The sequence below is a fragment of the Artibeus jamaicensis genome, unplaced genomic scaffold, assembly GCF_021234435.1.
Source record: "Artibeus jamaicensis isolate MK-2021 breed Jamaican fruit bat unplaced genomic scaffold, CSHL_Jam_final contig_585, whole genome shotgun sequence".
In the NCBI taxonomy this organism is placed as follows: domain Eukaryota; kingdom Metazoa; phylum Chordata; class Mammalia; order Chiroptera; family Phyllostomidae; genus Artibeus; species Artibeus jamaicensis.
Window position 1 is genome coordinate 5,010,837 of NW_026521894.1, and position 144,179 is coordinate 5,155,015.

The window sequence follows — 144,179 nt, forward strand, 5'->3', positions numbered from 1 at the left end:
GGAGAAATATCTGAGCTGGGATCTACAAAATTAAGTGACCAATTGGATGTTTGGCATATGGAAGGGAGATATTAAGTACAACACTAAAATTTATGAAGCATCAGTATAGTTGATAGCATGAGTGTATGTGAGGCAGTTAAGGATCTGTGTTTGGAGTATATTGATGGAGATGCCTGATGGATATGGGACACTCTGCAAGCATCAAATAATTAGAGCAAAAGTTGGTGGACAGAAAGAAATGGAAGATCCTGAAGAAAGAAATGATAAGTGATAGAGCAGGGCTTTAGAGGAGGCATGGGGGGAGGGCAACTAGGCACACCATGATGGGCTGGCCTTGGAGAAGATAAGGTTCCAACATTACTAAGTATTCTCTATTTAGCTGGCACTGAGTATGTGCTATCTCATTTGATACCTACAACACGGCAGTGGGAAGGTGATATCAGCCTCCTGTAATTGGTGTGAAGATTATATTCAGAATGATTAAATGATTTTTTTAGGTTCACCCCACTAGAATTAATAGTAAAATCCAGAGCAAATTGACAATAACCAGAGGGGTAGAGGGAAGGGAATTACAGGGGAAGGAAGGGGATTGGTCATTAAGGAACACGTATAAAGAACCTATGGACAGCCAAAGTTGGGTAGGATTGAGGGTGGGAGGTGGTGGTGGTTGGGGTGGGGGAAAGTGGAGGTGGGAAAATGGAGACAACTATATTTGAACAACAGCAATAAATAAATAAAACCCAGTTTTTCTTGAAGAGTGTAATCAACTGACTTCATTTTTAATGTTTGACTGCTGGCAGTGTTTAAGCCTTGCTACTTCCCATTCACTTTCTGCTCTCATCTGGTCAAGCTACAAGAAAGACTGGGTGCTCCTTCTTAAGGGATGGTGGGTGTTTCAGCCTTGCTACTCCCCATTCACTTTCTGCTCTCATCTGGTCAAGCTACAAGAAAGACTGGGTGCTCCTTCTTAAGGGATGGTGGGAAGTCCAAACCACACAAACCCTAGCTCATGCTAAAAAGCCCGCACATTAGCATCAATGCCCATCACACAACAGCTAAGCCAATCTCCCCTGCTTCCTCTCTCAAGGCATTTTTGAACCTTCTTGGAAGCTTGCCTTACTCTTCACAGAAAGTCCTATTATGTGAGTAATACAACTTTTCATGTTTTTATGGTGCATGGGTGGCAGCTTCAGTCTTGACATTCGAACCAGTGTTTGGGTTGGACAATCCATCCATCTCTGTGAACCACAACTGGCACTATGGACAGGATGTCTAGCAGATGACCATCACCAGCGGGCCTTGCTTCTCTCTTCCTACAACAGAGTGGTGTAATGTTTTTTTTTCCCTGAGATGAAAGTTAAAGAAGGAAGTTTGAACACATTAAAGCATAAGTTTAAGGATGTAGAGGAGCAGACAATGTTGTTGGGAGGAAAGAGGAGAGTGGTCATTTAGTGACCTTAAACAAGATAGTGAGGCTTGTATGTTTATTGTGGGGGGATGGTTGGAGGCACAAATACGTGACTCAGAAAAAGTGAGAGAAGTGCTGGGCAGCACTGTGGGTCACCCACACATTGAGGTGGCTCTAATTTTCATGGGTGCATAATTTTTACCTAGCAGTGAACTGCAGTAAGATAATCTGCATATAAATTTAAGACATTCATATACACCATGAAATCTATCAAGGGGATCAAGGACTCCAAGCTTAGAGACTGTCTGATGGAGAGGGCCCTATGAAGAACAGGTTTAGTTGGAAGGACATTATGGGGGGAAGTAGGTTATTATAACTAAAGAATAAGGTTATACATTTTGTAGACAGACCAGCCATCTCCAGACATGGCCATGGGAGCAGCTGGCTGAAGTGAAGAGGATGAGAAAGTCACTGGAAGGAGGGAACACAGTTACCCAGTACCCTTAGGCCAGGATATTAATTGAATCAACTATACAAACATTGAAGATACCCAAGAAAATGGCAAGAATTGGAATGAAAAGAAAAGGAACCCATATTCTCTGTGATGGCGAGGTGATGATGGTGGAGCAAGGTGGGCACTACTGACTATCATATGTCTCAAAGAAGAAGATGGGCATTGATTGAGGGCAAATGAATGTATACAGGCAATCTGGCCCCAAGAGAGTGTCAGTCCTTGAGCATCCTTGGGATATTTTTCAGAGAAAATCACTTAAAGTAAGGTGTATAGTTTCTTAAGACTGCCATAGCAAAGTATGGCAATTCAGTGGCTTCAAACAACAGAAATTTATTCTGTCTGAATTCTGCAGGCAAAAGTCATGGTGTGGGAAAGGACACTCTTCCTTTGAACACTCTGGGGAAGAATCTCTTTTGCCTCTTGTAGTTTCTGGTGGTTGTGGGCAATCCTTGGCATTCCTTGGTTTGTGACAACATAATTGCAATCTCTGCCTTCATCTTCATATGGCTTTCTTCTCAGCCTCTCCTCCATGTCACGAGCATATGTTCATGATACAGTCTTTCCTATAAGTCAGCTGGGCAACTTCTTGGCTACCTGCCTGCTGAGCAGTCCAGCACCAAGGAATAGACAAGAGTCACACACAATAACTATGCTGTTCACTCAGCTTTTATTTAATGCAGGTTCACTCAGTAGAACGTCAACATACATTAATATCCTACTCACACTCTAATAATCTAAGAGAAATATAACACACACACACAGAGCAATCAATGGGGGATAATGAACCGAAGTCCCAGAGTCTCAGTCTGAAGATGAGTCTCATCAGGGAGACAGATGGTAGTCAAGTGAATTGTCAACATCTTGCAAAGGAGGATCTCTGGAGCCAGTTGGGCAGCAGGGCAGACAAAGTCCTAAGTCCAGCAGGACAGAGCCTCTGGCGGCCAATGCCAAGGAAGATCAGCATGGCATGGAGAAGCACTCTGGTGTGTGGAGCATGGCTGTCTCAGGAGTGGTCTGGAAAACTCCCTCAGCTGTACTTTGAAAGTGGTGTAGTCTGCCCTTCTGGGTCTTTTCTTTCTTCCTTCCTTTCTTTCTTTCTTTCTTTCTTTCTTTCTTTCTTTCTTTCTTTCTTTCTTTCTTTCTTCTTTCTTTCTTTCTTTCTCTTTCAATTGTTGTTCAAGTACAGTTTTCTGTCTTTTACTCCCATCCCAGCCCACCCACCCAGCCCTTCCCATCTCCTTTCTATTTCCACCCCCCTAGTTTTTATTCATGTGTCCTTTGTACTTGTTCCTGTAAACCCTTCCCCTTTTCCCTTGAAATTCCCTCCCCTATCCCCTCTGGTCACTGTCAGCCTATTCTCTATTTCAGTGTCTTTGGTTATATTTTGCTTGTTTGATTGTTTTGTTGTTTAGGTTCTTGTTAAAGGTGAGATCATGTAGTATTTGTATTTCACCACCTGGCTTATTTCACTTAGCATAATGCTTCCCAGTTCCATCCATGCCATTGCAAAGGAGAGGAGCTCCTTCTTTTTTTCTGTTTCATAGAATTCCATTGTGTAAATGTACCATAGTTTTTGGATCCATTCATTTACTGATGGGCACCTATGTTACTTCCAGCACTTGGCTATTGTAAATTGTGCTGATACAAACATTGGGGTGCATAGGTTCTTTTGGATTATTGTTTCAGGGTTCTTAGGATATAATCCTAGCAGTGGAATTGCTGGGTCAAAAGGCAGATCTATTTTTAGTTTTCTTAGAAAATTCCATACTGTTGTTCATAATGGTTGTACCAGTCTGCAGTCCCCATCTGGGTCTTTTCAATAAATGTCTTGACACCCCTGATGGCAAGTGTAGAATTTCCCCAGGAGCCTATCTACGGGTGGTTCTGCTTTGCACACATGGCTGTTCTGATCACATGTGCAGATATCTTGGCTCATCTTGCCAGATGTATCTAGCGTGGCTCATGTAGTTTCCTTCTTGAACCAAAGTGTCATGGCTGACAGCCATCTTGGTTGACATGAGTAACTCCATCGTTTTTATATATTTTGTGCTATCTTGATTGGACCAATACCATTTTATTGATCTTTCTCTCCACACTCTGTGTCTTCAGATCTTTCTCTTTATAAGGTCATCAGCCATTGGGTTTAGGGCCACCCTAATCCAGTATGATGTCATCTTATTTTAAGTACATTTACAAAGATGCTATTACCAAAAAGATCACATTCAGGTACATTGGGGGTTAGTACTTTAATGTATATTTTGGGGGGCACAATTGAACCCCTAACAGAAGGAAATAGAAGAGACATTGTGAAATGAAGGTGAGGGAAGAGGTGATTTTATTTACAGTATAATATAGACTGCAAACCTCTCTGCAGGCTGGATTTATATCACAAATGGTCAAAGATCACGTGAGTAGGGAAGGCAGGTATAGGGGACAGGCAGGCAGGACAAAAAGGTAATGTGCTGCTCAGTGTTCCCATTGGCATGCTGCATTTCTACCTGCTTACCTGGTAAGATGTTAGGCTGAGCCCTGGGCCATGAGAATCTTGTGATGGTTTCTGCTGAGCAGGCTGTTGGAAGTAGGTTGTCATCTTTTTGCTAGAGATAGTTGTGGTCCTGCTTTCATAAAGCTGACTGTTCTTTTGGGTGGACAACATCATTGTACCCAAGATGGAAAGTTTATTGTGCAAACCCCCTGTGTAGACAGCCAGGGCCTTCAAGTTTGAGAAGATGTGGATACACAAAAGAAGTTACATCAGGGTATTCCAGGAAGGGCAACAGGGATGGGGCAAGAGGGGGACAGTGAGTGTAGGAAGAGTGAGGAACCACTGTGACTGCAGGATGTCAGGAGACAATGGGAGTCCCCCATCCCTGGTTTTCCTTCATGCTGCCATCTTCTTTGTAAATAATCCCTTCAACAAACTCTCTTCCATTGTCCTGTTTGAGTGTGCCATCTGTTTCCTGTTAGAACCCCAAATAAATAAATACACAAACACACACACAACTCTTTCTCTACATATATGTATGCACACATATGCATACGCATATATGTACACACATACATATACACATATGTGTCTGTGTATAATTAATATACACATTACATGCATGTTATGCATGTGTAAGATATATACATATATATATACATATATATATATATATCTCATGTTCTTTGACCTTAAGAAGTCTTTTATTAGGTTTAATGTTTAGCACTGTTAAAATCAGCCAGAACTTGTGAGGGGCTTCCAATGGACGTTTCTTTGACTCATTCTGCTGTCATCACAACAAAGCAAAAGGGGACTCTTCCCTAGAATTCTATTTCTTAAGTCTGTGCCTTTGCTGTTCACCTTCTTGCTATAGGGACCTTCTTGCTATAGCTCACTTATGCTCAGCCAGTAGGATGTAAAAGCTAACTCTAAGAAGATCCCAGGATGAAAGAGCATAAAGGCACAAATTGTAATCGTGGCAAAATCAGCAGGAGTGAATATAGCAATCAGATTTTTAACAGTGTCTGCTGACGCTGACACTTTACACCTCATTCACCTTTATTACATTCACAAGATGAAAACCAAACTATTCCCTTCCCTGTTTTAAACCCAAGGAATCAAAGCTTTGCTCCCAAGTTTACCCTGGTTCCAAATCAAAGCTATGGCCTCTGCAGCTCTCTGAGCCATCATCAGACCAGTGGTCTTTTTGGTTCTCCCTGCCTGCCTATTTCCAGTCCCTCTCTCTCTCTCTCTCTCTTTTTTTTGCTTTCTTCTTCAAGAGTTCAAGATTTGCTCTACACATTACAATTTCTTGTCTCCTCTTTTTTTGGAGCTTCTAAAAGTAGTTTCCTTATACTTTCAACAAATTCTCATTCATGACCAACCTCCAACTAGCAGGACCATACCCAGCATGCCCAGGGGTTATGTCAGCATTTTTAAGTTTCATTGTTTTCTAAGTTCAAACTGTAGCATATAAATGAGCGGATCTGCAACCCAAATTTCATTTCCACTTCTTTGACCTCAGTTTGGTTGATTCCTCTTGAATTATGCAGGGCATCTGTGTGCTATAACAGGGAATTGTGCTGGCCAGTAAGTAAGTATGATGGGATTTCCCTATCTTCTCAGTTTTCTCATCTGTAAAATGGAAGAAAAATATAAGTGCTTTTAGCAGTGCACACTCTTATGAAACAAAAAATTATATTTATCAGTTCACATTTTTAGCATTTGCATATTATAAAGTCAATCAATAGGAATAATGAATTCTGTTTTTAATAAATAGATAAATTTAAATTGGGAAATGTGGTGGTAGAGGAGTGTGGGCAATGAATGAAGGCTCAGATGAGCCTCATTTCTAGTAAATGTAAATGTAGGAATGTAGAACCTGCCCAGCACTCTCCAGAGTGCTGAGAATACAGTTTAATAGCCACTGGGCCAGGAGATCTCTGAGACTTTTAACACCAACTTCACCTGGGAGCCTATTACAAATGCAGAGTCTCAGGCCTACCCCAGACCTGTCCTTCAACAAGATGCTCAAGTGATTTGTTTTCCCATTAAGATTTGAAAAGTGTTGTTTTGGAACTTTTTCTCAACCTTAGCTATGCACGTGAATTGCACATAATTTCTCTAGCCTTAAGTCCCTTTAAATTTGAAGGACCTCGTTGTCCTCAAGTCCTATCCATCCATGAAATTCCACAATTTTAATATCTAGCTTAGTGAACTGGAGGTAGAATAAAAGATTTTTGACAAATTCACAACTAATTTTATCATTTAGCTTTGATTTTAAAAAATGTAGTGGTTTACAGGTGAAGTAGGTAGTAAGGAGGTCACTGTTTTAGATATTAGCGAGGCACCTTTCTTATCTTTAGTGCATATCTAGATAACCCCTGTGACATTGAAAATGACATCTTGGTAAATATATAGACTTTATCAGAGAGAAACACCTGCAATATAAAAGACTTTTTATATCCCCCTCCCCTATGGTGAGGGGAATAGTTTTTGAATGATCCCATCTTAGATTTTTTAGTTTTATTTTTACTTTCATGTGAAAGTACTGTCATAATTCAACATACTTCACTTCAACAGATCTCCTTCCCTTGAAAGCAACGCCTCTTTGCCTTTGGTCCAGTGCCCAATGTGCTGATGAACTGGTTTTATGTGTCTCACTGAGCCTGCAGGAGCTGGTCTCTTCCAGTGAGGCCTATTTTGCCAGTCAAAGGAAGCAACTGTAACTATCAGGGTTTTTTTGATATGGAAAAAGTTCTTTCTCCTTTTTAGTTATAAGTTCTGCTGTAAACTATACTTCAGTAAAGATGCAGCCTATGAATTTGATAACATTTAAAGCCCCACTCTCCCACATTCTTTCCTTATGTAAAAATTGTATGCATTTAAAAACTAAACAGGAAGTGCGCTAACTAATGAAAACAGCTATTCTTACCTAAGCCAGAAAGCTATTTCCAGTAGAATTACTGTTGGCAAGGCAGATGAACTTATCTCTAGGGATGTCACCAACATGGCTAATGCATGCTGCAGAATGTCTTCCACGGCAGCATGCAAGGTTCTGCTTGAATAAGGAAACTGGGGCTATCCATCAGGTGTACAGGCAAGTGACAGTAGAGTTTTCAGTCTTTTTTTAAAAGATTTTATTTATTTATCTTTAGAGGGGAAGGGAAGGAGAGAGGGAGAGAAATATCAATGTATGGTTGCCTCTCATGCGTCTCCTGCTGGGAACTGACCTGCATCCCAGGCATGTGCCCTGACTGGGAATCGAACCTCGATACTCTGGTTCACAGGCCCGCGCTCAATTCACTGAGCTACACCAGCCAGGGCGAGTTTTCAGTCTTAAGTCTTTCAATCTTAACTATCGAGTAGGTGAATAAACTATGATGATCTAACTACAGAATGAAAGCTACTATATTTGATAGAATGAGAAATGTAATAATTGGCCTTTCATTTGAAGACAACTTTTTCTTGGTGTTTGTGACATCAGATCTGTCTTTATTGTGGTGTTCCAAAAACACACTGTCTTTCACCAAGAAGGGAGTCGATTATCATCTGCACGTTGGATTACAAACTGGCCATAATCTTAAATACATGAATGTCAGGTTTTAAAAAAAGTAAAAGTAAAAAAGTGTTAAAAAAGTAAAAGTAAAAGTTAAAAGTGCTAAAAACCCAAACCACTGTATATGAAAGCAATTCAAACAAAACTGACAGAATGTTTTGGTGATATCATGGAATGTTTGTGAGTGTAAATTTGGGAAGAGTCCCAGCTCTATCCAACAAAATTCATATATTCAATAACTGATGTGTTAAATTTTCTGGGTTTTTATTTGTTTGTTTTTAAAACTGTACTCAGTACTAAACACCGGACATTCCTTTTTGTTGGGTAAATGAGATTTTAGTTGTGACAAAACCAAAACTGCAATATAAGAGGTGGTATTCATATTCACTAAAAAGAATTAGCACAAGATCAGAGGGAAAACATGGGTCCTTTCTGCTCCTCAGGGGCTGAGTGCAGGTTCCCTTGTCTCTGTAGGAAGACTGGGAGATACAGCCTGCTCGGGGAAGGCTTGAGGCACTTCAAGGGCTGGAACAGCTGGAGCTGTTTGTCCATCAAAGGAAAGTGTAACCAAAACATTAAGGAAGAAGCATTTTTCAAGATGGGGATGAATCTGGCTGAGAATGACCACTCATGTTCAATTTAAACTTCTATGGATTCCTGTTGAGGGGCAGACTTTTGAATAATAAAATAACTGATCTAAACCATCTGTCTTAAAAACACTTTGCTTATCTAAAGAGGCTACATTATGCTGTATTAGGAAAGTTGAATCTGCGACTCTGATGTCTATGTGAAGCAGGGGTCAAGTTATAAAATCTTAAAGTGAGAGCAGCCCTAAAGGCAATGACCCCCCAGGAGCTAATGAATCCTTATAGCAGAGATTAATATCAGAAAATCTTATGTTAGATTCACCAATAAGCAGAACAGTTCCCCTGAGCTTGACAGATGGATCTGGGGTTCAGACAAAGAAGGACTCTTTTTTATAACTAAGGGTTATGATTAATAATAATATTTAGTTTTTCTAAGTTTTTATTTGGTGGCTAAATGTGGCTCTAGGAGTTTCATATATACTCATTTAGTCCTTGCAAAGTTATGAAATAGGTACTATTATTAGCCCTTTTTCAAGATAAAAAGATTGAGGCACAGAAAGGTTGAAATAAACAATTGCCTAGGGCCAGAGTTCCATGTGATAGAGCCAGGACTAGAACCCAGCATTCTGGCCCCGAACCTGTCCTCTTAAGCATCTTGTACGACAATGCAGGCAGGAATAAAGCCAGGAGAGGAAGTTTGGATCAGAGAAAGAACTTGTGAAGCAGAGGATTTGTGACTGCTCACTTGTAATTTGCTGCATGCATGTACCCATGCACACACACACATGTACAGGTGTCCCCACACGCAATACATGCACCTATACACACATAGAGATGGTAAAGGGCTTACTTGGGTTTTGCCTTTGAAGAATTCTCACTTTATTTCTAGTAACAGTGTCTGAATATAATTCCAGCAAGCCAAAATAGGAACAGTGTGTCATCACCATTGCTTTTATATTTTGTCTCAGTTATGAATAATTCTTTAGCTTCAGCTAAATATAGACTAAGGATGAGAGTTCTGAAATGTGGTAATTTTTGCCTTAGCTATTTATCATTCACTTTTAAACAGATAATTAAAGGTACCTTTAAAAGGCAGAACTAATGGGAGAATTTGGTAGATAATTTGGTTTAATGATGTACAGAATCACATCAAAGAAAGTATGGAGGCTTTTCAGTCTGAATCAAAGAACATTATCATTTTTACCTGCTGCTTTCTGAGGCAGTCTGAAAGTCAATACCTTGTACTGTTTCAACAGCAACAGATGTGGAAAAGTTGGAAAGACTGGGCCCTTGGTCTTGTCTGTGGCCACACCTTGTTTAAGGGTGATGCTTGGAGTGCTACTAACCGATCTAAACTTCTGTGAGGAGCAGTTGCCTTAGTGGGCTAGTTTGGTGTTGTTATGAATGGAATGTTTCTGTCCTTTCCAAATTCATACTGTGAAATCCTAACCACCAATGTGATAGTATGAGGATGCAGGGCCTTTGGATGGTAACTAGGTTATTAGAGTAGAACCCTCATTAATGGGATTCCTATCTTTACAGAAGAGACCCCCCCCCCGGGAGTTCTCGGGCCCTCTTTCTGCAAATGAAGGTGTGGTGCATAAAGGGCCCCCAGTGACCCAGGAAGGGGGCTTTACCCAGAAACTGAATCTGCCAGTGCTGTGATTTGGGGTTTCTCAGCCTTCAGGACTATGAGAAATAAATGTTCATTGCTTAAGCCACCCAGTCTATAATGTTTTTGTTATAACAACCAGAACAGACTAACACAGGTGCCAAGGCTCAAAACACCATTCAGACAAACTTAATGAAGCAAATGCGGGGACTTCATTAGAAGAACATAGGAGTGTCTCGTTGAGCCGAGGGTAAGAAACGCAGCCAGCTTCCCCGTCCCTCTCACAGGCTGTGTGTTGTCACGTCTCTGCTCCTCCCTCTGCCTACATAACGATTCTCTATTTTTGCAAAATGGCTTTCTTCTTTGTACATACTTGACTTGGCTCTAGCTTTATATCATCTTAAGTGCATGTCAGAGGCTGACCTGACTCTAAATTTCAATTCAGAATTGTAGAAGAGAATCTGATTCGGTTCAATTAGCTGTATAGGTAGGTCAGCAAGACCACCTGCTGCCTACTCAGGAGGGATTGTTGGCGCAGACACTCTGAGAAATGGGGTGTGGGCAGAGAAGGGGATGGGAGGCATTAATTAACAAAGAAAATGATTTAGGCATCTATACTACAACAGCGATCATTTTTCCTTATGTATATTGCTTGAATGCCCCAAGTCTTAAAAGCAGGTTTGTGTAAATGGAATCATCCTAACATTAATACCTGAATTTTGAGGCACAGAAAAGTTGAAACAATTGTCTAAAGTACAGCCCCCTGTGGTAGAGCCAGGACTAGAAACCAGTAGTCCGTCCCTGAGCTTGTTCTTGTAAGTGTCTTGGGCCATGGTTGCAGGCAAGAAGAAACTAGGAGGAGTCGACAAGAGACAGAAACTTGAAGCTGGAAAGATTTGTGACTGCTCACTTTCCGCACACACATGCACATACATACAGATGTACACACTCTTGTGCCCCCACACATGTTCTCAGTCTGAGCCCTCGCTGATGTTAAAACCCTTCCCTCAAATATTTCTGGGCATCCCCAAGAGGTGTCCTACCTGGGCCTAGAGGTCCAGGTTACTCTAATTTTGGATTCTGCCACACCAATTAGTGCTGCCGTGGCTCCACCTGGTTTTGCTCATTCTGCTAGTGCCTTTGTCACATGACCCCTGTTGGTTGACCCTGGTCACTAATGCCATCAACTCCCTCCATGACATAGGGAGAAAATGTTCCTTTTTGTGTTTCATATAATCAGTTAAGTCACAGAAAATAGATCTCCATAGTTCATTAGTCCACTCGAAATCAATTTTGAACAAATTTTTACTTGCATCATACCATACTGTTTACTCAATTATAAATATAGAGAATACTTTATATTCCCACTTTAGAATTAGCCGTTGGAATATATATTTAACTATTTATAGATTTATGCAAGTTGAAGTTATAAACATATTAATGAGTTTATTCTTAGAGTTTAGAGAGGACAAAATTTATTTCAAATTAATATAGTCAGATTTCTCTGTTTTTTTTAAATGAAATTTCTCTCTGAGGTTGATCTATTCATGAAACAATTTGTAGTTCCTCACTACTTGGCTCAGGGTGGTGGCTGTGGTAGAGTTAGTGGGCTTGCTTCTCTAGGAACTAGAGAGACTTGCTCGACAAAACAAGCCAACAGTAGTGAAGCCTGGAGCAAAGCAGAGAGTCTCTGTCCCAAGTACGTTCTGTGAACACATGATGGAGGATGGAAGGTGAGTGTTCTCTATACAGCTCAGCTACCTAAAGTGGAGCAGCTGTTTCAGTTTCTATGGCTCAGAGACCATATTTCCCAAACGTTCCTGATGGAAAGATTAATCAAAGGTGCTTGGAAGACAGATGGCTCCCTAGGCTATTTTACTGGAGCTGTGGATTCTGCAGGGTATGGGATGGTGCTGGGGAATTTGTATTATTGAGAATTTCAAGTAATTATTTTCACCAAGAAGTTTGGGAAAATACTTTATTTTGAAACATCTCCTGCCTTGTCTTACTTTTGCTCCTATTGAATTCTTCTAAAATCACAACACTACTATGACTATTACAATTAGTGATGCTCTTACTTTTGGAAGGATTTCCCGAGTTGCTAACTTCATACACACCATTCATTTTACACACCATCATTAGCTTACAAGTCTGGAAGTTTTCAGCTCTGATCCTTATTTTTTTGTGCAAAGGATACCAAGGCTGCACCGTTGCCTATAGAATTATGTCCAGATTCCTTGGCCTGGGATTTATAGAACTCTGTAAATTGGTCCCAATCTGTCTTTCCAAATTCTTTCTTATATCCCAGGATTCAGCCAGGTATGGACATTTGGTTCCTCCTATAAATATTCTGCACTGTCCTGACTGCCTTGACTTATATGACCAGAATATTCTTTTTATCCATGTATGCCCATATCTTCTCTATCTTTCAGGGGTAAGCTCAAATGTTACCTCCTTTCTGAAGTGTGATGTCAGTTAATTGAAGAAATAAGAATTTATCGACCACTGCCTGTACCAGACAGTACCCTGAATTCTTGATGTGTTTGTCCCATTTGGTTCTCAAAATAATCTCATGAGGGGTTTTTCTTTCCTCTGCACCTTGTCCCCACAGTACAATAACTGCCCATTTACTTAGAGTTTATATTTGTGAATGCATTTATTTAAAAAACTTACTTGTAACCTCATAACCAATACCTCTGGCACTTTTGGGGTCATTCTTGGACATGTGTGTAGTGCTGAAAAATTCCAGTTGCTCAGTGCACACGCTCCCAGCTGAGGTGGAAGAAGGTGGCACTCTGCCTTGTTTCAGCTCTCATACTATAAACATGTGTCCTTTTCTCAGTCTATTTAGTGACACATATTTTGCACTTTTGTTTTTTTGTTAGTACTTTTGCTGTTTAAAATGGCCCTGCACACAGTGCTGAAGTGTGGTCTGGTGTTTCTAAGGACGCGAACACTGTGATGTGCCTTCTAGAGAAAACACATGTGTTAGGTAAGCTTTGTTCAGGCATGAGTTATAGTCTGTTGGCTATGAGTTCAATGTTAATGAATCAACAATACAGTCCCTCCAAAAAAGGGAAATTTCACTGGTCTGTATGTGAGCCTACTCTGGAAAGTGCTAAAGTAACAACTCTAGTGTGTGATGAAGTTCTGTGAAAAGCAGCTAAATTAGTGGGTTCTTGAGATGATGACCCATAAGAAAAGCATAGTGAACAGCATTGTTGTAAGGTCGAAAACCAAAGAAATTTACAGTCTTGTTACCCAGGGTCAGAAAAATGTTAAATCCTTCTTGGCTAGCGTTGTCATGACTGGTTCACACATTCCGAAAGGCAGTATGGCCTGTGAGGTGTTAAACTTTCAGGAAATGCAGGTTCTGAAGGTCAGGAGGCCGCAAAAGAATTTTAAAAATACATGCTAAGTATTATAAGGAAAATGGTAACCTAGAAGACTGGCTTGTTTTACTAGAAAGTTGGCAAACATATCTGTATAATGCAAGTAGTGTTCCAGTTGATGAAAATGTGTGAGCTGAAGTGCACAGGAACCTAACTCTGTATTTCTTCTAAGAGCAATAGTTTAGTATTTGCTAATTCAGTGTTCACAGCAACTTTATAGACCATAACTCCTACAGATAGTAACTTTATAGAACATAACTGCTACTTTGTTTATAAAATTGATTACTTTCTACCTTGTAATATAGATATTTTACTATGTACCAAACTCTTCATAGGACTATTTTATAAACTCCTTGAGGGGAAGATCCAGTCATCATTCATTCAGCAACAGTTTTGAGTGTCCATTATGAGGCTCTTAGAGGCATGGAATAAGATTTTGTCCCTGCTCTCAGGTAGCTTGTAGTCTAGTGAGAGAGACAAACAAGTAAACAGATGAGTGTCACAATGAGTCTGAAAGGCACATAGGGCTGGATGTGCTTCTTAAGGGATCACAGTCTAGGTGTTAAATGAATAGACCTGCCATTTAAATATCCTCTTAATGTATGTTCTGCCATTTATTTGATTGTCTTTGCCTCTAAGCAACTCTGATTCTGTATCTGTATCCATATCCGTATCTGCATCTGTATTTCTGTCTCCATCTCCATCTCTACCTCTCTCTCTTTAGCTTCCTGAATTCCTATGATAAGTAATATATGGTTTTGGTAAGTATCAAGACAGAGGTTTACATTTTTATTATGACTAATGTGCATAGTTAAGCTTTAAGAGAAATGTGATTCTTCTTAGGTCTTGTAATAAGAGAATTGTATAGGTCCTGCGTTGCAAAGTTGCCAGCACATGACATGAAAAGGCACCATTGATAAGGGCAGAGCCATAAGACTGTGGCTGCACTGCCAGAAAATTGGCTGTTGAGTGCATCACAGGTAGCAATGCTTGGATGCTAAGTCCACACACAGGTGCTGTGCCATGCCAGGCAAGGAAGACACCAGCAGACCCAGGGATTCTCATTCCAGTGTGTCATTGCTTAACTCTACCAATCCTAACTAGTAAGTGTGGTTTGGATCAAGACTTTATGGTCAGATGACAAATGAGTCACTTTTTTTTTTTCTATCTTGGCAAGAATTGGAAACAATTAGTGATCTATTCTCTAATTCCAGATACTTCTGCTAGTCTTTTTGGACAGAGACTTTAATATATTTGTTGGAAGAATTCTGGCTGGTGTCCAGTGAAGGCTGCACTGTTAATCCATTTCTTTTATCTTTTAAAGGAGGAAACTGGACAGAAACATCAATTTTAGGAGAGAAATGAGAATAAAAAAGAAATGGAATCTGGGTTGACCTTCAGGATTTTTTTTCTCAGCCTTCTCTCCTATGGATTTTAGACTCACCTATGACCTGATTCCTAGGTGCTTCCAGACTCTTTTATTTTGTGACCCTCCCATTCTCCTCTGCTCCTCAGGCTGCTGAGCAGCCCCTCTGTGGCTGTCCCTGTCCCTGTGGTCAGTGAAAAGAAGGCAGCCTGTTAGGCACTACTGTTATGCTGTACACTCCAAAGCTGAACATGACCTGGCCCTTGACCTGAAGGGGTTTATTATCTGTAAGGTAAAAGACACATAAATAAAGTGATTATAATGCTTTGCTATGAGTAGAAAAATCTAAAAAAATATTGTAAGAAGAGCAGAGTAGGTGAATGAAGGACAATAGACATGAGTGCTCCATTCCACCTGGGGGAACATCTCAAGCTGCCCAGAAATGCCTCCTTCCCCTTGGCTCTGGGTTATCTCTCAATTCTCTTTCTTCCTCTTCCTGGTTCTCTAGAGCTTTGGCTCTTGGCAAGGCTCTGCCACTTCTGTCCTATCTCTGTCCTGGCTGGCCTCTCTGAGGTGCATTCCAGAGCCATATGTGGAGGCTGATTCTTTCTTTTATTGAGTCTAACTTTTCTCCATTGCTCCAGGCTTGGACTGGGGCCTCCTCCTACTTGGGGCCTCATGCAGTACAAGTCTGTTTGTTTGCCATGTGTAATAGTACCCCCTTCAAAAGGATTATCAACTCCTGAGGACAGGGCTAGGCTACTGACTTCCTTAATGTATCTCTCATAAAAACCAACATGATTTTGAGGTCATAGAAGTTGTTGCTCTAATAATTTTTAAAATTTAGTTTTGTCAGTATGGCCTCAGTATTCGCATACCTAATCGTACACACTGAATCTGATGAAAGTCAATAAAGGCAGAGAGGGGTGGTCTGTGGGGATTCGTCAATCAAAACTATTCTGTTTGTGTATTTCAGTTATATTTCATTCAATTGAAAATGATTATTTTTCATTTAACCCTGTAAATATACCTCTTGAGTTTCAGAAAGTAAGCCATCTACTCTCACATGCCCACTGGTTTGCACGCTTTGTCCATTCTGAGCAGACTGTCAAAAATAATGTGGTATTTCATCATCTAATGACACAAAAGAAATAGAAGGAAAAATTTCCACAACCTTTGATATTTCAAGTCAGGACTCTTGAAAGATGGAGGACAGCTCAGAGTTCAAATGCCATTCCCTTCATCTGACTTTGGCCTCTGGGGAAAGGAGGTAGGATTCTTGTAATCTTTCATAAATATTTTCCTGTTTGGTGCCTTCTGTGCTCAAGGCTTCTTATTATTCCCTTCAAGTGTTTCTGTGACCTGTCAATTAGCTAAGCCCTTTCTTTTCCACCCTGTAGAGATTATTAATTTCCTTGTGTTTCATCTTTTCATGTGCACGCATGTGGTACTCTTACTTTTTACCTCCTATCAGCACCCCATAAGGGTATAGACAGGTCAGGTTAAAATTAGAACTATTTAAAATATTTTTTTCATGGTTATAATAGAAGGTTTGCAGAAGAAAAGGATTAAAATTGCTTCTTGCAATATGGTGTTCCCTATTGGTAATCTGAAAAGCATATGACTTGTACGTTTTATCTTCCCAATAAGAGAGAAAAGTTTCTTTTGTATATAGTCCTTAATTAAATTTTTACTGTGAATAGGGCCCCTTAATAGAATATAAGATGCTTTATTGCCCGCATTTTATATATTTCTCTATTGTTGGGTTACCCCTTCAACTGAACCACAAGGTTCTTTTTTTCTGTTTCTCTCTTTCCTTAACCTAATTATGTCATGTGGGAACTTCCCAGGGTTTTCTAAAACATGGCATGTCCTGTGCACTGCTTCATCCTCCTGCTGTTTTCACCTGGAGAGCAAGGAGTACTCTTTTTGGAATGGAACCCAAAGATTCATTGCTGTGCTATAGGCCTCACCTCCACTTTCTCCAGCAGTTATTTTAAGAGACTGAAATCAACTCTGTTACAGAGCAAGGAAGCATTTTCCAGAGTGCCCCGGGTATTCAAGTTCAGCAAGATACAACATAAAAAAGACTCTGTGGTCATGTAAGTTTGTATATATGGCATCTGCCCTCTTCTTGGAGATGTCCAATGTAAATATTATGCTATATTAAATATATTAAAGCCTCTGAGAAATCCTGCCTTAGACAATCACTTGTTTACCCTTGTTTCCTTGTCATTTCCCCAATGTATTTGATCATCAAGCCCCTTTTATTTGAACATTTGATCATTTGGCAAAACATACTTAGGGAGATACTGGGAAGAGAATTAGGAACTCAACAAGCCTGAATGAGTTACAGGTATGCAATAGCTTACTCTTATATCTGGCTTTTCAAGTCCTATTTGTTCCACCAGTGAATTGTAACTTCCATGGGGGCAAAGACTTTTAGTAGTGTATATCAGATCACTGCTGAATCTCCAGGGTTACACAACAGGGCCAGGCATGTATTTGCATTCAATAACCATTTGCTATTTTTACTCCATTTTATGTTACTGCCCCCTTTGTCGAATATTAATTGCCCATAGAGACTTGGGTTTATTTCTGGGTTATCTGTTCTCTTCCATTTGTCTTTGTGCCTGTTTTTATGCCAGTGCCAGGCTGTTTTAATTACAGTGACCTTGTAATACAGTTTTGTATCAGGCACTGTGATCCATCCTACTTTGTTCTTTTTTCTCAAAAATGCAGCTGCTATTCGGGGTCATTTATGGTTCCATATAAATTTTTGAAGTGTTTGTTCTATGTCTGTGAAATATGTCATTGGTACTTTAACAGGTATTGCATTGAATCTATAATTCGCTTTGGGTAGTATGGACATTTTGATGATGTTAATTCTTCCAATCCATGAACACGGTATATGTTTCCCTTTGTTTGTGTCTTCCTCGATTTCTTCCTCAGTATTGTGTAGTTTTCTGAATACAGGTCTTTTACCTTCTTAGTTAGGTTTACTCACAGATATTTTATTTTTCTTTTTGCTATATTGAATGGGATTTTCTTTTTTTGATTTCTGCTTCTGCTGTTTCATTGTTAGTGTACAAAAATGCCTTTGGTTTGCCCATCAGTAAATGAGTGGATCCAAAAACTATGGTACATTTACGCAATGGAATTCTATGCAGCAGAAAGAAAGAAGGAGCTCCTATCCTTTGCAACAGCATGGATAGAACTGGAAAGCATTATGCTGAGTAAAATAAGCCAGGCGGTGAAAGACAAATACCATATGATCTCACCTTTAACAGGAACCTAAACAACAAAACAAACAAGCAAGCAAAATATAACCAAAGACACTGAAATAGAGAACAGGTTGACAGTGACCAGAGGGGAGAGGGGAGGGAATTCCAGGGGGAAAGGGGAAGGATTTACAGGAACTAGTATTAAGGACACATGGACAAAAACTAAGGGGGATGGAAATGGGAAGCAGGTAGGGAGCACAGTGGGGGTGGGCTGGGATGGGAGTAAAAGACAGAAAACTGTACCTGAACAACAATTAAATAAATTAATTAAAAATAACCATTTGCTAACTGGCAGAATGTATGCATCTGTGGAACACAGATACCAGGACCCTCTTAGCTCAGTCCCAAAGGTTGCCCTAGTTTTAGAATGAAACTGGACTTTTATCAGTTGCTTCAATTTTTTAACCAGTTGCTCTTTCTCCTCTTTTAACACAACTTTCAGAATTCTTCAATTTTAGTAGCTGCATAGAACATATTTATTCTATTCATAACTTCTTACCATATTTTGATGTCTTTCTGTGTATTTGGGAAAATTTCTTTGTTATGAGTCTTATTTTCCAATGAAGACATCAACACTCAAATATCCAGGCTTTCCTGTAAGATGCATGACAAACATAAGGAAAGTGTGTTGTGGGGAAATGGGCTTAGTTGTGAAGGAAGTGGTCCAGCTGAGGCCAGCTTCTGATGCAGAAAGGGAGTATTGGGGGGACCTTTAAGTCGAGTGGCATGGATTGTTCTGGGGTGGCTATAGCATGTCAGCAATTGCCTCATCCAGCCATAACTGCAGGGTTGTCTGAGCCTTGGACCTGGACACTTAACCAAGAATTTGGTTCTCCAGGCCCCAGAACCTAATTCAAATATTCTTAAATGTTGCTGCTAAAGGTGTCTTCTGCCACAGAAACATGACATCTATGCTATAAACCACAGGTCTCAAATTCTTATTTCAGAAGAATTTTTTCTCTTTTTGCCAAAGATCTCTATACTTTATAGCTGCCCATATCTTTTTCACTCACCTGCATTGCACATACATTCCTCCATTGCCTCTTTCTCCTACCTGTTTTTCTGGGGTTTGAAAGACCTATGTGTAGGTTGTCCCCTGTTTGAAAGACAATGTCCAGAATTTGATTTTTATAATGAGTCTTTTTTCTCTTTTGATAACTGAGACACTTTGAAAGACTTCTAATCTTTCCTAAATTATTCCTTACTGTAACTCTCTTGCACGCCTTAGATTCTTTTTCATTGAAGTGATTATACTCAGTAATTGCAAGATTCTATTTCCCCACAGTTGGAAACATCTAAGTTAAATTTTAATAATTTAGTTTGATATCTGAGTCATTCTATCTGTCAAACACAATGGAGAAGGGAATAAGGAGACACTGTTAGGTCTGGCTACTAGTAAGAAAGACCCAAAGCAACAGTTATTTAAATAAGAAAGACATGCATTTTTATCCTTGAAAGATAAATCTTGAAGTAAGCTATTGAGGATAGTATCATGACTCCATAGTTATCAAGGACCATTCACCTTCTATCTTTCTGCTCTATTACCCTTAGTAAGTGGCTTCCACCTTCAGAGTAACCTCATACTCGCAAGATGCTTGCAATAGCTATAGCCTTTCCATCCTCCCTCCCATCTGAGTCAATCCCCTTTTCAAAAAATCACCTGTCAGAGATGTTCAGTCATATCTCTTTGTCCATTTCTATGTATAAGAGACACTTAGATATGTAGTTTTATATTTAGGAAAATTTCCACAGCCCATGATGCAGGGCTCTGTTCTCATACAAAGGAAGAAGGAGGAAATGTATATTGGAAAAACAATGAATAGACTCTGATTTGAAGAATTAAAATAAATTTACTGTTTTCCAGAAGATGCTGTTGACTATAAATCCACTGTAATAGTATGAAGATTTCTCATAAAACATATCTTTCATAGGAAACAATCATGGCTCAATTTTTTTTAATTTGGAGGACTTTCAGGAATTTGCATGTTCTCATGGGCCAGAAGGTGGATACCAAGTACCTGCATTTCCAGCCACTGTGAGTAATTTTGTCTTCTGGGATCAAAGCCACTGTGAGGTGTTGATATAACTAGTGATGTGCTTTTAAAAGAAAGCATGAGATGCAAAGTGCTCCAAATTAAGCATTTTAAGAATGCTCCAAAACAATTAATTCTTGAAAACAAATCCATAATTCAAGAAATTTCAAGCTTTTAGAAAAGATTTTCACCTTTTGAACCCAAAATAAAGTCAGATTTCTCTGGGCTCATTATACAAACCAAATCATGGTCACAATTACAGAAAATAGATTTATTATTTCTTCATGTTCTTTGGTAAATAATGGGAGGTCAGGTCAGGGTGATCAAATTTAGAGAAGCATCTGCTCAAGGTGAAGACAAATGAAACAGAGGAGAAATAGTCTAACTGATGTTGTCCTGCATAAAGTTTGTTGGCATATGTTCTTTTGCCATTTTTAAAGTGACAGGTTCAAAGCTCAAAACCATGAACAAACTGGGTTTTAAAGCATATGGAATATTGTCTCTAATGGCTTAATGAAGAAGAGTACTGGATTTCAATGCAGTGATCCTTTTGAATACTTCTGTGACATAGTTACCCATTTTCTTATTCTGTTTATTTGTAATCCATCAAAAGTCCCCTTAAAAACATTTATAGCACCCAGATAATCAAGAGACAGAATACTGAGCCTTTTTTCCAGTGTTATTATTTGAACTAATAACAAAGAATTCAGACTTAGCAAAATGCTATATGTTTCTTGCCTTCTCTCCTTCCCTCCACATAGTTTGTCCTTGTAACAAACAACTGGTTCTGTTCAGCTAGTATTATCTAACCATGACCCCCTCCCTTCCCCTCCTTTTGGATAAAAAGAGGACACAGTGATGACTGTTTTATAAATGAGTGAAAAAATTAGTTTTTACCAAAGTAGAGAAAGAATGATATTGGTCAAGGGCCATGCATCTGTTCTCCATTTTAGAGAAGTAGAAACCTAGAAGCATTATGCTGTGAGAGGAGGCAAGTTTTCAGAGACATGATTGTGGGATGGTTAGTATTGAGTGGACCATGGTGTGCCCAGAGTTGAGTTAGCATGGAGGAGGTTGGATACAGCAGCAACTGGCCATTTCCCTGTAACAATCATACTACACAGCTGCAAACAGGAGCCTTTCCTCTTGTTTCACTCAGGCAGATGTTTAATCAGCCCAAACTTCCTCGCTACTCTTGGAAGTATACAAAGAACATTCCGGGTGCTGGAGAAGCAAAAAACTCTTTCAGCACCGCTGGTGAATTTCCCATTCAAACCCAGCCAGAGCTAAGCTGCAGTGGAGAACTATTCGTTCACACAAGCCATCAGATTTAGGGCTCTCTCCGAAACTGCTCTTTTGTGTGGTTTGGATACATCCTAGGAAGGGTAGAGCTCCATAGCAGTGGGGATGGAACTGTAGAAAGGAGACAAGGTTGAATGCTGGAGAGAGTGTGGCCATGGGTACAAATACGGTGGTGGGTGAATTAGTGGTTATCTCTGTGTTCCTGAACAAAAAAGAAGAGAGTAGAAGATGCAGCTTCAACTCTGTCTTTGTAAAGCAGGCTTGTGACAGCTGATACCATCCCTCACAGGCCTAAAAAATCAGACTCTATATGCTTTAGGGATCTGCTTTGGCAAATTTTGTGTATTTTATTCCTTCATTGTTTTTCTAATTTGCAAAGAAAAAAGATACAGTAAAAATATAAACAATAGGTGATCTGAAGCACTTTCAGAGGAAAGAAGCCATTTCTAAGACATTTTAATGAGGCAAATAAAAGAACAACAAAATTTTTAAACATTTTTTTATTGTCATTCAAGTACAGTTTTCTGCCTTTTCCCCCCACCCCTCCCCACCACCCCAGCCCTCCTCACCTCCCTCACCTGTTTCTACCCTTGTTATTATTGTCCATGTGTCCTTTACAATTGTTCCTGCAAACCCTTCACCTTTTCCCTGTATAGTCCCCTTCCCTCTCCCCTCTGGTCACTGTCATCAGCCTGTTCTCAATTTCAGTGTCTTCAGTTATATTTTGCTGAGCAACAAAGTTTTTATACTACAAATTTTATTTTAAAATTTTACTAGAAGTCATCTAATGCATATGTCAAGCTAAAGCAGTGATTATTTTGTTTTAAATTAAAATTAATTTGTCTATTTATTCAAACTTTAAATTATGCAGGAGGAAAAAGATGGAACTTAAATCATCCAATTTTGGAGGGAATTTCTTACAGTTTATTCATGAAGCAATTTCAATAAGACACCCACAGTTTTTCAAACTATTGAAATAAATTAAAGCTAAAGATTAAGCAGAGTAGAAACTCTGAGCATGTATTCTGGTCTGGCCTCTAGTTTTTGTCTTCTTTAGCTTAGATATTGACTTAGTACCACAGACAGTCTAGTGATGGAGAAATTGGCATGATAATACATTTGGAGGACAAAGACCATTAAATTATAAAGAATTGCAGAATGTGGGAGACCAGGAATAAATTTAAAGTGTGAGAGACAATGGATTACAATGGCTTAGAAGCTTTGATGAAATGATGATAATGAAGGTTGAGAACAATATTCTTCCATGTTTGAGCACAAATTATGAAGTTGCTAGGCACAACTATCTGTAATTTCTCTTTTTAAAACACTTTAGGATAGTGTATTTTGGGGTAAGCCATTGTTATTTTTATAAATTTAAATTTTTGTTTTGGTTTGGCACTTTTCCTGGTAACATCGACATGATCTATTTTTCTCTGTGTGCATGTGTAATGTATACATATCTCTTTGTTATGTAAAGGTTTACATATAGAAGTTACATGGAAGATGTAGAAGCAACAGAATCCTCATTTCCAAGTAGAAAGTCACCCCAGGATCTAGAAGGCAAAGAAATACAATTATAAAGAGAAGTAGGAATGTATGGAATATAGTATACACTTAATAAATAATTGTTGAGTTAATAAATTAGAAACTCTTGTCCTTCATTGAAGACCTTTGTTATTCTACAGAGTATTATATTAGTGAAAAACATGACAGCATACAGTAGCCACTTTTTCTATATAATGTCATTCTTACACTACTTTTGGGAAATGAGTGGGTCAGGTGTCATGAGGAAATTGCAATTTGGAGTTTGAAAAGACTTGCTTAGAACTGGTAAGTGGCAAGGCCAAGACATGGCCTCATGACCTCAGTCAGATGATTTTAAATTCTATGCATTTTGCCAACTTTAATTTTCATCCTGTTGAGTGTGTGTGTGTGTGTGTGTGTGTGTGTGTGTACATTGAGGTGCCCTAGTTTTCAGTGACTGCTACTGCTGTGGTCTGAATATGTTCACCCAAAATTCACATATTGGAAATTTAACACTCAAGGTGATGGTGTTCACATCATGGAATACTACTCTGTCATAAAAAAAGAAAAAAATTACCCTTTGCAACAACAGCATGGATGGACCTGGAGATTATGCTAAGAAATATAAGCCAGTCAGAGAAAGACAAATATCATATAATTTTGCTCATATGTGGAATCTAGTAAACAAACTGAACTGACAAGGAAAATGGAGACAGACTCATAGAGAGCAGGATGATAGCTAAGGTGGGGAGTTTAGGGGGTAGAGGGATTGAGCAAAAAGGAAAAAGGACTCATGGACATGGCAGCAGTATGATGATTGCTGTGGGGAGGGGGTTAAGGGGACTAAATGATAATGGGAAAAATACAATGAAGATGAAAATAAGGACAAAAAAAGAAAATTTAATACTCAAGGTGATGGTATGAGGTGGGGCACTTGAGAGGTGATTAGGTCTTAAGGATGGAGCCCTCATGAATAGGATTAGTGGCCTTATAAAAGAGTCACCCTTCTCCATGTGAGGACACAAGAAATCTGTGACCCAGGAGAGAGCCCTCACCAATCATGCTGAAACCCTGATCTCAGACTTCAGCCTCCAGTTCTGTAAGAAATAAATATCTGTTGTTTATAAGCTACTCAGTCTATACTCTTTTGTCATAGGCAGCATGAGCAGACTAAGATAACTACTTAACTACAGTGCAAACCAATCAAGTGTTTGTTGTCAGGCCACATGCTTATTTGATTTATATTTGTTCACATTTCCCAACTCTTTCTTTCCCCCCTTACTTTGTAATATCTACCTTATGTCACACCACTGGTTCTGGAATAATCACTGAAAAAGAAACTCATTGAAGTGTGAAAAGGAGATGATAAAAGAGAGCAATAGGCTTTACTGAAAAGCTTCAGGTCCATTGCCTTTGTGTTGGAGACATTTTTTTAGGTTAGGAAGTCTGTCTCCTGTATCTGCACTTTTACACATGTGCCTCACACTTCAAAAGGACAAGAGTGGGCTTAAAAATAATAAACATTCGAACTTCCACTCCTCCCTTCTGCAATGGGCTCTTAATTTTTTTTATGTGGAAATGGCCAGTAGAATAAGCAGGACAAAGAGGCAGCAAGGAGCTTCTTGGCAGAAGCAGCAGCTTAAAGAACTAAAACAATCTTACATGCCAGGAGTATGTTGTTTCTGGACTTTGGAGGAAATAGCTAAAATGGAGAGATCCTTCTTTCACCAAGATGAACCTCTGCCCAGTCTCTTCTTTCTTTGTGCAGCCTTTGGTGTCAATAGAGCATAATCTATGTTTTCAAGTGATAATTCTTCTTCTCCCTTCATTGTTATATATTTGTATAAGAGGCAAACTCTATAGATGTATTATACTCTTAACTTTTTCTGCAACCCAGGTTGACCACAGGGAGAACATTTCTTGTTTATGTAATGTATTGTGCCTGAGAACCATTTATGCTTTGGAGATAACAGCAAAGTGTCAGTCTCCACGTGTTGGTCTTCTCCAATAGAAAGAGCTGAAGTGCTCACTGTCTTGGGTGCCCCTGTCTCTAAAGAGAAGAACTGGGAGGAGCTTCCAATCCCATTTCAGGAACCTGGTACATGGGAGGGCTGTCTGAGCTTGAGAAAGCTCATGTGAACAGGAACATGCTTCCTTATTTGTACCTGCAAGGAGAAAAGAGTCTAAGAAAAACCCTCAGGTACTTCCTCATGGAAGTAGCCAAAGACATTTCCTGTCATATAGGCTCCTTTGCAATTTGTCATGGCATTTTGATGCGTTGGCCACAAAAGATTGAAGAAGACACTGGATGCACTAATCTAACAAGGGCACTCATATATATACACTGGATAAAAGAGATCTCATAACCTTTGAGGTAGCCAGGCTCCTTCATGAATATAAATAGTGTTCTCCCTGGGGGATTTTTAATGGCACAGACATATGTACACACTCATGGCAGTAAAACAAAGAGAGAAGGAGAGGAGCAAGTAGACATAGCAACTGAGTCAGAGGACTTCAGAGCTGGAGAGTTAGGTATGGGGCTCGGACCCCTTGCTCTTCAGTGGGACATCCAAAGCTGAGATATCCCTTCAGTTTCTAAACTATCCCTCCTACCAGTGTCAATGTGGCTTCTTCTCTCTTCTCTAGTTACAAGACTTCTGTTCAGCTGGTGTTCAGTAGGTTCTCAGAGATGGTTGTTCTGCAGTTTAGTTGTCATTTTGGTGTGGTTGTGGGAACAAGTGGGCACAGTGTTTACTTTTGTCATCATCTTGATTGAAAGTGCCACCACAGTAGTCTGAGCAGTGATGAGCCAATATTTCCTTTCTAGATTTGCATTTTTTTCTTTAAGGGCTATACTTAGGTATGATTCACATATGAGAAACTACACACACTTACTCTGTAAAATTCTATAGGTTTTGACACATTTATACATCTATAAGGTCATCATCACAGTCAACATAATGATAATGTCCATTTCTCTCAGAAGTTTTTTCTTATTCATTTGAAATCCCTTTCTCTGACCCCTCCTTGTTCTCTCTCATTTTCATGTGCTTTGTGCTACTACAGAGTAATTTGCATTTTTCAGAATTTTATATTAGTGGAACCATACAACATGTCCCTTTTAGTCTGCCATTTTCCATGCAATGTAATTATTTCAAGATTCATTCATGTTGTTGCATCTATCAATAGTCATTTGTTTTATTGCTAAGAAATATACCTGATATGATTATACCATAGTTTTGTTTTTTATTTCTGAAATCCATTTGCTCACTGATGCAGGTTTAGTTTTTTTCTTGTTCTTTGCTATTGCAAATAAAATGTCTATGAATACTTGAATACAAGTCTTTATATGGGTATATGCAAATTTTCATGTATATTTGCCTCCATATATCTTAATATTTCATGTTCAAAAGAATAATAAAAAGAAAAATTAGAGAGCATTTTAAACTCAATAAAAGTAAAACTAAATATTGCAATTTAAGGAGGGTTTTTAACCATTATTAGTGGGGCATTTAGAGCATTAAACACTTGTAAGAGAAAATAAGAATCTTCTCAAATTAGTGACCTCAGTTTGTATATTAAGAAACTTGGGGGGTGGGGAGAGCAAATGAAATCCAAGGTATGAAGGAGAAATAAAATAATGAAGATAAGAGCCAAAATAAATAAAATTAAAAGTAGAAAAACTTTTGCTTTTTCTAGAAAAAGTTAATTAAAAGTTAGTTCTTTCAAAGTACAAATTACCAATATCAGAAATGAAAGAGCTAACACTAGTAAAGATGCTATAGGTACTAAAAAGATAATGAAGGCATAACATAAACAACTTTATGCCATGAAATTTGACAACTTAGATGAAAGGGTCCAATTTCATGACAGATACATACTATTAAAGTTTATTCAAGAGGAGGTAGTATAAACACACTGTATCTATTTAAAAAATGAAATTTGAAGTTGAAAAAGTTCCCACACAAACATACCAAATCCAGGTTCAAGTTGCTTCACTGGTGAATAATTTAAGAAAGAAATTATAGCAATTCTACATAAAATCTTTAAGAAAATTGAATAAAGGGGATACTTCCCATTTCATTCTATGAGGCCAGCTATACTCTGGTCCCCAAACAAAGCATAAACATGATTAAAAATCTACATAGTTAAAAAATTTTAACAAAATTATATAAAATTTAATCCAACCATATACATCATAGCCAAGTGAGGCATATCACAAAAATGCAAGGTTGATGAAACCTTTGAAAATCACTCAGTGCAATTCACCACAACAGACTGGAATAGGAAATGGAATCTAATCAACAAAACAAACAGGCAAGCAAAATATAACCAGAGACACTGAAATAAAGAACAAATTGACTGTAACCAATTACAGGTTGGGGTTGGGGGGAGAGGGGTAATGAGAGAAAATAGGGGAAGGTCCACCAATGAACATGTATGAAGGACACATGGACAAAGCCAAAGCACGTAGGTTCAAGGGTGGGAGGCAGGGATGGCTGTGGTGGGGTGAAAATGGAGACAACTGTACTTGAAGACCAATAAAAAATATTTTTAAAAAGCAAAAAAAAGGGGAGGAAAAATGGTATGATAATCTCAATAGATGCAGAAAAAGTATTCAACAAAAGGTAACGTTTATTCCTTATAAAGACTCTCAGTTAACTAAGTGGGACTAGAAGAAAACTTTCTCAGTTTGATCAAGGGCATCTAGAGCTAACAATGCATTAATGGAAAAATGTTGAATAATTTTCTTTTAAAATAAAGAACTAGACAAGAATATCTATGCTCATCACTTCTAGTCAACATTGTACTAGAGATTCTAGATGTGCAATGTGGTAAAGGAAAGATATATAAAGACACGCATATTATAAAATGAGAAATAAAACTGTCTTTATTCACCATTACATGATCATCTATGTGAAAAACCTTATGAGGTCTACAAAAACACCACTAGAAGCATAATTAAAAAATCAATTTTATTTCTTTATACTAACAATAAGCAGTCAGAAACAGGAAAACATACCATTAACAGAGAGGGGAATAAGAACTAAGTGGCAAACACACAGGGGCTGTGAGTACCCACAGAGTCTGTGATGTTGGCTGGGGAGAGTTGGGAGTTGGGTCGCGATGGGCCTTGACTAGGATAATCCCCGGTTTGGTTAAAGAATTGGTCTGTGTAAGAGGCCAGGCCTCTGTACAGAGTGACAGGCTTGACTAGGAGGAATTTCTCAAAAAGAAAAAGTGGAAAAAGAGACACTGAAGAACTCTCCTGCAGCAGCCACTCCAGCCTCCTCCCCACCCAGCCTTGTGGCGCTCCTGAGGGTGGTACAAGGCTCTGTGAGCACTTCAGCAGCCCCAGGAAGAATGGGCGCCTGAACCTGTGGAACCTGAGGGACCAGAGGCTGCTGGGGAGCTGGGCTGTTGGCTGACTGAGAGTGGATCAGGAAGGGAGAAAAGAGAAAACAATCACCCCTCAGCCTGCGGCAGCCAGGAAGACCAGCAAAACTGGTTTGGCCAGTTTGAAGCCAGCAAGAGGTTTTTTGTTTGTCTCTTTATTTTTTTAAGCAATTCTTTATTTTTTTATTTTTATTACATTTTTATCTTTCAACTCCTTTTTCCTCTCCTCCCTTCTTTCTTATTTTGTTCCTTCTTTCTTTCTTTCCCATTTTATCTTTTCCTTCCATCTTTTTTTCGTTTTCTTTTTTTTTTTTCTTACTTCCCACAAGTGAGACAATAAAACCTGGAACTGTGAAAAGACCAGAGTTGGACCCAACAAGAGGGCATCCCAACAGTTGAAACAGTGAGACAAATTTCACTTTGCTACAACAGAGAACCTGCGAGTTATTGCATATATGTATTATTATTTTTCATTATTCTTACATCTTTTATTTTATTAGTATTTTTGTATTTCTTTTCTTTCTATTTAGTCTTTGCTTGACTGGTTAAATTATATTGTTTGAATGGTTTCCCTTGTTCTCTCTTTCATAGTGTATTGCTAATTTACTGTCTTTCACTTCACTTAGGTTCTATTAGCACACTACTCAAGGTCCAATACTTCTTATTCTTGTTATTCAGATCACATAGATTCTGTCATATTGTTACAGAACTACAGGGGCCAATGTTCATTATGTCCACTGCCCTATAGAAGAGATGTCTCTCAATGCCAGAGATTTGTGAAAAAGAAATGTTTATTTAATGCTATACAGACTTAAAGTAGTGACCTAAGGTCTTCATTAAAATATCAAAGCCCTTTAGGATACCCATAGATACCAACAGTGCTTCCTTCTCCCCCTGCTCTAATTTGAGGGTACCATAACTCAGGAAAAGAAGCAAACATCAGGGATCCAGGGGTTCGCTGTGTCGTCATCCAGACAGGATCTCTAATTAATCCAAAGCCATGTGGCACCTTCTCATGGTCTACTGGCAAGAGTTCTTTGTACCCATTTTCCAGGCAAAGTCTCTCCTGCTTCCCAGGCCATGTGGCCAAAGGGAGAACCCCAAAGCCGCATGGGCCTCTTCTACCAAAGTTGCAGGGGTCTGCACTCTGGCCAAAACCACATGATTCTTTCCTCCACCAAAGCTGTGGTGTGGGGGGCAGTTGCCAATCTGGCAAAGCCGAGGGGCGGTTCTCTGCTAAAGCTGCATGATGATTTTTTTCTACTAAAGCTGTGGGAGTCTGCACTCTGGTCAAAAGTGCGTGGCTCTCCCTTCTTACATGGCTGGGGGGGTGCTCCATTCTGGCAAAGCCACGTGGTACTCCATCCAATGGCTGCCATGTCTGGGTTTAAATCCTTATGCTAATCTTCCTCTATACCCCTATTTCCAACTCCTCCTACAATCAGTTACACCTGCCAGCACTCCTGTAGTATTCCCAGTTTACTGGGCTGCCATCGTGAGTCTAGGCAGGTGTGGCTCCATGTCATGAAGCCAATACTCTCCAAGCTCCCATGCAGGTGCTGTAACTCAGAGGACCTGCCCCCCAGTTACATCTTGGAGGGGAGTGACTTCCATCCCCCTGGCTCCAGGCATGGCCATAGCTATTTAACATATCTAAGAAACCCGCTAAAGGCTATAGATGTGTTAAATGACCATGACATGGATTAGCTGCAAGGCTGAGGCTGTACAAAACAGCCCTGCATGTTCCTACTCCATGTGTCCCTCCCCAACTCCCACTTGAGAGGAGGAAGGGGTGAGGACATCTTATATGTCTCACCAATGTTTCCTAGACGCCTTGAGTTCTGGACCCCATTCCAAATCCCTTTTTTTTGGGGGGGGGCTTCTTGGCTGCACCCTCTATCAATATGATTGCTGCTGCATTATTATTGTAAATAATAGCTGTTTCATACAATTGTAAATACTACACACCACCCCTCTCATATCTTAGCCCACTTCACGGTTTCCTGAACTCTATTACTGTAGTGGTTAACTCTATTTTCTCACATACTACACCTATTTGCTATCCTTTACTCTCACCTTACCTCAGAATCTGACCTCCCACAACCTCACTGCTTTCTAGATCCAAAACACAATCCTTCCCTCCCCAACAAGAGTCTTATCTTCTTTCCACCATTTCTAAAAAGTGGCTAGTTGGGTTGAATGTCACCGTTAACCCTATACATAGCCAAAGGATCTCCCATCTCTTCTCTACCGGCTGCTACTGTAAATATCATAGAATACACTCTTTCTGTCTTAAACCATTTTGCCTTTCCCCTACAACTGATCACAAAAAAGAATAGATGGAAGCTGTGAAGACCAAGATACCTGCTGGAAGAGGAAACCCACCAACAAAGAAACCACCAACAGATAACAACAGAAGAAAATGAAAAAGAAAGTGGAAGCCATGCTAACCTCAATCCAGAACATATCTGTAAATACAACTAAATAGAAGAGAAATTACCCAGAACAACAACTGAAAAAGAGCAAGAGAGAATCCTCAAAACCTTGTACAAAGAGAAGAACCAGCTTCAAAGCAACCTGCCCACATGTGCACAACAAAATACAAGAGGTGGTGTACAGAGTGACACTCAGTAAACCAACTGGTGAAAGGACCTACAAAAGAAGGACCCAACAATAATTAAAACCCAAACACAAAAACAGAGCCAACATAAATGACAGCCCAAGACCAGTGAGCTCAGGAGATCAAGAAAACAGCATCACTGAATCTCACAGGTATTCTACCATAGAAGTTCACACCATAAACCCAGAGAGTCAGAACAGATCAATTTAAGAAGCTCAGGCTAACAAGAAGAGTATCAGAAAAACTGGGAAGGCAAAGAAACAATCCCCAAATGAAAGGAAAAGAGGAAGTCTCAGAAAGAATGCCAAATGAAATAGAGGCAACTCAACTATCAGATATTGAGTTCAAAGCAATGGTTATCAGGAAGATCAATGAGCTCACAGTGTGTTACCAAAAACCACAGGGAAACTACAATGAAATCATTGCAAACTATACCAACATGATATAGGAAACAGAAACTATCAACGAGGGCCAAGACAAAATGAAGAATACAATTTCTGAACAGAAGAACATAGCAGAAGTAATCAAAAGCAGAATCAATGAAACAGAAGATTGGATCAGTGAGCTGAAGGACAAGGTAGAAAAAAAAAAACACCCAGAAAGAGCAAGAAAAAGAAAGAGGCTCAGAAAGAATAGAAAGGGATTAAAGGAAATAAAAGACAGCATGAAATGTAATAATATAGATATACTAAAGATATGAGAAGGAGAAAAACAAGAGCAAGGGATAGAAAACATATTTGAAAAAGTAATGACGAAAAAATTTTCTAATTTGATGAGAGGAAAAAGTCAAGCAAATCCAGAAAACACAGAGTCCCAATCAAGGGGAGGCCAAAGATGCCCACTTCAAGACACATCATCATTAAAATGACAAAATTCCAAGATAAAGAGAAAATCTTAAATGCAGCAAGGGAGAAACAGGAAGTAATATACAAGGGAGCCCCAATAAGGCTAGCTACTGATTCTCAATGGAAATGCTCCAGGCAAGAAGAGAATGGCAAGAAATATTCCAAGTAATGAGAACCAGAGGCCAGCAACCAAGGCTACTTTACCCAGCAAGGCTCTCAATCAAGATAGAAGGCCAAATAAGGAGCTTCCAAGACAAAAGAAGTCTAAAAGAATACACCTACACCAAACCAGCTCTGCAAGACATGCTAAGGAGAGTGCTCTAAGGAAAGGAAGGAAAAGAGAGAGGCAGAGAGGAACACAGGTACAACAATGGAAATGAATAAGTACCTATCAATAATAACCTTAAATGTAAATGGATTAAATGCTCCAATCAAAAGACATAGAATAGCTGAATTGATAAGAAAGCATGACCCACAATTATGCTGCCAACAAGAGATCCACCTCAGGACACAAGACCTACACAGACTGAGTGTGAAGGGCTGGAAACAAATATTCCAAGCAAATGGACAGGAAAAAATAGTTGGGGTAGTAATACTCATATCAGACAAAATAGACTTAAAAAAAAAGCTCCATATAGAGAGACGCAGAAGGTCACTTCATAATACTCAAGGGAAGAATCCACCAAGAAGATATAAACAATGTAAATATATATGCACCCAACATAGGGGCACCCAAATACATAAAGAAAATCTTGGAGGACTTCAAGAAAGATATTGACAGCAGCACAATTCTAATAGGGGATTTTAACACCAACTGTCAAAAATAGACAGATCTTCCAAACAAAATATCAACAAAGATATTGTGGCATTGAACAATGCCCTAGATGAAATGGATTTAATTGATATATGTACAGCCATTTATCCCAAAGAAGCTAAATACACATTCTTTTCAAATGCAGATGGAATATTTTCAAAGATGGACCACACCATAGGACACAAAAGAAGCCTCAGCATATTCAAGAAAATTGAAGTCATACCAAGCATTTTCTCTGATCACAAGGGATTGAAACTAAAAACTAACCCCAAGGAAAAAACCCCAAAACACTCAAAATAATGCAGATTGAATAGCATGCTAATAAGTAATGAATGGGTCAAGAATGAAATTAGGAAAGAAATGAAAAAGTTTCTGGAAACAAATGAAAATGAACTCATGACAATCCAAAACTTATGGGACACAGTGAAGGCAGTCCTGAGAGGGAAGTTCATAGCAAAACAGGCCTACCTAAAAAAGATAGAAACATTTCAAACAGTCTAATCCTATACCTACAAGAACTCGAGGAACAACAACAAAGACAGCCTAGAGCAAGTAGAAGGAAGGAAATAACCAAGATCAGGGCACAATTAAATGAAATAGAGACTAAAAGCACAACTCAAAGGATTAATGAATCCAAGAGCTGGTTCTTTGAAAAGAAAAACAAAATCCACAAACCTTTAAGCAGTCTCATCAAGAAAGAGAGAGAGAGGACCCAAATAAACACAATCAGAAATGAAAGAGGAGAGATACCACAACTGATACCACAGAAATACAAAGAACTGTAAAAAATTACTATGAAGAACTCTATGCCAAAAAATTTGAAAGCCCAGATGAAATGGATAAATTTCTAGAAAAATATAATCTTCCAAAACTCAATGAAGAAGAAGCAGAAAGCCTGAACAGACCAATAACAGCAGATGAAATGGAAGCAGTAATGAAAAAACTCCCATCACACAAAAGCCCTGGACCAGATGGTTTCACAGGAGAATCCTACAAAGCATTTAAGGAAGAGCTAACCCTTATCCTTCACAGACTATTCCAAAAAATCCAAAATGATGGAAGACTCCCACACTCTTTTTATGAAGCCAGCATCATCCTAATCTCCAAACCAGATAAAGACAGAACAAAGAAAGAAAACTTCAGGCCAATATTGCTGATGAACATGGATGCTAAAATCCTCAACAAAATATTAACCAATCACATCCAACAATGCATTGAAAAGATTGTATACCATGACCAAGTGGGATTCATTTCAGGGATTCTAGGATGGTATGATATTTGCAAATTATTAAATGTAATACATCATGTAAACAAAAGCAAAGACAAAAATCACATGATCATATCAATAGATGTGGAAAAAGCATTTGATAAGGTATAGGACCCACTATGGTAAAAACACTAACCAAAGTGGGAACAGTGGGAACATTCCTGAACATAATAAAGGCCATATATGAGAGATGTATAGCCAACATCATACTCATTGGGAAAAAACTAAAAGCTTTTCCACTAAAATCAGGAACACGACCAGGTTGTCCACTTTCACCACTTCTATTCAACATACTATTGGAAGTTTTATTCATAGTGACCAGGCCAGAAAAGGAAATAAAAGGCATCCAATCGGAAAGTAGGAAACAAAACTGTCACTGTTTGCAGATGCCATGATAGTGTACATGGAAAATCCGAGTCTTGGCCAAAAAACTGCTCAACCTAATAAATAAATTTGGCAAAACAGTAAAATACAAAGTCAGTGTCCAGAAATCAAAGGCATTTTATTGTATACCAACAATAAAACAGTGGAAGCAGAAATCAAGGAAAGAATCTCATTCGATATAACAACAGGGAAAATAAAATACCTAGAAATAAACCTAACCAAGGAGATAAAAAACCTGTACTCAGAAAACTATACACATTGAGAAAGAAATCAAGGGAGACACAAACAAATGGAAACATACTGTGTTCATGGATTGGAAGAATTAACATCATCAAAATGTTTATACTACCCAAAGCAATGTACATATTCAATGTATCACCTATTAAAGTACTAATGGCATATTTCACAGGCATAGAACAAAACCTTAAAAAATTTATATGGAACCATAAACAACCCCGAGTAGCACCTGCAATTTTGGGAAAGAAGAACAAAATAGTAGGGATCACAATACCTGATACCAATCTGTATTACAGGGCCATTGTATTCAAAACAGCCTGGTACTGGCATAAAAACAGACACATGGACCAGTAGAACAGAACAGAAAACCCAGAAAAAAACCCAAGTCTTTCTGGTCAATTAATATTCAACAAAGGGAGCATCAACATAAAATGGAGTAAAGATAGCCTCTTCAACATATGGTGTTGGGAGAACTGGATAGCTACCTGCAAAAAAATGAAACTTGAGCACCAACTTATACCATACACCAAAATAAATTCAAGGTGAATAAAATACTTCAATTTAAGTCATGATACTATTAAAGTCCTAGAGGAGAACATAAGCAGGAAAATCAGAAATTTCATGCAGCAATATATTCACTGATATGTTCCCTAGAGCAAGGGACATAAAGGAAAGGATAAACAAATGGGATTTCATCAAAATAAAAAGCTTCTGCGTGGCTAAAGAAAACAGTATTAAATTAGCAAGATAACCAACTGTATGGGAAAACCTATTTGCCAATGATACCTCAGACAAAGATTTAATCTCCAAAATATACACAGAATTTACATGTCTCTACTCTAAGACAAACAACCCAATTAAAAAGTGGGCAAAGGACTTGAACAGACACTTCTCCAAGGAGGACATACAGAGGATCCAGAGACACATGAAAAGATGCTCAATATCACTAGCTATCAGAGAGATGCAAATTAAAACCACAATGAGATACCACTTTACAGAGGTCAGAATAGCCATCATAAACAAAGCAACAAACAGCAAGTATTGGAGAGGTTGTGGAGAAAAGGGGACCCTAGTTCACTGTTGGTGGGATTGCAGACTGATACAACCACTATGGAAAACAGTATGGAATTTTCTCAGAAAACTAAAAATGGATCTGCCTTTCGACCCAACAGTTCCACTGTTGGGATTATATCCTAAGAAACCTGAAACACCAATCCAAAAGAACCTATGCACCCCAATGTTCATAGCAGCAGAATTTACAGTAGCCAAGCACTGGAAGCAACCTAGGTACCCATTAATAAATAAATGGTTTAAAAAACTATGGTACATTTACACAATGGAATTCTATGCAGCAGAAAGAAAGGAGTTCTTTCTTTGCAATAGCATGGATAGAACTGGAAAACATTATGCTAAGCAAAATAAGCCAGGCAGTGAAAGACAAATACCATATGATCTCACCATTAACAGGAACCTGATCAATAAAACAAAGAAACAAGCAAAATATGACCAAAGGCACTGAAATTGAGAACAGGATGATAGTGGCTAGAGTGGAGAGGGGAGAAGATTTCAGGAGAAAAGGGGAAGGGTTTGCAGGAACAAGTATAAAGGATACTTGGACAAAAATAAGGGGGTGCATGGAAATGGGAGGTAGGTAGGCAGGGCTTGGGGGTGGGCTGGGATGGGGGTTAAAGGCAGAAAACTGTACTTGAACAGCAATTAAAATAAAATTAAATTTAAAAAAAATAGTGAGTTCACAGAGAAGGAGAAAAATTGTTATACATATACCTGACAAAGAACGTATACCTTAAATATATATGAAGAATTCTTACAATTCAATAATAAACTGGCAAGCCAATTTGCACTGAGGAAAGGATTTTAATCAACAATTCACAAAAAAAGATATCAAATGGCTAAGAATCACATGAAAAATGATTACTATCATTAATATCAAAAAAAGCAAACTAAAACCATAATATAATACCACTACACATCACTTATATGGTGCAATAAAAGATCGATGACACCAAATGTTGTCCCGGTTGTGGAGGGAGTTGGAGATTAAAATGTTGCAACCACTTTGAAGACAGTCTGTCATTTTCTCATAAAGTTAAACATATATGTGCCCTTTGTCCTAGCAATTTGACCAAAGAGAAAAAAACATATATACAAAAAAGACCTACATGCCATTGTTTATAGTCCCAAACTAGAAATAACCCAAATGTCCACTAACAAGAAAATGGATTATAAATTGTGATGCATTTATACAATAGCATATTAACTAACCTGCAAAAAAAGAGAAATGACTGATATTCTTAACAGTGTAGATAGATCTTTGGGCTAGGGATGGGCAAAATGGAAAAACATTAGGACAACTATAATAGAATAAATGATAAAAAGTAAAGTCATTTTTAATTTTTCAATTAGTTGACATACAATGTTATATTAGTTACAAGTGTATAACCCAGTGATTAGACATATATAATTTACTAAGTGATCATCCTGATGAATCTCATACCCATCTGACACTATACATAGTTATTAGAATATTATTGACTATGTTTCTTGTGCTATACTTTACATCTCCATGACTATGTTACTACCAATTTGTACTTTTTAATACCTTCACCTTTTTAGCCCAACCTCTCAAACCCCTTCCCATCTGGCAACTATGAAACTATTCTCTGTGTCTATGAGTGTGTTCTGTATATATGTATACATGTATGTATGTATTTATTTATTTTAGATTCAATTGTTGATAGATATGTATTTATTTCCATTTTATTGTTCATTTTTTTATCTTGTGTTTTGTATTCTTTTTCTTTCCCTTAAAGAAGACCCTTTAACATTTCATGTAATACTGATTTGGTGGTAATGAACTCTATTAGTTTTATCTTGTCTGGGAAGTGATCTATATGTCCTTTAATTTTAAATGATAGCTTTGCTGGGCAGAGGAATCTTGGTTTCGGGTTCTTGCTTTTCATGACTTTGAATATTTTTTGCCACTCTCTTCTGGCCTACGAAGTTCTTATTGAGAAATCAGCTGACAGTCTTAAGGGAGCTCCCTTGTAGGTAACTAACTGCTTTTCTCTTGCTGCTTATAAGATTTTCTCTTGCCTTTCATTGTTTGCATTTTAATTATGTATCTTGATGTGGGCCTCTTTGGGTTCATCTTGTTTGGGACTGTATGTACTTCCTGGACTTGTATGTCTATTTCCCTTACCAGGTTACAGAAGTTTTCTTTCATATTTTTTTCAAATAGGTTTTCAATTTCTTGCTCACTCTCTTCTCCTTCTGGCATTGCCATGATGTGAATGTTGGTATGCTTGAAGTTGTCCCAGAGACTCCTTACACTATCCTCATTTAATGGGGTTGTTTTTGCTTTTTGCTGTTCTGATTAGATGTCTTTTGCTTCCTTGTATACCAAATCTGTTTATATGTTCAGCTTCGCCTACTCTAATGTTGATTCCCTATAAATTATTCTTTATTTCATTTAGCATATCCTTCATTTCTGTTTCTTTTTTATGCTTTCTATCTCCATTTTCATGTTTCTATCTTTTTGTTGAAATTCTCAGTAAATTCATCTACTTTTCCCCTAAGTTCATTGAACACCCTTATAACCAATGTTTTGTACTCTGCATCGGTAGTTTGCTTGTCTCCATTATATTTGGTTCCTTTTCTGGAGTTCTATCCTTTCATTTGGAACATTTTTTGTCTCCTCATTTTGGCAGCCTCCTTGTGCATGTTTCTATGCATTAAGTAGAGCTGGTACATCTTCTCAGTTTGGTAAAGTGGCCTAATGTAGTAGATATCCTGTAGAGTCCAGTGGCACAGCCTCCCTGTTCATCTGAGCTAGGCAACCCAGGTGTGCCCCCATCTCTCCATGTGGCCTGTGTACACCCTTCTATTGTAGTTGAACCTTGATTGCTGTTAGTATATCAAGGGGAGGGATTTAGGTCCATACCAACTAATCCACTGCATGGAGTGGCTATGACCACTGTAAGGATCATTTGTACAGGGGCCCATCCCACATAGCAGGATTTACTTCAGTGGGTCTGTCATGCCTTCTGAGTTTGCCCCTTGAGTATTTTGCATGTGGAGGTTGTTGGGTGGTGCTTTGACATGGCCTGAAGCTGTTCACTGTGTGTACTGGCTCTGGTGACTCCCAGGAGGTTCAGACCAACGTCAGCCACTGCCTGTGTTCTTCCCATGGCCACTGGCATGAGCTACACAGCAATTTGTAAATAGTTGCTACTTGTGCTGGGGTTGGAAGTGCCCAGAAGAGGCCAAGTTGCAAACCAAATTTGGCTGCCAGTAGCGCTGGGCCTAAGACCACTTGGTGAAAAGTTTGAATCATGCCAAGGCCAGAGGCTGCTTGTTTGAGAGATTTTAGGAAAGTCTGAAGCATGAGCCAAGACAGGCCATTTGTATGGAAAAGTACCTGGAAAAGGATTTCTGGGATGCGGTCTCAGGGATTCATCAGGGCAGAATGAGCAGTGATAGCAGGTTAATAGAAACTCACATATGATGCTTGCTTGCTGGCTTCTTGGGAGAGGTCTCAGAAAAGGAACAACGACCCCTGCCAGCATTGCTGCCTGGAAGAAAACTGCCCTCTAGCTCTCACCCTGATGCCAGATACTTTAGTTCCTTCCTGTTTGTTCTGGTGCCTTTGACGCTGCTCCTCCAGCACTGGAGCTCTGAGCCAGTGAGTCAGAGTAAGTCTGTGCACAGGCCTTTGAAGAGGAATTTCCTGGGATGCCTGAAACCCTCTGTCTCAGCATCAATCCCCACTAGTTTTTACAGCCATGAGTTATGGAGACTTCTCTTCCCAGAACTGGAACCCTGGACTGGTGGACTTAGTGTGAGGCTGGGACCCCTCACTCCTCTGGAGGACCTGATCAGCCAAGATGTCTCTCTTAATTTTTCTCTTCCACACATGGTTGTGGATCCAGCCCATTCTGCATTTCTGCCCCTCCCACCAGTCTCCATGTGACTTCTTCTTTATATCCTTAGTTGTAGGACTTCTGTTTATCTATATTTCAGGTTGTTCTGAATGATGGTTTTTCTGTGGTTTAGTTGTATTTTGGCATAGTTATGGGACGATGCAAGTACTGCATTTACCTATGCCACCATCTTGACTGGGAGCTGCACAGATGTATTTTGAAAATGTTTTGTGAGTGAAAGAAGCCATGCACAAAAGTGTACACATTTTACTCTTCCTTTTATATGAAACTCAGGTACAGAGAAAACCTTACAATCTATATTGATAGAAATCAGATCATCAGGGGCCTGAAAGAGAATTGAGGAAGACTTATTTCAAAGGAGCATAAGGGACTTTCTAAGATGATGGAACTGTGCCACATTCTGGTAGGAGTGTAGGTTACATGTAGGTTAAAACTCATCAAACTAATAACATATTTAATATCTGTGCATCTTACTGTATGTAAATTCTCTCTTTCTCACTCATTAGCCAGACACACAAGACTGCTAGGGTATAATAGCTGCCTAAGTACTGTGTGTAGCTTGCTCAGAAAAGTTTTGTCACCTTACTTTTTTCCTTTGGATCCCACGCACAATGAGGAAATTGGGCTTCTTTAAGCTTTCAAGGTCTGTAGTTCATCTGGGCTGGACATTGAGGTTCCTCTCTGGCTATAAAACTTGGTGTGGATTGCTCTTTGTATGACCTTTTCTGCTTCATACCATCTGTTTGAACACTTCTGGAATCCAGTTGCACCCTGAATGAATTAAATAGAGCTACTAAGATAGAAGTAGGAGAGCCCAGCTGTTTCCTATTCCACTTGGCAGAGACCAAAAGAAATGGTTGTTTTCAATGATGTGGCTAAGTCAGTATGGATACCTAAACTGAGGAAGCATCAAAATTCCCAAGAATGGGACCCTGTTTGTATTTTACAGGCTGTGTGCATGCACAGGCAACCATGCTATGGTGTGGGAGGCTGACTGTTAGAACATAAAGCATAAGTTCTTCCAAGTCCAGGAGCATCTCTCTGGGAGCCTAAACTCTTTTACTCACCTGGTTGATGTGTACATGAATCAAAGAAAGCACATTAGGAGTTTGCTTTAAAAAATCAATTCTTATTTTGGAAAGCCTTAATAAAAGAAATATTGGAAGTCTAAGATCTAGAAACTCCTACATTTTTACAAGAATGTCTACAGCATTGAAACAAACACTTTCCATAAGGTACCTTGGAGTTTCTTTTTAAAAGCCTGTATTTAGCATGGTCTTTACATTTGTTTTCTTCCCAGTTCCTCTTCAGAATGATTATCCTAAGGGAAGTGGCAACTTGTCTGTACCATGTGCATGTCCTCCTTATCTTTTAAGGAAAGGCTACTCTACTTTCTAGTTCCTTTTGTATAGCTGGTTTTAATTTATGGCGGACTACAGTTTTTCTTCTCCAGCACAAAAAGACCTGGTTGGAGTAAAGCCACAGGTAGTAACTAATGAGAACATGCCATTATGGCTGAAAGTTAACATTCCAGGGAACAAAATGAGCTGTGAGCTTACAATAAAACCCCACTTATTATTTTTACCAATTTCAGCATCATTTCAAAAGCAGTTCATTTCATTGGCAGGCAGTATGATTTATGGATTACTTAATTTTTCTTTGTTAGCTTTTAAAGACTAGCAATTCCTTGTTGTCACTCAGTGGTTAGAACTGCACTATATTCAGAACCCAGCACCTGATATAATATCCATAATACACATTTTTTACTCAAATGGCTTTCCAAACTGATTGTTGAGATTAAGCTCATGACAACAACATGTATCTGTTAAATAGTTCTTACAATGAGGTGACGTATGTTCAGCTGAGAGCAAACTCTCCCTCCTCCCAATTCCTAGAGTATATTGTACCATTCACATGCCTGGAATTCTAGCTGCTAAGCTTTCATAAGTGGAAGGCACATCACCCAACCTGTTTGTAGTTAGGCAGTCAACTCCCCTTCTCATCATTCAAAGTGGCTATTTCCTAACTTCTAACTTGCACTTCTTTCCTGGGAGGATATTACATTCATTGTTGTGGAGTTTCAGAAGGGAGAGGAGATATATTTCTCTGGTCATCTTGTTGTTGTATGTTGTGGCTCATCTGTGGTCCTGTGACATCCTTCACTGACCTCTACTGTGGGTCTATTGCATCTTCTGTTGATGTAACTCCTCTTTCCTCATTTCTTAACAGAATGCCACTAGATGTAGGCACTCAATTTGTGCTTGATGAGTGAAGTGAATGCCTGGTTGTTTTATATAGTTTACCATATTCCAAGGAAATACAGAACTCTCTCAATCCCAGGAGGCATTGAGGTCAGTACAATAATCTGTTCTTTCTGCTGGCCCTTTGCCTATCATTCAAACACAGCTTACATTCCAATTTTAGTACTGGGACTTTACAAATTTGTTCTTTACTCACTGATGGATGAACTATCTTGGATGCTATAAGTATATGCATTATTGTTACAAATACACCCTGAGTCATGTACTATGGGAATCTTCTAAAATCTTTTTTTCCCTTGGAAGCCAGTGTTTAGTGACGTACTCTCCATACATCATCTATGTGCTCAACACTTATTATATAACTAAGTCCAAAACTAAATTATCCCTATTTCCTAGGCTAGGAAACTAAGGAGCAAAGAAGTTAAGTAACTGATCTAAGTGTTCAGGATAGACAGTGCTATCGATGTTCTTTTCTATTACTTATTATTCCACAGGGCTTTCTGACAAAAGTTATTTATGGATGACAGAAAACTTATAAAAATATTAAGCACACAGTGCTGATGGAATTGAGTGATCCTACTGTGTTCTCTAGGCTTTATATGGAAGCTGTATTAGACTAGTCAGGCCTGTGTGTCCTGACACCTTGTGAAGACAGTGTGACCTGTCACATCTGAGGTCCTTGCACTACCCTTGAAGTCACACTTTGTTCATCATTTTCCTTTATAAACTGTCTTAAGTATTTCTCTCCTTGAGTTAAATGTTTTCAATGTGTTTGGTTTCCAAATTAAGTATCAGGCTGCAGCCTTAACTGGTGTGGCTCAGTGGTTTGGGCATCATCTCGCGAAGTGGAAGGTCACTGGTTCGATTCCCAGTCAGGGCATATGGCTGGGTTGCAGATTTGATCCCCAGCTGGGATGTGTACAACAGGCAACCAATCAATGCTTCTCTTACATCAATGCTTCTCTCCCTCTCTTTCTCCTTCCCTCTCCCCCTCTCTAAAAATAAATAAATAAAATCTTAAAGTGAACCAGGCTGCACATTTTCTATGGAATCAGAGCCTACTGTGTGATGCCCTTAATTGCCTGCTATACTTGTAACTATTCCCAGATTCTGTGAACTCTTTAATTATTTTGGTCTTGGTTTTAGGATGGGGATGTATTACCATCCCAACAATGCCATCTGGTGAGACACATTTTTAAAATAGTAGCCAGTACCAATTCTTTGGAAGCCACAAGGACCCTAGGATTCACTCAGGAGATTCTTTGAGGATAAGAACTAAGTCATATTAATCTATGACTTGCTGGTGCCTGGCACAATTCATGGTTCATGATAATTAAGAAGTACTGGCTTCATAAAGAAATTAGATGTCATTGTTTGGTACATTAGAAAGCAGTTGTCAAACATGAATACCCAAATAGAGCTTTTAGAAAGCCAAATTTACTGCTTACTTTCTATTTCTAATTATTTGAGATAGATCTGAAAAAATGGCATTAAAGAGGTCATTTCCCCCCACTGCTATTGTACTTTCTTACATGTTTTAAAGATGTGACGTATTACTTTTGCTTCTGTTTCATATTTTATACTATTTACATTGGGGGGTTATAGAAATTTAAAACTATGGAAATTTATGCGGATTTTGGAAACTCAAGCCCGAGCAGAACTACAGACCTGAAATATACAACTATATAAGAAAATTAAATAAACAACTTTGCTTAGAGGGTAAGGCTGTTGTAAAAGACTTGTTGAACAGACCTTTCTTTCTGCCTGGGCTCACCTGGGACTTGGCTAATGAGCAGTGCTTTCCCAGGTGAGGGCCAGGGAGTTCACTGAGTTTTTGTTTCCTCAGCTATTCACTAGTAATCTGAACATAGTAACTGCCTAACAAGTGTTGGCTGGTTTGATTTATGAGGGAATTAAAGGAGAAATCAAACTGATGTTTCTTTCAACTTGAAAAACAATCAGGATCAAGAAGCCTGAGCATATAGACCTATTTCTTTTCTATAATTAAAAAAATTCGATTACAGTTGAATGCAACATTATATTAGTTTTGGGTATATAAATCTATTTCTTGAATATTTATTCTCTCTGGGTATTAGGGGATGAAGAGAACAGCTGCTGTATTTGGGTCAAATTTTCTGCCCTCTGAAGGCAAGAACAGAAGAGTCCTTCAGAGGGAGAGTGGCCTATGCTTCCCTAGTCATACTCTGTCCTATTGTCTGCTTATCTAAGTGTACCCTCACCCCATTGCTTAAGAAGTTGGTGTATGTTAAGGGACAATGGGTTACATTTGGCTGCTTATAAAACACTCCATTTCACTTATTTAGATCAGTGGCCAGGGGTAATTTTGAATGTAGAATATTAAAAACAAAACAAACAAACAAACAGAAAAGTAGAAGCTTTGGCATTCATGACTATTTACATTGCTGTCACATCCTAGCTTTGGCAGAGGCTGGCCTATAGTACTGTTTAGAATTGCACTTGATAAGAAATAATGTATAGGCAGAAACATAAACTAGGCTTTCAAATGGATAACACAGGAATGGCTTAGTGTTAGCAAAGGACATTCTGGGCTGAGATGATCAAGCCCTCATTCAAGGCTGTAACAGTTTCTGTTAATAGTACAAAAGCAAGATTGCGGCATGACAGAAAAAATGTGGTCCGAAGTTAATATTCTTGCTTTTTTTCCTCTAAGTTATAGGTGGTTGCTTTTTCTTCTTTCTTCATTCTCCTCTATCATCTATCGTTTATTTATGTATCATTCATCTATCTATCAATCATTTATTGATCACCCATCTATTAAATGAACTGAGTGAAAGCATTTCCAAAATTATATAAATGTAATAAGATTATATGTGGAACCAGGCCAGCCTTGACCTCTTCAGTTTTGTTTCAGACACTTATTTAGTTTCTATTATTAAAAAAAACTTATTTTTTTTACAGTGTGCAATGGATTCTAAACCACTTTCCCTCAATTCTGGTCTTCCCAAATATGTTCATTTTTTATATTATAATGTATCTTCTTTGTTAAACATTAATATGTTCATGAGGGCAATGACCTTGTATTTTCCCACCTGTATTTCTAGTCCTAGCACAATGCCTTTGTGGTTGGGTACTCATAAAGACTTTTTAAGTGTAAGATGAAAGTAATAAAGGAACAAAATGAATAAATGAATTTAGTAAGCATATTTAAATACAGCAAATTAGCATGGATATAATAGAAATTGTATGGGTCTTAGAACCAGACAGATAGGAATACAGTGAACTGTACTACTTACTAGTTGTGGAAATGTGGACAAATGACAGACCTTTTCAAAGCTGATTTCTCCATCAATAAAACACTTTTAAAAGATTACATTTAGGGGTTGAAAGATGGCCACAGAGTAGGAGGGAGCAGATTCCACTTCCCCCTACACACAGGAGAAAAACCTGGCTGATCTACGGAGGAACAGAGCAGACAGCCAACAGTACCCCAACCACAGTACCCTGTGCTCAAAAATGAAACTTGAGCACAGACTTATACCATACACCAAAATAAATTCAAGGTGGATAAAAGACTTAAATATAAGCCATGACACCATTAAAGTCCTAGAGGAGAACATTGGCAAGAAAATCTCAGATATTTCACGCAGCAACATTTTTACTGATATGTCACCTAGACATATGCTACAACCCCAGCATATATGAAAATTAAGAGACCAGAAAGTGTAGTGGACACTAAAAACCCAGAAGGTAAGGAGACTACTGTAGGACAATAAGGTCCCAGGGAGTAGCACAGGGATGCAGCTGTAGCCCCTGGCTCAGCACCCAGTGACGAGCATCCAGTGCCTGGTGCTGGGTCCACTACAGACTCTTTGGAAGCTTCGGGCCTGCTACAGAGTCCTTGGGAGATATTCGGGTTAACTGCTCCCTCCCTCCATGGCCAAGCAGGGTTTGAGCAGTACTGGGAGAGACCTGATTGCCTGAAGTGGCAGAGAGGGGAATAAGGACAAAGACGCAAACACACAAGTGTCTCGATCACCTGTGGAGTCTGTGGTCACCGGCTGGGGAGAGCTGAGAATACCGCAGTGATGCACACTGACCCAGATAGTCACTGGTCTGGCTAGAGAATTGAGATGTACTGAGCATCAGGCTTCAGTAGGAGGAATTTCTGAAAAAAGTAAAACTGGGAGATTCTCTTTTGCTCTTGTTCAGTTGTTTGTAGTGGGTAAGTCTATTATTTTAAAAAAATATTTTTTTACACTGTGCAATGCATTCTAAACCACTTTCCCTCAATTCTGGTTTTCCCAAATATGTTCATTTTTATATTATAATATATCTTCTTTGTTAAACATTAATATGTCATTAATATGTCTCAGTCTCCTGAGACAGCCTCTCAGCTAACTCCCCACCCAATGGGGCAGCAATTCTGAGGTTGCGCAGAAGTCCCTGCATTTCCCCATAGCACTGGGAAGGGTTCACACCCAAGCCCGTGGGACCCAGGCAGCCTGGCATGTGCACTTGCCCACCCTCACCCCAGCCCATGGTGATGACCCCCAGAGAAAGACCGCTCTAAAGGAGACCTGAATCCTCCGCCTGGGGCACTGGGGAGGCGCCCGACTAGCTCTTGGGAGAGTGCTTGCAAGACTGGCTGAGTACACAAGAAAGGCCACACCAACTGCCCCTTGGCCTACTGCAGCCAGCAAGATCAGAAAAAATGATTTGGCCAGTTTGAAACCAACAAGAGGTGTTTTTTTAAGTTATGTTTTATTTTTTAATTTTTTAGTATTGTTTTATCTTTCAGTACCTCTTTCCTCTCTTTCCTTCTTTCTTGTTTTATTCCTCCTTTCTTTCTTTCCAATTTTATCTCTCCTTCCTCCCTTCTCCTGCCTTTTTTAATAATACCCACAAGTGAGACAAAAAAACTTGGAACTGTGAAAGGACCAGAGTTGGATCCAAAGAGGGGGCATCCCAACAGTTGAGACACTGAGACAAATTTCACTTTGCTATTGCAAAGAAACTACAAACTACTGCATATTTGTATTATTATTTTTCATTATTATTACATCTTTTATTTTAATAGTATTTTTGTATTCCTCTTCTTTCTGTATAGTCTTCTTTGCTTGGCTGGTTATAGTGTATCATTTGACAGGTTTCCCCTGTTCTCTCTTCTGTAGTGTATTGCTAATTTACTGTCCTTCACTTCACTTGTGTTCCTTTAGCACATTACTCAAAGTTCTATACCCCCTATTTATGTTATCCAGATCACATAGATTCTGTCATATGATTGTTGCTCTAATATTATTGTAAATAATATCTATTCCATACAATTCTAAATATTACACAACACCGCTCCCAGATCTTAGCCCACTTCACAGATTCTTGAACTCTCTTACTGTAGCAGTTAACTCTATTCTCTCATACAGTACACCTACTTACTATCCTTTATTCTCACCTTACCTCAGAATCTGACCTCCCACAACCTCACTGCTTTCTAGATCTAACTCGCAATCTTTCCCTTCCCAACAAGAGTCTTATCTTTTCTCCATCCTTTCCTAAAAGTGGCAAGTTGGGTTGAAGATAATGGTTAACACTGTACACAGCCAAAGGATCTCCTATCTCTTCTCTACTGGCTGCTACTGTAAATATCATAGAATACTCTCCTGACATCATAAACTATTTTGCCTTACCCTACCACTGATCACAAAAAAAAAATTAAGTGAAAGCAGTGCACACCAGGATACCCACTGGAAGAGGAAACCCAACAACAAAGGAACCACCAACAGATAACAACAGAAGAGGGTGGAGGAGGGAGTGGAAACCACACAAACCTCAATCCAGGACCTATCTGGAAATACAACTGAATAGTGGAGAAACTACCCAGTACAAACAACTGAACAAGAGCAAAAGAGAATCCTCAAAACCTTGTACACATGGAAAAACTAGCTGCAACACAACCTGCCCTCACCAGCACAACAAATTAAAATGAATAGTGGACAGAGTGACCATCAGTTAACCAACAGGTGGGAAAGACCGACAAAAGAAAGATCCAAAAACAATCAAAACCCAAAGACAAACACAGAGCCAACTTAAAGGACAGCCCAAGACCAGTGAGCTTGGGAGATCAAGGAGACCACACCACTAAATCCCACAGGTATTCTACCACAGAAGTTCACACCATGAACCCAGGGAGCAAGAACGAATTAATTTAAGAAGCTGAAGCTAACAAGTAAAGTATCACAAACAATGGGAAGACAAATAAACAATCCCCAAATGAAAGGAAAGGAGGAACCCTCAGAAAGAATTCTAGATGAAATAGATGCAAGTCAACCATCAGATATTGAATGCAAAGCACTGGTTATCAGGAAGTTCAAAGAGCTCACAATGAGCTACCAGAAAGTACAGGAGAACTACAGTGAACTCACTGCAAACTATATCAACATGAAAGAGAAATAGAAACTATCAACGAGGGCCAAGAGGAAATGAAGAATACAATTTCTGAACTGAAAAACACAGTGGAAAGAATCAAAACCAGGATTGATGAAGTAGAAGATCAGATCAGCATGTTGGAGAACAAAGTAGAAAAAAACACCCAGAAAGAGAAAGAAAAGGAAAAGAGGCTAAAAAAGAATGAAGAGGGATTAAGAGAAATACAAGAAAATATAAAACATAATAATATCCTAATAATAGGGATACCAGAAGGAGGAGGAGAAGAGCAAGCGATAGAAAACCTATTTGAAAAAGTAATGAGGGAATATGTCATTAATTTGATGAGAGAAAAAGTCACAAAAATCCAGGAAACATAAGAGTCCCAATCAAGAGGAACCTAAAGAGGCCCACTTTAAGACACATCATCATTAAAATGGCGAATTTCCAAGATAAAGAGAGAATCTTAAATGTAGCAAGGAAAAAAGAGGAAGTAACATACAAGGGAGTCCCAATAAGGCTAGCAATCAATTTCTCAATGAAAATGCTCCAAGCAAGAAGAGAATGGCAAGAAATATTCCAAGTAATGAGAACCAGAGGCCTACAACCAAGGCTATTTTACCCAGCAAGGCTCTCAATCAAGATAGAAGGCCAAATAAAGAGCTTCCAAGACAAAAGAAGTCTAAAAGAATATGCTTCCACCAAGCCAGCTCTACAAGACATGCTAAAGGGACTGCTGTAAGTAAAGGAAGGAAGAGAGAGAGAAAGAGAGGAACACAGGTACAAAAATGGCAATGAATAAATACCTATCAATAATTACCTTAAATGTAAATGGATTAAATGCTCCAATCAATAGACATAGAATGGCTGAATGCACAAGAAAGCATGACCCACACATATGCTGCCTACAAGAGATCCACCTCAGGACACAAGACCTACACAGACTGAAAGTGAAGGGCTGGGAACAAATATTCCAAGCAAATGGACAGGAAAAAAATAGCCGGGGTAGTAATATTCATATCAGAAAAAATAGACTTCAAAAAAAAAAGCTCCATATAGAGAGACGCAGAAGGTCACTTCATAGTACTCAAGGGAAGAATCCATCAAGAAGACATAAACATTGTAAATATATATGCACCCAATGTAGGAGCACCCAAATACATAAAGAAAATCTTGGAGGACTTCAAGAAAGATATTGACAGCAACACAATTATAGTAGGGAATTTTAACACCCCACTGTCAAGAATGGACAGATCTTCCAAACAAAATATCAACAAAGATATTGTGGCATTGAACAATGCCCTAGATGAAATTAACTTAACTGATATATATAGAGCCCTTCATCTCAAAGAAGCTAAATACACATTCTTTTTGAATGCACATGGAACATTGTCAAAGATAGACCACATGATAGGACACAGAACAAGTCTCAAAAATTCAAGAAAACTGAAATCATATCAAGTATTTTCTCTGAGGTCATGAGGGACTGAAACTAGAAACTAATCCTAAGGGAAAAAACCCAAAACACTGAAAATCATGGAGGTTGAATAACATGCTATTAAACAATGAATGAGTCAAGAATAAAATTAGAAGAGAAATGAAAAAGTTTCTGGAAAGAAATGAAAATGAACTCATGGCAACCCAAAACCTATGGGACACACCGAAGGCAGTCCTGAGAGGGAAGATCATAGCAATACAGAAGATAGAAACATTTCAAACAAACAACCTAACCCTGCACCTGCAAGAACTTGAGGAACAACAACAAAGACAGCCCAGAGCAAGCAGAAGGAAGGAAATAACCAAGATCAGACCAGAACTAAATGACATAGAGACTAAAAGCACAATTCTAAGGATCAATGAATTCAGGAGTTGGTTCTTTGAAAAGATAAACAAAATAGACAAGCCTTTAAGTAGGCTCATCAAGAAAAGAAAAGAGAGAACTCAAATAAACACAATCAGAAATGAAAGAGGAGAGATTAAAACTGATACCAGAGAAATAGAAGGGATTGTAAGAAATTACTATGAAGAACTGTATGCCAAGAAATTGGAAACCTAGGAGAAATGGGCACATTTCTAGAAAATATATAATCTTCCAAAACTCAAAGAAAAAGAAACAGAAAATCTGAACACACCAATGACAGCAAAAGAAATTGAAGCAGTAATAAAAAAACTCCCATCACACAAAAGCCCTGGACCAGATGCTTTCACAGGAGAATTCTACAAAGCATTTAAGGAAGAGCTAACCCCTATTCTCCACAGACTATTCCAAAAAATCCAGAAGGATGGAAAACTCCCAGATTCTTTTTATGAAGCCAGCATCATCCTAATTCCAAAAACAGATAGAGACAAAACAAAGAAAAAGAACTTCAGGCCAATATCACTGATAAACATAGATGCTAAAATTCTCAACAAAATATTGGCAAATCGCATCCAACAATATATTGAAAAGATCATATACCATGACCAAGTGAGATTATTCTCAGGGATGCAAGGATGGTTCAACATTGGCAAATCAGTAAATGTAATACATCACATAAACAAAAGCAAAGACAAAAACCACATGATCATATCAATAGATGCAGAAAAGGCTTTTGATGAGGTACAACATCCATTTATGATAAAAACACTCAGCAAAGTGTGAATAGAGGGAGCATTCCTCAACATAATAAAGGCCATATATGAGTGACCTATAGCCAACATCGTACTCAATGGGCAAAAACTAAAAGCTTTTCCACTAAGATCAAGAACAAGATAAGGATGTCCACTTTCACCACTTCTATTCAATATAGTTTTGGAAGTTTTAGCCACAGCGATCAGGGAAGAAAAGGAAATAAAAGGCATCCAAATAGGAAAGGAGGAAACTGTCACTGTTTGCAGATGACATGATAATGTACATGGAAAATCCTATAGATTCTACCAAAAAACTGCTCGAACTAATTAATGAGTTTGGCAAAACAGCGGGTTACAAAGTCAATATCCAGGAATCAAAGGCACTTTTGTATACCAACAATAAATCAGCAGAAGCAGAAATCAAGGAAAAAATTCCATTTGATATAGCAAAAAAAAAAAAAAAGAAATATCTGGGAATAAACCTAACTAAGGAGGTAAAAGACCTGTATGCAGAAAACTACACAGCACTGAAGAAAGAAATCAAGGAAGACACAAAGGGAAACATATACCTTGTTCATCGATTGGAAGAATTAACATCATTAAAATGTCCATACTACCCAAAGCAATATACAGATTCAATGCAATATGTATTAAAGTAGCAATGGCATATTTCACAGACATAGAACAAACACTTCATAAATTTATATGGAACCATAAACGACCCCAAATAGCAGCTGCAATATTTAGACAGAAGAACAAAGGAGGAGGGAGCACAATACCTGATATCAAACTGTATTACAAGGCCACTGTAATCAAAACAGCCTGGTACTGGCATAAAAACAGGCACATGGACCAATGGAACAGAACAGAGAGCCCAGAAATCAACCCAACTCTCTACAGTCAATTAATATTTGACAAAGGGGGCAGTAACATAAAATGAAATAATGATAGCCTCTTCAACATATGGTGTTGGGAGAACTGGATAGCTACCTGCAAAAAAATGAAACTTGAGCACCAACTTACACCATACACCAAAATAAATTCAAGATGGATAAAAGACTTAAATATAAGCCTTGACACCATTAAACTCCTAGGGGAGAATGTTGGCAAGAAAATCTCAGATATTTCATGCAGCAACATTTTTATTGATATGTCCCCTAGAGCAAGGGACATAAAAGAAAGGATAAACAAATGGGATCTAATGAAAATAAAAAGCTTCTGCATGGCTAAAGAAAACAGTATTAAAATAGCAAGATAACCAACTGTATGGGAAAACCTATTTGCCAATGATACCTCAGACAAAGGTTTAATCTCCAAAATATACACAGAATTTACACGTCTCTACTCTAAGACAAACGACCCAATTAAAAAGTGGGCAAAGGACTTGAACAGACACTTCTCCAAGGAGGACATACAGAGGATCCAGAGACACATGAAAAGATGCTCAATATGGCCAGCTATCAGAGAGATGCAAATTAAAACCACAATGAGATACCACTTTACAGAGGTCAGAATAGCCATCATAAACAAAGCAACAAACAACAAGTGTTGGAGAGGTTGTAGAGAAAAGGGGACCCTAGTTCACTGTTGGTGGGATTGCAGACTGATACAACCACTATGGAAAACAGTATGAAATTTTCTCAGAAAACTAAAAATGGAATTGCCTTTTGACCCAGCAATTCCACTGCTGAGATTATAGCCTAAGAGCCCTAAAACACCAATCCAAAAGAACCGATGCACCCCAATGTTCATAGCAGCAGAATTTACAGTAGCCAAGCACTGGAAGCAACCTAGGTGCCCATTAATAAATAAATGGTTTAAAAAACTATGGTACATTTACACAATGGAATTCTATGCAGCAGAAAGAAAGATGGAGCTCCTACCCTTTGCAACCACATGGATGGAACTGGAAAACATTATGCTGAGTGAAATAAGCCAGGTGGTAGAAGAAAAATACCATATGATCTCACCTTTAACAGGAACCTCAACAACAAAACTGTACTTGAACAACAATTAAAATAAATAAATAAATAATTTTAAAAAGAATACATTTGAGGATTTAGAAGATGGTGGCCAAGTAAGTGGTGGCACTTACTTGTGTCCCCAGCTCAGGTCTTCGGCTGATCTTCTATGTGATCTGAACAATCAATGTAATCTCAGCTGATGTGAATTTTTAAAAGGTTTAAAAAAAAGATTTTATTTGCTTTTTTTTAAAGGGACAGGAAGGGAGAGAGAAACAAAAGGAGAGAAACATCAATGTGTGGTTGCCTCTTAAGTGACCCCTACCAGGGACCTGCTCTGCAACTCAGGCATGTGCCCTGACTGGGAATTGAACCAGTAACCCTTTGGTTTGCAGGCTGGCACTCAATCCACTGAGCCACACCAGCCAGGGGTTGATGTGAATTTTTGAGACCAAGGAGTACAGAGGATGCTTTGTACCATCCCATAAGAGATTTTATAAACCGAGGGGGAAATACTCTGGGCAAGGCGCCTGCAGGAGAGGAAAGAACAGACAGAAAATGCAGATTAGTGGCTCTCCTTCTCCCAGAGTGGGGCCCTGGTCCCACACAGGAAAATTGCAAAATCTGGGAGTGGCATGTCTGTAGCTTTAGTGCTAACAGGTACAGTTCCAGAGAGAAATTCTATCTCCTAAAACTGGCAGGCTGTTATTTGGAGTTACTGATAGGCTGTGGACATCCCTGACCAAGACAGACTTTGTGCTTTTGGGGGAAGTGGAGCATTTAGAGAACCAACCTAGGGCTCAGTGCGGTAGTGTGGGGGCCACACAGAGATTCTTTGAAAAGAGGAGCTTCGGCAAGACTGGGCAGGAACTCTGTGCTCACTCTTGTGTGTGCAGAAGATCTAACAACAAAGAACCAGAGTGAAAGCACAGTTGTTTCACTGAGTCCAGCTGAACAGGAAGAACAGAAAGTGTCATCCTGAAGGGATTGTGTGACCTGACCCAGTGTGGTTTGCGAGCAGGGGGTTGTGCAGAGTGGAGAGTTTGTGCCCAAGTCTTCTTCAAGAGTGGCAGGCTGTGGACTGGACGGCCAGTAGCTGCATGCCTGAGATTCACTGTATCCAGGCAGGTCCCCTTTCAGGCCCAACCCTCACATGTGGGATTGCGGGCTCTGCAGATCAGTGAGGCCAGGCTCAGGAGCCCCCTGCTTGGCACATATTCACAGAGGAAAGAAGACGTTCTGGAAGGGCCCTTTCTGAACTTCTATCAGACACTATGAGCTGTGCTGGTTCCTTTGGCCCGGATCCACTGAAACCAGCAGAGCAGAGATTAAACATAGGTGCAACAAGGGGTGTCAGGGCCCCACTCAGCTTTGGCTGTTATACAGAGCTGCTGTCAGTGCCAAGCAAAAAAGAGCTGCCCCCTTCTACACATATTGACCCCTCACAGGAAATGGACGGTTAATTCACCAGAAACCACTTACATTATTGAAAGTAATCTGGGACACACCAAGACCTGTGGTGCAGGGCAAGGAAACACTCCCACCATCTCTCCTGAAGGCAACAGCACCTTTCTGGGGTGACCCAGGGATTTGCCCCTCCCAGTTGCATCTCTGGGGGCATGTAGACATCATACTAGCAATGCTCTCAGACATCAGGTAAACCACTCCTGGGCTTTACGCTTTTGGAAAGTTAGCAAGGCAGAACAATGGGGAAACACCAAACCTGAAGGAGATAGCCACAGGCTGTGGATTACTTGTAGTGTCTAATAGGCTGCCTAAATTTAGACAGGGACACCATCTGCTATTACCAGGAGCCAATCCAGAAAGAGAAGAGAGTGCAAACAAACTAGACTCTGATGAGACAAATTCCACAGTGGTCTTCTTTGTTATTTACATTATTTTTTCCTGCATATCTTTTTAACAATTCTTCCTTTTCTTCAAGTTTGTTGCTATTATTTCACTATTTTTTATTTAAGTTTATTTTAAAAGTCATATTTTACTCCTTTTCCTGTTATTCCATTTTGCCTTCTTCCTTTCTCTTTTTATAGTTTTAAATTTTATTTTTTCCCTTTCTATAATTTGTTTCTATTTCTCGCTTTTACTATTTTTTCCTCCATCCCTCCTCTCGAAACCATTTTTCTTGCCATTAGTCATCTCACATTCTTTTTTGCTGTATTATCATATCCTTGTGCTCTCACCACCTTTAGTAATCTTTGTTCATTGGTTGTTGATATGGTGATTGTTGTTGCATTTCTTCAAATTTATTCCTAGATGTTCACTATTTTTGTATTTTAAATCTGAAATTTTACTGTTCCCCTCTCCTACTCCATTCTGCCTCCCTCCTACCATTTCTTTTTTCTTATTAAATTTCATTTTTCCCTCTTTTAGCCTGGTTTTCCCTCCTCACTCTTATTATGGTTTCTCACTCTGTCCTCACAAAATCACCTTTCCCCCCTTTAGACATCTCATAATCTTTTTTCTTTCTTTATCTCTTTCTACCTGTATTAATCTTTGCTCATTTGTCATTGATATTGCTATGGTGGACATTTTTCTTCAATTTTTTTCTATTTTTATTTTATATTTTAAAACCTCATAGTATATACTTCCCTTTTCTTACTCTATTTTGCCTCTTTCCTTCCTTTTTTACTTAAGATGTAATTTTTATTTTCTTTCTTCATCTTGTTTATATTTTCTACTCCTATTATTTCTCCTCTTTCCAGCCTCTTAAAATCATTTTTATTTCTGTTAGTCACCTCATATTTATTATTCCTTTCTTATTAATAGTATTAATCTCTTTCTACCTTTGTTAATATTTGCTCATTTGTTATTGATAGTGGTTGTAGGGGGGAATTATTATTGTGGGAGTGGGTTTTATTTTCGGGGTGTTTTTTTTCTGGCAGCACCTGTACAACAGCATACGAGATGTGGTGGATGGTGAGACTCTTAGTTAGCCAGCCAGCCAGAGGGAAGAACCCACCAAAGAACAATGCAACAATAACCAAAACCAAATTACAGCAACAGAGCCCACGTCAATGGCATAAGGGTTTTTCCAAGAGACTTGATCTCCAGCTCAAGAGATCAAGCAGACTGCACCAATGAATCCCACGGGCTTCTTACCACAGAAGATCACCCCATGGCAACAGAGAGTCAAAGAAGATTAATTTGACATGCAGAAACAAACAAAAAGAGTCACCTAAATTGGAAGGTAAAGAAATAACCCCCAATTGAAAGGAAAGGAGGAATCCCCAGAAAGAGTACTAGATGAAATTGAGGCCAGCAATCTATCAGACATCAATTTCAAAATAATGGTTATAATGATGTTCATGTTGCTCAGTGAGAGCTACATGGAACTCTATGGAAACTACAGGGAACTTACTGGGAACTACATCAGCAAGAAACAGGACATAGAAACTGTGAATAAGAGCCAAGAGGAAATGAAGAATACAATACCTGAAATGAAAGATACACTAGAAGGAATTCAAAGCAGGCTAGGTGAAGCAGAGGATTGAATCAGTGAGTTGGAGGAGAAGGTAGAAGAAAATACCCAGACAGAGCAACAAATAAAAAATACTCAAAAAGAACAAAGATAGTTTAATGGAGCTGCAGGACAGCATGAAATATAATAACATTCATATCATAGGTATCAGAAAGAGAAGAAAAGAGGCAAAGGATAGAAAACCTATCTGAGAAAATAATGACAGAAAATTTCCCTAACTTGGTGAGGGAAAAATTCATGCAAGTCCAGGGAGCACATAGGGTTGCGATCAGGATGAACCTAAAGACGTCTGCTCCAAAACACACCATAATTTAAAGAAAAGCAGATAATCTTAAAGGCAACAAGGGAAAAACAATAAGGGAGCTCAGATTAGGCTATCAGCTAATTTCTCAACAGAAATACTACAAGCCAGAAAGGAATGACATGAAATATTCCAAGTAGTGAAAAGCAGAGGGCTGCAAACAGTACTACTCTACCAAGCAATGCTCTCATTTAAAATGGAAGGTGAAATAAGAAGTTTCCAAGACAAAAAAAAAGAGGTTAAATGGGTACATCTACACCAAATCAGCACTGCACATGATGCTAAAGGGACTGCTTTAAGAAGATGAAGAAAAAGAGAGAGAGAGGGAGGGAGAGAGAAAGGGGGGAAACACAGGCACAAAGAAGAAAAATGACAATGAATAAGTACTTATCAATAATAACTTTAAATGTAAATGGATTAAATATTCTGATTAAAAGACATGTGGTAGCTGAGTGGATAAGAAAATGCAACCTACATATATACTGTCTACAAGGCAGAACAAAAGATCTACAGAGGCTGAAAGGGAAGAGATGGAAAAAATATTCCAAGAAAATGGACATAACAAAAAAAGCTGGACTAGCAACATATCAGTGGAACTAGAAGCCAACCAAAAGAAAAAAACCCTCAAAAACATTCAAATACATGGAGACTGAATAACATGTTATTACATAATGAATGGGTTAACAATGAGATCAAGGAAGAAATAAAAAAGTTTCTAGAAACAAATGAAAATGAACACAAAACATCCCCAAACCTACGGGAAATAGTGAGGGCAGTTATGAGAGGGTAGTTCATAGTAATACAGGACTATTTAAGGGAGATAGAAAAATCTCATAGACAACCTAACCCTACGTCTACAAGAACTAGAGAAACAACAACAAAGCCCAGAGTGAGTAGAAGGAAGGAAATAATCAAGATCAGAGCAGAATTAAATGACATAGAGACTAAAAAACAATTGAAAAGAATCAATGAAACCTGCAGCTGGTTCTTTAAAAAGATAAACAAATTTGATAAACGTCTAGCCAGACTCATCAAGAAAAAGAGAGGTCCCAAATAAAAAAAAATCAGAAGTGAAAAAGGAGTAGTTACAACCAATAACACAGAGATACAAAGGATAGGAAATTACTATGAGCAAGCATGTGCCAAGAAATTTGACAGCTTGGGCAAAATAGACAGATTTGTAAGAACATACAATCTTCCAAAACTGAATCAAGAAGAAGCAGAAATCCTGAATAGACTGATGACAACTAATGAAATTGAAGCAGCAATCAAAAACTCCCAGCACACAAAAGCCCTGGACCAGATGGCTTCAGAGGTGAATTTTACAAAACATTTAATGTTTTACCAAACACTTAACTAACTCCTGTTTTTCTCAAACTATTTCAAAAAATTTAAGAGGGATGACTCCCAAACACTTTCTTTTTAATTTTAAAGGTTTTATTTATTTATTTTTAGAGGGAGGTGAAGGGGAGGAGAAAGAGAGGAGAGAAACAACAATCTGTGGTTGCCTCTCATGTGCCTCTGACTGAGGACCTGGCCCACAACCCAGGCATGTGGCCTGACTGGGAATCAAACTGGCGTTGGTTTGCAGGCCTACACTCAATCCACTGAACCACGCCAGCCAGGGCCCAAACACTTTCTACAAGGTCAGTATTACCCTAATTCCAAAACCAGGTAAAGGCACAACAAAGAAAGAAAACAACAGGTCAATATCTCTGATGAACACAGATGCTAAAATCCTCAACAAAATATTGACAAACTGGATCCAACAATACATTAAAAAATTATACACTATGATCAAGTAGGAATCATTCCAGGGTTGCAAGGATGGTACTATATATAAATTAATAAATGTAATACACCACACAAACCAAGTGAAGGACAAAAATCACCTGATCATATCTATAAATGCTGAAAAAGCATTCAATTGTATGTGATCCCATTGTTGATTAATGCATTCAACAAAATGGGAATAGAGGGAGCATATCTAAACATAATAAAAGCCATATACAAGAAGCCTATAGCCAACATTATACTCAATGGGCAAAAGCTAAAAGCTTTCCACTTAAAATTAGGAACAAAGCAAGAGTTTCTACTTTCACCACTCTTATTCCACATAGTACTGGAAGTTCTCACCACAGCAATAAGACAAGAAAAAGAAATAAAAGGCATCTCAATTGGAAAAGAGAAAGTGAAATTGTCATTATTTGCAGACAACATGATAGTGTACACAGAAAAGCTGATAGTCTCCACCAAAAAACTACTTGACCTAATAAGTGAATTGGGTAAAATAGCAGGATACAAAGTCAATATTCATAAATCAAAGGCTTTTTTGTACAATAAAAATAAAATATCAGAAAGAGAAACTAGGGGGATAATCCCATTTACTAGAGCAACAAGAAAAATAAAGTACCTAGGAATTAATTTGTCCAAGGGGGTAAAATACCTATACTCAGAAAACTATAGAGCACAGAAGAAAGAAATTAAGAAAGATATAAATAAATGGAAGCATCTACCATGTTTATGGACTGGAAGAATTAACATTATTAAAATGTCCATACTACTCAAAGCAATGTATAGATTAATGGCCAACAGCAATATGAGAAAGAAGAACAAAGTAGGAGGGATCACAATACCTTATATTAAACTATAATACAAGCCCACTCTAATCAAAACAGTCTGGTACTGGCATAAGAACACACACATGGATCAATGTAACAGAACAGAAAGCCCAGAAATAAACCCATGTCTCTAGTCTCTTTGGACAGTTAAATATTTGACAAAGAGGGCATGAGCATAAAATGAAGTAAAAATAGCCTCTTAAATAAATAGTGTTGATAAAGAAGAACAAAGTAGAAGGGATCACCATACCTGACATTAAACTGTATTATAAGGCCACTGTAATCAAAACAGTCTGGTACTGGCATAAGAGCAGATGCATAGATCAGTGGAAAAGAATAGAGAAACCAGAAATAAGCCCAAATCTCTATTGTCAATTAATATTTGACAAACGGGGCAGAAGCATAAAATGGAGTAAAAATAGCCTGTGCAACAAATGGTGTTGGGAGAGCTGGACAGCTACATGCAAAAAAAGAAAGAAATGAAATTATCAACTTACACATATACAAAAATAAACTCAAGATGGATAAAAGACTTAAATATAAGTCACAACACCATAAAAGTCCTAGAGGAGAACATAGCCAGGAAAATCTCAGATATTCCACACAGCAATATTTTTACTGCTATATCCCCCAGAGCAAAGGACATAAAGGAAAGAATAAACAAATGGGACTTCATCAAAATTAAAAGCTTCTGCATAGCTAAAGAAAATATCAGCAAAATGAAAAGGGACCCCAATATATGGAAAAATATATTTGCCAACTATACTTTGGACAAGGATTTGATCTCCAAAACATATAAAGAACTCACACAACTCCACTCCATGAAGACAAACAACCCAATTAAAAAATGGGCAAATGACCTGAACCAACACTTTGGAGGACATACAGAGGGCCCAGAAGCATATGAAAGGATGCTCAGAATCACTAGCCATTAAAAAAATGCAAATTAAAATCACAATGAGATACCACTTCACACTGGTCAGAATGGCCATCATAAATAAATCAACAAACAACAAATGCTGGCGAGGTTATGGAGAAAAGGGAACCCTAGTGGACTGTTGATGGGAATGCAGACTGGTGTAGCCACTGTGAAAAACAGTATGGAATTTCCTCAAAAAACTAAAAATGGTGCATAGTGTTCCATTGTGTAAATGTACCATGTTTTTTTGATCGATTCATTTTCTGATGGGCACTTAGGTTGCTTCCAGCACTTGGCTATTGAAAATTGTGTTCCTATGAACTTTGGGGTACATGGGTTCTTTTCAACTTGTATTTCAGGATTTTTATGGTATAATACCAGTGGTGGAATTGTCAAGACAAAGGTAGTCCCATTTTTAATTTGTTGGGCAAATGCCATAGTGTTTTCCACAGTAGCTGCACCAGCTACTGCATTCCAAGCAACGGTCTACAAGGGTTCCCTTTCCTTCACAAACTTGTCAGCACTTGCTGTTTGTTCATGACAGCATGGATGGATCTGGAGAGCATTGTGCTAAGTGAAATGAGCCAGGTGGTGAAAGAAAAATAACATATGATCTCACCTGTAAGTGGAACCTAATCAACAAACAAACAAACAAGCAAAATATAACAAGAGATATAGAAATAAAGAACAAACTGACTATAACCAGTGGGGCAGTGGAGGGGAATAGCGGGGAAAGAAGGTAAATGGTCTTCAAGTAACATGCATAAAGGATCCATGGACAAAGGCAAAGAGGTGTAGGATTGAGGGTCAGAGGTGGGAGATAGGGGTGGGTGAGGCAGGGGAGAATGCTGGCGGGCGGAAATGGAGACAAATATATTTGAACAACAATGAAAAACAAACAAATAAATGGTACTCACAGAACTGGACTGGTAGATGCAAAAAAATGAAACTAGACACCAACTTGTACACCATACACCAGAATAAACTCAAAATGGATAAAAGACTTAAACATATTATGACCCTATAAAAGTTCTAGCAGAAAACATAGGCAGTAAAAGTTCAGATATCTCATGTTGCAATATTTTTGCTGATATCTCCTATGGCAAAGGAAATAAAGGAAAGAATAAACAAATTGGACTACATAATATTATTAACCAACTTCTGCATGGCTAAAAAAAGCATCATCAAAATGGAATGTATTTGGCAATGATCAGACAAGTGTTTGTTATACAAAATATATAAAGAACTAATACAACTTAACACCAGGAAGACTAATAATTCTATTAAAAATTGGCAAAGGACCTGAATAGGCACTTCTCTAAGGAGGACATACAAATGGCCCATAGACTTATGAAAAGATGCCCAACATTTCTAGCCATCAGAGGAATTCAAATTAAGACTACAAGAAGATATTACCTCACACCAGTCAGAATGGCCATCATTAATAAATTGACAAACAGTAAGTGCTGGCAAGGATGTTGAAAAAAGGGCACCCTAGTGCACTACTGGTAGGAATGCAGACTGGTGCAGCCAGTGTGGAAAACACTATGGAATTTCCTAAAAAAAAACTGAAAATGGAACTAACTGTCTTTTGACCCAGTAATTCCACTGCTGGACATATACCCTAATAATCCCAAATCACCAGTTCAAAAGAATTTATGCACTCCAGTGTTCATGGTGGTGCTGTTTACAATAGCCAAGTGCAGGAAACAGACTAAGTGCCCATCAGTAAATGAATGGATCAAAAAATAGTGGTACATTTACACAATGGAATACTACACAGCAGAAAGAAGGAACAAACTCCTATTTTTTGTGACAGCATGGATGGAACTGAAGACTATTATGCCAAGTGAAATAAGTCAGTCAGTGAAATAAAAATATCACATGATTTCACCTATGAAAGGAAATTAATGAACAAAATAAAGTAATGAGCAAAATATAACCAGAGGCATGGAAAAATGGAACAGACTGACAGTGACGATTGGGGGGGGGCAGGAGGGTAATGGTGGAAAGAAAGAGAAGGGACTAGTAAAAAAACATGTAACATCCACAGATATGGACCAGTGTGGAGACTGACTACGGGAGCAGGGTGGGTGCTAGGTAGAGGAGAGCAAAGGGGGACAACTCTAATAGAATAACAATAAAAATTTTAAGAAAATAATGCATTTGATCATCAGAGCTGTTTCTTTGGCCTTGGTACCTCTGTTTTACTGTTGCAAATTCTATCCCCTTTTAGCCTCATGAATATTTAAAGCTAGCAGAATCCCAGGCATGTTTCACTATAGATTCAAATTACATATTTGAGAAAGAATTCTGATTAAGAAGCTACTCCTTAGGAATCATTCCACTTTTAGTTTTATGGGAATTATTTGACTCTAGACAAATAATTTAATATTTTAAGAAAGCAATGTGGATCTTAATGTGAGCAAGATATGTTCCCAGTAAGCTTAATTTCCAAGACAAATGGTTAGGTCTACTGCATTTAAATCAAAGTAGAGTGCACACACATCCTAAGGCTCCCTGTCAAGTTTGGTTCTCGGTGGGGAGCATAAGTGAGGGAATGGAGAGGGGACCATTCAGCCTGGACTTCACATTTGCCAAGATCTACCAATTTACAGTTTTTAGATGTTAAGACATACTTATAATCATTGTAACCATGTGTTAAATGTGCTCATTTGTTAAATATAACATTTAAAGAAGTATTCTACAAATTTTATAATTTGTTTTCAGCATTAATGTTGAAAAAATATTATTAGATTCTCATGAACTATAAATGGCTTGATTTCTCTCAGTGTTGGAAAGCCCTATATGCTCTGTGAGGTCACTTTTGTGCTTATGTGACCAACTTTCCCCCCAAAAGATTGGCTCTTTTACATGCATTGTATAGAACTGCTTGAATTCCTTTGATCTCTCAGAAAACTAAGGCAAAGATCTTTTTGTCACATTGTTTTTTCAACCATCTAGTCACTAAGTGTGTCCAGTAGTAGGATTACTGATGGTTAGACCTAGTGCAAAATTAAGTGTTCTCAATGCATTACATTGCTATACCTAATCCCTCTGTGCCTCTAATAACTGGGTCTTGACATGTAGCAGTCTAAGTTCCTAAGAAATCTCGTGTGAGGTGTTTGTTTCTGGCAGTGGTGGCCTAAGTGTTGGACCAAACTGACATATTTTAGGAAGATAATTTTAAATGTGGGGGGAAATGTGGGGATAATTTTGTATGCGAGGAATTGTTTATGTCCTTGTGTCATAATGACTTGTTTATTTTTCCTTGTGTCAATTTTGCTTTATATATTTGGGTGTCAAATTAGTATTATAAGTATATAAAATAAGAATTTTTATATCTTCTTGGTGAATAAAAGGTTTTGGAGTGATCCTCCATCTGCAACAATGCTTTTTGTCTTCAAGTAATTTGTTACCTTTTCTCTACAGATTCTGTAGATCTTTTGGGGTTTTCCTGAGTCGAACTAAAAATAATTTGTGATATTCCAGAAAGAGAGATAACAAGATTCAGAGACGGTAGGATTAACCTTATTTTATTCTAATACACTAACTACTGATGCTCTGTGAACAGCCTTGTATTCTGTTCTGTGCCCCTAATGTGTATCAGGTATTGCAAGCGCTGCCTTGTTCTCACATGACCTTACTCCTGCCAGTGAGCATCTGACACAAATTGAACCCAGCCCCATTTTTTCTAGATTTTGACTAATGAAAGTGTCAGTCCTTATTTTGTGTTAGAAGTTGGAAGAAGTAATAGCTAAGAAATGTTGGTACCATATTTCCCATGAAAACTGTGATATAGAGGAAGTGGTCATTAGTGACAAAGAAAAACTTACCTGTAGAAGAAAAACAGAGATGAAGGATAGAGAGAAGGGGTAAATAAAATACCATTTGAATTGCTAGTTCCAATAATTGCTGAAATCAGCCATATATCAGATGTTTCAAAGTTAAACTTCTGTCTTAGTCTTTTCTGGAATCTGAGACAATATTCGCATTGTCTTGCACAACCTGGTTTAGGCTATTTTTCTGTCATTTACAACGAGTTAGCCATTTTGGCTATAGGGATGTATTGGGTCATGGTTTTCAAAAAAATAAATTTCAGCTAAAGGCTCAGTGGTACCATTTTCAGCTCTGCTCTGGGATTTTAAGAAAGAAGAGGTGGGGCAGTGCCATCAGGAATTAGCAAAGTCTGTATAACTTTTTTAAAGCAATGGTGCCTGGAAGTGTTTTATCCCACGGAGTGTACACACAAAGCCTTACCTTTGGCATATGATTAAAGCCACTATGTGAAGAACTTGAAATTAGTGAGCATCAGTTGTGAAAAATCACCCTACAGGCATGATCCCAAGCTCTGTAGGCAAACAGAACAGTAGAGAGAATGAAAATTAGAAAGAATGTGCATGATTAGTGGGTGACTAAGTTTGAATTAGTGTTACTTTAAGGCTTTATACAAATGTAGGAACATTTGGGGGCATTTATCAAATCCTATTTCTTCCTTTTTGCAAAAATGAAAACTAGCTTCAGTGGCAGCAGGAAAATATCACCACCAATAAATCTGAAATATTAGAAGCTAAATGTCAGGCCAATATTTGTTTGTGTTAATTTAATTGTACGAATATGATGTTCTTCTTGTCAAGAATAAAAAAACTATTGTTCTAGGAGATGGTGAAATAATAAGAAATGAGGCCAACACATAAGTCAGTTGTGAATTACTCTCCTCACTTCTGCTTTTTAGTCTGGCCTGTCAAATGAGCAGAACTTAGGAATTCAGATTTATACTATAATTGAACTGTAGAGAAATATTTACTTCAATAATTTCTTATGAACTGTATTGTCAAACTTTATTTAACTCACTTGGAATATGAATGAAAATCTCATGATTCAAGCTGACACTGAAAACTGACTCAAGTACCACAAAAAATAGTAAGCACAAGTAATAATGAAGTAGTGCCTTATTTAGCTACCATAATTAGAAAATGAGATATCCTGCTTAAGTATATCTTCTAAGTTACTGCATTGTTTCTGAAGCTTATAAATTTTTTCTTTTTTTTATTTTTCTTTTTTTAATTTATTTTTTATTTAGTTATTTTTCAAGTACAGTTTTTTGTCTATTTCTCCCATCCAAGCCCACCCCGCGTCCCGCGTTCCCCCCCCCTCCCCCACCCCCCAGCCCTCGTCCCTGCGTCCCTCACATTTGTTCCCCCAAATCCCTCCCCCCTTCCCCCTTAAATTTTCTTCCCTCTCCCCTCTGGTCACTATCCCCTTGTTCTCTATTTCAGTGTCTTTGTTTTTATTCTGCTTGCTTGTTCATTTTGTTGTTTAGCTTCCTGTTAAAAGTGAGATCATATGGTATTTGTCTTTCAACACCTGGCCTATTTCACTTAGCATAATGCTTTCCAGTTCAATCCATGTTGTTGCAAAGGGTAGTAGCTCCTTCTTTCTCTCTGCTGCATAGAATTCCATTGTGTAAATGTACCACAGTTTTTTGATTCATTCATTTACTGATGGGCACCTAGGTTGTTTCCAACTCTTGGCTATTGTAAATTGTGCTGCTATGAACATTGTGGTGCATAGGTTCTTTGATATTGATGTTTTAGGATTCGTAGGATATAATCCTAGCAGTGGAATTGCTGGGTCAAAAGGCAGGTAGATTTTTATTTTTCTGAGAAAATTCCATACTGTTTTCCATAATGGCTGTACCAGTCTACAATCCCACCAACAGTGAACTAAGGACCCCTTTTCTCCACAACCTCTCCAACATTTGTTGTTTGTTGCTTTATTTATGATAGCCATTCTGACTGGTGTAAAGTGGTATCTCATTGTGGTTTTAATTTGCATCTCTCTGATAGCTCACGATATTGAGCATCTCTTCATGTGACTCTGAATATTCTGTATGTCCTCCTTGGAGAAGTGTCTGTTCAAGTCCTTTTCCCATTTTTTAATTGGGTTAGATGTCTTCTTAGAGTGGAGTCATGTAAGTTCTTTGTATATTTTGGAGATTAAACCTTTGTCTGAGGTATCATTGGCAAATATATTTTCCCATACAGTTGGTTGTCTTTTAAATTTAATACTGTTTTCCTTAGCCACGCAGAAGATTTTTATTTTGATGAGATCCCATTTGTTTATTCTTTCCTTTATATTCCTTGCTCTAGGGGACATATCAGTAAAAATGTTGCTGCGTGAAATATCTGAGATTTTCTTGCCGACGTTCTCCTCTAGGACTTTAATGGTTTCATGGCTTATATTTAAGTCTTCTAACCACCTTGAATTTATTTTGGTGTATGGTGTAAGTTGGTGCTCAAGTTTCATTTTTTTGCATGTAGCTGTCCAGTTCTCCCAACACCATTTGCTGAAGAGGCTATCTTTACTCCATTTGATGTTACTGCCCCCTTTGTGGAATATTAATTGACTGTAGAGAGTTGGGTTGATTTCTGGGCTCTCTGTTCTGTTCCATTGGTCCATGTGCCTGTTTTTATGCCAGTACCAGGCTGTTTTGATAACAGTGGCCTTGTAGTACAGCTTGATATCGGGTATTGTGATCCCTCCTACTTCGTTCTTCTGTCTAAATATTGCAGCTGCTATTCAGGCTCGTTTATGGTTCCATATAAATTTTTGAAGTGTTTGTTCTATGTCTGTGAAATATGCCATTGCTACTTTAATAGATATTGCATTGAATCTGTATATTGCTTTGGGTAGTATGGACATTTTGATGATATGAATTCTTCCAATCCATGAACAAGGTATATGTTCCCATTTGTTTGTGTCTTCCTTGATTTCTTTCTTCAGGGCTGTGTAGTTTTCTGCATACAGGTCTTTTACTTCTTTGGTTAGGTTTATTCCCAGATATTTTATTTTTCTTTTTGCTATATTGAATGGGATTTTTTCCTTGATTTCTGCTTCTGCTGATTCATTGTTAGTATACAAAAATACCTTTGATTTCTGGATATTGACTTTGTGTCCTGCTGTTTTGCCAAATTCATTAATTAGTTCAAGCAGTTTTTTGGTAGAGTCTATAGGATTTTCCATGTACACTATCATGTCATCTGCAAACAGTGACAGTTTTGCTTCCTCCTTTCCTATTTGGATGCCTTTTATTTCCTTTTCTTCCCTGATCGCTGTGGCCAAAACTTCCAAAACTATATTGAATAGAGGTGGTGAAAGTGGACATCCTTGTCTTGTTCCTGATCTTAGTGGAAAAGCTTTTAATTTTTGCCCATTGAGTATGATGTTGGCTGTAGATCTCTCATATATGGCCTTTATTATTGTGAGGAATGCTCCCTCTATTCCCACTTTGCTGAGTGTTTTTTTATCATAAATGGGTGCTGTACCTTATCAAAAGCCTTTTCTGCATCTATTGATATGATCATGTGGTTTTTGTCTTTGCTTTTGTTTATGTGATGTATTACATTTACTGATTTGTGAATGTTGAACCAAACTTGCATCCCTGGGATGAATCCCACTTGGTCATGGTGGATGATCTTTTTGATATATTGTTGGATGCGATTTGCCAATATTTTGTTGAGGATTTTAGTGTCTATGTTCATGAGCGATATTGGCCTGAAGTTTTCTTTCTTTGTTGTGTCTTTATCTTGTTTTGGAATTAGGATGATGCTTGCTTCATAAAAAGAATCTGGGAGTTTTCCATCCTTCTGGATTTTTTGGAATAGTCTGTGGAGAATAGGGGTTAGCTCTTCCTTAAATGCTGTGTAGAACTCTCCTGTGAAACCATCTGGTCCAGGGCTTTTGTGTGATGGGAGTTTTTTGATTACTGCTTCAATTTCTTTTGCTGTTATTGGTGTGTTCAGATTTTCTGTTTCTTTTTTATTAAGTTTTGGAAGATTATATTTTTCTAGAAATGTGTCCATTTCCCCTAGGTTTTCAGATTTTCTGGCATACAGTTCTTCATAGTAATTTCTTACAATCCTTTCTATTTCTGTGGTATCAGTTGTAATCTCTCCCCTTTCATTTTTGATTGTGTTTATTTGAAGCTTATAAATTTAAAGATATGTTTATAGAAACAGTTCAAAGACAGATACACAATTCCTTGTCTTACTATGCAGAAGAGGAAATACAATGAAACTTATTTGTTCAGTAAATATTTATTAAGCATATGCTTACTATGTGATGGATCTTCAAGCTATGAAGAGAGCAAGACACAGGTGGTTCTACACCCCATGCAGTTACATTTTAGCCATTTCTTAACAACTCTTGTTATTATGAATATGCATTATAAAACTTATGCTCTCAAGAGTTGGCTTACTTAGGACTCAATATTTTAACAGTTAATATTGTTGTCAACTCCAACATCATTTGTTTGTCTCATGGTTTCTAATTTTGGAGTCTTGTTTTATAGCTTTCATTATTAGGTCACAAAAGGGTTCTGTTCTGCATTTTCTTCCTTTGCTTATAGCTTTATCCTCCTATATGCGGCTGGAGTCCAGCTCTGAATACTGTGCAAGGAAAAAATACGGTTTTATTTTCCTTCATATTATCAGCAAATTTTTCTGTGAACATTTAACAAATTATTTTTTCCCCATAGATCTGTGGGGCTGTTATCATCGAACATGGATTTATTGCTGTGTTCTCATCCCACTAATCTGCCCATTCTTGTTTTCCCTCACTCTGTTTTTTATTATTCTGGCTTTGTAGTATGACCTAACATCTGATGAGCTGAATCTTACTTCTTTGCTCTTCTTTTTCAAAGTTGACCAAGCTATTTATGCAACTAAATTATTCCCTTTAAATTTTAGAAAATAAAGTTCCTAAAAAATTCCTATTGTAATTTAGATTGTAATTACATTGCATTTTAGAAATTAATTTAGGGATAATTGACATCTTATTAAAAAGACATAATTTATCCATGAACATAGTATTTTCGTTCCATTTATTTACATCTTCTTAACAATTATATTTATAATTTTTTGTCTATAAAGATCCTATTCCATGTTAAGTGAATCCTAAATATCATGTAGGTTATGTTGCACTTGTAAATGGTTTAATATTTTTTAATTTAATAATACTGGTGTGAAGGAATTTGATTGAAAGTTGTAAGTTGATCTACTGGGCAATTAAGCTAACTTCTCAGATTACTTTTATTAGTTTATCTACTGATTTTGTCTGCTCTTCTGACTAGATGATTATATTATCTGCACATAGTAAATTTTAGATACTCTTTTTTTACAGCTTTTATATCCCTTGACTTTAAAATTCCTCTGCTAAGAGTGATATTTCTTTTAGGTTTTTGGTACTTGGCCTTTATAAGTTAAGGAAATTCCATTTTATTAATAGTTTTCGAGAAGTGTTTTAAAAATTTCTTCCACCAAGATGGAGGCATAGGTGGAGATGCCGTGCTTCCTCACACAACCAAGTTTAAAGACAACTGAATATTAGCAATAGAAAACACAGCCAGAACACAGAAAATTGAACTTTTCGGAAGTCTGATAACAACAAATTCTTTAGCCTGACCAGTAAGAGGGGCGAAACCAGCAGCTGGCGGAGTGGGGTTGCACAGGAAAACTCAGGCACCCGGAATCTAGGCACAGGGTTGGACCTGGTGGGCAACTCCATAAGCTGCAGGGAAACAGCGAGGGAGCAGGGCTGCGGGCTGACTGTGGTCGCGCATTCCTGTGTGGATAGACAAGCGAGGGAATGGGCGATTGGACAAGAGCCAGCAGCCCTAGCGGTGAACGGCAGTGGAGGGCGCCACCATTTCCCCGCTCTGACCACGCCCCCCACATACAGCATCACAACCAAGCGACCTGGGAGTCCAAGGCTCTGCTCCTGGTACTTAACGGGCGTGAACATACCAAAAATGGCTCAAGAAGATCTCAAAGCCCCAGAGCCTATAAATCTAAGCAATGAAGAAATAGCAAAACTCTCAAATGCACAGTTTAAAACACTGGTGATCAGGATGCTCACAGATCTGGTTGATTATAGCCACAAATTAGACCAACATATGAAGGCTAAACTAATTGAAATGAATGGAATTGCACAGGAAACCAATAGCAATGAAAAGGAAACTGGGACTCAAATCAATGGAGTGGACCAGAAGAAAGCAAATAATGGCCAAACAGAAAAGAGTGAAGAAGCGGAATTCAAAAAAATGAGGAGAGACTTAGGAACCTCCAGGACATCTTTAAACACTCCAACATCCAAATTATAGGGGTACCAGAAGGGGGAAAGGAACAGCCACCAGTGGAAAACTTATTTGAACAAATAATAAAGGAGAATTTCCCCAATCTGGCAAAGGAAATACACTTCCAGGAAATCCAGGAAGCTCAGAGAGTCCCAAAGAAGTGGGACCCAAGAAGAAACACACCAAGGTACATCATCATTACATTAGCCAAGATTAAAATGAAGGAGAGAATCCTAGAAGCAGCAAGAGCTAAGGGGACAGTCACCTACAAAGGAGTCCCCATCAGACTGTCAGTGGATTTCTCAAAAGAGACCTTACAGGCAAGAAGGGGCTGGAAAGAGGTATTCCGAGTCATGAAATCCAAAGACCCACAACCAAGATTGCTCTATCCAGCAAAACTTTCATTTAGAATGGAAGGACAGATAAAGTGCTTCTCAGATAAGGTCAAGTTCAAGGAGTTCATCATCACCAAGCCCTTATTATATGAAATGTTAAAGGGACTTATCTAAGAAAAAGAAGATAAAAAAGATGAATAGTGAAAGGACAGCAAACTCACAATTATCAACAACCACACCTAGAACAAAAGTAAACTAAGAGGACAGCTAGATCAAGAGTGAACCATAGAAATGAAGATCACATGGAGGGTTAGCAACAGGGAAGTTGGAGGAGGAGAAGGGGGGAGAAGGTACAGAAAATAAGTAGCATAGACAGTAGATATAAAATAGATAGGGGGAAGGGTAAGAATAGTAGGGGAAATACAGGATCTAAAGAACTTGAGACACGTGTTCATGAACTAAAGGGGGGGTAATGGTGGAGATGAGGGAGTAGGGTGGAGGAATGAAGGGGGGAATAGAACAACTGTAATGGCATAATCAATAAAAAATAAATTTAAAAAAGAAGTTTTAAAAATTTAAAATAAATAGGAGGAAGAAGAAGGTAAAGGGGGATAATGGTAACAGAAGGAGACTTGGCTTTGGCTGGTGAACACACAGTACAATATACAGATGATGTAATAAGGAATTGTACCTTAAACCTCTATAGGTTTACCAACTAATGTCACTTCAATAAATTCAATAGAACTTTAAAAATAAAGATGTAAAAATATTATAGTTATTAAATTTTATCAAATTAATATTTTATATCAGTTGAAATTATCATACGACTTATCTTCTTTAGCGTATAATATGGTAAATTATATCAACATGTTTCTGATATTGAACCAATTTTGTGTTTCTGTAATAAACCCTACTTAATCATAATGTAGTATTTTTAAAACATTCTTAGTTTTGCTTAACAATGTTTCTTCTTTTTATATATTTTATAGTGACCATATAGAGTAAGTTTTTTGAATATATGATAAAACTTATTTACAAAATTATCTGGGCTTGAGGCTTTTGTTGCATGAAATATTTTATTACCATTTTACTTTGAAAATTGCTATTTTAAATTTTTAATTTTTTTCAAGCAGTTTTGGCATTTGTATTTTTTAACCTATGCTACTGTATATTTTTAATTATTATTTCCTTAATTTCTCTTGCAGGTATTATTACTTTCTTTTTCATAATGTAATAATTTATTATAGTGTAGTTATATGACATGTACTATATAAATTTATGAATTAGAAAATAGTATATAACATATGTAGCTAATACTATACAAAATGCTACTTATACTATATATATGTGATATATTATAGACAAATATAAAAATACATTGTATCATATACCATATCTTTCAATATACATGTTCAACTATGATACATAAGTATAATGTAGAATAGAAATGCGTAGTACATATATTACTTATAGTATAAATGAAAGTTAAAGGTTATTATATAAACTATTCAGTTGTTCAGTTATTTTCTTTTTTATCTTTATATTTTTTCTATTGCCTTTAGCTTCTTTACACCTCTTTCTCCTAAGCATCACCACACTGTTGTCCATGTCCCCGAGTCCTTTTTCCCTTTTGCTTAATCCTGTCACTCCTTAACCTCCCCCCCCCCCACTAGCTAGCTGTCGTCTGTTTTCCATCTTTGAGTCTGTCTTTGTTTTGCTTGTTAGTTTCAGTTTGTTCATTAGATTCCACATATGGTATTTGTCTTTCTCAGACTGGTTTATTTCACTTAGTATAATGTTCTCTGGGTCCATCCCTACTGTTGCAAGTTAAAATTTTCTTCTTTTTTTATGGTCGAGTAGAATTCCATTGTGTAAATGCCCCATAGTTGTTTTATCCACCCAGCTATTGATGGACACCTGTGCTGCTTCCTATCTTGGCAATTGTAAATAATGCTGCAATGAACATAGAGGTGGTTATGTCCCTTCAAATTAGTGTTTTGGGTTCCTTTGGATATATTCCCAGAAGTGGGATAGCTGGGTCAATAGGCAGATCCATTTTTGAATTTTTTGAGATATCTCCATACTGCTTACCACAGTGGCTGCACCAGTCTGCATTCCCGCCAACAGTGCAAAAGGGTTCCCCTTTCTCTACAACCCCACAGCACTTGTTATTTGTTGATTTATTGGTGATAGCCATTCTGACAGGTGTGAGATGGTATCTCATTGTGGTTTTTATTTACAATTCTCTGATGATTAATGATGTTAACCATCTTTTTATGCCTATTGGCCATCTGTATGTCCTCTTTGGAGAAGTGTCTATTCAGGTACTTTGCCCATTTTTAATTGGGTTATTTGGGGTTTTATTTATTGGTGTTGAATTTTGTAAGTACTTTGTAAATTGTGGATTTTAACCCCTTATAAGATGTATTGGTGAATATGTTCTCCCATTCATTGGGTTGTATTTTTATTTTGTTAATGATTTCCTTTGCTGTGAAAAAGATTTTTAGTTTGATGAAATTTCATTTTTTAATTTTTTTCTTTTGTTTCCCTTGATTGGGGAGATATATCCAATAAAAAAATTTCTCTGAGCAATGTCCAAGATTTTGCTGCCTGTGTTTTCTTTTAGGATTTTTACAGTTTTGGGTCTGACATTTAAGTTTTGACCCATTTTGAATTTATTCTTGTATGTGGTAAGAAGGTGATCTAGTTTCATTTTCCTGCACATATCTGCCCAATTTTCCCAACATTATTTTTTGAATAAACTGTCATTAGCACACTGTATGTGCTTGCTTCCTCTGTAGAATATTAATTGACTATAAAGGTGTGGGTTTACCTCTGGGCTCTCTACTCTGTTGCATTGATCTATGTGTCTATTTTTATGCCTGTGCCAGTATGTTTTGATTACTATAGACTTGTTATAGTTTGATATTATGTAGCATGATTCCTTCAGCTTTGTTCTTCTTTCTCAGGATGACTGTTGCTATACATGGCTTTTGTGGTCCCATATAAATTTTTGAAATATTTGTTCTGGTTCTGTGAAATATTTCATTGGTACCTTGATAGTAATTGTGTTGAATCTATAAATTGCTTTGGGTAGTACAGACATTTTAATGATGTTAGTTCTTCCTATCCATGAACATGGTATGTGCTTCCACTTACTTGTATTTTTCTTCAATTTTTTTCTTCGGTATCTTATAATTTTCTGCCCTTTACATACTTACTTAGGTTTATCCCTAGGTACTTTATTCTTTTTGAAGCTACTGTAAATGTGATTGTTTTCTTAATTTCCCTTTACAATGGGAGATAAATACAGCAAATGAGGAATATTTATTTTACTGTTAGTTCATTATTGCTGTAAAAATGCAACTGATTTCTGAATTTTATATCCTGTTACTTTGCTGAATTTGTTTATCAGTTCTAGCAGTTTCTTGGTGGAATTTTTGGTGTTCTCTATGTATAGCATCAACTCATCTGCAAATAAAGACAGTTTTACTTCTTCCTTTCCAATTTGGATGACTCTTATTTCTTCTTCTTGTCTGATTGCCGCGACTAGGTTTTCCAGTACTATGATAAATAAGAGAGATGAAAGCAGACATCCCTGTCTTGTTCCTGATCTTAAAGCGAATGCTTGTAGTTTTTCCTGTTGCCTATTACACTGGCAATAGGTTTGTCACATACAGCCTTTTTTATGTTTAGGTATCTATCTTCTATTTCCACTTTGCTGGGAGTTTTTATCATAAATGGGTGCTGGCTTTCATCAAAAGCTTTTTCTGCTTCTATTGATATAATCACATGGTTTTATCCTTCATTTTGTTTATGTAGTGAATCCATTTATTGATTTGCTAATGCTGCACCATCCTTGCATTCCCAGAATAAATTCCACTTGATCATGGTGTATGATCTTTTGGATGAATTGTTGTATTCAGTTTGCTAATATTGTGTTGAGGATTTTAGCATCTATGTTGATCAGTAATATTGGTTTATAATTTTCTTCTTTGTAGTGTGTTTATCTGGTTTTGGAATTAGGATAATGCTGGTTTGTAAAATAAGTTTGGGAGCCTTCCCTCCTCTTGAATTTTATGAAATAATTTGAGGAGGGGTGTCAGTTCTTCTTGGAATGTTTGGTAGAATTCACCTGTGAAGCCATCTGGTCCAGGGCTTTTGTTTGTTGGAAGTTGTTTGATTACTGCTTCAATTTCACTAGGCATAATCTATTAATTTACTTTCTCTGATTCTTCCTTATTTATTTTTCAAAGATTGTATGTTTCTAGAAATTTATCTATTTTATCCAGGTTGTCCAATTTGTTGGCATATAATTGTTCATAATATTTTCTTACAATTCTTTGTATTACTTTGTGTCAGTTATTACTGCTCTTCTTTCATTTGTGGTTTTATTTATTTGGGTCTTTTCTCTTTTTTTTCTTGATGATTTGTTTGTCAATTTTGTTTGTCCTTTCAAAGAACCAGCTCTTGGATTCATCGATCTTTTGTATCATTTTTTAGACTCTATTTCAATTATTTCTTCTCTGATCTTTATTATTTCCTTCCTTCTACTCACTTTGGGCTTTGGGGGTTGTTCCTTTTAAAGTTCTTTTAAGTGTGAAGTTAGATTGCTTATTGGAGCTTTCCCTTGGTTTTTGAGATAGGCCTGTAAAGCTATGAATTTCCCTCTTAGGATTGCTTTCCCTGTATCCCACAGACTTTGGATTATTGTGTTATCATTTTCATTTGTTTCAAGGTATTTTTGATTTCTTCCTTGGTCTCACTGTTGACCCATTCATTGTTTAATAACATATTACTTAACTTCCATGTCTTTGCATGTTTTTCAGTGTTCTTGTGATTGATTTCTAGTTTCAAAGCATTGTGGTCAGAGAAGATTCTTGATATAATTTCAATATTCATAAATTTGTTGAGACTTGTTTTGTGTCCTAGCATGTGGTCTATCCTAGAAAATGTTCCATATGCACTTGAAAAGTATGTGTATTGTACTGCTTTGGGGTAAAATGCTCTGAAAATATCAATCAAATCCATTTGATCTATTGTGTTGTTTAAGGCTGCTGTCTCTTTGTTTGATTTTCTGCCTGGAAAATCTATCTATGGGAGTCAATGGGTGTTAAAATCACCAACTGTAATTATATTTCTGTCAATCTTTTCTTTTATGTCCATCAAGATTTGCTTTATATATTTAGATGCTCCTATGTTGAGTATGTAAATATTTAGTAGGATTAGATCATGTTGTTGGATTGCTCCTTTTATCATTATGTAGTATCCTTCTTTGTCTGTTATTGTAGTCTTGGTTTTAACATCTATTTTGTCAGATATAAGTACTACTACCCCAGCTTTTTTTCCTTTCCATTTTCATGGAACATCTTTTTCCAATCCTTTTCTTTTAGTCAGTGTGTCTTGTTTTAGTCAAAACAAGGGTCTTGTTTTCTTATTTAATCAGTTACCCTCTGTCTTTTGGTGTGAGCATTTAAGCCATTTACATTTAAGGTGATTATTGATAGATACACGTCTAGTGCCATTTTATTAGACTGTTTTCCTCCACTTTTTTCTTTCTCTTTTTCTTCTTGTTCTTCTTAAAGCAAGCCCTAGAACATTTGTTGCAGTACTTGTTTGATGTTAACAACATCCTTTAGTTTGTTTCTTGTCTGGGGACTTCCTTATTTCTCCTTTGATTTTAAATGATAGCCTTGATGGGTAAAATAGTCTTGGTTGTAGGTCCTTGCTTTTCATCACTTTGAGTATTTCACATCACTCCCTTCTGGCCTGAAACATTTTTGATGAGTAATCTGAAGAGTCTAATTTGTGCTTCTTTGGAGGTAACTACGTGCTTTTCTCTTGTGACTTTTTAGATTCTCTCCTTGTCTTCAAGCCTTGTTATTTTAATTATAATGTGTCTCAGTGTAGACCCCTTTTGATCCAACATTTTTTGGGACTTTCAGTGCTTCCTGGACTTGTGAAACTTTTTCCTTCTCCAGATTAGGGAAGTTTTTGGTCATCATTTCTTCAAACAGGTTCTCAATCCCTTGCTCACACTCTTCTTTTCCTCGTGGTATTTCAATTTTGCATATGTTATTACACTTTATGTTGTCCAAGATGTTTCTTAAGCTCTCCTCATTTTTTAAAATTCTTTTTTCTTTTTGCTGTTTTGCTTGTTTTTTAAACCTTGTCTTCCAAAACACCAATTTGATCCTCTACCTCATACAACAACCTACCATTTATTCCTCCCTGTGTATCATTTATCCTAAATATTGCATTCTTTATTTCTGACTGGTCTTTTTTCTGGTTTATGTGACTTTTTTCATGCTGTTGAGTATCCTTATAATCATTATTTGAAACTGTTTATCTGATAAATTGTCTACTTTCATTTCATCTAGTTCTGGAAATATTTTTCTCTTTTATTTGGGGTCTGTATATTTGTTCTCCCATTTTGTCTTCTTTATATTTTCTACCTTAGATGTTAAACTAACTGATCAATTGCCAATCTAATCAATCTGTAATTGGTAGTTAAGCTTAAGCACTATACAATGGGGCAGAGTAATTCTTGTGGACAGAGCTATTGCTTCCCCTCAGGCTGATGCCATCCAGAGAGAAGTACTCTGCCTGAGAGCTGGCTCCTGCACTGTGGGAGAATGAGTCAGAACATGGATCCTGGTGGCTGTCCCCTCAGTTCTCTCCCTGGAGCCACTAACCTCAGACTCTCCTTGAGCATCTCTAGTCTATTCTGCCTTCCCTTTGCTGGTACCCAGAGTAAGTGGCTGCACATGAAATTTTGTGCTTTTTCCCTTTAAGAGGCTCTCTCCATCTCTAGCCATCTCTTACTAGCCATAGAACCCCTACTGTTTTTCACAGTTCAATTTTATCTGGGTTGCTTTCTGGCTCTGGTGCTATAGGCTGGGGAGCAAAGCTTGGGGTTTAGACCCCACAATTCTCAGGGGGAACCGCCAGTCAGCTGCTTAAATATCCCTTTGGAACTTCAGCTGCCCCCTTGGGTGCCCAGCCAGCTTTCTCCCATCTCCCACACTCCATACCATTCACATTTGTGGAGAAGTGTTTTCTTCTGTCTGTCCATGGTTATAAGGCTTCTCTCCATCTAGTGTTCGGTTGGGTATTCAAAATGGTTTCTCTACAGTTTAGTTGTAATTCCAGATTGGCCCTGGGAGGAGATTACTATAGCTTTTGCTTACTTCTCTGCTATCTTGGATCTTGAGAATGAATGCATTTTATTATCCTCCAAATCAAATATAACAAATGGAGATATTACTTGTATTTTATAGAAAAACATTCATTCATCTTTGACATCCATGCTTTCTTTTTCTGCTGTTGTGTTTCAGGATTAAAGTCTGCTTCTTGTGATCCAGGGTTTTGAAATGCCACGCATGTTAACTGCTGGTCTGTCACTGGGTTTGTTATTAAAGAGCTCTCTTGGTTCCAAATCCACCTGTTTAGTCTCCCCTGTTGTTATGTTAGGACTAGGACTCTGCAGACCACATTTCCACTTTAGCAACAGGGTTTTAGAACTATAGTTATTCCATATTTATTTGTGTCTGTACTTGGGTATTCTCTCTCTTCACCCACCCTCCACCACCAATATCTCTAACAGTGGTTTATGTTAAACATTTTTTCATATAAGCAGTTTCAGGCACACCTAATCACCTCTACTTTTATTTTTTTCTAGCTTTCACTGATTTCTCCCTGTTATCTTCACTGTGTCCTTTTCCTGTTCCATCAGGTGTGTGCTTGTTGCTTTTTCCAGATTCTTGTGTTGAATGCTTAGCATTTGTTTTCAGTCTTCCTTGTTTGCTGGAAAAATGTATTCCAAACCAGACATTTCCCTCTAAGTACTTGTTTAACTGTGTTCCAAATATTTTGACGTGTAGTCTTTTCTAATCTCTCAGTCTTGAGTATTTTGTAATTTTTTAATGATATTTATTTTAACTCAGTGTCACTTAACAGTACTTTACTTAGTTTCCAGGCATATGAGATTTAAAAAAAATACTTTGTTGCTGGATACTAATTATTTTTGCATGATGAACAGAGAAAATAATCTGTATGATGTTAATTATTTATAATTTAACTTATAAAGATTTTTATGAGTATTTCATATTTGCTCAGAAATAATGCATACTCTTTGTTGGATGTAAATTTCTGTACATCCATTGGTTTGAGCTTATCAATCATTTTATTCAAATTTCCTATAACCTTTTATGTTACCTGATTTAAAATGTCTGAAACTGTTGTCTTAAAATCTCCAATTGTTAAATTTCACTCTGTAAGACATTTTATATTTATAGAATATATTCTTAGGTACATACATGCTCATTATCCTTATGTCTTCTGATTTATCATTTCTTCTACTAACATGTAACAACTCACATAATCCAACTTTGGAGATACCAGGGAAGTGAGAAAATTCTAGGTGGTACAAACATGAGGGGATTTAGTGACCAATCATATGTGAATGAAAAGATGGCTTCACGAGTTTCAGAAATAGACAATTCAATAAAACCTAAAATTAAAAAAAAGATGGATTCATAAATAACTCTACATATTTTGGCTTGGGAATCTGGGTAGATTATAACATTAGTACTGTGATAAAACACACAGAAGTTGTTAAGGGCAGATAGCAGTAGAAAAGATGAGATGAGCAAAAACATTTATTCATTTGTTTATTTACTTAGTAAATATTTACTTAGTGCTCTTCATATGCTAGGTACTATACTATGGATATTTTACAGAAAGTGTCAAGGTAATTTAAAATAAGTCAGTTTCATACCCCTATCACAAGTTTGCTCACAAAGCATGAAAAGTATAAGGACAATCATGATATAGATATTTATATGTATAAAATTGACTGCAATGGGCTTTACATAATGCATCTTGGAAGTTCAGCTCAGTAAAATCTCCAGTCATTTCTCGGGAATTCTCTGGATATATGTAGACTTACCATAATAGATTAGCATGATTTACAAACTACAATTTAACTCCAAAATTAAAAAATCCAATCTACTGTGTCTGTAGTGACCTTATCTGTTAGCACCAGACTGGACTTACAGTACATCTTATTTAAAGGTTTAAAATAGTAATTTTGCCCTGGCCCATGTGGCTCAGTTGGCATCCTCCCATAACCAAAGGGCTATGGGTTTGATTCCCAGTCAGAGTACATGCTCAGGTTCATTCCCTGGTGTAGGCATATATTGGAGGCAACTGATGGATGTTTCTCACATTGATGCTTTTCTCACTCAATCTCTCCCTACCCTCTCCCTTCATCTCTAACTAAAAAATAAAAAATAAAAAAATGTCCTTGGGTGAGGATAAAAATAAAATAAAATAGTGATTTTCAATCTTCACTATTTCAAACTTCAGTTAGCACATGAATTATCTGGATGCTTGATAAAAATGCAGATTCCTGGATTTCAATCTGAGATTTAGGAGTGAACCCAAGAATCTAATTTAACAAGCTCTTCAGCTTATTATGACACTAACTGTGCATTTTTGAGAAATGCTGCTGTAAACTCTACTAATTGATTACAGGTGTTAATAAATAATGCCCTCCCCAATCTCCAGGCTGGGATGGATAATTGGCACACCTGTAGACTTATTTGGCTATGCCCTTGTTTGCCAGGTGTAACAATTTTGCTTCTTAAATACATTTATAACAATTTTTGTAATGTAGAATAACATAAGGGAAATAATCTTCATAGAAAATATAAAAATTTTCTTGCATTTCTAGGAATACAGATAGTATCCAAATTGTCATATTTCTCTACCTGCATAAAGCTTTCATTTACTCCTAGAGATTACTCTTGTAATAATCTCAGGTTCAGTAACCTCACGGAATCTTCACTATCTCCTTCTTTTGTGAGAGGGGCTATCCTATTGGTAGTTTCCCGATTTGGGAAAGAAAGAGTAGTAAGCAATCTTTCTAGTTTTCCATTTTAGATGACAAGATACAAATTTAGTCATTTGACCCTGCTAAATTTTTGTTTTCTCCTATGTACACGCAGCAAGTCTGAGTGCTGTGTGATTTCTGGAAGCGTCTTGGGAGCATTCCGGGAAAAACCCAATGACATACCATCTCCACAAAGAGATTATTTTTTCTTCCCTCTTTTTAGGAAAACTCCCTTTAAATTGCTTTCTGCTGACAACTGAACCAGGTTTGGGAAATCATTCAACTTTAATAATAAGATACTCTGTAGATTAAGACCTGCTTAAATTAAAAACTGTTTTAGGATTAAGAGGCAGTAAGTAAGACAGAAAATTAGGCTAAAATGGAATCACATTTAATATCCATGGTATTAAAGAGATAAAGATAATCATTATATATCAGCAGAGATAGACATTTAGACTAGAATCACAAGACTGCCCCACACCAAACATTCAATAGATAATATAATGAATAAGCATATATAATAGGCCATTATTTTTAAGCCAACCAGTTAGAAAATTACAAAAATTTATGGGCAAACAATATATGAGTGATTTTTCATAAAGAATCCTGAGCTGACAACTAGATTAAATGAAAAAATATGCAGAATATTGGAAGAGGGCCATTGTAAATGGAAAAGTACACACTGCCATCAAGCATGAGGCTGTTGGAGGACTTGGATTTAATCCAATAGCAAATGAAGAGACCCTGCTGGGGTGGGATGAGAGTGAAGAGACACACAGGCTAGACAAGAGGAGGATACAAAGATGCTTAAGATCGAAAATCTAGGCTCACAGAAGTATTTCCCATAATGACAAGCAACTATCATGTATTGATGACTACTTAGTGGTTATAGCCTATATTGTCTTTTTTATCTACTGATCTAATAATGCCTTATCAAAGTAACCTAATCAATAAAACAAACAAGCAAGCAAAAATAGAACCAGAGACACGGAAATAAAGAACAAACTGACAGTAACCAGAGGAGAGGGAGGGGGATAACAGGGGAAAGAAGTGGAAGGGTCATCAAGGAACATGTGTAAAGAACCCATGGACAAAGCCAAAGTGGGGTGGGATTGAGAGTGGGGGTTGGGGGTGGGCAGAGTGGGGGGGAATGGTGGGGGGGAAATGGAGAAAACTGTACTTGAACAACAATTTAAACAATATCCCTTACTAAAAAAATGTTAATAGACAGAAAAAGATATTAATAATATTTGCTCAGTATGAATTGTTGATACTAAGCCTAGTTTGGCAGCTAGTGATACTGCTAAGCCTTCTCTAAATATTTATTAACTACTTGGTTAATTAATTGTTCTAAAATTTTGACAGGAACTGGTATTGACTTTACTCTCTTCTCATTTTTACATTCCACTTTTTTCCTTCTCTTTGATAACCAGAATAGCATTTGCCAGTCTTAAAGTTCTGGTTATTTGAAAATGCATATTGAAATCGTGATGAGATAACATTAACATATCAGAATGGTTAAACATAAAAAGTTTGACCATTTTAAGTATTGTTAAGAGTATGGAGTAACTGAAACTGAGACACTGTGGGTGGAAATGTGAAATGATTAAAATCACTTTGAAAAATAGTTTGGCAGCTTCTTAAAAAGTTAAATATACACTCACCATATGATCCAGCCAATCTATCCTAGGTATTTATTCAAGATAATTGAAAACATGTGCACATAAGACTTGCATGCAAATGTTCATAGCAGCTTTATTTATAACAGCCAGAAACTGAAGACAATCCTAATGCTCATCAAAAGTGAATGGGATAAATGAGTTACACTGCATGTATGCAGTGGAATGCAGTACTTCTCCACTATCCACAGGGAATACATCCCCAGTGGATGCCTGAAATGGGGACAGTACTGAACCCTACATACACTGTGTTTTTTCCCCATACATACACACCTTTTCATTTAAAGGAAGCACTTGACTGCTTCTCCTCTTTGGCATATCCAAAATGACAGCATCACTACTCTTGCACTTTGAGGCCATTATTGGGTAAAATAAGGCTTACTTGAACACAAGCACTGCAACACCACAACAGATGATCTGATACCAAGCAACTAATGAGTAGGCAGATTATATAAAGAGGGACCTGGAGTAATCTTTTGGAGGGCGGGCCCCTTGTAGAACAGGCTTCCTCTGCTAGGTGAATATTCTAGGAGCCAAACAGTATCAGTGTATATCAACACTGAGACTGGGTATCAACAATACCCAACTGGTGTTGTTGTGAGAGGCTACATTGGGCTTCAGTGAATTTTTTTGAAGACTCTTACATTTGCCCATTTCACAATGGGTGATTTACGAGTGTGCCTGCCCACACCGTGCTGAATGTTCAGTTGTTTTTGACCTAAGTGGCATGACCTTCATGCCCTACCATTCCTACTCACCTAAAATTGCCCAGTGACGATTTTTTTGTTTCCCTGGATGCAAAAGTCCTCAAACAGAAATGTTTTGCCAATGGGGAAGACAAGAAACAAAAAAAGACAGAAGCACTAAAAGGCAGCAACATTGAAAAGTTCAAAAACTGTTTTGAACAGTGAAAAAATGTCTTGATAGGTATATTGCATCAAATGAAGGAACTTTGAAGGTGAGTGAAGTTTAAACACGTTAGAATAACCATGCAATTTTTTTATAAAACCGTCCTGGGGTTTTTGGGGAGTAACCCAAAAAACCCATGTAGTGTGAATATACTGAACAAAGGGATGATTCATATCTCAGGTAGAATAGAGCAAGACAGCTCAAGATTTCATGATGCTACTCACAACAGTGTGCAATTTAAAACTTACGAATTGTTTATATATGAATTTTTTCACTTCATATTTTTGGACCACAGTTGATTTCAGTTAACTGAAAACATGGAAGGCAAAACCACAGACAAGCGGGTACTACTGTACTACTTAGCAATCAAAACAAAAGAACTATGATACATGCAACTACATGAATGAAAGAACCCCCAAATATGTACTTTATTATTTGATTTACTTAAAACTCAAGAAAAATTGAGCAAATCTATTGTGACAGAAAAGAGTTCAGTGGTTTTTGGTGACAGTGAAGGGTAGGGAGGGAAAGGAGGAATTACAAAGGGATGCAAGGAGACTTTCGGGGTGATACGTTCTTGATTTTGACAATGGTTTCTTGGGTGTATACAAATGTTAGTAGTCATAAAAATTTTCAAAATTACTATAATCTTTCACCACTAGTATTGGGAAAAAACAGAGTTCATCTCAGTAAAATATGCAGAGGTAGCCCAATGGTACATGTGGAGAAAGGAACATAAGGGTTTCACGATCCTTGCTGAAATTGGTGTCACTTGTATTTTTAGCTAACAAATGTGTAATTTGTGGCAAGAAAATTAAATTGCATGTTGACCATAAAAGCTCTGGAATAGTGATAACCACAAAAACAAATGATTAAGTAAAAACATAAGTAAGTAAATAAATAATAAATAAGATTGTCACAGTTGATAAAAAGCACTGACTTAAGAGAAAGAAGACCTGAGTTGTAGTTGTATTTTCCTTTGATACATTTATTCATAAGCTGCTTTTGAGTCTGTTTTCTGCTCTAAAATTTGATGATTATTTATAGTAATTGCATATAGAAATGGACTTGTGTGAAAACACTCACTCAGGTCAATCAAGCTTCTTTACTCTAACTTCTAGCATAGCTTGTCTGTTGTTTTGACCAAAATGGTATTACTTCTGAGTGGCTCTTAAACCTCTAGTCCATATTTTATATGCAGATTTCAAGGCCATAGCCGAGATATTCACAAAAATCTAAGGCCAGGTCCAGTAATATGCATTTTATAAACAGGTGGCATAATGCAGAGGATGTGACCACCATGCATTATTCGCTAGCCAGACAATGAAAAGGATATCTTTCCTCTATCACTTCTTCAAATTATAAACTGTTAAATCTACTAAACAGATCCTCAACACTAGAGCAGTTTTTTTAAATTACAGGCATGGCTCTTTAAACATCACATGATTTTATAAGGAACAAATTTTAAACCATTTGTATTATTTCATCTATGAAAAAAGTCAATCAGAAATAGAAACAGTTGCACAGCATTTATTGCTCTATGAACAGCCACTGAGTTTATGGATTACTGAAATAATTGCAACATCAGAGATGGACCCCCTGGTCTGCATCTGCTGTGAATTATTCTGCAGACATAATAATCTTGATAAACTTGTACACTAGCAATTCAATTTCAAATGTGGGTTGGTTAAATAACTGAGTACCCTAAGTACAGATTCCAGAGCATGTTAGAAATAACCACTACAAGATGTTCTGGAATTGAACTATAATATTAGCTTAACATATATATTGGCAGGCATTCTTTTATTCGATAAAAAAATAGGGCTGTGGAATTTATTATACTATTTAGTAGGGGTAAAAAAGGCAAAATCCTGTACAGAGAAAACAAAAAACATCTTTTGTTTTTAACAGATGAACTAAAATAAATACCTCGTAAAAGAGGCTGCTCCTCATCTTGGGCCATTTTCCCATACCTTGACCTCAAGCAGCATCATGGACTTCTACCTTTTCTTGGCCTTTCCCTCCCCTCTCTTCATCCAATCAATTGCAACATTCTTATTTAATTTACTTGCATAGGACCTCTCAGCTTTTTGCCTTCTCTCATCTTCTCTTAAGTGGATGAGGCCTTTCTCACCTCTCACCCGACCATTTGCAATAGATAAGACTAAAGCACTGTAGTCTCAAAGTGCATTCTTCAGACCAGCAGCATCAGCATCAGCGTAACCCTGGGAACTTGTTAGTTGGAGCACTTAAGCCATTACATTTGAAGTGATTATTGAAAGATGCGTATTGCCATTTTATTTTTAAAACTATGTTCCTCTTCCCTCCCCTTTTATTCTTTTTTAAGTATACTTTATTGATTATGCTATTACAATTGTCCCAATTTTTTCTCCCCTTTCTCCCCCCTCCACCCTGTAGCCCCCCCATGCTCCAGCATCCCCCCCCCCATTTGTTAATGTCCATGGGTTGTACATATAAGTTCTTTGGCTTCTCTATTTGCTGCACTATTTTTAACCTCCCCCTCTCTATTTAATGCCTACAAATTATGCTTCTTATCCCCTTTATCTTCCTCCCCATTTTACCCTCCCCCTCTCCACTGATAACCCTCCATGTGATCTTCATTTCTCTGATTTTGTTCCTGTTCCAGCTGTTTGCTTAGTTTATTTTTGCCTTTTTTAGGTTCAGTTGTTGATAGTTATGAGTTTGTTGTCAAAAACCACTGCTCATGGTTTTTGATCTTCTATTTCTTAGATAAGTGCATTTAACATTTCATTTCATATAATAAGGGCTTGGTGATGATGAACTCATTTAACTTGACCTTATCTGGGAAGCACTTTATCTGTACTTTCATTCTAAATGAGGACTTTGCTCCATAAAGTAATCTTGGATGGAGGTCCTTGCCTTTCATGACTTCAAATACTTCTTTCCAGCCCCTTCTTGCCTGTAGGATTTCTTTTGAGAAATCAGATGATAGTCTTATGGGAACTCCTTTGAAAGTAACTCTCTCCTTTCCTTTTGCTGCTTTAAATATTCTCTATCTTTAATCTTGGGTAACTTAATTATGATGTGCCTTGGTGTGTTCCTCCTTGGGTCAAATTTCTTTTGGATACTCTGGGTTTCCTGGACTTCCTGGAAGTCTATTTCCTTTTCCAGACTGGGGAAGTTGTCTTTCATTATATTTTCAATTTTTTCCTTTTGTTCTTCTTTTGGCATCCCTATGATTCTGATGTTAGAGTGCTTAAAGTTGCCCTAGATGTTCATAAGCCTCTCCTCCTTTTTTTGCATTCTTGTTTCTTCATTTTGTTCCAGTTAGATGTTTATTCCCTCCTTTTGTTCCAAATTGTTGATTTGGGTCCTGGTTTCCTTCTCTTCACTGTTGGTTCTCTGTATATTTTGTTTTATTTCACGTTGAGTATCTTTCATTTTTCCTTCATTTTGTGATTGAGCTCAATCAATTCTGTGAGCATCCTGATTATATGTGTTTTGAACTCTCCATCAGATAGGTTGTCTATCTCCTCATCACTTAGCTTTTTTTCTGGAGTTTTGATCTGTTCTTTCCTTTGGATCATATTTCCCTGTCTTGGTGCACCTGTTATGTTGTAAGAGGTGGAGTGTTAGTATTTGCCAGGGTGGGGCAACCTTCTTTGCTGCATTGTGGCACTGTCTATGGGGGAGGTCCAGAAAAGAAACAGTACAGCTTCCTGGGTCTGCTCCAGTCCCACTTTCCAATGAACTCTTATGTGAGACTAGGAGTTTCTCCTGCTGTTGTAACCCTCACAGTACTTTACAGCTAGAGGTTTTGAGTCTTTAGCTTTCCATTCAGCCAGCCCAGCCTTGCCTGCACAGTCTGCCTCCTTGCCGAATGTCCTCTCCACTTGGTTTCCCATCTCCCATCTCCGCCCCTCCTACCAGGAGTGAATGTTTCTTTACTCCTTGGTTGTCAGAGTTCCATGCAGTTTGATTTTCTGGCACTTCTCATTGTTTACTGTTTTTTAAAATGTCTGTTATCCTTCTTTTGGTTGTGTGAGGAGGTGAAGCATTTCTACCTATACCTCCATCTTGGCTGGAACTCTCTTCTTCTTAAAGCAAGCCTTTTAACATTTGTTGCAGTGTAGGTTTGGTACTAACAAGCTCCTTTAGCTTTTTCTTGTCTGAGAAGCTCTTTATTTTTCCATTAATTTTCTATGATAGACTTACTGGGTAAAGTAGTCTTGGTTGTAGGTCTTTGCTTTTCATTACCTTGAATATTTCATGGCAATCTCTTTTGGCTTGAAATATTTCTATTTCAAGAAATAGAAAGAAGAATCAGATGACAGTCTAATTGAAGCTTCCTTGTGGGAAACTAATTGCATTTCTTTTGTGGCTTTCAAGATTCTTTTTTGTGTTTAAGCTTTGCCATTTTAATTATGATGTGTCTTGGTGTGGGCCTCTTTGGGTCCATCTTGTTTGGAACTCTCTGTGATTCCTGAAGTTGTGTGTCTTTTTCCTTCACCAGATTAGGGAAGTTTTCAGTCATTATTTCTTCAAATATGTTCTTGATCTCTTGCTCACTCTCTTCTCCTTCTGGTATCTCCACGATGTGGATTTCGATATGCTTCATGTTTTCTGAAAGGTTTCTTAAGCTCTCCTCATTTTTAAAAATTCTCTTTTCTTTTTTGCTTCCCTGCTTAGGTGTTCAGTTGGTTATTTAGAATGATTTTACTATGATTTAGTTGTAATTCCAATTTGGTTCTGGGAGGAGATTATTGTAGCTTCCGCCTACCCTGATGCCATCTTGGATCTCCCTCTGGAGATTTGTTGGAAATGAAAATTCTCAGGTCTTTCTTCGGACTCCCTGAATCAGAAATTCTGGGAGTGAATCCCAGAGATCTCTGGTTTAATAAGTCCTCCAGGTAATTGTTACATGCTGATGATTGAGAAGCATTGCTCTAAACATATTCTCCCTTTCACCAGTTTCTCTTCCAAGATAAAATTATTTTATCTACCTCTGTCAGATAAAATTTCCAAAGCATAGTTATGATCATATCGGCCCCTACAGTAAAAAATTTCAACCTCCTTCATTGTTAATTAACAGTAAAATGTAACATCTCCTGAGCACTTTCTATGTGTTAGGCAGTGTGGCTCCCAGCTAGGCAAAATACATTTTTATGAAATGTGTGATGAATGGCTGTGTGACCACCTGCTCTTTGTGGTACTCATTTACAGTGGCCCTGTCAGTGGTTCTTAGGTCTGATTGTACATTAGAATCATCTGGGGCTTAATAAAAATGTCCACCAAAGAACAACTACATGGGTCTTGCATCAAATGGTTTAAAGCCCCTTGAGAGGACACGTGTGAAACTGGGGCTGAGAGCAACCTACCTTCTTGGCCTATTTCTCCCATAGCTAGGGTTGCTTTGTCCCCACCTGCCTCTGGCTCTGCCATCAATCTTGTTCTTAGACAAAGGAATGTAAGAAACCAGGGGGCAGTGTCTAAGCTGACTCAGCATTGTGTTACCTAATACCTAATTGATATTTTGAGTTTAGAATTTTCCCTAGCCTCTCTACCTCTCTAGTCTACTTTCTGTACAGCAGCTAAAGTGAGCTTGTTTCAATCTAAGTCAGACCATGACAGTCCTTGCTCAGTAACCTCTAAAAGGCTTCTTTCCATATCATTGACAGTAAAAGCAAAGTTCACTCAATGGTTTATGTATCTTCTTCTTTCCACCTACCTCACACACCTACTCACCCATTGCCTCTCTGGCCTCAACAACTACTGCTGTCCCTCCAGCTTACTCAGCTCCAGCCACACTGATGACCTCACTATTCCTCAGGTATGCTCCTGCCTCAGGGCCTTTGCATGTGCTGGTTCCTCTGCCTGTAATCATCCTCCCCCACTTAGCCATATACCTTCTTTTTTATTTCTTTCAGGTCATCCTTAGAAAGGCTTCTCCTGTTGTATCTAATTAAAATTGCTTATGCCTTCCTTGTGTTCCCTAAGTTCCTTCTTTGCTTTACTTATTTATGGTGTTTATTATCTACCTCTAAATGCAAACTCCATATAAAGATGGTTTTGTGTGTTTTATTCACTGCTATACTTAAGACAGTGCATGACCCATAGCAGGTGCTTAATAAATGTTGATAGAATGTATAAATGCCCGGCCCCATGGTCAGAGTGTCAAACCTGTAGTTTACTGTAGAGCCTTGGGCTCTGTCTTGACCCTTAGGTGACCTCTCCTCTATCCTAGGTCATCTAAGACAGGATCCCAGCTCTCCTCTGGCCTGGCTCACAGGGACTGTAGAACTGCTCTGAACACCACTCAGGGTTGAGATGCTTATGCTTACTGCCATAACTCCTAGCCCTGACTCTATCCTATCTGTATTCCTCTATGAGCCCACATCAGCTCACCCAAATTTGGCACCCATTTCTATAGCTGCCTATCTCTAGGTGCCATATGTAGTCTATACCATTCTGGTTGAGGACACCTGTGGGCGGGCCTAGTGTCCATGTTCATAGCCTGTTCCACTTAGCACTTGAGCTCCAAGCTCTTTTTTTTTCTGACAGAGGATCTGTATGTATTGGAAATACTCACCCAAGATCAGGTGTTAAATCTATTTATTCATCTATCTGTTGTCTAACCCCATCGAATGTAAACTCCAAGACAGCAGAGATTTTTATCTATTTTTTGTTTATTGCTGTTTCTCCAGAGACCAGAACACTGATTTACCCATTGTAGTACACAACATAAAAATATTTTTAAATGAATCAATTAATGAATTCTACTGTTATTGCATAAGAACTTTGCTGCCACTGCTGAGTTCTTAAGTATTGAAAGTTATATTAAAAAGTCAACACAAATCATTTGAGAGAAGTTACAGAGTGAGCTGCCATGATTCTTGATCAGTTTTTCATCATTCAAAACCTTTGTTGCTTGGTTCTGAAAAGACAAGTAAGCAAGAAATAAAACAAATGTGTGGAAGGTCATTTTAGGAATGCTAATAAAGGCAAATAAACAGCAAGTGAAAATTTACAGCCATATATTACAAAATCAACAAGGATCCATTTGAAAGTTTGAAAAATTGGTATATAGAAGTTTCAAGCATTCTAATGATAGATGAGATTTACAAGCAAATATGTATGTAATTGACATTTTTACTCTTCATGGTGAGACTCAGCCTTAAGGAAATCAGAGTAATTGTGAAGAAAGCTATTTTCACCTATGTTAAAAAAATGCAGTTTTCATACCTCTCTATGATGATATTTCCTGGGACAGAACAGACTTGGGAACAAAATAAAAACAGAATAAAACATCTCAAGCTTCTGATGTCAACAGAGTGCTGGCTCTGACTCCTGCCTAAAACAGAAATGAAAACAGTAATGACAATGACTCTTATTCTGGGGCACTGTGCAGGAGATTTAAATACTCTATTTTATTTGGTCATCCTAGTTGCCTACTGGGAAAAAGTAATTATCCCCATTAAAAGAAAACCTTCCCTCCTCTTTCTCTTCTCTCTGGCTGCCCTGCCTCATCCACTTCCCATTGCCTTGCCTTCTCCACTGTTTGCTTCTCTCTACTCATGGCAGTGAACATACACTAATATATATGCATGAAATATTTAGTATAAACAGGATATACTCATATTAAAAATCATTTTTATCAGAAATTCAAATTAAACTGGCCGTCTTATTTGCTGAATCTGACAATCCCATTCTTGGTATCTGCTCTGAAACAACTTTTGTTTTGTACTGTGACATAAGAGGGTTTTAATTAAGGCTGAAGAATGCAAAGGAAAACTGTAGGAAGTACTTCTATACCTTCTTAATCTACCATATCTTTCATCTCATTAGCCCATGAAGCCACTTACCAAAGTGGATGTTAAACCATCATTATTCATGAGCCTGTTTCTTCCCCAGTAGATTGATTATAAGCAGGTTGGGGGAGAAAGGGTATTTGCATGTCCTCTTTTTCCCTTCTCTGGGCATCTTGTCCAGTGCCTTCACAAGGGGGATCCATCTGTGGGAGCCAGCCAAGCCACACTGGACCAACCCAGAGGAGGTGGGGAGGACAAGGGGGTGGCTTGTGTGTATGGCTTCCCAAGTCCTGGTGCACTGGGAGGTGCCTGCTCAGTGGCTCCTTCTTTCCATCCCTCCCTGCCTTGACACAGGTCTGATCTGGCCTGAGTGAGAAGTACATTCAATCCTCCTCATTCGTATATTCCTTATTTGCAAATTTGCCTTCTCATTAATATTCATCTGTAACCCCAGATCAATACTTGTGCTCTTTCTTCATCAATCACAGACATGAGCAGAGGAGCATGCTCCCAGCTCACAGGAAACGAGGCCCGTGAGCTTGTCCGCCTTCTTTGTTTCAGTTCTTAGACGGTAAACAAGCATCCTTTTCACAGTGAATTAAGTGCCATGTTTTTTGCATTTTTGTGCTTTAAAAATTTTTTTTTGGTGATTTCACTCTTTAAAATGGCCCAAAAGTTCAGTGCTGAAGTGCTATTGAATGTTCCTAAGCCTAATGGAGAAAGTGCGTTTTATATAGCACACTTTGTTCAGTCATGAATTAGTCATACTGTTGGCCATGAGTACAATATTAATGAATCAATTATATATATATGTATATATATATATATACACACACACATACACATATACACATAAAACAAAGTATCTTTAAACAGCTACAGACATAAAACAAAATTATGTATTGATTGATCTATGGATGAAAATGTGATCACAGGCTCCTGGGAACCTCACTTAGGAGCAGGGATTCAGTATTCTGTAATTTAATATTCATGTTGACTACATAACACAACTACTGCAAATAATGAGAGCAACCTATGTCTCCTAGCTTTTCTTGTTTCTAGGATTTCAACAGGCAATTCATCATGCTGGGATGGGCAGCTTGGAGGTCATGGAAACAGATTTACTAAAACACTTTCTCAGAAGACAGAGAAACTGGCAGACTCTGATGTTAGAAATGGGAGAGGGGATGCCAATGGGCTTGCTGGTTTTTCCACACATTGAAGATGCTCTTTTTAAGAAAATACCAGGAGCAATGTTTCCTGCTTCCAGCATTTGTTTCCTTTGCAACTTACTTTTTAGTCCTACTTTTCAGGAAGGAAGTGTCTTTTCTTGGCAGCAGGTGATGGTACTTATGGGATTTTATCTTGGTTCCACTCTTTAAAAATCCAAGTAGAGAAATAGCAATAAATTGCTTTAGAACTTGACAAGCATAGGGTTAAGGAGTTTTGTGAGATCTTTATTAATATAGCTAAGGAAGGCCAGAAAGAGCCTACTTATTGACGTTAGCCCCCTTAACCCTATTTTGCCTGAAAAACTCCCTCATCGGTTTCACTGACCCTTGTTTCTTCAGCGAATTCTGAGGGGTGTTAGAAATAGATTACCAACATTCAAACATGTTTGTACTTGTTACTTTTAAAAGAAAGCCTTGTGCAAAAGTCCTTTCATCTTCTGGAGTGAGGTAAAGAAATCCTTGCCCCAAACCAGGCAGTTAGATTAGGAGATGTTCTCTCATCGAGCATTTCTTTTTGAAGTATCTGTTCCAGAGAAACTGGCTTCCCAAGTCCTGGTGCACTGGGAGATGCCTGCTCAGTGGCTCCTTCTTTCCATCCCTCCTACTATGGAGCATGCTAAGGAGGCCCAGCTGAAGGAGAGGGGGTGAATGACTGGCCATCATTATGCTGCTTCTTTACATGCCTACTCAAGATCCTGGGTGTTCATTCTCCATCTTTTCCACTTTTTTTCCCAGGAAAACAACCAGTTAAATGAGTTTCTAAGAGCACAAACATTTTGTAGGGCAATTAGCAATATCAATCAAAATTTGAAGTGTGGCTACATACTAATTCAGTCATTCCACTTCTAGAAATTTATCCTACAAATAAATGTACAAATATATATGTAAAAAATGGTCAAAAGTAGTAGTTTTAATAGCAAAAACAAAAACTCAAAAACCAAAAATCTGCAGTCATCATGCACATGAAGACAATTAAAGTGAATAAAGCACATGTCTCTGCTCTGACTTGGAATAATGCCTGTTAATGAAACGTGGAAAGGTGCAGAAAGTGTATAGTATAGTCTAGTTATATAAAAATATATTTGCATAAAATGTATAAAAGGAAGATACTTGTCTGTTGATAATAGTAGTCTTGGTAGCAATTTGAATTGGGTTTGGGGTTTGGGAGAGAAAAGGAGCTGAGGGGTGGCTTTTAATTTATATTTTATATATGTTTTATTGTTCATTTTATTATAATGGATTTTTTTACTTTTATAATACTAGCAGATTCATCAAAGTTTTTACATTCTGGGAAACTCTGTGTTGGCCTGACATGTCCAAGGTGTGCTACTTCAACCACTCACTTCATTGGTGCTGTACTGATTTATATGCTGTACAACTCATTTCTGTGATACCTGTTCTATAAGTATCTATGACACATTAACAAACAGGTGTGGAGAATATTTAGCTATAAAAAAAGTAGCTGCCAAAAAGTGAGGTCCAGTCAGGTGGGGCCTAATTGGTGTGCAAGAGTGGGAGTTCACAAAGTGACCATATATTCACTAAAACTTAATGACCTTGACCAATGTGATTGGTTCTTAAGTTACATTACTGAGAACTTGTCCTTGACAGATAGCAGAGCCAGGAAGAGAGCAATTAAACTCCTACACTGGCCTGAATCCCGAGTGAGGATTCCAAGATTTAGGAATACATGGCAAGGATTCCTTGAAGGGAACACAAGAAACAGGCAGGAGGGAACAACCTAAAGACTCACCTCTGAGCCATTAAAAAACACGAAATAGGTCAACAAAGGAATCCCATGTGTGGTCAGGCACAGAGTGATGTGTGGTACTTCCTAATATGCACAGTGATTACCGCAGCTCCCCTGTGGTTCTCTTCTGGACTAAAACAAGAAAAGCAAATTCATTCTCTCTTACATCTGCCTGAGAAACACATTCCACCTCCTCTCTGCCTAAGACTAGGCCTTAGGAATTATGTCTTTCTAACCTGGCCTGACAGTGGCCCCTACACTTATAAGCATTTTCTGCTTTTTCTTTCTTTGTTCAGGAACAGAAAGACCAAGTTCCATTTGTTCTTACATTCACGTATCCATTTATCACCCATCAAATATTTATTAAAGGAAACTTAATATGACAAGCCCTCTTCTAGTTGGTATAAAGAGATGAAAAGGTATCCTTCTCCCAGCAAGGACCTCTCAACCTCATAGGGCAGATGGCCATGCATGCAGCAAATTGCAACATCACCGTGAGTGTCTTCCTTCCTTCACTCCCAACACGAAGTCCTGCTGTCTGTGCCTACAGAACCCTTCCTACAGGTCCACTACATTCCACTCCTGCTGCCTACACCTGGATTCACTGTGTTCCTGTTTTTACTCTCTTCTCGAGATTCTTTTTCCTCCTGACAACCAGAAGAATCTTCAAAAGAATGCAAGTCACATCATGTCACTCTTCTGTTAAAAACCTTTCAATCACTTCCTTGAACTGAAAATAAAAGTCACATTTCTTATCTGACCTACCAGATATCCATTGGTATCTCCCTCTCGCACTCAATCTGATACCTTTCTCCTTAATGGACCCAGTACTCCAGTCACATTAGCTTTCTTTATGCAGCTCATTCTTCCCTCGGGGTCATTGAATTCACTCCACTTCTGCCTGAACAATCTTCTTCAGATCTTTGCATCACTTGTGGGCCCTCAGCACAAATGCTCCCACTTTAGAAAGGCCTTTCCTAACCACCCTGTGTAAAATATGCCTTGTACACTTCTTCTTCTAATTTCTATGTAGCATGTTATTCCATTTTATTTTTCATAGTATTTATTATTGTCTGAAAATATCTTGTTTATCTCCTTGCTGTTTGTTGATAATCAGGGACCAAAATGTCCTTTTCCTCCTAATCCCCTGGGCGTGGGTCAGTATCAATATCTATTTGTGAAATAGTTGAATAAACATGTGTCATGGAAGTATTAGTGTCTATTTGTACCAAGCTCTACACTGGCCACATTATTGGTGGATTAACCCTAACACTAATGGAAATAGAATCATAATAGAGGTATAAGAGTGAGAGGGGCATTAGAAGTTTGTAAACCTCTGTCCTTTCAGAGTGTTCTTAATTGGTTGTTTATTTTCTTTTTATGAGCTTTTGGAGGATCTGAATTAAGCCCTGTACTCTCTGTATAGAAAAATGTGTATTTGCACACATACTAAAATTTCCACACAATTTCATGGGGTTACATAGGCTGACTGACTGCCCAGTATGCCCAGGACTGGGGTTTCCTGGGATGCTTGACTGTAAGTATGACCACCACAACGTCCAGGAGAATCAGAACAGTTGGCCCTCCTGGGTTTATATTCCCCCAGAAGCCCTTTGTGAGTCTCTTAAGTGCCCAAGAGTTCTTCCTTGAAGGTGGCAACATATCAGAAAAATTTGAATTATTGACCTAGTAAGAGTGGTTAGAGAAGTGGAGCTGATGGAGGAAGTTTGGATTCGGGCAACTCTCTCTGATAGCACTACCTGCTTAAAGGGATTTAGAAAAAACCAGTACTAGAGATAGAGCCTCACCACTTGAAGTGACTGGAGAGTAGGTATTTGCCACCTTGATGATTGTATTAGCAAAATTATCCTCCCTTCCCTTCCTTTTCCACTCACCAAAAATAACTCACGGTCCAAGTTTTAGAACTACAACCACCAAATGCCAGGTGGAAGTGGGGATGCTCTTATGCTACTAGAAAATGAGCAGGATAAAGAAGAATTAGACTATCTCTTTTAAAAAGCTTTTTTCAACAAACGGGAAGTTATGGAAGCCCATTAATTATCAGATAGATACCAGTAACCAGCAGTTGTGAGTGATTTATAGAGCTGAGTTATTTGGTCAATACAATCCCTAAGGAGGCTAATTAAGTAATTCCTTGCTCTTGGAGGAAGTTGTATATTCACATGATATGATTTTTGATAAGCTACAGCTATATGATTTTGTGATAATTTTTATGGCCTCTCTCTTTAAGAAAGAACACTAGTCTCAGTGGGTTTGTTAAAAACTTTCAGGAACCTTATAGGAATATATTTTCAATTTTTATTTTAATTGTTGTTCAAGTAAAGTTTTTTGCCTTATTATAGGAATGTTTTATTTGGGCTATGAACTAGAAAGTTGCCTGGGGATCTCTAACAAACACCTTATGGGGAAAAAATCCTGAGCCATTTCTTTTTTTCTGCATCAAACTTGCTAGGCTGGTACTATGTGCTGGGAGAGTCAAGACATTTCTACTGCCTTGGCCCAATTTCCTGCAGTAGGGGCAGGTGATTCTAGTGCACATTACAAGTGCTTTCTAACATTTGGCTCTCTATGCAGCCTGGTGGGGAACTAGTTACATGGTCTCATCTGTAGAAGGTGAAGCCACTCAGTAGATCGGTCCAGTGATTCTATGAACAGAAGCAATGCCCATCACTTCCAGGCTGAATCACAGGAGAGCAGGATGAAAGCTCCATGCATTTTCTTTCCCTGCCATCTAGGAGGAAGCCTTGTATGAAGTTGGTGGAGCCATAGGATTGAGGCAGCCTAGATCCTTGAGTCACTTTGGGGGGAATAGCTATCCTAGAGGATCACCAGGGCACATAGTGAATGTAGCATGAATAAGAAATAAACTTTTGGGATTTCAATTAATTTGCTGTGACAGCGTCATCTGGCCTAAGCTGACCTATGCTGCCCCAAACCAGAAATCCAACTAAGTGTAACCATAAGGGAAACTAATATTTCTGAAATGATTTCTTTCAAAGCTTTCCCCAACAGAGAAGTACATATTGGATGTTAGCAATCCAACTCAACTAACACTTCCTAAGTACATCCAAGAAAGAAGAACCATATGACCTTACAGTCTGTGTTCCCAAAGGTGACTTTGATTGCTCTGTGAGAGCTGCTCCATAGCACAGCCTTGGAAGTCTAGAAATGAGAGCAGCTGAACAGAGAAGCATACAGTTCCCCATGATGCTCAGTATTCTCCTGTATGTTTGCAGTACATGCCCCCCCCCCGATATCTTCTAGGCAGTGGTTGTCTTCTAGGCAGCTACATACCTCTGGCATTCACGGAGAGAAAACAATTGGGTGCCGAGCTTGTCAGAAACTTAAATTTTATTTGACCAATAATAATGGCTAATGTTTATTATGACACAATTTGTGAAGCATTCCACTTTTTTTCACTTCTTGGTGGAGCCTTCTCTGACCACCCTATTTGAAATTGCAAGTACTCTTCATGCTGTAAGTCATTATTCCCCTTCTCTACTTTTTCTCTCCCATGGTTCTTGCCATCTTTGAACATATTACATGTTTTGCTTTGTTATTCTGTGTACTATTTGTTCCTCTCACTAGAATGTAAACTCTGCAAGGGCAGAAACTGTGGCCTGGCTTACTTTTTTCACTGCTATGTCTTTAGTGCCTAGAAGAGTTTCTAGCACATAATAGGTATTTGTTGATGGTTGAGCGCTGTGTAACCAGAGATCTGCTGGGTGGGCATGTGGGGTTGAATCAGGGGTAAGGCAGGTGGCCTGGTAGGACTGCTTCACACAAAGCACCTGCTAGTGACAATCATCTGCTGTCCTCAGGTGCTGAGCCCAACACAAACCTCAGAATGAGTCCTGAACAAGGGAATAGGCTCTGAGCAAAGGAGTCAAGCCTGTGTTTCATGCAATCAGAACCCAGGACTTCAGAAAAATTACTAAATGTATGAAATGTTGAGTGTTATTGGCCTTCTTGTGGAAAACAATGAAATAATAAAGCTTTGAATGTGGTTTTTACATGGGGTCTGAGTGCCCTAGAGAGAATAGAATCAATAGATGCATGAATACAAACCTTTGTCATCCTGCTCTTACCCCACCAGCAGGACAGTGTGCTGAGTACTTTAGTTAAAACACCCAACATTTGCTGAGCTCTTATTAGGTGTTGGGTAACTTTCCTTACTGTTTTACATAGTTTAAGTCACTTAGATATCATAGCACACCTGTAAGGTAGGTATTCCTACCTTCATCCTGTTTCACAGCATAAAAATGGAGGCAGGGAGAAGTCTAAGGTAGTTTCAGCAGAGGGCTGCAGAGCCAGAATTGGAGCCAGCCTAACTCTCAAGTCTACTCCCGTGACTAATGTCACAGTGCCTCTGTACTTTCTACCCTTCATCTCATTCACTCTGACACTGGGCATGTCCTCCAGGGACAATTATTCTTCTAGTTTCACAGATGAGGAAGCTAAGACTTGAAAAGACTGAGTAATCTTGCCCCAGGACACAGCGTGTTTCAGTAGCAGACCCTGTATTCAAACTCAGGTTTATTTAGGTCCTGTTGCTCTCTTTTATAGCACTTCATAATTCCCCTTCTCTCACTTAGTTACTTAAGAAACCTTTACTAATATCTCCTAGGTGGTGTAAGCAGCTTGGTGTTGGACACACAACACCAAGCTTGGTGTTGTCCAACACCAAGCTGTGTCCAAGGCTCTCATTGAAGTTTCCTGGGCTCACTGAGAAGCTGAGTGATCATTTGCTATTCTCCACTTATACCCCTCTACCTGCTATCCATTCTTTGTGCCCGTATGTTCTTCACTGTGTCCATGGAGGCTGACCACCATGGACCGCCTCATCCTGTCTCACTCATTCTCTGGCTTCCTATTGGGTTCAGTCTATGGGAGACACCAGCAAGATAGAGGATGAGGGGAGGGAGAGGTGGGTTTATGGATTATTTAAGCCAATGTACTGGTTATCTTTGTCATTTCTTTTCTTGCCTCCCTGCTGTGGCCACAGTTCTTGCAAGGTAGCTTCTCACTATGGTTCTGGCTCTCCTTGGAGTGTGATAACATCAATCGTCCCTGCTTCCCCCATCCAAGACTTTTTAAGCCTGGTGGTGGTAAGAGCTTTCCACTTGTGTTAGTTTCTGGGTGTCCTCTTTCCTGTCAGGGTTCTTATTGATACAAGACCCTCAAACAAGTCATGCAAATTTTCAGTCTCCGTTTCCTTTTAGGTAAAATGCAGAGTATAATACCTACCAAAACGGTAGTTATATTTCAACTGCTCCACAGCAGTACCTGGCCCAAGGTAAGTGGACAATAGATAGCAGTCATTTAAATGATCATTATTATTATGAATATTCTCTGCCCTGAGGACCTTAAGCACTGATCATCACTGGAATGTGATTGCTCAGTATCATCCTAAACAGCATGAATTTTCTCCTAATGACCTTAGTGAGAATATAAAAGTTGGTTTACATGGGCTGCCAATATACCCTTCATTTTTCACTGAGGTTGGCAATTGAGAATAACAATCATACTTAAGTTTTTTGAGATCATAGTTTTTTAAATTTACCACAAACTGTGTCAAGTACTTGAGTAAATTAATTCTCACTAACGACCTCTTATAACTCAGATAGAGGGACTTGCCCAAGGTCCACCTTGGTTGGGCAGAGCTATCTCATCAGGTCTAATGCACATCTCCATTCCCAAGGCCTGAGCTCTGCCCCCCCAGGGGAGCTGGGGAGGGATGGCCCTCTCTACTTCTTTCCAAGAGGAAGCTAGCTTCTTAGTGGTGCATGTCTAGGAACATAACACCCACTTTACTACTTTCCCCCTAAATCTACTTACTGTTGTGTCACACAGGAGGCAAACTGGGTCCCCTGGAGTGGCTAATGAGTGTAGTAACCCAGTTAAAGGGGCAGTGCTGAGTCTGAAGGTGGGCGTGTTTGATTAAGCTGTGGATACTTCAAAGTGAGGTCAGGGGATTATGGAATCCATCAAAAGAAGCTTCTTGCCAGGAGCCACACAGAAGGATGACAGAGGAGGGGGGGTCCTGCAGAAAGGGGGGCCTGCTGGAGTGAGGGAGAGGGGCTAGGGAGGGTGGCAGGGTGAGCACAATAAAGGCATCAGCAGGAGCGAGGCCTCTGCATCCCACATGAGTGATGGGGTTTCTGCTAATGAGAAATATGGACGGTGAGTGGGCCCCACAGAACCTCAGAGGCAGAAAGAACGGATCAGAGAGTGTCCATGCCAAGAGCCCTGCCAGAGAGCTTGACTGCAAAGCCCCTGAGGATAGAAAGTTCAAATTTGCTTTCTCATTAGCTGAAATATTTGGACTAAATAAATGGATATCTCTGGAGCTCACTTTATTACATTAAGAGTCATCTTTCATCAGGGTTGGGAGGGGAAAGACACACACTCACTGGTGTCTCGGAAGAGTAACCATTCTGAGAATACTTAAATAGACTATTAGATCACTTACGGGAAAGAAAAGATGAGGTACTTAAAAGTTTTCCCACTTTCCCTGAATCTCAGGGAAAGTCTTACCAGAATGCCGACATGATATTACCCTGATCTCAGACTTCCAGCCTCTAGAACTGTGAGAAAACAAATCTGTGCTCTTTAAACCACCCAGTCAGCAATATTTTATGGTAGGCTATGCTAAGATAGGTACTTTCCTAAATAAAGGCAGATTCTCCCCCATCAGCCACCAAAAGTAATTAGGATGATTCATTCTTTTACTCATCTCCTTTCCAACCTGCAGGTGTCAAAAAAGATAAAATCTCCTAATTCCTTCCTTTGGTATCATGTGTATGTAGAGATAGGTCCTGATTTTGCCCCTCACTTACTGGTTGGCTCTGGATGAGTGACTAACCTCTCCAGGTTTATGTTTAACCTACTGGTTAACTGCAGTAGTTGAAATAGATGCTGTATAAAGTCAGTTCCTGTGTTGAAATGTATGATTTTTGATTTACAGGAGGTAGCAACATATAGATAATCCCTGAACATGAGCAAAAAGCCTTACTAATAAAGGAGTACCATAAAGGCTGAGAATACAACATCATCTCTTGGAAGTTCATCTATGAGTCTAGAAAGATAATTCTGGGAAGACACTTTATAGTTTATCTCACTTGAATTCCATTTCACATTTAAAATCAGGATTGAAGTAAAAAAGAGGTTCCTCATTTGCCCCTCTTTTCATAGCCCCTTCTCAAAGCCTACTTGTGTATTTTTGTGCAAGGATTAGAATAAAATAGTTGAGATGTCTTTCAAGTTTTTTCACTAGTTTGAACTTTCATTTTTTAGGGGAAGGAAATTTTTCTATTCTGTAGCATTTAAATTCTTTGTCATTCTCCAAGTATTTATGGAACCCTTAATAATATCTCCTATTACTCTAGGTAATATGATCATCTATCTAAAAAAATGTGCTCTTTGACTCATCTGAGGATCTTGATAAAAATAAACTCCCCAAATCCCTTTTTAATTAAGGAATATTCAGAAATCCACTGTACCCTCTGCTACAGCATACTTCCTCTTCAGCATTTGCTGCTGCTCTGTGAATCCAGAGGAATGTAGGATTCCAGATAAAGACTGTCTGGCTTTACGTGGGTCAGGCCTAAGAGACTCCTATGGGAAACATGAATTTCCTGCCTTGACTAAGACAAAATTATTACCAAGCCCACTGAATTTGTAAGATAGAAAAAGTTCTGGAACAGCAGCAGGAGGAATTAAAAAGCCAGCTGACCTGTCCCTTTTAGGAAAAAAATATGGGAACTTGAATTAGGAAATAAGAGTTCTGGCCTTAGCTTTATTACCTGGGCACAATTTCCTGCTCTTTGTTCCTATAAAGGCACAATGTCCCTTTATAGGAACATTGATAATATTTTCTTCATTAGGTGTCCTATAGATTAACTGTGGTAATGTAGGTGGTTGGGGTCTTTGAGGGAACCAAATACATAGTTCCATTTTCCTTGGTTAAACTCTAAAAGAACCGAGAAATAAGATAAAAAGACTCAGTAAGCTTCCACTGGCAAATGCTAGATTGGTGGATAGAGCTTAATGTAAGAGCCAAAACTAGTGTACTAACTCCTGATACCCCAATCTTTTTTTAAAAAAATTTTATTTATTTATTTTTAGAGAGGAAGGGAAGAAGGAGAGAAATATCAGCGTATGGTTGCCTCTTGTGCGTCCCCTGCTGGGAACTGGCCTGCAACCCGGGCATGTGCCCTGACTGGGAATCGAACCGTTAACCTCTGATTCACAGGACCATGCTCAATCCACTAAGCTACACCAGCCAGGGCCTGATACTGCAGTCTTAACCCTGGAACAATGTGGAGTTGTAGAGGCATTTCTTTCTAATGTTACTGACTCATATTTTGAGACTTCATGTGTTAGATTTCTTTGCTTTGAGCTACAGAAAACATTTTGTTGAACTTAAAATAAATATATCAGAAGAATAATAGGGATTCAGAAGATGGACAGGAAGAAGCCGAAAAGCCTAGCCCACCTGGGGGATGGCTTGGACTGAGTGTGGTTGAGGAAGCCACAAGCTAGTCTCATGGCAGCATTGTTATGATGAGGACCCTGACCTGCTCTTGGTTGGATTGAAAGCCATTTGTGGTCTCTTTCTTATTCTGCTCAAAATTTGGGGTCCAAGGCAGGAACATCTGAGTGGTTTAGCTTGGGTTGCATGGCTCCTCATGAGTGAGGGAGAGAGAATGGAGCCTTGGGTGAGTCCTCAGTCTATACATACTGTTGCAATCAATTTGTATGACAGAAATCAGGCTTCTCTTAGGAGAGGGAAATAGATAACTCTCCAAAATTAATACAAATTCAATATAGTCACTATCATATTATGAACTTTCTGGTCCACTGGATCTAGTCCAGGGGGTTATACGTAGGGACTTTCAAAGTCTGTCTTAAGCCTAAGTTTCTAAGTTTTTAGGTTCATTTGTCAATTTTTCATTCTTTCTGCTTTGATCATTCTTTGCCACACAACATTCTTACGTGCTTTTGTACGCTGGTTTTATCCACCTGAAACAGGGGTGTCAAACTCATTGTCACCGGGGGGCCCACCAGCCTCACAGTTACCTTCAAAGGGCTGAATGTAATTTCAACTCCTTAACAGTTAAGGAGTAGTTACATTTATACAGTCCTAAAATTAGTTTGGCCATTTGAAGGTGACGGTGAGTCTGATGTGGCCCCAAGTGAAAATGAGTTTGACACTTTTGGCCTAAACTAACTCTCACTCCCTACCTTCTACCATTATTCCTGGAAAGCTCTTACTTAACCTTCCAGACCCAGCTTCAATGTTGTTTCTCACCTTCCTGATAATGCAAGGCAGGATTAAGCTACCCCTTTTCTTCTTTCATGCTACCACGCTTATGTACATGTCTACTTGTCATGTTGTATCATAATTACATTTTTATAAATTTGTCATCATGACAAGGGCAGGAACTATATATATCTCACACACAGCAGTGATTCATTATATTTGACCTTTGATTTTTCTGAAATCTTTATGTACTGTTGCTGTGTGATGAGTACTAGACTGGAAGTCAGAGGCCTAACTCTGTCCTGGCCTTCCATTTTTGTGGCCGTGTAATCATATAGCCTCTGTTTCCTCATCTGCATACTGCAAGGATTATATTAAATCAGTGGTTTATAAAACTTAATAGTGTCATAAACAAGATAGAAGTTAACTTCTCTTTTTTATTTAAGGAATCCTGAGATAAGTGTTTAGGTCTGCTATGGTAACACCACAAAGTTACCAGGGGCATAAGTTTATTTCATCTAATGCTCTATTCTACCAGAGTGCTGCCTTGAAGTCAAAGGTGACTACTTACGTCAATCTAAGCTTCACTGAAACAGGAAGTAGAAGGGAGGAAGGAATGAAGGGGGATTCACTCTATCTCTTTAGGGAAACTTCCCAGAAGTTTCACATAATGCTCCTTCCATCTAATTGGCCAAAACTTAGTCATATGGGCAAACTTGGTATAGAGAAAGATGGGAAATACAGCATTTTAGCTAAGCAGAAGAGTTCTCTCTGCCAAAGGTGAAGGAGAGAAAAGATAATGAGAAGTAACTTGCAATTTCTGCCACAGTAAACTATTTTGGTTATGATTAAAGAAGCTTCTCAGAGGAAAATAAAACTAAACTTAAAGTTGAAAGGAACTTTCATTAAAAAGTAACAGGAAATGCTGTTGCTCTGAGTGGGTATGAAAGAACGTTGTATGTGTTCATTAATTGTTCACTAACTCTTATGCCATTTTCTTTTTCTGGGCATTCTGAGAGATGATATCTCTCAGTATTTCTTATAATTATATTGAGGTTTTGTGACTGATTTCTGACCAATGCCCTTTGTTTAATTTCTAGGGCTGGGTGACCCTCTCCACTTCTTTGTCATGGTAATCATGAATACCATATGTTGAAGATGATGACATCCCCAAATGGAAGGAGCCTGGATCCCTGAGTCAATTCTTGGAGGAGAGTATGTCATACTCTGATATAAGTCAAAATAATCATTTTATTAAACCATTAATATTTACAGGTTGTTAACTTAGCATATCTTATCTTATTTGAGATAATATACTTGTGTTAAAAGACTAAACAAAAAGCAAATATGACTTGAGTATAGTAAGTGAAGTGTAGAATGGGAGTGGTATAAGATGAAATGGGAGAAAGAGGCAAGATTGGAAACCAGGATACTGTATAGGGAGGTTATTACAATAATCCAGTATAGAGATGATGATGTTTGGATTAGAGTGATGGCAATTGAGACAGAGAGTAGTAAATAGTCCAAATATATTCTAGAGTAAGAATCTCTCTCTCTCTCTTTAAATGGAGAGAGAGAAAAATTCTATTATAGAATCTATCTCTGAATATATATAATTTATATATAATACATATTCTTTCTGAATGTATATAATATATATATTCTGAATATATAATTCATGTATATTCATTCTCTAGAGAGATAATGAATATATACATAGAGAGAGTAATTCTTTTATAAACAATGCCTGCATTCCAGTCCCTACATAGTCAGGTGTTAAAAATAGAAACCTGATCATGCTTGAAAGCTTCAGTGGCTTCACATTCTCCTAGAATTATGACTTCATTGTGACCCTGGATAATCTGGCCCTCTTCTGCCTGGAAGTTTGCTACCTCCTCATTTGCACCTCTCTGCCTAGGCTTCCCTTGGGCTCCAGCCCATTCTGTTCTATTCAATTTCCCTTTAAGGCTCCAGGTTCCCTCTGACTTGGGACTTTTGTTTGTGCTCTTCTCTCCATCTAGAACATCCCTCCCTTTCCCATTACTCTTTATTTTGCCAGCTTCTAAGCATTACCCCCAAGTGAGCAGCCCTGTCAGGGGCTTTCTTGGATTTCCCATTATGTTAGCTACCCCTCCCCATGTTATATGCTCCTGTAATTCTACACTTTGTATGAAAAAATAATATGCATTCTACATAATGCATACACATGCATATATTCCATCAACAAAACATTGAAATTAAAATGATGAAACCAAGATCAAAATATAAATTTATTGTGCTTATCTCTGAGTTATGGGAACATGAGTGGCTTTGATAAAATCTCTCTCCTTCTCTCTCTCTTTGTAAAGAGTTTGGTAAAACCATAAAACCCTTTTCTTTCCCTTTTTCTTTCCTAACTTTTAATTTTTTCTTACTACTTTGTAAGAATCATAAAGACACCCTTCTTATTATTACTATCATAATTATTTCCTCATTGCAATCTTCTGTACCTAGTATACTGTACGTAGTGGTGCTTAATAGGTATTTGTGGAATAAGTGAATAAAAGAAAAAATAAGTAGTGCACCATTTCATGATATAGTATTTGTGCATATATGGCAGGGGTGGTATTTAAGCAGAGTACTTCTTCTCTTGATCACCCATCACCTTTGAACATAAAGTTGTTTTAAAAAGTATTATTTGAATTCATTGCAATAGAACATACGGTGAAACAAAACTGCAGTCAGTATGAAATGTCACCTGATTTTTGGTTCTATGCCCCAGGTCAGTTTACATAACATCATCACATTCCTGTCACCTTCCAAAAAAGCATTAACTGCTGTTCTTGAGCCTCACATTTTTTATAGGCAAAATTATTTTTTAGTGGCCTCTCATCTTAGTCTTATAACTGAAACAGGCAAAAGTATTTTCTACCCTTTCCTGATTACTTCATGTATTAGTTTCCTATTATTGTTATACCAAATTACTATAAATTTAGTGATTTAACATGACATAAATCTATTATCTTATATTTCTGGAGGGGAGAAGTCCAAAACAGGTCTCATTTGGGACTAAAATCAAGATGTCAGTAGGGCTGCATTCCTTTGGAGGCTCTGGGGGAAAATCGTTCTCTGCCTTTTCCAGTTTCTAGAAGTTGCCAGCATTCTTTGGCTTATGGTCATATCACTTCAATCCCTGCTCTTGTTGATTCCTCTTTTCTGACTCTGACCTTCCCTTAGGGATCCTTGTGATTACATTGGCCCATCCAGATAATCCAGGATGATCTCTCCATCTCAAGATCCTTAATCACCTTCACAAAGTCCCTTTTGCCATATTACCTAATATATTCACAGGTTTCATTAATTAGGGTATGGACATCTTTGAGGGTAGGGGCACAATATTCTACCTACTATACTATACTCTTCAGACAGGAAGCAAACCTAAAACAATTCCCTCATCAAACAGACTTAGAAATCATCCCATTCAATTCCCTCCTCTTGTGAATGAGAAGACAGAGTTGTTCAGGGAAGTTGCAACTGGTCAGAGTCCACAGGGAAAACCGGTGATCACTGAGTTCCCTGACTCCAAGCCAGAGCTTTCTCACTGCATGTCATTTTCTTAAGGGTGAAGGAGCAGAGGGGTAAGTGTATAGGCAAGTACTGGAGGCATCTCAATGAGTTTGCATTTCATACAGTAATATGAACAGCCAACTCCTCCAATTAAAAGTATTAGTGGCTGAAGCCAGAAGGAAGAGTTAGGAGTCTTCCATATCCCAGGCTACTGACATAAAATACATTTTATCCCAAGAGCCTGCTCCATATTTTTGCCTTGCGCTATGGTAGTTTTATGACAACGTGATTAGAATTTAACTCATATTCGAATTTGCTCCATCTGATACATGGCCTTTTACTATATTTTGAAGCATATATTGCTCTGATTTGGGGGTTGGTTGGTTGCCATCTGTAACAGAGCATCCCTAGAGGGCTGCGGTGGACATAGGTCTCTGATATTACGCCCAGTCAGTTAAGACTAGAAGAGCAGGATTACATTGGTTGTAAACACATTGCTTTGCAAATTCCAAAGAAGTTTAAAAGGAGGCCATTATTTTGCAGACTTCAGGGAGGCATAGTCACAGCTGAGTACCCTGAGACCTGTGGCCCATTCATAACAGTATATTGCCATGAAGTACAGGGCAGAGAAACAGACTGGCAAGGAATCTCAGTTTATTTGCATACATGTTTAACACCTGATTAGTCATTTTTTGGACTATTTTTTTAATAAGTTGCAGTGATTGACAAGGGTTTATGTTCACTACTATACATGGGAGAGTTAGGTTACCTTCAACTCATAGTCTTAATAGAAGTTCTTTTCACAAGGGACACAAAAGGAATGAGTGAGTGGTAACTACATTTTTTTTTAAAAAAGCCCTTAAGCAGCCCTGGCTGGTGTAGCTCAGTGGATTGAGCATGGGCCTGTGAATCAGAGGATCACAGTTCGATTCCCAGTCAGGGCACATGCCTGGGTTGCAGGCCACTTCCCAGTGGAGGACACAAGAGAGGCAACCGTACATTGATATTTCTCTCCCTCTCTCCTTCCCTTCCCTCTATAGATAAATGAGTAAAATCTTTTTTAAAAAGCCCTTAAGCATTTCTTTTGGAAATAATTTTTTAACTTTAGTGAAAAATAATTGACAAATATAGTTGTATATATTTAAAGTGTATAATGTGATGATTTGATATACATATACATTGTGGAGTGATTGCCAAAATCAAGAGACATAATTTATCAATCACCTCACTATTAACTTTGTGTGTGTGGTGAGAATGCTTAAGATCTACTCTCAGCAACTTTTCAAGTACACAATACCACATTATTAACTAGAGTCATCATTCTGATCTTTTGCCTCTCTCATGCCTCCAACTGGGACCTGTCTGGAAACCCAGGCTTGTGATCTGGAGGAATTGAACTGGTGACCCTTGGGTTTGCAGGTGGAAGCTCAATCCATTGAGCTACACCAGCCAGGGCAGAGTCATCATTCTGTACATTAGCTTCTCAGAACTTACTCTTCTTATAATTGAAAAATTTGTACCTTTGACCACAATTTCTCTCTCTGAGCTCCTGCCAATCACCATTCTATTCTTTGTTTCTGTGAAATCTTCTTTTTTGTTTTCTTTTCAGATTCCACATATAAGTTATAATGTACACTATTTTTCTCTTTCTGTCTGGTTTATTTCACTTAGCATAATGCCATCTAAGTTTATTCATGATTTCCTTTTTCAAATATAAATATACATACATACATACATACATACATACATACATATATGAGGGAGAGCCCCAGAACCTGAAATTTATTTATAAAAATTGTGTGTTTATTCTTACATGTTTAAACCTCAGTCACTTTCAAAGTCTTCTCCATTTGATGCACTGCACCTGCTGAGACTTTTTTCCACTGCTCAAAACAGGTTTTGAATTCATTGATTTTGATGATTTATTATGCTTCTGATATTTTTGATTAATGTCTTCCACATAGGCAAAATGTTTTCTTTTTAGGACTTTTTTCATCTGTGAACAAAAAAAAGTCACTCAGGGCAAGATTGTGTAAATAGGGAGGATGGGACGTGGGGGTCATGTCATTTTTGGTCAAAAATTGCTAAACAGTCAGATGTTCTTGTGAATTACCCATCATGAAATGGGAAAATACATTGAAAGCATCTTCAAAAAATTTCACTGAAGCCAAACAGCCTCTCACAACAGCACCAGCTGGTACACTCATATGGATGGGTTCCTAGAACACTCACCTAGCAGGGGAAGCCTGTACTACAAGGGGCCTACCCTCCAGAAGATAATTCCAGTTTTGGGGGGGCTATTGTGAATAATGCTGCAATGAACATGGGTATGTAGATCTTTGAATATATACCTAAGACTGGGATTTCTGTATCAAAATGGTAGTTCAATTTTTAATTTTTTGAATAATTGCCATACTGCCTTCCACAATGGCTGCAGCAATTTACATTCCCAACAATATTGCAGAAAGTTTCCTTTTCCCCTACATTCTTGTCAATAGTTTCTATCTCTTATTTTTTCATGATAGCCATCCTAACATGTGTAAATTGACATCTTGTTGTGGTTTTGATTTGCAGTCTCCTGATGATTAGTGATGTTGACCATCATTTCATATACCAGTTGTCTATTTATATATGTTCCTTGGAAAAATATCTATTCAGGTTCCGTGCCCATTTTAAAAACTCAAAACCAGAATTCAAAGAGGTTTTAGTTGGAATTTTAGAATTACTAAATATAGATCATAGAGATAAATCCAATGAGGATTATTTTACATGCTTAGAAGGTAAGATATTGTCTTTAGCCATTTGAAAACATGGACAGGCACTCTTAACATCTGTTTACCTTAAAAAGATGCTCTTTTTATTAAAGGGAAATTTGTCTATAATACATTCCAATACTTATAGTATAATGATCTTATATTAGCTCATGCAGTTGCTCATTAAAAATCAAACAACATTAAAAACTTTCCAGAGACATTCAGCCAAGATGGATGTGTAGGTGGATACACTTTGCCTCCCCTCACAACCAAAAGGACAACAAATTTAAAAATAAAAATACAACCAGAACTGCCAGAAAGTTGAACTGTATGGAAGTCTGACAACCAAGGAGTTAAAGAAAAAACATTTATTCAGACCGGTAGGAGGGGTGAAGATGGGCAGCCAGGGTAGATAGAACTCATGAGCAAGGTGGTGGCTGGAGGATCAGGCAGGTGAGGCAGAAGCTGGTGGAGCAAGTAGTACCACATTTGTGTGCAGATAAACCAAGAGGAACAACTGAGGAGCAAGACAGACCCTGCATCCTAGGGTTCCAATACTGGGAAATAAAGCCTCAAAACCTTTGACTGAAAAAACCTATGGAGATTGCAGCAGCAGAAGGAATTCCTAGACTCACAGGGAGTTTGTGGGAGAGACCCACAGGGTCCTAGAATGTACACAAAACCACCCACCCAGGAATCAGCACCAGAAGGGCCCAATTTGCTTGTGCGTAGCAGAGGAAGTGACTTAAAGTCAACAGAGACCTAAGCAAGTGGCGTTGTTTCCTCTGGGACCTCTTCCCCACATACAGTGCCACAACGCAGCCAAGTGGGTTGACCCATGCTGGCAAATGCCTAAGGCTCCACCCCTTACTACATAACAGGCACAGAGACAAAAAATATGGACCACATGAAAGAACAGATCAAAGCTCCAGAAAAAAATACAATTAAGCAATGAAGAAATAACTAACCTATCAGATCCACAGTTCAAACACTGGCAATCAAGATGCTCACAGAAATGGTTGCGTATGGTCACAAAAGAGAAGAAAAAGTGAAGGTTATGAAAAGTGAAATAGAATAAAACATACAGGGAACCAACAGCAACAGGAAGGAAACTGGAACTCAAATCAATAGTTTGAAGTATAAGTTAGACATAAACATTTAATCAGAACAAATGGAATGAAGGAACAACCCCCCCCCCAAAAGGGGAGAAGTTTGGGAACCTCTAGGATAACTTTAAGTGCTCCAACATTCAAATCATAAGGGTTTCAAAAGGGGAAGAATAAGAGCAAAAAAATTGAAAATGTATTTGAAAACATAATGAAGGCAAATTTCCCCAATCAGGTGAAGGAAATAGACTTCCAGGAAGTCTAGGAAGCCCAGAGAGTCCCCAAGGAGTTAGACCCAAGGAGGAACACACCAAGGCACATCATAATTACATTATCCAGGATTAAAATGGAGAGAATCTTAAAAGCAGCAAGAGGAAAGGACAGAGTTACCTACAAAGGAGTTCCCATAAGACTCTCAGCTGATTTCTCAAAAGAAACCTTACAGTCAAGATGGGGCTGGAAAGAAGCATTTGAAGTCATGAAAGGCAAGGACCTACATCCAAGATTGCTCTATCCAGCAAAGCTTTCATTTACCATGGAAGGGCAGGTAAACTGCTTCCCAGATAAGATAAAGTTAAAAGAGTTCATCATCATCAAGCCCTTATTATATGAAATGTTAAAGGCGCTTATCTAAGAAAAAAAGATAAAACATATGAACAATAAAATGACAACAAACTCACAATTATCAACAAATGAACCTAAACAAAAAGAAAAACAATGAAAACAAAAACTAAGCAAACAACTAGAACAGAAACAGATTCACAGAAATGGAGATCACATGGAGGATTATCAGCAGAGAGGGGGCAGGGAGAGAATGGGGGAAAAGGTACAGGGAATAAGAAGCATAAATGGTAGCTACAAAATAGACAAGAGGAGGTTAAAAATAGTATGGGAAATGGAGAATCCAAAAGAATTTATATGTATGATATATGGACATGAACAAAGGTTGGGAAATGCTGGTGGGAGGGGGGTACAAGGTGGAGAGAAATAAAATGGAGAAAAATGAGATAATTATAATAGCACAATCAGTAAAATATATTTTAAAAAATTTTTTCCTCAGATTTCATAAGAAAAATAAAGCTAATGGGTAAAACAATACAATTTTATTTCATGTACTCATATATATTTTGTGCCTAACGAAATACCACTTGTTTCATATCATATAAGTATATATCTATTAATTTTAAAGAACTCTTTATTATATTAGTATTAGCTCTTTCATTGTATTCCACAAATAGTATCCTGACCTCTGGTCCCTCTATTACTTGAATAGATTTTAGAATGTAATTTGATGGCCTTATCTGAGATCTTTCTCCCAATCTAGAGGCCTCAGTATATAACTTCCCAGTGGATATGGTAACTTAAACATCGCTGAGGCCCTTCAAATGTGATGATTCCTTCCTAAAGCTGCCTGTCATCTTGCTTCCCCACTATTCACCCAGTTTCCTAAGCTCAAAATTGAAAAGCATTTTTCATTCTTTCTTTCCCCAACATGTAATGGGTCACCAAGTTCTGTCAAATTTACCCTTTCCATGTTTCTTTATTCATCTCCTTACACTGTTGACATTATTTCTTTCATTCCAGTTTCTTTCTTGAGAATAAAATAGTAAAGCAACTTTCTAATCTCTTCTTGGAGTCCTTCCCTTTACACCTTTCCTCTGTGCCACAACTGAGATTGATCTTTCAAAAACAGGAATGATTGTTGTACCAGAAGAAAATAATTTGTTGGCTCCAGGATAAAACCCCAATTCCTACATGGCCTAGAATACCATCCATGAATCACTATTCTCTATACTCTACACAGAGTGAACACTCTCTACACTCTGAAATTAATGCCACATATGAATTATCTCACTTAATCCTTACTATGAAAAAATACCATTATTACCACCACCCAATGGAAAAAGAAGAAAAAACCTAGAAAAGTCAAATACCTTGCCTAAGATGTCACAGTGACTGAGACATGATTTTATTCCAGATCTGTTAATTCCTGTTTCCTATGCTTTCAACTACTACATATTGAAAATTAAGAAGACTGGCATTTAAGAAAGTCTCTGCTTGCAATTGCAATATAGTTATTTTACAAACTGATTTATACTCAGAAAATCTCAAAATAAAATCATGAGAAGAATATTGAATTATTTTACAAAATGACATTGTTCAAGATAAACATAGCAGAAAAAACACACATTTACTTCTGCTTTGTCCCCAAGTCTAACTAGAATAACAATAAAGGGAGTTTCTAAAAGGCACAATTTTACAAGGACATTTAAGGCATGAATATATGTCAGATCACTCATCTCAAAAACTATGAAAGCACGAGTTTGTAGAAACTAGAAATAACTGACTTGAAAAACTGAAATACAAGCTTGTAATGTGGAAAGCCAATAAAAAGCAAACTGACTCATCCTACAAAACTTGAGAGAGCCTCAGAAATTTTGGACCACAAATATTTGGAAAAGTAGGAGATGGAAGATGGAATTCCATAGTATTCCATTGTGTAATCTATCTAAAAACCGATGGATTAGTAGAAACCTTAGCATTTAGGCCTCCATATCTGTTTCCTCAGATCAACTGCCCCTCCCTCTCTCTGGCCAATGGTTTGAAGTTTACTGTCTAGAGAGGGTAAATCACACAGGCTTTTAAATTAGAGTGGTTATGCACAAATGAGGGTAAAACAGAGACACTTTACTGAAATGAGAGGTTGTTAGGTAGAAATCTATACCCAGTCCCTACTCAGCTTCCTGGAGAACAACAATAAAACTTATAACCAGCTCCCTAATCTTAAACCATGACAATGGGAGATTCTTATTTGGGAAACACAACTTGCCTGAGAGTAAAGTGTTACAGAGACTACTTTTGTGAATCTTCAAAAAGACAGTTGTGTTCCTAAATCATCTTTCAGTGAAGCCCACCAATCAACTAATCTACACATTTAATTTCTAATAAGGTACTAATAAATAACCACATATTTGAGGAAAGACTCAACAATGAACTAAACAAACAAACAAAAAAGTGACAAAGCCTTTCAATATTTTCAGAAATATGAGAGAAGAAAATGTGTCTATGAAAAAAAATAAATTGCTTTTAAAAGAAACTTCTTGGATAGTAAAATGTGATAGTAGAAATTAAAAATTCAGTGGAAGATCTGAAAAATAAAGTTAAAATATCTCTTAGCATAATGCTCTCCAGTTCCATCTATGCTGTTGTGAAGAATAGGAGAGTTCCTTCTTTCTTTCTGCTGCATAGTACTCCATTGTGTAAATGTACCATAGTTTTAGATCCATTCATTTACTGATGGGCACTTGGATTGCTTCTAGTATTTGGCTATTGTAAATTGTGCTGCTATGAATACTGGGGTATGTAGGTTTTTTGAATTGGTGTTTCAGGATTCTTAGGGTATAATCACAGCAGTGAACTTGCTGGATCAAAAGGCATCTCCATTTTTAGTTTTTTGAGGAAATTCCATACAGTTTTCTACAGTGGCTGCACCAGTCTACATTACCACCAACAATGTACTAGGGTTCCCTCTTCTCTACAGCCTTGCCAGCACTTATTGTTTATTTATTTGTTTATGATGGCCATTCTGACTGGTGTGAAGTGGTGTCTCTTAATTGAAGCAGTGACTGTGATTTTAATTTGCATCACAGGGGAGGGATAGGAGGGGACTGGGGGAAAGAAGTCATCAGGGAAGATGTATAATGGGTCCATGGACAAAGCCAAGGTGGTGAAGGAATGAGGGTGGGAGGTGGGGGTGGATAGGTGGGGGAAATGGAGGCAACTGTACTTGAACAAAAATTTAAAAAAGAAGAAAGAAAAAGAAAATATCTCAAAATATATCTAAGTGGTGAGAAAAGACAAGAAAATTAAAGGATCAGCCAAGGAGTTCTAAAACATCTGAATAACAGAAGTCACAAAAAAAGAGAAACCAGAGGAAGTAGAGAAAAATTATTAAAGACCTATTTTAAAAATATTTTCCAGATTATAGGAATTAAGTTTCAAAGTAAAGGCCAATTAATTGGCCAGCAAAACGAGTGACAAAAAAAAAACCTAAAACTAAAATCAAAACAAGGATATCACAATAGAAGTATCAGAACATTAGGGATTAAAAGAAAATTCTAAAAGCCCCTAGAGAGGGATAGAAATCGGTTACATAAAAGTGATTGGGAATCAGAATAAGATTAGACTCCTGAAAACAATATGGGAGGCTGGAGACAATGGAGTTATAGAACAGAAGTCTATACCCAGCCAAACTAACAACCAATGATAAAGGCAGAAAAAAATTTTGGACCTGAAAATTCTTTAAAAATTTAGGTTACAAGCATCCTTTTCAGGAAGCTCCTGAAGATTTGAGTCCCTGAAGGTAGGACATTATTCAAGAGAGAAAAAGTAACATGTGTTGGAAACAGGGTTTATAACACAGGAAAGAAGTGTAGGCAATTCCCAGGATGATCCAGAAGAAACTCTTAGGACAACTGATTTGTGGCAGACCTCTGAGGCAACCATTCCATTTCAGAGCAGGAGCACAGAGAGTTCCAGCAAGGATAATTACAAGGAAAAAGAAGCAAAACTAATGGGCTTCCTGTTGTGCTAGAGTTCAGCTCTATCAAAGAGTTGGGGAATGAATTGATGACAGTTACATAGTAAACCAAACTATTGGATTAAATGAGAAACTATCAATTTCAGGGAGCAAAATATTATAGGAGAAAGGAAGTGAAATCATAAGACATTATATACATCTACTCTGCATTATGTTTACATAGTCATTAAATGTAGACAACAAACTTTGATTAAACCCAAAAGGCTGATATGCCTATTTTAAAAGAAATGGTAAAGATGAATTAATATGTTTGCATGTTAGAGGGTGAGTGGCGTGGCTATGAGAGGTAAATTCTCATTTACATAGTAAAAATCAGTATATGATTTAAAATTTTAAAACAAAAAATAGTATAAACACATTATTTATGAATATGAAATAAACCATATTAACAGCCAAACAAAAAGTCAAAAATATTAAAAGTGGTTGTTTCTGAGGAGTTGAAATAGGGAAAGAAGATAGATGATGCAGGCATCTGCTTTTGTGTGCACTGTTTTAATTAACAACAATAGAATTAAATTAAAAAGAAAAAGTATTGTCTTAAAAATCTAACATTTTGATAAATACTCTGTTATGCATTTTTTCTGGAATTATTAAATGCTGGCTATTTTGTTAAACACCTAAATGATGAGGTATCTGAAAGTAATTTCAAACTAGTAAAGGAGAAAAGCTACAAAGCTTCCTGTTTCATTCCTGCAAATTATTTGAGAAACCTTATGTAGACTACTTGAAAGTATTTTATATTATTGCATCTAAATATATTCAGAACATTCAAGAAATATTTTTGAATAAAATTTGAGCATAAGCATTAAATGCTCCAACTTTTTAAAATAATGAGGCTGCATTTTTTTCAGTGATAGAAATTACAGATACGTTCTCTCTGTATTTAAATTTCAAGGCTACTTAAACACAGGACCTGGCCATACATACAGGAGATGCTTGCTAAGTGTTTGGATGGAATTGAAATTTTTGAGTGCCCTGGAGACTTAACTGAGCCAAGAATTAAGGGAGGGGAGTTGCTCTCAGTTGACTTGCTACAATTTGATTTCTCACTTTTCTGTTGGAATGAAAATGAAATTCACAAATTCCTAGAGGCCTTTACTAGGAGTGAAATTCCAAGCTTTTTATGATCCTTGTCTGTAAAAGAACTTACTGGACTCCATGCTTAGATAACTGACCTGCATCTGAATTCTAGATGTTTTTTCTCCCAGTCTATAAATCATACCTCCAAAATAAAACCTCTTTTAATCTACTCCAGCCCAAGCTATGTGTCAATATTTTGTTAGCAACTGCAGAATATGTCAAATAAAAGTCTTTTTAACTTAGGGGAAAATGTTTTTTCTTGTTTCCTTATTCTTACTTTATATTTGAATTAATTTTGTTCTCCTACATTTAAAATTTTTCATCCATTAATTAGTAATGACAATGATATAATTTCTTCCTTTCAAGAAGTCTTTTTTCACTTATTTTTATTTATTTTTTATTGTTTTAAGTATATTTTATTGATTATGCTATTACAGTTGTCTCATTTTTTTTCCTCACCTTTATCTCCTCTCCACCCTTACCCCTGCCACCCTCCAGCATTCCCACCCCCCTTAGTTCATATCCATGGGTTGTACATATAAGTCCTTTGGCTTCTCTGTTTCCCATACTATTCTTAACCTCCCCCTGTCTATTTTATGCCTACCAATTATGCTTCTTACTCCCTGTACCCTTCCTCACCATCCCTCCCCTCCTCTTTCCTCTAAAAACTCTCCATGTGATCTCCATTTCTCTGATTCTGTTCCTATTCTAGTTGTTTGCTTAGTTTGTTTTTTGTTTTTGTTTTTTTAGGCTCAGTTGTTGATAGTTATGAGTTTGTTGTCATTTTGTTGTTCACAGTTTTTGATCTTCTATTTGTTAGATAAGTCCATTTAACATTTCATATAAAAATGGCTTGGTGATGATGAACTCCTTTAACTTGACCTTATCTGAGAAGTGCTTTATCTGCCCTTCCATTCTAAATGAAAACTTTGCTGGATAGAGCAATCTTGGATGGAGGTCCTTGCCTTTCATGACTTCAAATACTTCTTTCTAGCCCCGTCTTGCCTATAAGGTTTCTTTTGAGAAATCCGCTGAGAGTCTTATGGGAAGTCCTTTGTAGGTAACTCTCTCCTTTCCTCTTGCTGCTTTTGAGATTCTCTCCTTCATTTTAATCTTGGGTAACTTAATTTTGATGTGCTTTAGTATGTTCCTTCTTGGGTCTACCTTCTTTGGGACTCTCTGAGCTTCCTGGACTTCCTGGAAGTCTATTTCCTTCACCAGATTGGGGAAATTTGCCTTCATTATGTTTTCAAACAAGTTTTCAATTTCTTGCTCTTGTTCTTCTCCTTCTGGAACCCCTGTGATTTGGATGTTGGAACATTTAAAGTTGTCCTGGAGGTTCCTAAGCCCCTCCTCATTTTTTTGGATTCTTGTTTCTTTATTCTGTTCCAGTTAGATGTTTATTTCTTCCTTTTGTTCCAAATTGTTGATTTGAGTCCCTTCACTGTTTGTTCCCTGTATATTTTGCTTTATTTCATTTTGTGTAGCCTTCAGTTCTTCCTTCATTCTGCAACCACGCTCAATCTGTTCTGTGAGCATCCTGATTACCAGTGTTTTGAACTCTCCAGCAGATAGGTTATCTATCTCCTTGTCAATTAGCTCTTTTTTTCTGGAATTTTGATCTGTTCTTTCATTTCAGCCATATTTCTTTGTCTCAGTGCACCTGTTATGTTGTAAGGGGGCAGAGCGTTAGGTATTTGCCAGGGTGGGGCAATCTTCTTTGCTGCTTTATGGAGCCCCCTGTGGGGGAAGGGCCAGAGAAGGAACAATACCACTTGTTCTACTCTAGCCCCACTTTCCAATGAACTCTCCTGTGAAACTGGAAGTTTCTCCACTGTTGCAGCCCCCACAGTGTTTTACAGCTGGAGGTTTTGATTCTTTAGTTTCCTGTTTAGCCAGCCATGCCTCACCCACACAATCTGACACCTTGCCACAAGTCTTCTCCTCTCAGCTGCCCATCTCTGCCCCTCCTACCAGTCTGGGTAAATGTTTATTTATCTACTTGGTTGTTGGAGTTCCATACAATTTGATTTTCTGGCACTGCTGGTTGTTTATTGTTTTTAAATTGGTTGTTGTCCTTGTTTTGGTTGTGCAATGAAGTGAAGCATTTCTACCTGAGCCTCCTTCTTTCCCAGAACTTCCACTTATTTTTTGATTAATATTTAACCTGATATAGTAGTCCCCTTATCCAGAGGGATAGGTTTCAACACTCCCTAGTGTATGCCTGAAACCACAGGCAGTACCAAACCCTATATATACAATGTCTTCTCTTATACATACCTACCTATGATAAATTTGAATTTACAAATTAGGCACAGTAAAATATGAACAATAATACCTAATAATATAACAGAAAAATTATAATATACTATAATAAGTTATGTGAATGTGGTCTCTCTCTCTCTCTCAAAATATCTTGTACTGCCCTCAGCCTTCTTCTTGTGATGATGTGAGATGACACAATGCCTCCATGATGAGATGCAGTGAGGTGAATGACGTAGGCATTCTGATGTAGTTACTATTGACCTTCTAAAGATCGTCAGAAGGAAGATCATCTGGTGTGGCTGATCCTGGATCATTGAGCCATGATCATTGACTGTGGATAACTCAAACTGTGGAAAGTGAAATCACGTGTGGAAGGGGGGAATTTTGCACATACTTATTGTTTATTGGAAAGCGTGGTAGAAAACACCACCCAAAATGTTTCAACAGCTTATAGAGTGCTTGCCATGTGCCAAGTATTGTTCTAAATATTTTATTTATAAAAAGTGACTTTTTCCTTTTGTACTAGTTTTCTATTGCTGCTATAACAAATTACCACAAATTTAGCAGGTTTTTTTAATGTATCTTTTTTTTATTGATTTTGCTGTTACAGTTGTTCTATTCCCCCCTTCATTCCCCTCCACCCTACACCCCCGTCCCCACCATTACCCCCTTTTTAATTTATGACCATGTGTCTCAAGTTCTTTAGATTCTATATTTCCCATACTATTCTTGCCCCCCCATCTATTTTCTATCTACTGTCTATGCTACTTATTTTCTGTGCCTTCTCCCCCCTTCTTCTCCTCCCACTCTCCTGTTGCTAACCCTCCTTGAGATCTTCATTTCTATGTTTCCGCTCCTGATCTAGCTGTCCTCTTAGTTTGCTTTTGTTTTAGGTGTGGTTGTTAATAACTGTGAGTTTGCTGTCCTTTCACTGTTCATGTTTCTTTAACTTCTTTTTCTTAGATAAGTCCCTTTAACATTTCATATAATAAGGGCTTGGTGATGATGAACTCCTTGAATTTGATTTTATTTGAAAAGCACTTTATCTGTCCTTCCATTCTAAATGAAAGTTTTGCTGGATAGAGCAATCTTGGATGTAGGTCTTTGGATTTCATGACTTGGAATACCTCTTTCCAGCCCCTTCTTGCCTGTAAGGTCTCTTTTGAGAAATCCACTGACAGTCTGATGGGAATTCCTTTGTAGGTGACTGTCCCCTTAGCTCTTACTGCTTCTAGGATTCTCTCTTTCATTTTAATCTTGGATAATGTAATGATGATGTGCCTTGGTGTGTTTCTTCTTGGGTCCAAGTTCTTTGGGACTCTCTGAGCTTCCTGGATTTCCTGGAAGTCTATTTCCTTTGCCAGATTGGGGAAATTCTCCTTTATTATTTGTTCAAATAAGTCTTCCATTGGTGGCTGTTCCTTTCCCCCTTCTGGTACCCCTATAATTCGGATGTTGGAGTGTTTAAAGATGTCCTGGAGGTTCCTAAGTCTCTCCTCATTTTTTTGAATTCTTGCTTCTTGACTCTTTTCTGTTTGGCCATTATTTGCTTTCTTCTGGTCCACTCCATTGATTTGAGTCCCAGTTTCCTTTTCATCGCTATTGGTTTCCTGTGCAATTCCATTCATTTCAATTAGTTTCACCTTCATATGTTTGTCTAATTTGTGGCTATAATCAACCAGTTCTGTGAGGATCCTGATCACCAGTGTTTTAAACTGTGTGTCTGAGAGTTTTGCTATTTCTTCATTGCTTAGATTTATAGGCTCTGGGGCTTTGAGATCTTCTTGAGCCATTTTTGGCCTGTTTGCGCCTGTTAAGTATGAGGAGCAGAACCTTGGACTCCCAGGTCGCTGGGTAGTGACGCTGTATGTGGAGGCGGGGTCAGAGTGGGGAAATGGTTGCGCCCTCTGCCACCGCTTTCCGATGGGGCTGCTGGCTCTTGTCCAATCACCCACTCCCTTGCTTGTCTATCCACACACGAATTTGTGACCACAATCAACCTGCAGCCCTGCTCCCTTGCCCGCGATTGCTTGCTGAGTTGCCCACCAGGTCCAACCCTGCGCCTGGATTCTGCGCGCCTGAGTCCGTCTGACCGAGTTTTCCTGTGCTACCCTGCTCTGCCAGCTGCTGGTTTCGCCCCTCTTACCGGTCAGGCTGAACAATTTGTTGTTATCAGACTTCTGAAAAGTTCAATTTTCTGTGTTCTGGCTGTGTTTTCTGTTGCTATTGTTTAGTTGTCTCTAAACTTGGTTGTGTGAGGAAGCATGGTGTTTCCGCCTATGCTTCCATCTTGGTGGAAGTCCAAATTTAGCAGGTTTAAACAACACAACTTTATTGTTATTTTATATTTCTGTAGTTTAAAAGTCCATCATAGCCTCACTGCGCTGAAGTAAATTTATCAGCAAGGCTGTGTTTGTTTGTTTTTTTTTCTGGAGGCTCTAAGAAAGAATACTTCCTTTCCTTTCTCATCTCCTGGAAGCAACCCACAGTCCTTGGCTCATGTCCCCTTCCTCCATTTTAAAATGCAGTACCATAGCATGTCTCTGACACTGCATTCATTGTCACATATCTTTCTCTGGGTCCCCTCTTCTACCCCCCTCTTTCATCGGTAAGGACCCTTGTGATTACCTTGGGCCCAGCTAGAAAACCCACAGGCTCTTTCTATTTTAAGGTCAGCTGATTAGCAACCATAATTCTATCTGCAACTTTATTTCCCTTTGCTATATTAGGTTACATACAGTTTGTAGAAATTAGAAATGAATGTTAGGGAGATGTTTTCTTTCTATCATAACTCTCAATGCCAGTATGTATGGTACTATTATTATTATTATTACCCCATCTTTACAGATAAGGCACAGAAAAGCTATGTAAAGTCTCTGAGGTCACAAAGCTGAGAGTTGAACCCAGGCAGTCTGGTTTGAGAGTCCTTCTTTTAAATTCTATTTTTACACCAAGATAACTCACTATCAACCTACTATTGTCCTTTTTACTGTAATGTTCTTTTTAACAAAATTGTTAGGTTATGTGCATAATGTCATAGCCTTTTTTTCTTATACCATTTCTACTACATAAATTTTCCCTCATATATTTAAAATGTATGTATGACATCTCCTTTTAGCCTCAGGGCCTTTGTACATGCTGTATCTTCTGCCACAATCCATGAAAATGTATTTATAATTCAGAAAGAGGAGGTGGGGCGCATTCTCTACTAACCATAGTAGGTAACCTGTTCAGTCCCCAAAGCATAAAGCTTGATGCTCTTCCATATCTTCATATGTTTTACTCCCACTTATTTCACTGTGAAAATGTCATGTCATAAAGGAGGGATTCCTTACCCTGACCAGTGTGGCTCAGTTGTTTGGGCATCATCCCGCAAAGTGAAAGATCACTAGTTTGATTCCATGCAGGACACATGACTGGGCTGCAGGTTTGGTCCTCAGTGCATGCAGGAGGTGACTGATCAATGCTTGTCTCACACACTGATGTTTCTCCCCCTCTTTTTCTCCCTCCCATCCCCTCTCTCTAAAAAAATAAAAACAAAAATAAATGAGGGTTTTCTTGACCATTGCTTTTAAAGGAGCATGCTATCTCTTTAGCTTCACTTTTTTCATAGAATTTATTACCAATTGATGTCATGTTTTACATTTACTATTTGTCTCCCCTTCTAGAATGTAGTATCCATGAGGACCGGGACTGTATTTTGCTCATTCATGTAGGTCTTCAGTATTTCTTGAATGAATAAATAAAAAGTAGATATTTTAAAATCAAGAAAAGTCATTCACAATGCCACTACCCTAACAAATATCAGGTGTTCTCACGTTCTATTCATTGCCCACTTGTAAATATAAATTTATTTATTTTATTATAGCATAGAAGAAATTATGTATGTATGTGTATATATATATTTAACTAAATATCAAATCTCATGCATGTACTTGTTTTTTAGAACTATTAGTTTAATGGCTATATGAAAATATTCAATTGACATACATAGTTAATTAACTATTCTATTCACTGTCATTTAGATTATACTTTGGTCTTTCATTAACCAGATGCTTAATTTTTCAAGGTAACTTAACATCTTTGAGCTCATTTGTTCATTAGAAGAAGAATATCTAGATTATTACTGTTAAATATAATATAGGTAAATTACAAAAAGAGTGCCTGATAAAGAATTGTTACTCAGTGAATTTGTTTTATTTTGGTTCCATTTCTAATATATCACTATTACAAAATAATATTTCATTGAATATTTGTTGTCATTGATATATTTGCATTATTTACTGTAAGATAAACACCTAGGAGTGATCTTTGGCGTTGGAATGGTTAGAAATATTTGCTAAATTAATATAATTGAGTGAATTTGGGGTAAATATTCATATCTTGGTTTTAAGTATACATTTCCCTAAAGATAGATGTGCTATTATTCTTTATATTATATTTAATTTAGAGTATGAAGTTTTTATTTTTTAGAAACATTTTCTTCTATTCTTAGTAATATTTTAAGTCTATCCAGGTATGAAATTTTCTTTTTGCTTTGCAATGTTCAGATTTTTGTTTCAAACTGGGAAGTGATGATCTCTGCCCTTTGTGGGCTGATTGGATTGCTTGAATCATCTTTGCATTTCTTAGAATTGGTGCCTAACTTACTTCCTCCTAAGTTTTTGCTTTTAATTTGACAAATCTTTCTAATTTAATGCTTGCTCATAAAAATAGAATCATCATCAGTTTGTTGCTATAGTTGTCTCTATCTTTTCTGGTCTCAATTTAGTTACAGCATCTGTGAAAAATGATATGAAAGTTATTTATTACTCCACCATCCAGAGGGAATGCTTGATTCCCGATATATTCCCTTGAACATAAAGGCCAGATAAAAAGAAAATCAAACTTTGTGCTTTGGGGCCTGAACAGGTTGCTTACATGGTTAATAGAAAATGCCCCCTCCCCCCACCTCCTCTTCCTGAATTATAAATACATTTTCATGGATTGTGACCAGGCATTTTTTCTTTTAAATCACATTTGTTGAGATGATTTGAAATGGGGGGAAGAAACCTACTGAGTTGGCATAATAGCTTAATGGTTAAGGAAATACGCTTTCGGAGGCCTGCACGTGGGTGTGGGCCATCAGCGCCTCTGAGACTTGAACCTGTGGCTTTGCTTCTATCTGTCAGATTCCTGAATTGTCCGTGGAGATAATAAACACTAGCTCCGGGCTTGTGTAAGGGCTAGCTGAATTAATGTATGCAAAGTATATGCAAATACCATACATTTCATAAGTGCCAAGAATGTTCCCTATTATAACAGTTAATGTAGAAATAAAATGAACTTACAAGCAAAAATGTGTACATCTTCATTGGTGCTATAAGCTGCAACAGGTTTTTCTGGACCTTCTATTCCAGTAAGGGTTGGGATGTTTATTGAACTCAGAGATATCGCAGTGATAGTTTTGACTACTATATTGAATTATGCCTTTTTAAAAGGCTTATTCTTCCTATTCTGGCATAATAAAGAGCACTCTAGTGTAGTTATGTGATAACTATGTAGAAATAAAGGCAGATTTCTCAACAGCAAGAGATTCAACCATAGAGGCACTAGAATTCAAGCTAAGGAGAGATTTGTTACCTGGGCATTACAAGAGGGAGGTAGTTGAAGCATAAGGAAATATTGCTCCCTGAATCTTCCTAAAAACTGTAACAGGGAATACTAAATATGTGAAGAAGAAACCAGGGGGACAAGGAAGACTGAAATGTCAGACATTCAATATTACTGTGGACTAGGTCTCTTGAGAGGGGAGATGGTTTGAATATTTGTGTCTTCTTAAAATTCTCATGTTGAAATCCAGTGCCTGTGCACTGGTGTTAGGAGGTGGGCCTTTGAGAGGCAGTGAGATCACGGGGGCAAAACCCTCATGAAAGGAATCAGTGCCTTATGAGTAGCTGGTACCATGGAATGACTCTGGAGTGAGAATCAGAAGATATGGGGTTTATTTCTGCTCTACCGCTAATTTGTTGTGCATCCTCTTATACAGTGATTTACTTCATTTCCTCACATCTATGAATGAGATGGTTGGCCCAGAGTGGTTTTGTCATTCTGCAACACTCATCCTTAAATATTTTATCAGCAGCTATGATGTGGATGTTTTTATCTGTATACATGTTTTTCATTCAGTGTAATTATCATGAAAATAGTGGTAGGCAATGTGGCCAATCCTTTTGAGATATTAGGGCTGAAACACCTCTCTAAGAGCTTTTGTGAAAACGTTATCTCAGGGTAAATGACATTTATCTCTCAATTAAGTAGTAAAGGGCAGGAATGGAATTTATATTCTACTGCTTTATGACTATAGTTTGTTGACTTCATTAAACTTTGCATTTAAACACGGTATATGTAATTTATTATAAAATTAAATGGCAGTGACATTTGATACCATCAGATGAGATGGAAAGGTTACATTTGCATAAATAGATGCTTTAGTTTTTAGTTTTACTTTTTAATTTTTTTAGCATCTCAACCTGTTCTTTTTTTAATTATTGTTAAGTACAGTTGTCTCCATTTTCCTGCCACCACTTTCCCCTGCCCCGCCCAATCCCACCTCCCATCCTCACTCCTTTCCTTATTTGGCTTTGTCCATGGGTCCTTTATACTTGTTCCTTGATGACCCTTCCCCTTCTTTCCCCTGTTATCACCCTTCCCCCTTCTCTCTGCTTACTGTCAGTTTGTTCTTTATATCAATGTCTCTTCCTCTGTTTTGCTCACTTGTTTGTTTTGTTGAATAAGTTCCACCTATAGGTGAGATCAAATGGTATTTGCCTTTTACCACATGGCTTATTTCACTTAGCAGAATGCTGTCCAGTCACCCTCTTCATCATTCCCTTGGAGGCTGGATCAGACCTTTCTGGATCCCCTATAATGTACTATTTCTTGAAAGCTTGTCCTGGATTCATTTATAGTAAAATCAAACTGGGACTTGATTAAATATGTTAAAATGCATATTCCTGGGCCCTGCTCCGGGTCTTTAATTAATTTATTTATTTTCTATTGTTTTTCAAGTACAGTTGTCTCCATTTTCTCTCCACCCCACCTTATCCCCACACCTACCCCCTTTGGCTTTTCTTTGTGTCCTTTATACAGGTTCTTTTATGGCCCTCCCCCTATTTTCCCCCCATAGTTTTTTTAAATTCTGAATTATGCCAGAGTTCTTTCTGTAGTCATTAACTCATTCTACACATGTATTGATTAAACCATAATCTGCTTGCAATTAGGAACTGTTTTTCACAGCCTTCAATAAGCATTCCATAAATGATTGAATGGAGTCATACTAATTATTTACTGGGTAATTAACATATACCAGGCACTTGCTGTAGGCTTCAGGGATATCATTATGAAGAAATAAAAAGGGCAAAAACAAATGATCAAGATATGAATAAAACAGGATGGGGTGATGTGCAAAACAGTGGTGGAGGCTGTGGAAGAGTGAACCTTTAGATGTGGGTGGTCAGGTAAAACCCCTGAGAAGGAGCCGTTTGAATGAGAGGTACGTGACAAGAAGGAGGCAGCAGAGAGTGATGCGACCACAGTGCGTTCCTGAAGAACAGAGAGGCCCTACAGTGGAAATGAGCTTGGCCTAGGAACAGACTTTTACATAACCAAGTGTCTTTCACATAACCAAAATCTGTAAAATTAATGTCAAAAATAATCCCAAAGGCTAGAAGCTGGGATGAATGCTGGAAACAAAACCAATAGCTGAGCCAGACTGGAGAACAAAGGTGGCTGCAAAGATGGGCAGGTTCTGGGTAGGCCTTCTTGGTCACTTCTCATAGTCCTCAGGAGTGGGTCAGGTTGGCTTAAATGTGCAGCTCATCCCATAGCTGTTATTCCATTGAACTAGATCGTCTCTCTGCTTTTTCTGCATTCTGTTTTTTATTTCTTGGGCCAAAGTGTTTCTATATCAGCTAGAGATGCATAAATTGTTTCCTTGGATGCAAATAATTTAATAATTTTCTATGTAAAAACTCAGCTCCTCTTTTGTTGTTTTTTACCCACTATATTAAAATTATATGCATACATAATTTAAAGGGTCAAAAAAGTCTGTAGGATTTGTTATGCCCATGCTGATGAGTAGCCCCTCATTTTCTCATCCCAGAAGCACTTTAACATTTTACCTGATTAGTTGACACTGACCTTAATGTCTCTAAATTACATGCATATTGCTACTTCTTGAGTCTCCATTTTTAGATATTTTCTATTGATTCCCCACAACCAACTATGAGGATTTAGCTTTCTTTCTCCCTCCTTCTCCCCCCAAACACATATACCTATTCTATCATCTTTTTCTCTCAGTGTAATGTTAGATAATTGTACGTAGATCAATGTTAAGTATTTACATTATTATGATTATATATGCTCTTAACAGGTGAGCCATACCATAAAATATACTTAGTTTTCCTTTCTGTGGTAAGCAACCTGTAAGATGGTCCCCAGTAATCCCTGCCTACTAGTATTTAAGGCCTGTGTATTCCTTTCCCCTTGAAGGTAAGCTGAGTTTATGGACTTGCTTCTAATGAATGAAATATGACAAGGAGATTTCACTTCTGAGATGAGATTACATAAAGACTGCCTTCAATTTTGGATACCCTCTTTTGTTTGCTCACTCTGAGTGTGGTAGAGTTCTGAGGATGTCCTCCCAATTTCTCATTCCTTAGTTATTCAACTAAACACTAACCTCAGTACTGCTTTGAAGGGAATTTGTAAATGGAATTGAGGTTCCTAATCAGCTGACCTTAAAATAGAGAGTGTTATGAAATGAATGTCTGTATTCCCCCCAAAATTCATGTGCTGAAATCCTAATGTCCAATGAGATGGTTATTAGGAGGTAAGGCCTTTGGGAGTTAATTAGGTCATGAGGGTGGAGCCCTTGTAAATGGGATCAGGATTCTTGTGACAGGTACCTCTGAGAGCTCTCTTGCTCCTTCTGCCATGAGGAGACCACTGTGTATGAACTAGGAAGCATGTTCTCCCCAGACATGGAATCCCCCAGTACCTTGATCTTGAACTTCCCAGTCTCCAGGGCTGTAAGTAGTAAATTGTTGTTTGAGCCATCCAGTTCACAGTGGTTTTGTTGCAGCAGCCCAAATAGCCTAAGACAGGGAGATTATCCTGGGTCATCCAGATAGGCCACTATAATCACATGAACTCTTAAAAGCAGGAGAATAAAGCAGTGTGGCAAAATTTGAAGTGGGAGAAGTACTCGATTCAATGTTGTTAGCTTTGAAGATAAAGGGGATCACGAGGCAGGGAATGTGGGTGGCTTTAAAACCTGTGTATGAGACCTGGACAATGCCCAACAAGAAAATGAGAACCTGGTCCTACCACAACATGGAACTGAATTCTGCCAATAATCTACCAGTCTGGAAGTTGATTCTCTCCCAGAGCTTCAGACAACAGCCCAGCCTGGCTGACAGTGATTCCAACAGAGGCTGTGAGCCTACCTGACTTATGACCCACAGATCTATGAGATAATAAGCAAGTGTAATGTTATGCTGCTGAGTTTGCAGTAATTGTTGCAGCATTAATAGAAAATAAATGTGGGGAGCCAGTGGCCAAGTTGTGAGCAGACAAAGGGAATTGGGAAAGTGCCAATATCAAGGATTCATCATGATAAGGCTGTCATTGAATGGAATTTTCTCAAAGGATTACATGATGGAGGTCATTCATCTATTCAAAAAGTGCTTATTGAATGCATGTATGCTGGAGATTCTTCCACAAATAAGAAAAAGGCCTGGATTTTATGGAACTTACATTCTAGTTCGAAAAGAGGGTACACGGTTAGTGAGTACTTTTGTGCTCTGTTTTTCTAAGTCTATTCATGACCAGGAAAGAATTCTTCACAATTGACTTAATGATTTTAGGTAAATCCAAGATTATTTGACAGTGCTTGGTAAACATTTAATAAAGCCTCAGATTGTGCCAGGTGCCTGGAACCAAATGTGTGGCAAGCCATGATTCCATTCTCACAAATCTTATGTAAGGAGGCAAGGCAGACATGGAACTACTGCACAATGTGATATAGGTAAGAGGAGAAGGGCAGGATGCCCAAGAAGGACTAGGGTTATGTTTCTAGAGCACCATTGAAAGTGCACTGTAATTGGATTTTTTTAATTTAGCAAGCACTGGCTTTTTCTCTCGGTCTCAAAAAAATAAGGAAGAACACATTCTCTTCTCACCCTCTTATTTCTGATTCCAGTGCAGATCCCAGAGAGAGGTAAGAATGCATTGCCCTTGAGCATAGCATTGTCGAAATTTTTATCTCTGTTCATAAAAATCAGGGATCTATTAGATATTTGGCTTTGAGCTGGACAGATGTGTTTGTGCAATAGCAGAGTAAGATTTCTGATTGCCAGTGCAATAGCAACTGGCTTCGTTGCTTGCTTTGTGTTAGAGAGCACTACGATTTTCTGACATGGGCTAGTCTCAGAGTAATCTCATTGCCATCACTCATTTACTAATTTAGTGAGAGACCATTTGCTTGGGGGAGCCCAGTATGTATGTTAAAAATAGCTACACATTCAGGTTTCCTCACTCTTGTAAAGAGAACAACAACAAAAAAGAAGCTGTTGGTTTTATACACAGAAATAACTACAATAATTTGAAATCAACCTGTTTTCCTCTGTCTACAAACATATATGCATATGTGGGTAACATTCACTGGAGTAATTTCACATGCTAGCATATATAGCTCTCTGTGTTCTTTTTGGTAGATATTTCTCTGGTTTTCTCATTAAGAACAAAAGACGTGAGAGGTATCCCTTCACATTTGTAACTCTCCTCTACTATATGTTTATAGATTCAATCAACAATTACCTGCTGTATGCCTAGCACTGTGGTAGGTCTTGAGGAAATAAACATGGGCATGAAAGAGTACAAGCCTTCAAGTAACTCAGTTTGATTGAGAAGCAGATATCTAAATTAACTTCTGGAAGAGAAGAATAAGTAAGAAATGTCTTTACCTTGAGAAAAGTTGGATCAGTGACAAGATGATATACCAACCTCTGTGACAAAGAGAATTCAAGGTAGGGATGAAGCCTTTCTCCTGGAGCAAGAGTGTCTCCCTAGAGACCATAGAACTGTGATAAATAGAATTCCATTACATCAAATAAAGGAAGCCTGCATGAAAATTGGGTAGGGAACCCTGTTTAAAGGAATCATGTTAGTTGCATTTTTTATAAAAATAAAAGCAAAATGTGTAATTGTTCAAATAGGATAACAATGTATTTTCAATCATGTTAAGTCTAAAATAAATACAGCTAGATAGCGGAATCTTTCCTCCGTGTAGTGGCTTGGGGATCAAGCCTCCTTCCATCTTATGCCTTTATTGGCGGGAGCATTGGTTTTCAAGGTCACTGCGCTCTTCACTAAGTCCCCAGAGCATGAAAGCACACAAATACATTTCTGTGGCTCTTTATGATCCAGGCTTAGAAGTGGCCCACCCCATGCTATTGGCTAGAATCAGCCATATGACCTCACCTAGCTAGAAGAAAAAGTAGGAAGCAAAGTTTAGCTGTGTAACTGGAAGAAAAAGGCAAACAACTAATTTCTGCCATGGAAGCCATAAAATGAGTCATAATAACTTAAGATTGGAAAGTTAGGATTAGAGGGTTTTGTACCGATTTATCTCTCCCCTGGCTAAAGAACCCTTAAACAATATCTTAAATGACATTTATTCTAGGTTATTCTACATTTTTCTTTCCTGAGTCTAAAATTTCTGTAATTTGTCAACATCCAACTTTAAATTGTGATGTCCAGAAAGAGTCATATTATTTCAGATATGGTTATCCAGTAAAGAGAAGAATGGGAAAATTTTTTCTCATCAGCTTGAAATAGCCTAAGATTACATTACCAGATAGCTCTTCTTACTCTTTATTATTTATTTTACTTAATTTTGTAAGTGTCATGAATTAGAAAAGTGTGAACCATGTTTTGGCAAAGCTAACGTAAATCTCCCAAGTAAATGTTACTCTTTCTTGTCTATTATTGTGTTCCTGTCTCCAGCACAATACTTGGTAGATAGCAGACAGTCAATACATATTTAGTGAATAAAAAGAGTTTCTTAGCATCTTACAAGATATCTTGAACATGTTAGACACTTTCATACTTTCATACTTTACATTTCTTTATTTTTCTGGGCTGCATTCCAGATGATGTCTGCATATCAATTTACCAACTTAATCCTTTTCCTTTTTAAGTCATTGAGTGGGTCATCTGCTGAACTTTAAAAAAAAATTCAATGTACTTTTAACTTCTAGAATTTCTATTTTTCCCAGTTGATTTGCTTTTTGTATTTTGCTCCTTCTTTTATTTCTCTGACTATTTGAACATATCTATCTTGCTGTCTTTTTTAGAATGTTCTAAGTTTGTAGATTCTGGCATTTGAAAGTTCTCCCTTGTATCATCTTTATTGTGCATGTGAGCTCACCTGTGGCTGGCACTGTTCACTGCAGAAGCCTCAGGTGCACTGAGGGTGGGAACATCAGTGGGGTGTTTCTGAATTGAGGCTCTATGCATAGAACCATTTTATACCTTTTTTATGTTAACATCTCACTTTTAGTGTTCTGTCACCTTGAGCATATTACAAATTTGGACCACACACTGAAGGCATGCGCCTGCAGTCTCTCTTTTCTGATGGATGACTGTGGATAGAGCCTAAAGGTTTAATTTTCTACTTGATGAGCTTAAAACCATATTACCCCAAGGCACATATCTGGTCTTTATGCTTTGCCTGTCAGTTTCTTCTTCACTTTTGGCACACTTACTTGCTTTTTTATGCATAACCATGTGTAAAAACATTAAAAAATGTATTCTCCCCAGCATTTCTATGAGCTTGGAACAGGCACTGGGGTCTCCGCCTGTGGTGGACACTATGATATGTGGCCCAGAAACCCCTTCACTGAAGGATTTGTTGACTCAGCTGCTGGCAGTTCTGTCTGTAGATAGTCTTCATCTGTCAGCCCTTCAGGGATTGTCTCAGCTGCAGAAAGCTGCCTCGTCCAAGGTCATGCTTCTTTCCCTGGGTGACCCACAACCCGTGACTGATTAATGTGGGAGTATAAAGGCTGGGCCACTTTGGCCAGCTCAGGACACTTCTGGACAGCCATTCTGTTTCTAAAGCATCTGGTCGAGGCAGTTATGGGATTGTATCAGTTTGACTTTTGCCTTTGCTTACCCCTGCTTCCTTAGCTGTTGGTTACAAGTGTGCTCCTGATAAACATCTGGTCTTCTAAACTCCACCTCTACTTCCTGGGAGCCAACCTGTGACACCATATCAGACTACTCTATAGTGACCAGAAGTTTCATATTTGAAGGCATTTAGAAAATGTTTGTTGTTGATGCTGTTGATGTGAACAACTGCCAAGCTACTTTATGTTTTAAGCTATTAGGGTCATTTAGAAATTTAGAATTTGGATTTTTTTTTGCCATTTGAGCTCTCCTCTTTTGTAACTTTGTAATATTTGGGGGTTTGGCATGCATGCATGCCTCTTATACCTTTATCCCAATAACCAATAAACATATTTAATAGAAAGGATTAAAAACCTCTCCTGATAATTCCTTGGAGGATCACAGACCTACTGTTCAGATACTAATTTTATTTTTTTTTAAGATTTTATTTCTTTATCAGATGGGAAGGGAAGGAGAAAGGGAGAGAAATATCAATGTATGGTTGCTGGGAACTGGCCTGCAACCCAGGCATGTGCCCTGACTGGGAATCAAACTGCGGTTGTTTGGTTCACAGATCCATGCTCAATCCCCTGAGCTATACTAGCCGGGGCCAGATACTAATTTTAAATAGTTGTAAATCTACACTACAATCCATATTCACCATCATACTTAGAAAGACATTGTGAGAAACCTTGATAAATAAAGTCATGAAATCCAGGTTTACTCTACCTAATTCCTCTATTTATAATAATTCTTCTATTATAAATTTAATAACTTTATGAAAAATTAGGTTGGTTAATATGACAGATAATTTTTAGTGAGCATATATATGCTCCTTCTGATAGCTTATGCTTTTATAAATGCTCACAAGTGCTGAAAATGTTGGCTGCCATTATTATAACAATGAAATTTAAAAAATCTATTACTTCTTCTAGTCTAAAAAATTGAACATACATGCACCTCTAGTGATGAGGAGTACTACTGGTCAATTTATTAGTTTTATATGGACTTTAAAATTTATAAGAGCTGACAGCAGCTATAAGAGCCATTTTATATCTATATTTCAGGCAAAACAAAAGCATGTTGACTGAATTTATAACATAAAGTTTAAATTATTCTTAACCAGATTGTTTAAACACTGGAAAGAGTTGCTATTTGGTGTATTGAAATGTCTTTCACTAGAAGCCTTCAAATATCTTTTATTGTAGGCCTTTACCAAAATAGTTTAGAGACCCATTTTTGACCTAATTTTTGTAAAAGTAGAAATAGCATTTTATTTCCTTAACATAAAATAGATATCTTTCTAAAGATAGTAGCCAATATCATTCTTAAGGTTAAAATACTAGAAAAAATTCCAGTTAAAAATAAAGAAAAATAACTACCTGCTCTATATCATCATTAATAATGTTTTTCTATTTTTTCACAATGCAATAAAATACAAAGCAGAAACAAAGGCTATAATGTAAGAAGTCATACATACCATTCTTTGCAAATGGTTCAACTAAAAACCTTTTAATGGTAAAATAGTCAACTAAAATATTCTGAAAATTAAAGAAAATTAGTAAAGTAAAAAATTTAATTATATAGAATTACTATATTTGTTTTAAAACTCATTTGCCAGTTTTAAGATATAAAAGAGCCCTGGTTGGTGTAGCTCAGTGGATTGAGCACAGGCCTGAAAACTGGATGGTCACAGTTCGATTCCCAGTCAGGGCACATGCCTGGGTTGCAGGCCAATTCCCAGCAGGGGACCCACAAGAGGCAACCATACACTGATATTTCTCTCCCTCTCTCCTTCCCTTCCCCTCTAAAGATAAATAAATAAAATCTTTTTAAAAAGATATGAAAGAAAATTATTTCATTTTAGTAGCAAAAATAGAAACATCAATCAAATAAAACATATAATTCACAAGATTAAAGCCAACAATAATTGTGTGGGATATAATAAGAATGACTATTATTAAGGTTTCTGGGATTCAAAAATAATTGACTAAAAGAAAGATATCATATTTTAGATGGTAAGATATATGGTAGAGAAATAAATTCTCTCTAAATTAAAAGTTCAGGCATGCGCCAATAAAAATCCTAGTTAGAAACTTTCTAAGAAATTTAAAGTCAGTCTAGAAAAAGAAATAGATTAGAACAGCTAAGAACTTCTTTAAAATGGAGAGAGAAGTAGGATCCTTTGCCAGATATTTTTGATGGAGTTCAATACTATGAGTATAGGCAGAAAATAACCTAATTCTTTCTTACTGTTGACCCTTGACCCCTGGGTTGGTGGGCTAGTTTTTTCCCATTGTTTGAATGCAAACATGGGAAAGTTTTATAAGTTTCCAGTTACACTGGGTTTTTAAAAATGCATTTTGGTTACTTTAATGATAAGAACACTCTCATTTTTGTGATTATAATATCTGGTGTAGTGTGAAATTAAATCTCTTAAGTTTCATTTAAAGTTGTATCTTCTTCTCCCTCAGGAAAAAGAAAAGCTACAGTAATGGAGCAAAGAAGGTCATCAGCATCATGGCTGTTAGGGATCTTGTTCCTATGGTCTTCTATTCACTATGCGTCTGGCCCTTTCATCTTTAACGAGAGGGATGGAGGAGAGGTAAGTGACCATGCCATCAGGGTGCTGATTCTTTTTCTCTAGTGCTGGTTTTTTCTTTTACAGGGAGCTCTTGGACACTAGGTTCTTATCACAGGCTGTGATTTTCTTTTGTAAGACACTTCTAATTCTTCTCTCCAACCCTGGGCACCTGGTTGTCAGCCCTTTCATTGGCTGCACATCATCTCTCCAGGCAGTCATCTTGGGGAGGCGTTGGGACACATCCCAGCAATCCCCATCTGGTCAATGAGATACACTGTCCCTCCTAAGAAGGAGGTGGCATAACCAAGATGAAAATGGTCCCCTCTCTTTTGTCTCCTCAGGCAGCTTGTAGGCTCAGCTTGTCATAACCAGTGTTCTTCAAACTCCAAGAGACACGTGTCAAACTTTCTGAGTCATGATCATGGAACCCTCACTCTTACTTGGCTGAATGGTGAGGAAACCCCTTCTGTCCATTGAGGTGGTAGAATGAGGAGCACAAAATGCTTTGACAACTCTCTATAAATAAATACTGTTGGCCTTTTAAATTTCAATATTTTTATACCCTTGAGCTAGGTGAGACTAAAGTCTCAATGAGCCTCAAACTCATTGAGCTGGTTGTGATGGGCTTGAAGAGAGTGGCTCCATGACCCTGCTTCCCAGTGTCCATGCCTTGGTATAGTCCCCTCCCTAGTGGGAAAAAATAATCCAAAATCCAAAGGCCAGTATTTCACAATTCACAAAGGAATAAATGTAAATTGTTACTAAATGTAAAAAAATACATTAAATAGAAAATCAAAATAAGGTGTCAATTTCCAACAACAAATTATATTTTTGCAAAATAAAATGTCAACTTTGTTTTAAAATGCAAAAAAATAAGAATATGAGAATATGCCATGCTAATTAAGGTGCAGTGAGATTGGAATTATGATCTATGATGGAAATATAAATTATTACCAATATTTTTAAAAGCACTTTGCTAATAACTATTAAGAAATTTAATAGAATTCCTAACTTTTGATCAAATAATTCTACTTTTAGGAATCTATTCTAAAGAAATCCAAAAATTGGGCATAGAACAATGTAAAGATTGTATATGACCCCATTATTTAAACTAGTAGGAAAAAATTAAATATCTAATGGTAGTACATTAGATAAAAATTGAAAATGATTAATAATATATGTGTGATGAAATATTAAACATTAAAACATCTTTAATAATGTGAGACTACTCATATATGCAATAGTTGTTGAAAAAATTGACAAAATGCAATATGCTCATTTACTCATTAAAATTGTTTATTGAGTGTAAGTGCCAACTATTTGTTAGGCATTGTGTTAAATCTTGACTATGAGTACATAGTGATCCCAATTTTGTGTTGTGTATCTTTATAGAAGGAAATAGCACCATGACTGCCATTTATTGTTCTGAGTAGTAAGATTACTATATTTTTTATTAATTGCCTTATACTTCTCTGTATTTTCCAAAATTTCTCCATGTACATGAAAAGCAGTAAATGAAAAGCTTTAAAATTTCATTTCTTGCACTATGTTCACTGGAGCTCTGCCCAAAGATTAGACTGCCTCTAGGCCCTTAACAAGGCAAGAGATTTGGTAACACAAATCATCTCCTGGTTCATCACTGGTTAATGGGATGTGGGGTAGTTAAAAACAAATAAGAGAAGCTTACATTTTTGGATGCTGTACAAGACTGTAAGGTTTGCATAAGAAGAGCTTTTTAAAGAGGACAGTGTAACTTCCTGCTGAGATTCTGCAATGCTGCATGTATGTTGGAGCTCCCCGAGAGCCTGGCTGCCTAGCAACTACCACATAAAGTCATCCTTCTCACCTTAAAAAAAAATCCTAAGCTATGCATGACTTAAATGAAGATGTTCTAGTTCAGTGGAGCTTGGCAAGCAATTACTTGTAGCTGCCCTTGGCATTTGTGCCAGGCACATCAGAAAATGAAATGAAGATGCCATGCCCACCCTGTGTCTTCATCTCCAACACGTGGAAAGGAACAGCTGTTCTCCCAAGGCTTTATTACTTTTCTCCTGCAGACTGAAACTCTCTTAATGAGAAAGGCTGGAATAGCAGGTTTTGGACTTGGCGGGCCTGGTTAACTTTTCATTGTGAAAGCAAAGAGTGGGAAAAGGATGAAGCACATTGGAGGGTGTTTGGGTTTACCCTCCCACTCCAGGATCATCTTTCTGTCTGCCTCAAGGACAACACCCTAGAAAAATTTCTGAAAGCTAAATTAATTAATCGAGGCCTTCCTTTTCCTGCAGTCAGGCCATGCCTATTGTTCATGCCCTATAGAAATTTAACATGACCCTAGAACCTTCCCTGTTATTGATATCTTGTCCTGCTGTCTGCATTCCCAGGAATGTGTTTTCAAGCTCCTCACTGAGGGGTCATAGATGACCTATTAACACCTTCCTCCAATCACAATGTACTTCTCCCAGTGTCACTCAGATCTCCAAGGCCCTTTTATTTAATGACTTCACACCTGCCTGAGTCATCTTCAGAACAGCACCAACGTCATGAAGTCATCTTTTCTAGCTCATACCAAAGCAGCATTTGCAATAGGGTATTTAAAAACAGCAACAGTGATGGTAAGAAGGGGCAAGAAAGAGGAAATGGCCTATGTGACAGGATGGCCCTCTTCTTTCTCTTGGGAGAGTGAAAGTATTAATAATTATATATGGCTTTACTATTATGTAAAATTAGAGTTCATTTAATTAGTCACTGCCTATTATTTATAAATGCACTAGACTATAAGTGGTATGTGAAAAGGAATATGATATTCTGTTTTCAAATTGTTTATAAGCTAATGAGAAAGACTTACTAGTAAACAAATGATAGTAAGAAAAAAGAAAGGAAGGATGGAAGGGGCAGCATGTAATGTAAGCTGCAGCCTGGGGAGAAGAGCTTCTGTGTCTCAAACAGGAATCCTGACATCATGGCACAGTGGGGCTCTGGTGGTATAGCTACATGAAATGTTCCACCTGGACTTGGGGACAGAATAGGCTGCTTGTGGGACAGAGAATCTGCAAACTGGAAGAAAGATTCTTCAGGGACCAGATATGGACAGCACTAATCATAATCATAGAAATTTTTAAGGTAAAGCCTAAAAACCTACAGAAGGGCAAGAAATCCTGCAGAGTGGAGGAAACTTGGGAACTAAAGAAGCAGATGTCTTCCTTAAATGGGAAGACCAAAAGGACCAGCCTACAGAGCAGGAAGAAGAGGAAAGGAGCACATTGGGAGGCTGACAAAGAAGGGGACCTTAGCAATAGCAGATAATACCAGTGCTTGCTGGAGGACAACCTAAGAGAGGACACCAACATCTATTCAGCAACTTCGGAGTACCACCCACTGCACTGTTGCCAAGAACTATGAAAGGTCTTAGATTTTACTCTAACAGGTTAGCCTGTAAGTCTCATGGATGCTGGTAGAAGACATGAAACTCCTGGGTTAGAGATGACACAACCAGTAGCAAGAGCATCTGCATATTTACATCAGTTTTCTTGGCTCCATTCCCATGGTGGGCAGGGCAGAAGGGACCAAATACATGCAGTATATTTTATTATAGGGAAGTAACCTGGACCTAAGAAAACCTGTATCTTTTTAAAATAGTATAAGTGAGTTAAAGATATAGTATGTGACTAACTAACATTTGCAAAGTACAGGCTCATAATAAAGCCTCCTCACTCATGTTACCACTCTCCCCGGCCTGCCCTTTGCTAGGGTCATGTGGACGTTTCTTCTGAAGAGTTTTTCTCAACTAACCTCCCAGAGGATTTAGTTTTTCCACAGTTTTTTTAAATTGAGGTTAAAATTGACATGTACTATTGCATTAATCTCAGGTGTACAATATAATGACTTAATATTTGTCTGTATTTCAAAATGATCACTATAATAAGTCTTGTCACATTATAACATAGTTATAATTTTCTTTAACAATTAGCAGTAAGTATTCCTGCCCTTTGAAGGGAGACTTTTCCACAGGTTATTTGCTATATATATACCCCTGAAAAGATAGTCTAGAAGTAGGGATAGTCAATGCCTCTGCCTGAAAGATGTGCAAACAATGCAATAGCCCCAAAACTGTGTACCAAAAGCTATGTTCCTAATATGTATAGTTGTTTTTAAAATCTACAGGCTAAAATTTAAGATAGCCTAAAACAGGTTACTAAGTATCTTTTCAAAATGAAATTGGAAAATTTAAAAAATAGGAACTTTATAACATTTTCCCCATTTCTTCATTTTGTGCATCTTGCCCCCCCACCCCCCCTGCCATGGATGAACAGTAACAGTCAGACAAAAGGATTTCACAAGGAAAGAAGAGAAATTAAAAGATGGCCAGAGTCTTCTACCAGTATCCATGAAACAGTCTGGGATCATCAACCTTTTGGCAGGGCATCAGTTACCATATCTCTCCAGTGCCTTCACTGTGGACTCACCACCCCAGGCTCTGCTTGGCTAGGCAGCCTCTGTTTCTCAGTTCAGGCCCTGCCTACCTGCAGCATTGGGAAAGAGTGAGTAATTGTGCTCAGAGATTCAGCCTCAGGCTATAGCCTCACATGGATACTGACTGGACAGGCAGTTTCCTGGATCTTATACAACAATCTGTTTAAGAAAGAACTAATCTAGGCAGAAATGACAGTGTTAATTTTATGCTACTTTAGCATTAATCATTGCTCTCTTACTCTCAAAGATTTCTAGAGAGATTTTTTTGCTTTGTAAGGTTTGATCTTAGCCCTTTCAGAAAAGCTAAGCTGTAGATTTTTCTTCCTTTTTAAAATTTTTACTGTTGACACTATTACAGATTCTCCCCTTTCCCCCCTCTTTGCCCATCTCCACCCTTCCCTCTTGCTGTCACCATACTGTAGTCTGCATCCTTGAGTCATGCATGCATGTTCTTTGGCTAATCCCTTCACCTTCCTTCATCTAATACATCCTCTTCCCTCCCCTCTGACTGCTATCAGTCTGTTTCATGTATCCATGCCTCTGGTTTTATTTTGTTCATCAGTTTATTTTGCTCATTAGATTCCATATATAAGTGAGATCACATGATATTTGTCTTAACTAGGCTGTGGATTTCCAAAACATTACACCTCAATAAGAACATTTTATTGCCTATCAGCTTTTAGACCAGGAATTAATTTTATTGGGAAAGTGACAGGATATGAAACTGCAGACTTTTTGATTGCTGGTAGTCAGCAAAGAGAAATTGGTTAGAGAAAACTGAAAACAACTGACTTCACTTATTATTTGCCATTTGTCTCTTTAAAATTAAACAATTCTCCATCTAAATTCTAGAACTTAATACTTGCAGAGAAATTATAATCAATGATGCAAACAACTCTACAGTAAAAAGGAAGTTTACTCAACATTGTCTACTACATGTAAAACCATGTAATATTGAGGGGAAAAAAATTTCAAGTTTTCTAAAGGCTTTCCTTAGATGACACCCGGAAACTCATCTGAAAGTTTTTATTTGGTAAGGCATCAAGTGAGCATGCGATATTGAAACATACCACATTAAAATTTATGAATCCCTTAAGAGACACAGCATTGACTCATTGTTTTTATACAGAATCTCGGTTTCGATTTCTTAAATATTTTCCAGAATTAATCAATAATTGCTTTAGACTACAAGATATTCTTGGTAATGGGACTTGGCTATTCTTTTGGAAGATACAGTTTTTAGGGTTAGACAAACTAGTTATCCACACTGAAGAACTCCAAGAATTTGAGTTAATGTATTATTGAGGTTTATAGAGCAAGTTTACATTCATCCTAATAAATGGTTACAGACCATGAGTCAGAATGGAGATTAAGACAAAAGAGGATAAATAGCTTGGTCAAGGGCCATAAGTGCTATTAAATAATTGTACTGAGTATGTAGGTTTTTTGGTGGTGGGCATATACAGCATATACTTTGTATGCACAAGACATTATATTCTGTGAACCTGTATTTTTCCCCATTACAGAGATGGATATAACACAGTGAGGGAGAGCTTAAGCTTTGAAGAGAGATAGAGAGAGAAGAGGGAAGGGGAGGAGAGGAGGGGAGAAGAGAACAAAGAGGAAGGAGAAGACAGAAAGGAAGGAAGGGAGGATGAGAGAGGAAGAGGGAGTGCTATGCTATCTCTGAGTTCAGGAGAGTACATCTTTGTCTCTTAAGATTAAGGAGAAAATAAGAGCACTTATCTTCTAGAGCTTATAAAAAACTAAGTAAAATAATACATGTTACATTGTTAGCATAGTGTTTGGAACACAGTGTCTAGTACTACCATTTATTAAAAGCTAGCTCTTGTAACTATTACTAAGCATTCTTAAAACAGATTGGTGGTGTCAATCATCAGGCACTCTCAGCAGCAAAGATTAAGACTGAAACACTCCGAATGAAGAAACTGACCTTCCTTACAAACCTACCATGAAGATGCTAAGTGCATTTAGCATTCGTGTCAAAATGGTTGATGAGTAACTTAGGAAATTACTTTATGATAAATATAAAATTAGACAAAGAGAGATAGAGAGGATAAGAACAAGAACAACTTAACACAATTCACTAATCAATTCATTGTTTTTTAAAATCACTAAATAATTTTTAAGGTCCTAATAATACCTACTAGGAAATATATGTAAGCTGAAGATATGAAAGGAGCAAGAGTCATCATTCCTGCCCTTTATTCAAGCTATCATTAAGGGGAGAAATACAAAATTAACATTTGTTTATTTAAAATCAATGACAATTTATGTATGTAAACTTCAAGCTAGTTTTCCATTTTTCTTATTTTATTGATTGATTGATTGATTATTTATATTATTGTTCAAGTACAATCGTCTCCATTTTTTCACCACTACCCTCCCCTGCTCTACTGACCCACCCTCAATGCTACCCACTTTGGCTTCGTCCACGTGTCCTTTATACACGTTCCTTAACAACCCTTACCCTTCTTTCCTTGATTATCCTTCTCACCCCTCTCCTCTGGTTACTGTAAGTTTGTTCTTAATTTCAATGTCTTTGGTTATATTTTGCTTGCTTATTTGTTTCGCTGATTAGATTCCACTTATAGGTGAGATCATATGATATTGTCTTTCACCACCTGGCTTATTTCACTTAGCATAATGCTCTCCAGATCCACCCATGGTGTCACAAAGGGTAAGAGCTCCGTCTTTCTTTTGCTGCCTGAAATATCCGAGATTTTCCTGTCTATGTTCTCCTCTAGTACTTTTATGGTGCCAAGACTTATATTTAAGTCTTTTATTCACTTTGAATTTATTTTTATTTATGGTGTATGTTGGTGATCGAGTTTCATTTTTTGTATGTAGCTGTCCAGCTCTCCCAACACCATTTGTTGAAGAGGCTATTTTACTCCATTTTATGCTCTTCCCCCTTTGTCAAATATTAATTGACCATAGAGACATGAGTTTATATGTCTGGGCTTTGTATTCTTTTCCTTTGATCTATGTGTCTGTTCTTATGCCAGTATCAGACTGTTTTGATTACAGTGGCCTTGTAATATAGTTTGATGCCAGGTATTGTGATCCCTCCTACTTTGTTCTTCTTTCTCAAAATGCTGCAGCTATTTGGGGTCATTTATGGTTTCATGTAAATTTTTGAAGTGTTTGTTTTATATCTGTGAAATATGTCATCGCTATTTTAATAGGTATTGCATTGAATGTGTAAATTTCTTTGGGTAGTATGGACATTTTGATTATGTTAATTCTTCCAATCCATGAACATGGTATATGCTTCCATTTATCTGTGTCTTCCTTAATTTTTTTCTTCAGTGTTGTGTAGTTTTCTGAGTATAGGTCTTTTACCTTGGTGTTAGATTTATTCCTAGGTACTTTACTTTTCTTGTGGCTATATCAAATGCGATATTTTTCTGATATTTCATTGTTGGTGTACAAAAATGCCTTTAATTTCTGAATATTGACTTGATATCTGGCTGTTTTGCCAAATCATTTATTAGGTTGAGGTAGTTATTTTGTGGATTCTGTAGGGTTTTCTATGTATAGTATTATGTCATCTGCAAACAGTGACAGTTTTACTTCCTGCTTTCCAGTTTGGGTGCCTTTTATTTCTTTTTTTTATTTGATTATTGTAGCTAGGATTTCCAATATTCTGTTGAATAGAAGTGGTAAAAGTGGACATCCTTGTCTTATTCCTGATCCTAGTGGGAAAGCTTTCAGTTTTTGCCCATTGAGTTTGATTTTGGCTGTAGGTTTCTTGTATATGGCCTTTATTATGTTGAGATTGCTCCCTCTATTCCCATATTGTTGAGTGTTTTTTATCATAAATGGGTGCTGTACCTCATCAAATACTTTCTCTGCATCTATTGATATAATCATGTGATTTTTTTCTTTTATTTTGTTTATGTGATGTATTATGTTTATTAATTTGCAAATATTGAACCATCCTTGTATCCCTGGGATGAATCCCAGTTGATCACAGTGTATGATCTCTTTAATATATTGCTGGATTTGGTTTGCCAATATTTTATTGAGAATTTTAGAGTCTATGTTCATCTGCAATATTGGCCTATCATTTTCTTTCTTTCTTGCACCATTGTTTTTCCATAAATATATTAAACACAGTTATTGGCAAACAACAATAGTCTTTATAGTTTCAAATGTATCTCATTGCTGAATTGCCCACATAAAATTCTTATCACTTATGTTAAGGTGGACTGATTAGTCAAACTAAATACAATATTTACATTACTTAAGATATAGTAAAACAAAAATAAGTTATTCACAAGATTATAATTTATGAATAATCTCCACTTGTAGAAATACTACCCTACAATTTATAATTCTATTAGTTTTAATTTAAACAAATGTGCAATCACTTTAAAACAACAAAACTAAGAAAAGAATTCAAAGTAATCATAAAAAAGAGACAAAAATTTTAATTCCCTGATTCTAGATTTTTATAAGAAATCTCACTACAAAATGGAATCAGTAAAACAGGTTCTCACTCCTTCTTTCACAAAGTAGAGGACAGAGATGACAGGAACACCTCCAAAAGAGGTGTTCCTCAGTGCTACTGGAGGGTAGAGTGATGCAGAATGTTCCATGGGTGGTTTTACTGGAGGAGTGGGAAAAACCCATTTCCTATTTGAACTGTCCCCATGGATAACTTCCCAACATGGGACACCTGCCTAGATACTGACATGAAGGAAAGAAGACTGGCTGGCTGTTCCACTTCAAGTGGGTGAGATGGACCTGAAGGACATAAATTTCCAAGAGCATTTTGGTATCCTTTCCACTGGACTCTGCTTGAGAATGTTGGACTCCATCAATAGGAGGTATATTAAAACTTGCCTCAGGCTGGTTCAAAGAGATGGCCAAAGTCATCAGCAGTAGGATAAGCTGTACTGTATTCACCTGGAGGAAGAACTAGTTCAGGCTGACAACATGGAGAGATCATCGTCCTGCCATCTGGATTTTATGGAGGGTGCATCTGGTCCTGACCAGGTGTTTTGAATGCTGGGTCCCTGAGATGCCCCTGTTGAGCACTGCTTTGGCCTTGGTGATCTCTTAATCCAAACAATTCCCCAGTATTCCCACACTGGGCAAATGCTGAAACTGGATTATCATATCCTTGAATACTCTTTCTGAAAGCTTACTTGGAACATCTGCTTTCAAGTAAGTTACTCAACTTTGTCTGGTAACTAGACTAAGTTAATACTAGTCTACTGTGTGTACATTTGTCACTTAAATTATTTATGTTGGAAGTATTAACCACATGAGCTTTGTTAATAACAACAATAATCTGGTCTTTGAAAGGATGCATAAATTTTTGCATTTTTTTCTGCTAACATTGTCTTATTTTCCATACT